The sequence below is a fragment of the Tauraco erythrolophus genome, chromosome 2 (genome assembly GCF_009769465.1).
Source record: "Tauraco erythrolophus isolate bTauEry1 chromosome 2, bTauEry1.pri, whole genome shotgun sequence".
NCBI lineage: Eukaryota > Metazoa > Chordata > Aves > Musophagiformes > Musophagidae > Tauraco > Tauraco erythrolophus.
Genome location: NC_141466.1, coordinates 120332667 through 120471079, shown reverse-complemented (window position 1 = coordinate 120471079; position 138413 = coordinate 120332667). Strand labels below are relative to the sequence as shown.

Sequence of the window (138413 nt, the reverse complement as noted above, 5' to 3'; positions counted from 1 at the left end):
CTCAAGGGACCAGCATTCCTGCTGTTTCTGGGTTAAGAGCCTTTTCCCTCTAAACCCAAACTGACCTTACAACATTCCTTCAAAAGGCCAATTGTTAAAAGCTAGCTGACTTCACTGCACAAAGGTGTTAAGTCTGCAAGGTTTCCTATTGCTAACAGTCATGTAAACCTTCACAATCAAACTGGTCAGTATGACCTTGTGGTCCATTACAACGCTTTTCTCTGATGAATCAGTATGTAAAGCAGGTAACGGCTTTGCGAAAAACCACCTCCCCATGGGCTTCACTGTAGAAACCCTTTTTTGCAAAGTCTTGAGCTAGGCTAACCTCTTTGGTCCCGGAGATGCAACTTCTTGAGTGACAGCAGTCTGAAAAACAAGTGGAGTTTGTTCTGCCTCAACGGAGGTGTAGGGAAAGCTCAGAAGAGATCTTCAAAGCAAAACTCAAATGGACTGTCATGGCACTGGTAAGTGCTTTCCAAACCTCCAAACCCTGCTTTTCGTCTTTTGCTACTCAGCGCATAAGGGTCTTCCTGACATCGGGGTCCATTACACTTGGTGCTGTGCTTACAGTGGCAGTCCTTGCCTCAGAGAGTTTAATGTCTAAAACACATTGAAAAGACATTAAAAATGTCTAAAAGTGCTGTAATCAGTGAGAACTGCAGAGGATGCAATGACCAAACTAATATATTAAATTCTAGTCATGCCATTTGTAATAATAAAATACGCAATGCTGTAAAACTGTTAAGAGCTTTATTATTCTAGATTTACACTGGCATAAATGGAGGCCGGATTCAACTCCTTTGTATGGAAGTGTTGGTATGAATGCTAGGAAAAAAAAAAAGTTGCCATTGGCCTCTTGCAGCTTAATATCCTTTACTTTTTTGGGGAAAATGAGTGTGCCATTGCCTGTCCTTCTAACCTCATCCCCAGTCAAGAGGAAAACCTTTCTTGACATCAGAAAGAAGGTAGAGCACACTCTACATACAGAGGTATTTCAAAGATACACAGGAAATCAAGCAAAGGGAAATATCTTGAAGTAAAACACATTGGAAGCTAGAAACGCTGTTAACTGACAGACTTAAGCTTCAGCAGCTCAATATGAAAACTAAAAAATTGGGAAAAAAATTCACAATACTAAAGAAGTTTCCCAGTTCTGTTGTTAGTAAAGAGCCTTGTTTCTGACAAGTCTGGAACAGTTTACATGGAGAAGAGTTTGAGATGATGCATATACAGGCAGATAGATTTCTGCTCCATGCAACAGGATTTGCTGCTGCTGTAACATAAGAACAGAAGTCAAGAACTGGAGGTGAGAAGGCTCAACCTTAATTCTGTCCTTTTATGTTTGCAGGAAGGAAGGAGATGCTTTCCGATATGAGGATTTTGCTATCAATACATCATCTCCTGGCTGCAAAGATCCCCATCTCCACCACACTCCCAGCTGCATGCCACTTTCCTCTGAGCCAGGCTATGCAAGGAGTTAGCACTGAAACCGCTTAAACTAGCCATGGATTTAACCTGAAAGGAGCTTGGGAGCAACTGTGCAAACCACTGGCAGGCTGTGATGGGAAGGGACCGCCAGAACAGGAGAACATAACTAACCCGCAAGTGATGGTTGGGCCAGTAGTCCCCTTAGCCAGCAAAGGCACAGTTTTGCGCTACAGACAGCATCTTCCCCTGGATTTGGCCATGCTGGTTTAAAAACCTCTTGCTGTCCCAAGCTTGTGCCAAACCCACTTTGGGCCAGTCAACACAACCAGTGTCATCAGTGCAATGAGCTAGCGCTGCCCAAGGCAGGGGCTGCTCAGCCGCTCTGCTGGGAGAGCTGTCCCCTCTCGCAGCGGGAAGGGAAATGGATCCACCACAATGTCTCCTGGGCTTCAGATAGCATGGCATGGCAGGGTTCCTGACCCATGCAGGCAGAGGCACCCACTGGACACTAGAAAAGGCCAGATCAGACTCAGTTTCTTTATGCTTTTCTGTATAAAATGCTTCTCTATCCCTTTCAGCGAGCCTGTGCAATACTGACAGGTTGGTTTAAGGTGACCTGCACGATGACAAGTCCATAAGCCAAACACTCACCTGAAGCACGTTGAACACCACTCCTGGGCTGGGGAACAGAACAATCTCCCATCCTGAAGGGCTGAGGGTCCTGGGATGAGCTAGAGAGGTCTCTCTCGGTGGTACTGCACTTACCAACGTCTTTCCTCATCTGCTTCAAGCTGTAGAGTCCAAACTAGTGACAGGCTGAGTCTCAGGCGTCCCTTCCAGCTATGCAGCTCTGCAGGCAGCCGGGAGCTGAGGACAGACAGCCGCGAGATAAAGGCAGTTCTTCTGGCAGCCCTCACTATCCGCAGCAAGAAGGCACCTTCAACCCCTTGGCTGCAGTCCCTAGGGCCACCCAGGACTTCCCAAGGGAGAAGGCTGGAGAGGCAAGGAGGGGTCAGCCCTGCAGTGGTGAATGGGCACTGGGAACAGCCAGGGCAGAAGGTGACCAGCTGCCCTCCCGCCAGACACCCCCAAGGGAGCTGCGTCACTCAGGCATGCCTGAGATTTCCTAACAGCCTCCCACTGAGAAATCCACCTGGATCTTAGGCTTGCTCCCAGAAGCAAACACGTGCCCTTCCAGAGTTTGGAAAAGCCCTGCAAGGCACCTTATCTTGCTTTACTCTGAGAAGCGCCCAGGCTGCCCTACTACTCATGGGCTTCGTCTACTCACAGATTACCACCTCTTCCAGATGGAGCCCTCCTCCTCTGTGCTCAGTGCCAACAAGCATTGGAGGCTGTGGTGCCCACTGTGCCCCTGCCCTCTCTCCAGCTGGATCCTCCCATTGATTCCTCCTTCCTATCACCAATCCCTGCACCCTGCCCACATGCAGAAACACGCTGCTTGGTCCTGCCGGGGCTGGTTGGTGTTTGCATCACCACCTTTGAGAGGATCTCAGCCCCGTAAACAGGCAGGCTTGGTTTCCTATGCATTTTTTCTGATGCCCACCATTCCCCAAAAGCATCTCCTTTGGATTCAGGGGTGCCTTCAGCTGTCACACAGATGATCTAAAAGTTGCCATGTGTCACTAGAGAGTGCCTGGTGTAGCCCTGAGCCTGTAGCTATCTGTGTGTTTTGGCATGACCTGGAGCTCGCCCAAGCAAAGCCAAGATGGGACTCAGCATGGATCCAAACCTGGTTCTCCTCCAGAGAGCTCCAAGGAAGCAGAGAGGCTACTGGGAGCAGAAAGCAACTTGGGGAAAAAAAGCAGTTTACCAAATCTCTTGAACCTGCAGCTGTCCCACATGCCAGGAGGAGATGCCTTTTTAGCTGGCAGCAGCACACATGCTCAAGAGACAGAGAGCGGCCCCTTGCTTACCACTCATAGCAAGCCAAGTGGGAGACATGTCCCATTCTCCCCTGGTGATGACGCAAGAGCTGCTCCTCTGGAGAGGAAGGATGAAATAACGTTGAATTTTGGCTGTTGTCAGAGCAGCTCAGAGCATGTTGCTAGGCACCAGCTGCAGGAATCACCTGCAGGTGCTTTAGCAGGAGGGGCGGGGCCCGTTTGCTGGGTTCTCCCAGTGCAGCCCGAGTGTCAAATACCTTTGAAACCAGCATAATCTGTTCTCAACCTGAAGGAGCTATTGCACAATCTCCCTGGGATTAAGGGTTTAATTTGAGAGGCTGTGGCACAGCTGGGGGAAGGGCAGTGGGCAGACTCAGGAGCCATGCTTGCCTGTGTGGTATGTCTTAGGGGGGCTCTCCGGGGTGGTGGTATGCAGCCTGCCTGTGGAGCTGTCACTCCCACAGGTGTGAATGGGAGCCTTCTCCCCCATCCTGCCCTGTCTTCCCTTATCAGGGTGATAGAAGCCTTCAAAGGATTAAATGGCTAAGTGGTTTTCTTCTGCTCCTGGAAATGTAGCTCTGTAGCCAGCTATAGCTTTCATGTGCAAGTGTTTGCTCAAAAGGACTCCTACCATTTGGGTGGGATGAAGTCAGTGCAATCTCAATCTCACAGTCACACAAGAGCAGAAGATGAGGCTGCTTTTCAAGCCTGGGCTTAGATGCTGACCTCTGTGGAAGCTGCAGAGCTGATTAGGAGTGCCAATGCATCAGCGAACCCCAGGGCTGCCCCCCTGCAGAGATGGCTCTGGATGCAGATGCTGCCTCCAGCCTCACCTGGAGAATGTCTGCCTACCCACTGCCTGCTCTATGGTGATTTTTAACCTGCTGGTCTAAAAATGAGACCAGCTCCACTACTGGAAAGTATGCACATACATGTTAAATGCCAGTATGGTGAAATGCCTTTCCACACAGGCTTCAAACTGCTTTTTCTCACCTGACCTAGGCATCTCTAAGCATCTCTGGGGTTCAGGTCTCCTTGGTGGCATTTCCTGAAGACTCCTTAGGCCATCAAGGCCACCACAGACAAAGAACTTTTCCACACCCCCAAACTCTAGCTCCCAAATCTCTTGTCCTAGAAAAAGAGGAATTGCTCCAGCTGTCACTGTGATGCCCATCAAATGTCTTGCAGAGATGATCACACCAGCCATTGAACCTCTACAGCCTTCTTCCAAGGCACAGAGCTGTGTGTGCTTTGCTGGTACAACTAGCAAGGCACTTAGCTCAAGGAAAGAGGGGTCCCCAGTGGTGCCTACACTGTCGGTGATACCACGCTCCAGTCCGCACTACTGGTGCTTTTCCTGCATGGTTCAGCATACAAAGATCAGGTGACCAGAGACAATTTGAGACGAGAGAAAGTACTCCACCATCACAGAGGCATCGGTGTTGATTTAGAATCTCACTTGGAAAACCAGACATTTTATTTTTTAATGCAATAAAATAAGACTGATTGCTTAGTCTGCTGCAGGTATTTGCTAGGAAGTACTCCCAGTAGCACAAGCTGTAGCTTTTAGAAGAGGATGTTTGTCTTTGCAGCTTAACTGATCTTTCATGTCAGAAGCCAGCTCCTCCTCTTTGGGACAAAGCATCACTGTGTGATACTGATTTAAGCGAAGCGGTGCAGTTTTACACCTGAGGAGGGTATTTCGCACTGAGCTCTGTGCAGGCAGACCTGGCTTCTGGTTGCATGTGGGGTTGAGTACAATTGCTCTGGCATGCAACGGGTGCTAATTACACAGCAGAGTTGATTTGCATCCTTTGCAGCTACATGACTCTGGCTATGCTTGGCAAGATTTACCGGTCCTCACATGGAGGCAGGTGGTTTATTGCCAGGGTTTCACATGGTTTCTTCCCATGCAAGTCCAGACTAGCTGCATAGAGATGCGTTGTGCTTAGAAGAAGGATTCTGCAGTGAATTCCCACAGCACCAGAGAAGCTGAGTTGCAGCTCTCATCGTCCTTTCCTAGAAGGCAAACCCCCTTCAGCACAGGGTCTCCCCCACATCCTTGGATGAGGCTGCATCAGCCCATGGCTCCATCAGGACACATCTGGATGCAATTTAGCCACGTGGTCACAGCCCACCCTGCCCAGCTCAGGAGAGGGTTTGGACCAGCACAGCTGCCTCGCCAAGGACCCAGGTACCTCAAGGACATGGTAGCTGCCAGCAGGAGCTGGTGTGAGGCCCAGTGATGGCAGCACCTACAGGAAACCCCAGGTCAGATGGGGACCTGAGCATCTCCCACCAGCACTGTGGGCTGACAAGAGGGCGCTTGGGGCAGCAGCACCCTCTGGGACTGGGATGACTGCTTCCCTCTGCTCTGAGCCAGGCCTGGACCTCGGGCATGATCCTTAACACACTGATGAGACTGTCTGGATCCAACCTCTGGCATCAAATCAAAGCCTGGGCCTGAGTCTAGACATGAAGAACCGGACCAGTTCTGCCATCTGCGTTTCTAGGTGCAGTCTGGCCTCTGGGCCGAGCTAAGGACACAAAGCAGAATGTGCCATTTAATCTGGCTGGATTAATGTGTGAATTTAATTAGATTTAATCTACCCTCAATAAAATGTAGAACATGCTGTAGAGAAATGGCGTTTAATCTTTCTCCAAGCATCTGAGCAGAGGGCCCACAGCACAGCCATGGGCAACAGCAATGAAACGAGAAGCCAAGTTTTAGCAGCACCCAGAGGCTGAGATCAGCGTCCTGTTGGTTTTGGATTTGTGCCGGTCTGATTTAGAGGTTCTCCTGCCCCAAAACCTCTGTGTGACAGACAAGAGTGTAGGGAAGGCAGAGGAAAGTGGGGAAGGCATGTTCACAGGGGCTGGTACCCACCAGCCCTTGCCCTGCTCCTGGGCTTGCTCGAGAGGCAGCAGGGCTTGTGTTGACAGGGTCCCCGTGTTTGTCTCTGCCCTCGGGAACTGCAGAGGGCTGTGCTGCTTCCCTGGCTCCGGCGGAGTTTCAGCAACCGCACTCTCCCTTTGCTGAGCTGAGACACGCACTCCTGTAGGCCAAGCGAGTGCGTCAAAATAAAGGTGGCCACTCTGATGCCACTGAAGCAAAGCGCATGTGTCCTTTCAGAAAAGCACAGGGCCAGTTTGCTACTGGGCACTGCTCATTGAGAGCACGGCTGAGTCCTCCAGAAAGGCTGTGCAATGGATTCAGGTGCTGTCCTGTACACTTGCTCCATGTCAACTTGCTCTGTACACCCAGTCAGCCACAAAAAGCACAGTATTCCACTGGCTTTGAGCACGTTTAGCTAGTTGAACAAAAGAAGGCTCTAGTGTCTCATCCCAGGGAAAAACATAAAACGACTTGGAAACACTAATGAGGGGAATAGCACCTATTTTGTGCAGCTCAAGTAATGTTAACTTACAAGAAAGAGAGAAATAGTGAGAAAAAGAGAGGGAGGAGGCATTTGATTCCCTGCTCAATTCTGCCTGCCTTGGATAAATGCATCCTGGCTGTAGCAGAGGGCTGGAGGGTTAGCTGCCCAAACCAAAGGCAAATTCATTTGAGATCCAGGGATTAAGATAAAATCATTTGATCTCAGATTAAACAGTGGATGAGCACCACAAAGGATAGCTTAAAACATTTGGAAAGGTGTTAAGGAAAATCAAGCAGGATTAAATAACAAAATAGCTGCATTAAGCTAGAATGCCTCCCTGGATCACAGGAAGCTGGGCACAGGGACAGGCAGGCATGCGCCGTGCCACGGCTCTGCAGTGTTTGGGGGTTGAGGGATTGCCTGCATGGGAAGAGCAGGGCAGCTTGCTGTCTGGGGCAGGTGAGCTGTTGTGTGTGCAATTGATCTGGCAGAGCCAGAGTCCCACCCCAGCCCCACCAGTCTCATTCAGGGCTCCCTGGGGATGGTGCAGGCGCAGCTTGGGGTCCCCACTGTCCCAGAGCGGCCTTGGGGATGGAGAAGAAGGGACCGTGGGGGACCAGGCTCATGGCTCCCGCTCGCTTTGCAAGCAGCATTTTGGGAGGAGAGGAGCACCAAGGCTGCCATGTGGCTGTCACTCCAGATGAGGGATATTTGGCAGATGCATGAGACGCTTCACATCATCCCAGGTCCCTGGTACTCCCATACCGGCACTGGCCTCTGGCTGCCAGGCTGGTTCTTGGCACAGCTGTGCTGCTTGCAGTACTCTGACCTCTATGCAGCAGGACACACAGCAAAACCAGAGCATCCTTCCTCCACCACCACAGGGCCACACTGATACTCCGCTCTGCCAGCACAGCATTCCAGGTGGCAAAACACAAGTGAGGGATAACTCAAGCTTCTTCAGTGCCATCCAGCTATTCCCCAGCATTTCTATTTCCCACCCACCCTCTGAGCTGAAAACAACAGGAACTCGCCCTGCCCCACACCAGTTTGTTGCTCGTATGGAACTGCTCTTGCTCACCCTCAGGGAAGCACAGCCACCTGCCAAAACCCCTTATTAGAAAGAAATTATCCAGCAAAAATAGGCTAGCTAGCTGTAAATGCATGCTCAAGGATGGTAATCCCAAGGCAGCAAGGCTCAGGCTTAGCACAGCGTGGCTGCTTCCCAGCCTTGCTTTGGGATCTGTCGGGAGCTTTCCCTGACAGTGTGGTCTCTTTTCCTGGACTTGGCCTATAGTTCCTAGGACAAACCATCCAGCTCCCTCAAGTGACTGCTCATTTGCAGCCAGCAGGGATCATTGCCAGTTGTTCCCCTGGGTTTCCTGATGTACTCCACATGCTCATTTCAGCTACTTTGTTCTGCAGCACCTTTGAAATCATGAATTCAGTGCTGTTAAATGAGTGTCAGTCCCAGATGGGCAGCACCACCCAAAGTTATTGCCCAAGGACCTTACGTGCTGGTAGCTGCATGGAGGCTCCACTGCAGCATTATGAAACGCAGAGAGCAGCCGTGAGGCTGGGGGACACGGGGCCGTGCTGGGTGGATGCCGGGTCTCCATCAGGGTAAGGTGCAATGGGAGCTGACAGCCGTCACCAGTGGATGGTGCAACAGGCACAGGTCCCTGCTTGTGCCCACTGATCCACAGCATCCCACAGATAAACACCAGCCCTTTCTCACAGCAGCCAAAGCCACCTCTCCCCTGCAAATATTGGGCCACTGGCTTTACAAACAGGTTGTGCCCTTGCGAGGCTGGTGCTTCTGTCACCAAAAAGCACTTTGCAATGAGGAACCTCAAGGCTGGGAAGGATCCGAGCGTGGGACTGCCTGAAAGCATGTAACTGCTTTTCCTTCTTCTTGTCCAGGTGACAGCGGTCCTGCAAACCACAGCCTGTTTTCCAGGCAGCCCCACCACCAGCTGCAGCCACTTGGCAGGCACAGTGACCCTGAGTGATTATTCAACAGCAGATTGGATAACTGAGCAGGGCAGACATTACATTTCTGTCCCTGACCTCAGCCCCGGGACATCTCCCACCCAGAAAACTTTCAGTCTAATCTTTCAGACCTCGGGGGAACAGCCTCAGGCATCTGACACCATCCTTCAGAGAGGAGTGATCAATAGGGACTGGGTAGTTGTGGGCAGAAACAGGCTGTCCAGCACATCCTAGTCCCACAGAGGGGAGGAGGGAGTCTAATGTCCCCCCAAAGGCTCAGGTGTGGAGCCCACACCCTGCTGAAATGCCCAGGATGACCCTGCAGAGCCTCCCTGCTCCCTGGTATCCATCTAGATAAAGCACTACACTCACCTCTCCACATCAGGATGACCTGTGCTGGCAAGCTGATGATGGACCAGCTGGCCTTGAGGAGGGCAAGCCAGCTCCAACAGCTTCCCTGGGGTCCAGCCACACTTCCTCTGGGGTCTGGGAGCAGCTGAGCCCCTTGGACCTACCCCAGAAGGAGTTGGCAGTGCCCAGGAGGCAGTGGAGAGTTGCCTGCTGCTCTGGAGAGGCCCCCATAATCTCAGGCTCAGAGAACATCAGCGTTGTGCTGGTGATGTCCCCAAACCGTGTTGCTCTCAGGAAGATGTTCCTTCATGTCGCTGAGGAGACAGTTCAGGGCAGTGCCCTATAGCCCTCAGCGGTCAGAAGGATGCTGCAATGTTGCAAGGAGACAGGCACAGGCTGGCCTTGCTTATCACTGCTGGGCACTTGCCAGCTGGTTCGGACTCATCTGATTCAGAAATCAACCAAAACCAGGTTCTCCCAAAGCCTTATTTAGGCAGATGCAATACGGAGCTTCTTTCTGAGCTTGACTTCAGCCTACCCCAGCTCCAAGCATCCCCTTTCAGCAGGTCTCAGTGGCTGTAACAGCCCCTCTAGGATAAACACGGGTCTGCTGGGAAGCTTGGCCACCAGGCTGACTGAGGTCAGAAGACACTGCGTACAGGGAAAAGTGGAGACAGCTGGCTTTGTTAGTTGGGAAGGAGAGGAGGTTGGGGCAATTCAGCAGAAGTCCACAGTGACTTGGAGGGCGGATTCAGGGAGGATGGAGCCGAAGTCTTTCCAGTAGGTCAAGAAAATATCACACAAAGCAAGAGGCAGTCTCTGCAGCCTGGCCCTGGTAGGGCGTTAGGAAAAACTCCTTCTCCGGAAGGGTGGTGCAGCTCTGGGATATGTACCCAGAGAGGAGGGGTCTCCATCCTTGGAAGTTTTTCCGCCTTAGCTTTGCAGAGCCCCAGCTGCTCTGACCTGGTGTTGGCAACAGTCCAAGGGTTAGCTGGATCAGAGAACTCCACAGGCCCCTTCCCACCAGCACTTTTCTGAGTCCATGATAAACCAGGCAGCAATTCTACACCCAGATGAACTGAAATCGACCTCCTGCCTTCAGCCACACATGCCAACTTATATCAAACACTCCTCTTGTACAGTGTATAAAGATGTACCTGCTTAGGGACACAGCAGTCCATAGAGGATTCTGCAGCAGTCTGAGCTCAGGTGCACACAGTTTACCAACAGCCACATCAAAAATAGGTTCAAAGGGCGAGATCATCAAATCCAATGTTTAAAATCCATGACTCCTCCACAGTTGGGCTGGGGAGCCAGCTGCTGCCATGTAATTAAGTCTAACCATTAACCAGGGTTAGTTAATGTGTGTGATGCTAAGATGTGTGATGCTCTCTGAGGAGCAGAGTGGCTGCACTACTGAGCCCGAGGTCTGCGTGTGCCAGCACTGAGCGATGATACACGGTGAGGCACAGGGATGCTCCAGCAATGCCCAGTGTGCAGCACGGAGGGATGCCGAGTCTGTGAGCTGCCACCATGCCTGACCCCTCTGCACCCTGCAGCAGCAGCCAGCTACCAGACGTCAACTGAAACCATGTCTTACTGATTTTTTTGGCAATGAAGAATAGAATACAAGGATGAATGAATGTATTTTTAATAGGTTACAGAAACAATTAACTCTAAAGCTGACTTATAAATAGGTAGCACAAGCTGTCAGCGCTTTCACTTATAGGTGAGCTGGGCCTTCAATGCAGAAAACATTTCGGGTTTCAAAGACAAACTGCCCTCCCCTTGGGCAAGTCAAATCTCAGCTGGAGCAAGCACCTTTGGCTTGCTAGGAATATTTTGATTTTGCAAAGCTTGTCTGCTTCATTTACAGGCCATGGGGAATTGCTTTAGAGCTGGTCCTTAGATCTTAAAGGCCCCATGTGCATGCCTGGTGCTTTGCAGCACAAAGCAGCCTTGGGCTGCATCCTGGTGTGGTATGGCTGGTGAGTAGGCTGGGGGCTGCTCAGCCTTCCTGTGGTGCAAGAGCTCTGCTCCAGCTGGGCAGCAAGGTCTCTGTCTTGGATCAGCTTCTGAAAGAGCCAAGCAAAGAGAGGTCACAGTTTGCATGCAGTAGCACTACAGGAACGGCTGTCACCCCCACCGAAGCGATGCAGGAGACGCCTTTGCACTTTGCCTCCCTCACAAAGCAGAGATGGTAGCAAACCCCCAACCAAGGGAGGAGGCTTCGGGTCATGAAGGGATCGCAGCATGCTCACCATATGGCAGGGTGCTGAACAGCTCTGGGCAAAGGGTTTGCCCAAGGAGTGTGTCCGGGTGCAAGTGCTCCCATATCACATATTCCCATGGCTGCTTACTGGGCTGCTCCTCTGGCTGGCTGTGTGTCTGTGAGCAGGAGTTTCAACCCTGCTCAAAGGGCAGGAGCTCACAGTTGCTTTTGCCATCTGATCACACTGATCCAGCGACGCTTTAACCCTTAAGGACAACCTGCCACTTGCGTGGCAGTGGGTGTTCACCAAGTCACAAGTATTGGAGGTGTCCTGGCACAGAAAAGGTTGAGACCCCTGTCTCACCCAGGCCAGCAGGATAAATGCCATGGTGTTTGCTGCCTGGCACAACTGCATGGGGAGTGGAGATGCTGGCAGTTGCCCTGCACTTTCAGTTGACTCCTGTTCCCAGCAAGATAGCAGGGGCAGGGCAGCCAGCAGCCCAGGAGCGCTCAGGGCAAGGGGCTCTCATGGCCCAGAGGCAGAGGGTTGCTAGAAATGCCAAACCAAGGTTGGTTCTTCTTTTCCCCTGAGAGTTACAAAATCCATGGCCAAGGTTAAACACCAAAGACAGTGTGACCTCTGGCTCTAGGCTGACCCTTGGAAAACACATGCCCTAGCCTGAAAGAAGGGAGCACAGAAAAAAGGAAAACCAAAAAAGAGCAAATCCAGAAGGAAAGCAGAGCAGGAGCAAGCCCTGGCTGAAGCCAAGAGGGAGGGCAAAGGAATGGCTTTCCAACAGGCTCGATTATTCACTGTGCTATGCAGCTGCTGTACAACTGATGGTCCATTCCTGCTCTGAAACCCTGTTTAAAGCCAATTTTTGCTGCATGTAATGAGGATGGAAAACTAAAAGACAGTGGAAATTTCCCCAGAATAACCAACATGGTTTATGTGGCATCAAAACAACTGTTTTCTTTTGGGTATAAGCAATCTGGCTCCAACTTTGAAGCTGGCCCCATTCTTTGCCAAGAGCAAAGGTAATACTAGGGAACCCACAGAACAGCCAGAGCTTGACAGCACATGGCTGGTAGGACCAAGCCTTTGTCAGGCTCCTGCTCTGGCCCAAGGCAGTCTCCATCAGTGTTAATGCTTCTCCCTCACCCATGTCTTCCTTCTGCAGCCCATCATTACAACATAGGCCTCCTCCCTCCTTGAAAAAAAGCCACCAGAGAGCTCATCAGGCAGGCAGGGCTCACTGATCCCTGCGTGGGAGTGAGCTCCAGACAGTGCCCACAGGGCATGGCTCAGAAGCAGGACCATCCAACAGCCAGTGCAGGAGCCAGGGAGGCAGACATGACTTCACCTCTGCCATTATTTCCCAGGTGCCCCCGCCATGATTTAAGTGGGACAGACAGCCTGGAAGAAAACCAAGAGGAAAAGGAATGGGACTCAGTCCCACGCCCTCCAGGCTCCATGTGTCCCTTTTTTGAGCCCTTCGAGGCAGATGTCTTGCCCCACAAAGGACCCTGATCTCTTCCTGGGCTCTGCACCTCTTTGCATTTATTTAACAAATATTCCTCAGGGGTCTCGCCACTGTCGGCACTACTCACGCCTTTGGTTGTTGGATCCTTTTCCATTCTGTCTCCAGTGGAAGCAATCACGTTTGTCTTATGAGACCTGTTCTTCCTAAGCCAGTCTGCTGCTGCCATTTATCCATTATTATTGAAGTATCAAGGGCATTTGCGCATGTTTGGAAGCGCATCTGCTCCCTCAAGGAAGAGGGATGAAATATCCTCCCTTATCTGATAGATTAAACTGCTTACACAAGTGGAATAGAATCCAGGTTTCTGGGTTATCCAGTGAAGCTCTTTTGCAATGCTTGTCTTAGGAGGGGGGTTGAGCTCACACCCCAGAGCTGCCAAGACTGCAGCAGAGATTTGGACATCGACTTTTCCAACCCAGACGTTTCTGGGTAACCCAGAAAGGATTCCCAAAGCAAGGACAGGTTCCTGCAGAAACAACCTTTCACACATCCTCTCCAAAGCATAGCTGTGTTCAGCAACTTACATGCTTGCTGCCCTTGGCACGCTCTACAGTTTCCCTCCTCACTCACAGACATCCTGTCAAATTGCTCCACACGAGCTGGAGCAGCCATCCTGGTGACTCTAAGAGAGTCCAAGCTCAAGCATCTGGGAGTCCTTTTGAAGGTGTAGCTATGTACGTCCCTGCTGGTGATACCATGCCAAGCTGCAGGAGAGCATCCCATGACCTCAAACAGCCTACTAGCACAAACCAAAAGCAGCGTAAAACCCACTTTAGACAGACTTTGTGTAAGATTTCACTGTCCCCCACTCAGCAGCCAGCCCTGGGCTTCAGACTCCCACCCCTGGGTGAAGTGCCAGAGAGCAGCCAATACACACGGTCCTTGGCGCTGAACTTAGAGTAAAGGGACCTGAATTTCTTGCTGCCACCTGCTGTCCTCTCCGCCAGCAGGGGAGGCCTTGCTCTGCTCTCCCTGCCAGCTGCCCCCAGGAAGCCCCCCAGGCTGGACCTGAGGAGGAAACAGCAGGACCCATTGCCCTCCCAGCCCCTGTCTCCTGCAAAGCACTAGAGGGACCCAAAGCCTGGTTTATCCACCCAGAGACAGTAACAGAGAAACAAAAGTAGTGGCTTCTGTGTCCTAATTCTCCTGGGCACACGCTCCAAAAGTACAGTTGTTAGATTGTCCCTGATTTTCTGACTGGCAGGAGGAAGCCTGCTGACTTCCAGCTGCCGCAAGCCAGGGCCGTTTGCTCCCACTGGGAACCCACAGGTTATTTTGTGCATCTTCCATCTACAGCCCAAGAGGGGCTCGAGCACAAGCCAAGAGACATCCCAGAGGGGATGCAACTGGTTCACTGAAAAGCCCTAACGGAAACCGGGAAAGGCCGTACAAGTCCCAGTGCAGTGCTCTGCCACTGCAGCAGGAGCCAGGGTGAGATTGGCACAAAGGCAGCAGGAGCCACAGGAGGCATTTTGTTTGCAATTCATTGAGCAACAGAGGCTGAGAAGATGCATCGCATGCACAGTTGGGAAGCGATGGGGAGTAGGTAATCCTGCTTCCTGGTAGGAAGGATCCACATGGCCTCTACAAGAGCAGTTTGAGCAGTGCATAGGCAGCAACTTTATTACTAGTCTAAAATTGCCCTTCTGATGCATTTCCAAGGGCACCAAGATGTGACTTGCTCATATTTGCTCTGCAGCATTTTCTAGGAGAAAATTTAGCTTGTTACAACAGTAGTAAGATATTCGGGAACACTCAAGAAAAAACTCGATTTGGTGTTTCAAGGGGATTTTCCAATGGGCACTGCACCCCACTCACATATGCCTTTTCAGAGCTCCAGTGGCCTGTGTCTGCCTTCAGTCTGGAATTGTGCCCACAAAGGGGCTTAATGCAGTTTCACCACTCCACTTTTTAGCAGCACTTTTCCGTAACTCAGATTAACCTCATGCCATTCCCTGTGCAAAAAAGGTCCTGTTTTATGCTGGTGTAAATTGCAGCTAGGCTAGCCTTGGTCAGGTGCTACTGCAGGTAAGCCAGGAAAGACAAACACATCCCATTCATTTGCCAGGTGTCAGAGGACGTCAGAAACAGGAGCAATTCAGAGACAGCGTCCAGGTACACAGCCAGGTGGATGCTTACCACGTACGGCTTCTCCTTGCAGGCTGAAGTCATTGACTAGGATTTGTCTGACAATCAGATGGTCTTCATTTCAGGGAATTTCACCTCAAGACCGGTCATTGTCAAAGTTCAATCCCACACCAAGCACTTCTGAATGCAATGCTCTCCTTGCTCCCGCTGGCCTTCAGTGCCACATGAACACACCAGCAAGACGAGTGTCAGCCATTCGCCTTGCACCAAGTGACCCTTAGCCCTGGAAAGTAGTGGCCCACCTTTGCTGCTGGTCAGGACAGGCTCCCAAAGGCACTTCCTCCCTGCTATCTCAGCCCACCACAGAGAGAGGGTAGGTGAGAGCTGCAGACACGGAGGAAATAGTAATTAAAAAACCAAACTGGCAGAACAAATAAGTTGAAGACATGTGCCAGGAAGCATTTCAGATGATCAGGTGTGGTCCAGAGAGGCAAATCAGTTAAAATGCTGCAGAAGCCCGACAAGAGCAGAGCTTCAGGTGCTTGGTGCTGAACAGGACCCACTCAGGACCCTGCCCATTCTTCCACAGCAGCCTTTTGTGCTTCAGATAAACATGGCAACCCAGGATTGCATCATCTGGGCTGTGCCTGGCACAAAGAGAATCTAGGACTACAAACCATCTAAAGCCATTTTTGCATCCTCTTTATTAAATATTGTATCATTTATTTATAGGCAGAACCACAGGCCCTGAAAGGAACCAGGAGAGGGAGGAGAGGCAGAAGCCTGCTGTGAAAGGTCTGTAGAGAAGTTGAAAAACACCTTTGCAGCAATAGCTGTCCTATCCTTCGCTGTCCTCACCTCCTCACTCTCACCAGACTCCTGGCAGAAACCAGTTATCTCCTGGCCTTGTGCAGCCCAGCAGGAAAAACCCAAGCATGGGCAGGTTATTCACATGGCCTCGGCTCCACACGATGCAACCAGTCCAGCAACGTTCCCCTGCAAAGTGTGCGAGGACAAGGGCAGGCACACTGGCTGCGCCTGTGAGGACCAAGGCAATCCCCAAGATCAAGCAAAGCTGCACAGGCACGCTGCAGGGCCAAGCTACTCCATTTCACCACTTCACTATCAAACCAGGAAAAGCTGGCAAGAAAAACTGGAAAGTAAAAGATCTTTGGCCTCATGCATTCATCACGTGCGAGCCAGGTGCACAGAGCTACATTATACCAAGCCCAAAGCTACTTAAATAGCATGAAAAAAATTCCATTTTACAGCAATCAATCTACCAGGCACCTGTCTATAAAAACTCAACCAGTCTTGCTCTGAAAGCTGTTTTACAGACAGCTGTGGTTGTTCTGTACTGCTGGCACGACCAGGAGCCAAAGGTGTGGTCGTGTTTCTCTTGCTCCTTTGGTCAGCTCCCTGTTAGCAGAACAGATAAGAACAGTATCTGCCAGGTGAACACACTGTCAGCTTCTCCAGCTGGCATTTCCTCAGATCTCAGCATTGAAACTCAAGTCTGTACTTGGAAAGGACACAAAGCAAAATGCTGTGGTTATCAGCTTGGTCTCTGTGTTGCACAGCCCTAGCTACAAAACTGATTCAGGGTTACTGGCAGTGTGTTTTGCAAAAGGTAAATAGACTCCTCACTGAGCTGCAAGGACAAGTTTCTGAGCTACTGGTGAAACTAGGAGCTCTGGGCAATTTGTTTTTTAGGGCTTTGCTGTGTCAGGGAAGACTTCCACCCTCCATGGTTCAAGAGCCAACCTCCCAGCTGGCAGACCTAAGCTCAAAGCTCATATTCAAGTCAAAGCAGGCACAGAAGAGGATGACACTGTTTGGAACAGTGATCTTCATGCTCTTTAACAGGAACCAGGCCAATACAGGATACAGGCAGTCACACAAAGACTGGGAAAATGGGCAATATCAACACTTCAAGAGGAGTACAAGATAAAAGCAGATTAAGGGCTTGCAAAAGGGCTTAGGAGCAGCTTCACATGGAAAGTGACTGCTTCTAAAGCAGCTTAAAAGACTAGCCCCTCTCAAACACTGGTCAGCTAGGAGCAGCTTATTGGAGGTAGGCCTCCTGCCAAGGCTGATGGGATGGCAGCATGCTACAAGAAAGCAGCAACTGTCCCTTGGAACATAAAACCTGACCCCACACACATACCATAGATGAACTCATGCCATCAATGTTTCTGAACTGTTCTGTCCTCAGTATGAAAGGAGGTTTATCCTCAGACAGGTGTTCTCTGGAAAGGTCCACAAAGCAGCGTTTCTGGAAAGCTGAGTATGTTTTCAGTAATAAGAAACGGAGGCATGTTGGCAGTCTCAGGACAGGAGCTCATTCCTTCCTGCCAGTCTAAAAAAGTAAGTTTAGCTTCTGTTGTCCTCGCGTTCCCAACATCCTTGCCCTATTTCTTAGGAAGTTTCAAAATGTGCAGAAAACAGACAGATGAACAAGCTTTGTTTGGAAGCTTTGCAAGATAAAAAGGAAAAGCTCTATTTATTTTTTTTGCAGTGACACAGTCATCAAAGATGCAGACACTGGAGGTAATGGCAGGGGCAGGTTGGAGCAACACGTAAACACAAATGGTGTGCTGTAGCCTATGCTGGAGAAACCAAGAAGAGTAGGGTCACACTTAGCTGTCAGCTTGAGGTCCATATCCTGAAAGACATGGGGAAGTATTATCACCTTATTTCTCTTCATGGAGAGAAACTTGTCCTTTCGACTACTAGGGTAGGAGGGTTTTATTATTAGATGAAAACTACAGCTGGAAAAAAGCAAAACTAGAGAGCAAGTTAATCTGAAATGCTTTGAAATAAGTCAATTGCACAGTCCTAATCTGAAATCCTTTGGTTAGTTCTCACCTCAAGTTAAAAGGACACAAAAAGGAAGAATTAAAGGCACAAAAAGGATCCTTAAGAAGGCACAGACAAGTCTTTTGCCTACATAGCAACAAAAAGATGAAAAACCTTCAGAAGAACTATTGGGCAACAGGAACACATCCAAGTGTAACTAAAATACTCCAGTTTGAGCTCTATCCTCAGAATTTGGGAGTCTGTTTGGGTTTAAAGCAACTCACCCCCCCCTTCCCCAAGAAGCGGGAATTAACAGCTCAGTGAGTGGGATTCCCACTTCGAACTAGTGAAGTTTTAGGTTATGATGTTTCAAACAGAAGCCATGCAATAACTTCAGAAAGGTCACTGTCTGACCAGGCTATTTCTTAGACACTGTTCTGAAGCCTTTCAACAGGATGCTTATCTAAACCGCACTGTTTTAATCTGATTTAGCAGTTCCAGTGCTGTGGTTAACAGACAATAGAAGCATAATCTATATTACATGCATATAAGTTTAAAATAGCCAGAAGTTTACACTTAGATGACAGAGAAAGCATCAACTAACATTAATTGTGCCTCCTGAAATATCCGTTCTGTTGTATTAGCAGCCTAAGTGACAGAAAATTCAGGAGAGAAGAATTTTAGTAAGCAAGCACTCCAACTGCTACGAGCTTATCTGACTACTACCCACTTAAATTTGAGTGAGGGACAGACATCTACAATTTAATTTTTTACTAGCTTGAAGGACAAGACTTGTTGTGGTTCAGCCCAGCTGGCAGCTAAGCTACCATGAGGTCGCTCGCTCAACTCCTCCCCCTTGGTGGAGAGCAGAAAAATGTAACAAAAGGCCTGAGGGTTGAGATAAGAACAGGGAGGAATCACCCACCAACCATGGCCCTGGGCAAAACAGACTCAGCTTGGGGACAAATCAATTTAATTCATTAACAGTTACTTGGGAAGGTAAGAAACAAAGCCAAATCTTAAAAACAACACCTTCCCCCCACCCATCCCTTCTTCCCGGCTCTACTCCTGCCCCCAGCGGCACAGGGGGACAGGGAATGGGGGGATGCAGGTCAGTTCATCACACCTTGTTTCCGCCACTCCTTTCTCAAAGCAGGAGGACTCTATACACTCTTTTCCCCTGCCCAGTGGATCCCCTCCCTCACAGGGCAGTGCACAGACTTCTCCAACATGAGTCTTTCCTACAGGATGCAATCCTTACCCATCAGATTGCTCTGGTGCGGGCTTTTTCCCAGAGTCACAGCTCCTTAGGGTGCTGCCACTGGCTCTGGCATGGGGTGTTCTATGGAGTTCAGATACATCTCTACTTTGTCAATGGTCTCCAGCAGTTCACAAAGACCATTCTCTACGACCTCCTTCAGGCACAGGCATCTCTGCTCCAGTGTGGGGTTCTCCCCGGGCTGGGGGTGGGTCCCATGGACATTAATGCTCCACCATTAATGTCCATGGGCAGCAGGGGGGCCGCTGCCATCTCACCACAGGCTGCAGGGGAATCTCAACTCCAGCACACCTCCTCCTGTTCCATCTTCACTGTCCTTGGTGTCTGTGTGGCCGTTTCTCTTGGGTCTCAGTCCTCTCTCTGCTGCAGCCATGCCGGGCCTGACAAACCTTGGCAGTCCCAGCAGGATGAACTCTGCCCAGTGGATGTCCTGGGAGCGGGACGCTTCGGAGCTCTCCAAGCTGCTGCCGTGGCCATCTCCAGTCAGGGAGCGGCAGCCCAGCGCAGGCAGCCACCCATCTGGGAGGCCAGAGGGACAGCCCTCCCCCTCCCTCTTCAGTGTAGGTCCAGGCTAGATTCGGGCTCCTTTGTCCCCTTCTTAAATCAGTCATTCACAAAGGTGCCGGTTGGCTCAGCCCTGGTATGAGGGGATGGGGTTCCGACCTGGCCAGACTCATCTGATCAGTTTTGGAGCCTGGGAAGATTTTTTGCAGCTACTTACAGGGGCCATTTCCACAGCCCATCCCCTGCTACCAAAACCCCATCACATAAACCCAGCACAGACTGCAAACGGAAAGAAGGTGACAAGAGAAAATAAACAACCAGGTAATGATATATATGAAATTGAATAATTACATCCTGTGTTCTGCAGCAACTGCCCATCTCAGCTATCCCCCATGCTACCAGCCCATTTCAGTGTTTTATTCTGAATACATCTGTACTGCCCCTGCCAGGACTAATTTGTATTCCTGGATCCTGAATCCTTTAGAAAAGAGGGTTAATTATCTAGCCTCTTTAATAGCTGCTGGCTCCCTGGCACATTCCTGGAGGAGTACTCATTCCCTTGCATGAAGACCCACTCAGTCTGCAGCTGCTCCATAAACATCAGAGAAGGAGAAAGTTAAATAATTCATGCCAGAAATTAAGATCTTGCATCAGCAGCTGCAACAGTCAAGAGGAAGAGCAGAGAACTTATCTGAATTAATGTGTGGCTCTAGCCCAGGGAGCTGGCTGTGAAAGACCAGAATAGGAAGGCTCAGCACAGGACAGATACCAAAGCTTTCTGAACACAGGAAAAGGGACTGAGGATATTTCCTTTAGAGGGATACAGCCAAAACACAAGTAATCTGGCTGCATTAGGCTCCTCCATATCCTGTGAGAATTACAATCCCTGCAGAAAGAAATCTTCGATTCTAACAGGAGAAGAGTATTGTGCATTAGGAGACTTAACGAAACACAAGTATTTTGTTAACTTGATGATACAACTGTTCAGAAACAGAAGCTCTTCTCCCTTTATGAAATCAGATGCTTTGGCAGTATACTTGGGGGCCTCATCATCCCAAACCCCAAAAAGCTATTTGTTTCAGTTTATTTTTGTCTCAGACTAAACACCCCCACCAGTTCTTATAAGGAATCCGAATGGCATGCTAGAAACATCACATTATCATGTGAGCACATCTGATCACTCCTGTCCACAAGTATCAATTTTAACAGTGCAACGGGGAAGCTACTGCCTTATTATTCACTTAGCATGCATAAGGTTTAACAGCTGAGAAAAAAAAAAAAGGAAATGCCTTGTTTTACAGATGAAGAATGACACCAAGTATTTCTCAACTTGGACTTCCCTGATGAATACTATTAACATTTTTCACATTCCAGTCCACTCCTAGACCACTCCTTACGGAAGCAAAGGTAGGCTGCAAAGAGCCTAGATTAATTTAAAACATGTGGTCTTAACAATTAAGAACAAAACCAGCATGAGCTAGAAGAAATGAAGGAAGTGAAAAACACTTTACTTGTAACATATGATGGCCGTAGGTGAGATCCCACATATCAGACGACTTCATCCAGCTGTAGTTTAATGTCCACGTCTTACCCTTGTCAGCGCCACAGTCTGGAGAGAACTGCAGGTCCAGTAAACTGTGCTTACCCCTTGTTCCTTAGTGCCTTCCTTCCAGAGGTTTTGCAGCACCAGTTGTCCCTTGCTTAGATAGAATTTTAGAGTGAATTTCACAACAAATCAGGTCACGCAACATACTTCTCTCATGCTGTTATTCAGTGAGGCCTTTCTCACCAGTCTTAGAGCAACATGACCTATGACATAGAACAGCACCACAGTATCAGCAGCTAACCAATACACAGGTGTGCCAGACGGCTTTTCGCTTTATACTTTTCCCTTTCTTTGGGACTGTTGCTACTAGGGGACCCAAACCAACAAGGTTCGTTTCTTTAAGGCTGGCACATTTTTGCCATGTATTCAGAGGGCCCTATAAACTCTCCTATGACAACATGCCAGATCATTGCTTGGTCACAGTGCCAAACATGCAAACTGATATATGCATCCACTGCAAGGCAAGTTTTACAGCAGGACTCTTAAGTTACCTTTCATACACCAGATATGTGAAGGTGGGAAGCTCTCAACAGCAGCACAGCTGCCTCTATAAGTTTAAAGTCAAAATCAGAAGAACGGTATTTTGTGGTTTAAGAGGTCTTCACAGGAAGCTAATCCCATAACTATTGCTCTATTTTTCCAAGCCTTTTTGCACACTATTTCTAGCCAAGGCCATGCCAACGCAAACAAGATTATTTTTGAGATTATTACCATCTCTGTAATTGCCAGAAGGGCATAAACCAGTAGACTGAGTAGACATAAAAACCTGGAATGGCTAAAAAAACCCACTAGTAGCTACAGATGTGAGAATACAAGGTATTTTCAAAAGAGGACACACACACAAAAAAAGTTTAAACGCATCCTAGAAGTGGAAAAAAAAAAAGTAAAAATTGAGCAAGCGTGTTCGTGTTCCCAGACTTTGACATATTATTTCACAGAAGAGACTGAATGTCTCCTGCTAAGCCATCATAATATTCAAACAGGTTCAAGTGCTGCTCTCAAGAAAACACACAGCAGGAAAAGGAGCAAGTTGCATTTAATTACAACAAAGAGGGTTTCAGCCACTTACAAGCCAGCTTACCCCAAACATTATCCCTTACTAAAAGCCAGACTTAGTGACACCACATTAAGTTGTATCATTCCTTTCATAAAGCAGGACATCCAAACACTTCCTGAGTGGTTTCTTTTAAATCTTTTCTTATATCACCCTAGTGATATACTCTACCTTGCTGTGGTGGTATAGAAAAATCAAAAAGCAACTAGTCCCACTTCTTACATATAAGGAAAAATAAATATCAACAAGGATTAGAGTATTATGAGAGAAGACAAACAGATCTCCACCTCAATATATCATTTACCTTCAATGAAAGGTGATCAGTTAGAAAAAATAAACTTTCGGAAAAAAAAAAAAACACCAAAAAACCCAAAACAACAAACAAACAGTGGAACAGACATGAAGATATTACAGTGTGAACGCCAGCTGCTTACAAGCAGGGAACGTGCATAGCAATGTTCACTATTTTGCTTGTATGGCTTATGCAAAAGAGACAGAAAAAACTGCATTGCGAGACCTTAATGGTTTAATTTTAATCTAACAAGTATAGTAATGCCACTGCCAAACGATAAAACAAACTTCACTCCCCTTGGAGCAATTAACTCTTCACCTGACTCACTGTTTTGGCTCTACTCTGAAGTGGAAGATTATAGGTGAACACAGACCTTGTTTGTGGAAGAAGGAGACTAACCTCATTCCTTCCTGAGGACAAGTATCCTTTGTTGCAGGCCTGAGAGAAGATGTTATTTTCTTTTTATATCAAAGCACCAACAAGAAATCTTTCCTATTCTCAATTTTTACATGAATAAGAGGATTATTTTAGAGACAAAGAAGCTTGAACAATTTTTCACTCCCCTCTTTTCTTCCCCATGTGGCACAGGCTACTTGTTTTGCATTTGGGACTTCCAGCTGGTATCAAGTCCTCTCAGATACACCTGGAACTAGTCTGTCCTGTTTGATCTGGGCAGCCACAGGAAAGATGCCTTTCACCTGAACATCTTAGGCACTGAATGCTGTGATCCATTGAGGACACTGAAACTAAATTAAAGTGCTTTCCCCCCTGCCCCCCCTATAAAACCTGAATGCTTTAAAGGTCACTCATCCCACATCCCAAACTGGACCAACAGATAACATACTATTTTTAATGCTCAACTACAAACAACTTGACTTCTGAAACTACATTAATACAAATAGCAATAAAGTTATGACAGAAGAAATAGGTTTCCACAGAACATTCAAGCTGATGGAAGAGAAATGAATGACTGGGAGAGACCTTTTACACTTAAAACACTAGGCAGCACAGAACATTTCACTCACACCCAGCATTTCTGTTGGCAATTAGCAAGATATGGCACATAGCCTTCTATGCTGGAGCTCTCTAGAAGCAATTTCTGGGGCAAAAGCACTGAGGCTGAAAGAATATTAGCAGTGCCCCTGAAATGCAAGTCAGTTTGCTACCTACCAGACAGGAGGCTAGTATTATTCCAAACCCTATGTAGTAAGAGCTGCCAAAGAGCAGCTGTCCTTCAGTTCTCAGTTCATACATATTAGAAGCCTCTTTGAATACATGAAATACTCATTACCTGAAGCATGAACAAAATGGGAGGTAAAACAGGGCAAAACGAATCATTGTGGATGAGAAAACCTGAAGGACAGCTGGCACGTTTTCTTCTATGATAAGACATATTTGCCTTGAAATTAAGAATGGGGAAAACCCAGTCTGTATTTAAAGACATGTGCAATGCCCGGTCTGTAAACATACTGCAACAAAATCTCTCAAGGAAAAGCATACTGCACAAATAATCTTGCATAAAAGATGGATATGGATAAAATATGTACAGACAGAACAAAGAACTTGTATGATAAAACATAAAATATCTGATTAAATAGCTTTTCTCTGATCACTAAGAGCAGAACTCAAAGAAGCCCTTAACACTTTGCTGCAAATTCAGAAAGGGGAACAAACACAGAGCCTAGGACAACAGCTCCCACATTTCCCTGCTTGGATTCCCATTTCTAGGGGTTTAGCCAAGTAAGATGCAACTCCAGTTCTAGAAGAGAGAACAGAGGTTTCAAAGTACTGGGACAAAACAAACCATCTTCCCCAAAGTGAAAGACTTCTCGCCTTATTAATTTCACATCATGTAATTAGTTACATTGTCTGAATCCCACTCAAATTTAAGCAAGAGGCCAGCCAAGTCTATTCACCCTATGGATTCTTTCATGGTCATAACAGATGTTTAAGATAAATCTGATAAAAGAAAACATCAACTTAACTGAATTAACTGTCCAGGTATGAGAGAGTATGGTTGGGTTTGCTTTTTGTTTTAAAGAATTTTACCACCTTGGTTTCTATTGCAATCGATCTTCTCGCATATCCAACTTTTACCATTTAGTATGCCAGAACCACTATTTAAAAAAATAAAAAAAGTCAAGAGGATATGTTAAACACCACAGATTTAAGTTTAAATTATGGAAAATGAGGATGAACACATTGAAATAGGCTTGCAATTTTAATTTTTAGAAGGCCCCTATGGTGGGACTAGCTATAGATGGCATCATGCTAATGCAAATGGAAAAGCTTTTTTTAAAAAAATAACAAAACCACTTTAAATAAGTATGAATTCACACCATATATGTGTACATACCTAATTTCCTACATTAGCTTTGTTTGAACTATAAATCAAGTCTATACTACTGAAAATTCTGTATGTGCAACATTAACCTGATTAAAGCATTTTATAAATACAAGCTTTTTAGTGTTGCAACATACTTCACTACTTAACATACTGAAAAAACAGTTCTACATTTAACATTCTGACGTAATAGTTCTATCTGCCAATTAAGACTACAAATGGAAAAATACTTGCTACTCTTTAACATTATCAAAAAAGCAAATATATTTCATTTCTGGAAGAAAACAATCTTTTTTATACTACTGGTGCTTTTTAGACATTTGAAGATACTACACTAACCAAGTACAAACTTTGTAGTAAGCTTACAACACATACTTCTGAGGCAAAAAGAAAAAATCTGTTTTGTATTTATGAAGGAACAACCATTTATTATAAAACAAGATAAAAGATATTAGAATTAAGTTGAAACAAGGCAACATTAGAACAACCACTTTAGAGCTTTGTGAATGAAGTGTAGTTTTAAACTTGCAAATCGAGGTGAATGTAGCTCTTAACATGCTGTCCTCTTCTCTATAAATGGGATGAAGTAGAGAAGCAAAGCTTCAACGTGTAAGGGTTGGAGCCATCTGTCAGGAGACAACATATAACACAGTTAGGGCATTTTACTGAGCATAGAATCATAGAACGGTTTGGGTTGGAAGGGACCTCAAAGATCACCTAGTTCCAACCCCCCACTACACCAGGTTGCCCAAAGCCTCATCCAACCTGGCCTTGAACACCTCCAGGGATGGGGCATCCACAGCTTCTCTGGGCAACCTGTTCCAGTGCCTCACCACCCTCTGAGTGAAAAATGTCTTCCTTAGATCTAATCTAAATCTCCCCTCTTTCAGTTTAAAGCTATTGCCCCTTGTCATATCACTACATACCCTTGTAAAAAGTCCCTCTCCAGCTTCCCCGTAGGCCCCCTTTAAGTACTGGAATAGCTTTCCTGGTGATCAAGATCACCTTGCGTAATTGGACAAGTTTACCAGTTCTGTAGATTTACAGCTTTTACGCCTCCCCACGACCCCTGTCAGTGGCCTGCAAACACCAGATGACCTGTAAGTAGGTGTTATTGATAGTCTACCAGCATTTTTTAGATGTAAAAACAAAGCAATGGATCTGGTCACAAGGGAATGTAGATAGAATTCCAAATGTTGTACCATACACAAGAAAGACTTTAGCATTATCACTGCCCCTCTTCCTAGCTGAACAATTTATTTTATAAAAGTAGTATTTAACAGGCAATTTCAAAGACAAAATGTATATATATTTAAGGAAGTCAAGGCTTAGAATGTGGCATTTCTATCAGAGACAGAGTGGCACTGGACAGTATTTACATGTGGTGACTGAGAGAAGAACAGCAGGATGTCCAGCCCACTCTTCAGGCCTCTCCAGAAAGCAAAGCATAAAACAATCCCTCTCTCTCCTTGGAAAGGCTGCCAAGACACATGAATGGCAGAACATGTCTGCCCCTCAGGTAATGCCCCCCAGTTCAGCCAACCTCAGACAATCTTATGACAGCGAGTCTTAGCCACCAGTCCTTGTTTCAAAATACTGTCTTTTCCTGTGATAGCTATATTTGATTTTACATTAGGGTTTGCCTTTTTCATGTTGAAAGAGTAAGTTCTTCTGCTGCTATCACCTCCCCAAACTGAGCTAAATCTGAAATTGTAAAACTATGTTACCAATAATATCTTAAAAAATATTCTGCCTCAGAAGTAATCTCAGTCCATTATTGAGAAGGTGGACAACAGGAGTGGGGGAGGGATAGGAAAGATTTAAACTGTAAACACTTGTCAGGGAGACAAATTCGTAATAGTTTGGAGAAGGTAGTTGAAAATAATATTAGACAGTGGGCTGGATTCAAAGTTACATCTGTGAACACCCAGAAAAACTCCATTTAATCCAGTGAACTATCTTAATCATCCAGTGCAGATCTGGCCTGTTGTGTACTTGTTTAGCAGGTGAACTTCCCCTCCAGTCTTAATTTTTGAATTGAAAGAGAACCCACCACAGGAGCAGTTAATTCACAGTAGTAAGCTGTGTAACTTAAAGAATCCTGTGCCCAAAGATACTGCAGATTTCTCTGCATTTATTGTGAACGACATGAAAAGCTTCAGTAAGACATTATATGTTAGGTTTGATCTTGATGACAGTGGATTCTAATGCTTTTCCTGCCTGCCTTCTTTTTATCCCAAGCCAATTTTTTTTTTCCATCTTTCCGTAACTTCAAAGTTGCAGAGCATATTTTGAGTTCTATAGGTTGACTCAAAAATTAAGAAGAATGCCATTTAGAACTAATAGAATCTGAACTAGAGATTAAATACTGTAATATATATAGTATTTGTATACTGTAATATATATAGTACAGTATACGTGTGTGTATATATATATAAAATACAGCACATATACATATAGTAAGAACGACACAGTTTTTAGCTGTGGACTGAGCTGCTGAAGCCTCATCTTTTATAAAGGCAGTATCAACATGAAAGAAAACAAGAAAAAAATTTATAGCAGCAAGATCAGTAAAATTGATTTACTTGGGACTCTTATCTGGTAGTGATTAAGTACAGTGAGAGCTTCCACTGCATCCGTCTTACATTCCCATTCCAACAGACCAGACAGTGTTTTGGCAGAAGCTGTCAAAATGAGAAGTAAAAAAGGGAAGGAAAGAATCAGTAACATCTCCAGACAGAGTATGCTCTTATCAAAACTGGAATTTAAATAACTCCTCAAACAGGTCAAAGTTTACTTACGTTTTGGATCAAACACTTTGTATTTAATAAAGCTGAGAACTTCATGGTCCTCACATAACTGTCACAAAAATAAAAGAAGAGGTAAAACTCCAGTAAAAATGCACATAAACACATTAGCAAAAATTCCAAGTTCCTGGAAGAGACACACAAAAAGGAAAACACTGACTCTTTAAGAGAGCTTTCAAGAATTATGGCAAATTATTTTAAAAATAAGTTTAGATTGGCAATTCTTTATCTACAGTATGCAAAACAAGGCTCCGATATCCGTGCTGTCCCATGATAAATATGATTTTATAGGCACAAAAATTGTTAAGAGTACTGATATCACTACTACCTCAAACAACATATTTAAATAAAACCAAGTTCTTTTTGACATTCCCACTTCAATACAGTAGCTCAGAAGTTGTACATATGAGCACAGCACTTGTGAACTGCAGTTAACCTTCAGACAGCTTGGAAAAAAATATTTTTATTGAACTGAAAAAGAACTCACTGAACTGTCATCAGTTTTACCATTGCCTCCACCTGAGATGCTCAGTATTGTATGTTTTAAGCATCCAGAGTTCATTTAGGACTCAACTGTGCAAACTGTTCCAGGTGCATGCTTCTCTCTGTTCCAGAACATCCCAGCAGTCATTAGAGTAATAATCATCTCAGGGAGTCAGTAAATCTTTAGCAAATTGTAGTCCTAACTTTCCCTGCATTTGGCTGTGCGAGTCTTTTCCCTTTCCTCTACAAAAAACCACTTTAAGCTCCTCAACTTTATTTTAAAGATCTTGTTTCTCATGTAATTTAATTATTTTTTTTAAAAAAAGGAGAGAATAATGGCAGAATTGTGAAAATATAGCAGCTTCTACATAGAGAGACTAAAAACTTAATTTAAAAAACAGTTTTCTTCCAGTTGCTATGTGCAACTGTCCCAGTTATTTCTCTTCAAAACTAGCACAGTGTAAGCCAGGATAGAGCCCCAAAACACTGTATATCACACTCATTTCGACTGCCTACCTTTACAAATGTTTCTTCAGTTACACACAGGGGAACATTGTAATAATGCAGTACGCAAGACGGTGGTTGGATGATGTTCTTAGATGCTTGACCAGCACTGGTGAAGCGATTATTCTTACTCATTGCAAAATCCTTGTAACTACTCGTGCCATCCTCCAGTTCAAATATCTGGCTTGGAACTACTGAATGCTGCTTGGAAACACTGGGATTTAAGGAGATATATATAGTTAAAGTTTCTTAAATAATTAAGACTTGCATACTTTGCACATAGATTATTGATCTAACCAGAACAGGGCTGACATTTCTTTATAACAATTTGAAACAGGAGGAGAACAAAATGGATTTGATTTGACATCTTCCTTAAAAAAAAAAAAATGTAGAAAGGATGGATAAGACACATTAGGGAATAGTTTATTAACAGCCAATCCACACAATGCCCATATGCTTTAATAATATAAATAATAAATAAAATTATAAATACTAATAAGTAAACACATAAAAGTTGCAAATTGGAAACCATAACTCCAATCATGATAACAGAACAATGGGATATTGTCCATTTGCAACCTCATTCCATTTGCCCACTGGTAGACTATTAATCTGATGAAACGTATTTACCAGACATTAAGTCTCTTTCCAAATAACTTGACGTTGTTGAGATGTGTGACAGCTCTTTCCACAGCATACTCATCACCCATTTCAACCAGTGCCGTGCCTGGAATAGTCTTCATAAATTTCACCTGAGATAGATAAGAGAAAAAAAAAATGACACTGCAACAAACAGCCCAACCAAGTTTTGTAAGTTATTAGGAAATATTTTTAGACCATCTCAGCCAGGCTTTTTCCAAAACAATTGAAATGACAACAGTAGCTTCCAAGTTTCTAATAAATTATGCCTTACCTTCTCAATGTTTCCATACAAGCAGAACAGGTTGAAGACCCTTGAACAGTTCATCTTTAGCTGATGCAACCCACTAACCATGACGACTGACCCAGAAGGATTTCCACCATGCATGTAAGAGGAGGATGCCTGGGGCAACGGATAAGCAACAAGTTCTGGAGTGTCCCGAGATCCCATTCGGTACCGGCTTGGCAAGGGCAACAAAGGACCATGTGACCCTAGGAAGATGAAAGACCACGCTTTCGTATTGCTTGAAACAAGTTTCACTACTTAATCATGCATTAAAGCCCACAAACATAACACCTATTTAGAGGAGGGGAACAACAACATTACAGCAGTTTCCATTAATTCTTTTTCGGATTAAAAAAACCAAACCAAAACAAAAACCAAACATACCAAAAAAACCCTCTTCCATTCCCTTTAATGTTCCAAGTCTCTTCTTACATTACCAGATAAGAAGGAAGGAGCTGTTTCATGGCATTGTTTTTATACACAGTGAAAAGTATTTTAGTAATTATAAATATAGTATCTTCCCTGGATCATAACAATATTTGAACATAAACCTATCAGAAGAAATATTTAAAATAAACCTTCAGCAATATTGCCATGTCTACTTGCAGAGCTACAAAGTAGGGAAAACAAACCAAAAAGAGTGAACTTTTAGCCAGAGGTCAGGAGAGGAGATGACACAGCTCTTTGCCAGAGACAAGAGATAGTCAGAAGGCTGCCTTTCTACAAACAGCTCCTTTGGGACAGGCATACTTAAATCCTTGCATTAGTGCAAAATGAAGCTGTCCTATTTTCTACTACAGGTAAAGTAACAAGTTTCATTGAAATAAACAATTATTTTTTTTTTTAAATGAAGAGACATTACTAGTATGCAATACTTCTGTTTATAGAAAACATCAGTATTACAGAGAGAGGATCCCTGTTCTCCCCTGAGACAAAAATAAGGTGAAATTCACATAAGCCAAGTATAAAAAGAACTTTTTGTCCTTTTATCCCCAGCAAAAAGTAGTGATGAGAGGGAGACAGTGGTACAGGAGGAGACAGCCACATTACTTTAGGTAGAAGGATATATCAGAAGCATGAAAAAAGAACATCAGTGAATACAAAGTGGAACTTGGAAATTCTGGAGATTTGAAAAACCTTTGGAAAGAGTAGGCAGAAAGTCAACCTACACTGTAAAATATCATAAATACATTTGCAAAGAAAGAGGCACGATAAATCACACTGCATCTGACATTTAAGAGAGTAAATAACTGGAAAAGTCACATTTAACTGGGAAAATTAGTTTCTCAACCCTGAGGTCTTGATCCAACACATGAAAGTGACAGTAGATCTTCATTTAGAGATAGCACTGGTAACAACTGCAGCGCTTCACAGCACTAATTCCAAAACATCATTCTTATAGTCACATAGCTATACCTTTTCAGAATTAGCAAAATTAGAAAAAAGCCCAGTTTACAACTTTGCATGCGAGAACATCAAAGAGCTCTGTGTTGCATCAAACCATTGATCAAGTTATGTTGCCATTTTCTAGAAGAAAACTGCTTTCCCAATACAAGACGTCATTTTCCATCCGTTGCTAGGGCAATGGGAACTGAAAGGAAACATTCTTCCAAGGAATAAATTTGTAGAGCCAGATGCTCTCCATGAAAGAAAGAGGTAGAGCAATAAATGCACATAGATTTCAGTGAATCACTAGCGTTTTCAGAACATGGACTGACAGCACCACACATATACCACAACAGTGCACTACTCATGCTGTAGGGGTCCACAGTTAAGCACTGACTGAATATTTAGAATTCCACATAACATGTAAAGAAATCATAACCACCTGTCATCCTGTGTTACTTACCATAACCATCATGTCTAAATGATGATGGGTGCTCTCCCAAAATAGCTTGCCTCTGGCGGCCCTTCCCTCTGTCTAACATGTAGGAAGGGAAAGAAAACAGTTTAGTATGCACAACTACGCACTTCATTTCTCCAGTAAAGACACAAAGCTTCTAGTTAAGAAGCAAAAAAAGTAATCGAGTCCTTGGTAATTTTATAAACAATTTCTCATTCATTACACGTCTAAAACAACAAGCTGTAGCCCTGGGACACCAAAATTAAAAGGCTGTCATCTATGTAACAAATTGCACTTAAGTTGATTGGGGGCAGTGGCCAATGAGATGATGCATACATTTAAAGTTTATGGAAATACCCAACAGTTTTCCTAAACGGACACCACACATTAGTATAGATAACACCATACAGCAGGATTTACCTATGAGTCTCTTAAAACAAATTGGAAATGCAGTACTTTTGAAAGACAGTACCTGAATCATAATATTAGCTTCAACAGCAACACATTTTCAAAGTAGGCTTCTTTCAAGAAGTTTCAGCATAAGCCAACAACAACCTGTATTACATGGTTTCATAATCAGTAAACAGAGAGCATTATATATGTGTACATATATATTTACAGAACACCTACTGATTTATGGGCGTGCTGAAAGGATTGTCCATTATTGCATTATCAGTAGCACACAACAGTTCAACTGAAGAAAAACACCACTGAATAATGTACTTAAACAATGGACAATCCTTTAAGAAAACCCAGTTGTCTAGGATATAAAGTTAAGCAAGGGGTCTACATTACTGGAGGAAAGCAGTGCATTGCAGCCAGAGCTGTATTTTCTAATCAGATCCATGCTGTGCGACAAAAGAACATCTTCAACATCCAGATTTCTTTGCGGTACGCAACAACTGGTTTCTCAGAATTAAAAAAGTCTTGTTGAAAAGATGAGGCAAGACATTTATCGGTTTACAACAGTTCCCAGGAAATTTAAGTATGACTGCTGAAAACGGCAACTCCAGCCCAATGCAGCTGGAGGTATTTCCCCTGAAATATACGAACTATTCACATTAGACAATACAACAGTGGGAGATGAAAACACATGTGCCCTTTCTGCTCAGCATTTTGAGGACAAGTTCCAAGTCAGATATTTACCTTGGCAATAAAGCTTGAAGAGAGAACAGTGCTGAATGCCTTCAAATATATAAAAGAAAGATTACTTGACTTGTCAAGTTTTGTTTTTCCGTTCCCTTTTTAGGGTAACAGCTCTGGTTCTTGGCTCAAGAAAGCAAATGGGCAGTCATATCAAGTATTTTGAGCATTTCAATTGTATGCAGTAACTATCTTTACGAAAAATCAAGTTTATAATTCCAGTCAGTGGAGCTAAATCCTTTGAAAGTGCACAGACCAGTACAGTAAAGGACCATATTCTTGAAATAAAGAATTCTGAGACAACAGTTCAAGGAGTATTTCCTCCTCATGATGTTGTAGACCACTGCTCTCTCCTTGCTGCATACTTGTTCCTTCCTTGAATGAAATCCCTGAATTGTGCCAGGGCACATCCCACTTGTGCAAACGGGCATTGAAACATGAGAACTGATCTATGTTAAAAATAATTCTGAAAGAAAAGATTCTTTATAATCTAGTTCAAGTTTGGTTTTTTGGGGTTTGTTTTTAAGTCAGATCCTTGAGTCACTGTGTATGCTGGTATTACCACCAAAACAAATGCTACAAACTACAGTTTGAACTTTCTGGCAAAAAACAAGTAGAATACAGAGTGTCAGGTGGGTTTTTTGGTTCAATATAAAGCAAATGGGTTCATAGCAGTAGGCATTTGTTAGGAAGAAGGAGAAATACTATAGAGAAGTCTGTAATTTGTTACCATAAATAAAACTAATTCTTAAAAAAAAAAAACAAAAAAAAACACAAAACCAAACAAACCCAAACCATTAGCAAAATGCATTTCCTTCCTAAGATTTGGAGGGGGTTTGTGAAATTCTGAAAGGACGTATTAGCATGCCTGTCCTCAGAATGAAATTCCTTTGGGCTGGACCTTGTTTGCTGCAGTCAGATCCCTATGGTTCAGGTCACATTAAGTTCAAAAGACAAACAATGCAACAAGGGTAAGTTGAAGCACAAATACAAAAAATCTCTCTTGGGGTGGGGGGGAAGTCCTGGATTACTTTATGGGCAAAACTGCTCTAGATGCCCACTTTCTCAAGTACATTTTAGTGTTCATTCAACAATTTATAGTCCCATTTTCTAGATAAAGGGATGTGGGCGACAATTCATGAAAAACATGCTATATACAATATAGCATGATATATAGATATATATAAAAAATACAAGTCTAATTCTTATGTGTAGTAGAGTGATGTACAGAAAATAGAGACAGGCTGTCGAAGTAACTAAAGGAAAACAAAAGAGTAGATAGAGTGAGAATTTTTGAGAAACAACATACCTATCTCAAGTTTTTCATTTTCCACTGTTTGCTCTAGTTTGACGAATATTTAGTTCATACAGACATATCTATCTGCAGACCAATTACATAATGTAATTAGATGCACAATGTTACAAGTTAGCCTCCAAACACTGCAATGATCAAAAGATACGTGGGCCAAATTAATCCTTCAGATTTCTCAAATTCAAACCTTCAGATTCTTGCCCTTGAATTTCTTCAACATCCCTTTTTTTAACTCAGGAATTTGAGGAAAAAAAATTTAATCTGCATACAAATAGTCATAATGTACAAGCTGCAATCAATACCGTAGCTCCCTTGTTAACTTTTTACAAGAACTTCATTTTGAAAATTCGAGCCCTAAGTTTTTAGTTGTACAACACTTTTACAAGCCCAGTGCCTCTGCAGAATTACTTTGAAAGTGCATATCTCTTGAGATGGCCGAAGCCCTGGTTCTCACATAGCCTCTGATAGGCAGATACTCTATCTTGGACACATTCATTGTCTTCGCTTTTCTAACTTTACATTGCACACATTATTGTACATAAGTTACTGAACACTGCACTCGATAGTTACAGATTTTTTTTTTTAATAAACACTTTACAGGAGTTAGGCTACACAGAAGTTTGTCTTTACATGTATAGTCATAGTTTCCACTGACATGAGTTAAACTGGTAATTTTTACAGCTGAGTACTTAAGATACAGTATTCCTGTACCAATTATGGATCTCCCTATTTTAATACTTAAATATAACTGCGGGGACCTATCTGATACTGCACTGCTCAGTTTCAACTATCTACAGATAAGGACTGAACTTCCCTATGACTGGACAATATTTACACTGTTAGACTGAATGCAACTCTCACATACAGCAAGTAATAAAAATATTACAACGTCAATCACATCAACAAGAGAGGTTCTTAACTTTGGAGGTTCTCAATTTTTCAGTTGTAATTTTAAGGGAAATAAGATCAGCACACATACAAACTTGAACAGAATGGGTACAGTCTATCATGTTATTCATCCCATACAAATCTGAAGTACTGAAAGTGTCCTCCTTTAAAAAACTTGTGGTAGTGGTGCATGCAGTATGCAAACAAGGTGAATTGCAAGTCTGAGGTTTTTCAGAGGGTTTTTTTTTTGTCTGTTTGGTTTGTATTTTGCTGATGCCGATGTGGTGCATGATGAAGTGTAGAGTCAGCCTGCTGAAGTCCTCTATCCTTCTTAATGCCTCGTCCAACATAGGGGAAAAGAGTCCTTTCGAAGGAGAAGCAGTGTGCAAGTTTGTAGTTTGTAAGGAATAGTCTGTACCAGGTTTCCTCTCCTCCAAAGAGAGAGAGCTGCTTGGAGAAATGCAAGTCCTTGAGAACTGCGAAGGTGCTTGCAGGTGTGGGCTCCTTGTTGAACTAAGTGGCTCAAGCACACGGCAGTAGGGGGCACTAGGGCTCAGGGTTAACTTCCTGGCTTGTGAACACAGCCTTCAGCAGCACTGCCTTGCTTTGGAACGACTATTGCCATACACCTGACCACGCATGAAGGATTGCCATTAGTACAGTCAAACATCTACAGCGATAACATAGGAAAACCTACCTCGGCGGCCCAGATATGGCTTAGTGTAGTCCCAACTATCGTTGTCGTTTCTAATGACATTAAGTCGAGTTGGCTGTTCAAATAAAGTAAAAGTGAAAAGGGTTAAGTCTTGATTATATACGTTTTTCTAGTAAAATTAAAAGAGAAGGTCCAAGCATTACCCTTGCATATTCAATTTTTAGCGTGCAGCATCCTGCATAGATATCTGCTCCATTGAGTGCAGCCTTCGCCTTTTGGGCACAAAACACTGATTCAAACATACACACCAGGTTAAGGATTTTTTTCCCCAGGTGTCTCATTCATATCCCTTTCTTCTGATACAGCTTTATTTTTGTAGCCTGCAGATAATTCACTATTGTATACCTTACAAGAACTCTATACAGACTTTAACGCAAAATTACCAACAGGTGTATATGGGTTCAACCTATGTTAAGCACCTGGTTTTGAGAGCCAAGCAGCGCATGATGATAACATTTATAAATTAGTAAATTCTTCAGTGTGGATTATACAGATGCAAGCTTTGTTTATGCTCTGAGTTACGCTGAGTTGTGTTTGGAAGGGGATTTAGAAATTCTCATCAGAGGACACAGAAAGTTCCGAGCAAGCCTAGAGAACATTTGAAAGGAAAGTTGAAGCTGCATCATTTCGGAAGGGATCAGAGCTCTTAAGGCACAACTTAAGACAATGCATCCCTTCTCACAGCTAGCATTAGCTAGAGTCTTGTGGGTAGGGAGAACATGAACTCAGTAGTTACTTTACGGCAAAAACTAAGAAAGAGTATGCCCTTTTTAGCTTGTTAGCCAAATAAAACCACAGAACTGAGAGACACTTGGAATGAGCAATCCATCATCTTGCATCAAAAAATACAAGTAGATTGCTTTAAATCCGCTGCTCAAGGCACATGCACATACCACACTCCTTCATGTAGGTTATTTCATGTCCTCCACGTACGCCAAGATTAGTTCTATGACTAGCAGAAAAACATACCTGAGCCTTGGCACATTTCAACCTATGATCTCATACATACTCAGTAATGTATGGTGTCAGAAAGCCTGACCCTTGCAGCAGACCAGACATTCTGCGTCATCCTTTGATATAATTTAGTGCAATTTTGGAAGCAGTCTATATCAATAACATAGCCCTTGTGGTTTACCACATTCCTGCAGCCAAATTTCTTCCAAGATGATGTAGGTTCACTGTGGAATTTAAGAATAAGAAAAGTTAATCTTCCCAGACCTCAAAGAAATTGTTTGACACTGGCTAGAACTGCGGGAGCACATCTGCGAAAGCAATGGGTGAAATTTGAGTAAATTTTTGAACTTTTCAGACAAGGATCATCTTGAAGCTCACTTTTTTCCCCACCCTCCCAGACTGTTTACCAACACTGCTGCCTTGTTTTGCTCACATTGTGAGTTTTCTTTCAATTGCTGATTGGTTTTGTTTTTCATAAAAGTACATTGCAGAATTTAATTCAAGGGACAGAAGCATGGTAGTTTCAGAGTACGTGCAGGATCCTCACCACAACTTCCCTAATCTTTCACAAGATGCAGAATAACCCCCAACTGTACAAGTCATCTGATCCAGACAACACCGCTTACTGCAAACTCAACATGCTATCACAGTAAGTCAAACAACTGTCTGTTAGGACACACAGTTCAAGTCTTCTACATAGATAAACAGAAATTAGTTTGCTTTTATGAAAGTTAGGGTAGTTCTTTTTGCCTGGCAAATCATCAATGCAGCCCCATTTAAGTGGTATGTTACAGAAGTGACCCACTAATAAAGCCTGCCACATCAGTAGCATCTGATATCACAAAAGAATTTTTGAGGGTTTTGTACAATTTTGTCCAGATAACAGCTCAAAAACGGAGAGTAATCAGTCTTTAGGAAGAGGGCTATCAGAGTTTTATAAACTAAGGCGTAATCATATCAGACTTTGGACTTTGCAAACCGCAGTAACACATTTAACAACTCTGAACATTCATCCCATGTACAACTTAATGCTACAAATACAGTAAAACAGTAGGATAACAGAGCAGGGAACTTCCTCCACACATGATAAACAGGTCAAGGAGGCCTAAGTTGGTCTTGTGCTCTAATAAAGTCAGCACAGTAAGACAAGCAGTATATATTAGAACTATTTTAGAAGAGTCTGAAGAAGTCAAACTGTACCTCTGCAATCCCTTACCCATCTCCTGAGTATCAACACAGGCAGAAGCCATGAAACTTTCGTGTACAATGCATTGTCAAATCCACGACATATTTCATGTCTGCAATTATTAGCCTTAAGGCCACCTAAAAACATGGTTATCAAGACCATTGTTGACAACGTCATTTTCCTATAAAGATGAAATGTGTGCTATTTTGTCTTATAGACAGATAGAAATTAGAAATTACCATGTCTTAGACAAAAATTAGAAAATAATTTGATCTCAAAATTATATCGTATTTTCCTGTCAGTCTCATGTTAAATCCCATCTGCAGTCAAGAAGGTACAGAAAAAAAAAATCACGCTCAAAAAGGATATTCAACCATAGCTTGTATTCCATTTCTCTTGAATATAACAATGCGCTGAACTTTTCCAACAGGGTTGCACACAGTATACAAGACATCCTAAGGAACAAGAAAAAAAAATATTTTAGTCAGACGTGAAATTTCAAACACTTTAGGTCCACAGAACGTTTTCTTGCATTGGCATTTAAACACCGAAGAGCAAAGAAAAGGCTTGTTAACTTTTCATTTATAATTTTCCCTATACAACTTACACATTCATGATTAGCATTTTTATGGATTAATACGGTACAGGCAGTCAAATCTGAAAACCAGGAAAAAACTTCTGTAAGAAGTACTCATGCAAACATTAGTTTAACAAGTATCTCCAACTGCATTAAAACCCAGTAATCGCATCCATGTCTTACGCTGTGCTCCCTTTTAAGCATGCACTGCAGTAGTTTTACGAAAGCACAGAGGGACAAAGTGACATCACGGTTACAGCACATTTCATTTCAGAAGACTCTAGCAGCTGAGGGTTTTTTTTAACAGCCCACATCCATTTTCAGAAGAGTAACTGGGGGCAGTCCATGATGTAAGCTTAGGTAGCTTATCAAAAGGATTTCAATCGTATTCACCTGAATCAAAGACTCTGCAAGTGGTTGCTGTGCTTTTCCACTTAAGGCAGAGAAAACACTGGATTCACACAAACTCATTTTTAACACTCTGCTTTCACTAGCAATTGTGGAATCAATAAAATTCCAGACTATCTTCACTGCTGCAGGGGAACCAAACAGTAAAGAGAAAGCTGGCCTTACTCCTAGCACCACACCATAAGCCTGGCCTGATGTGCAGTATCTTAAACAGCAGTCGACTACATATAACGATTCAATCATCACGGTACCGGAAACTAGTCTCCAGCACTAACCTGGCCAAGAAAAATAAATTTATTTTAGTGTGATTATACATCCACACTCAGAATTGCCAAGGCTCAGGCCTGAGAATCTGAACAAACAGGAACTGTGATTTCTTGGAACAATTCACCTGTTAGATCATGTTCAAACAGACGAAAGCACATAAGGTTTACTAGACAGCCAGTGTCACAGCTAAACCTAGCAGGCAAAGGCACTGACATCTGGGTGAAACACTCTACCACAATCTATTTTTCCCTTCCTTTCTTTTTATCTAAACCAAATACTTCCAAAATGCTCATTCCAAGATCTTAGTGTACATCCTCAAGTTTATTTGGCAATAAGAGGGACATGGGGGAAAGGAAGTAGGAACAGTATTTATCATGATGTTCTGCAGAATAGTGGAGCAACTCAGAGGCAAAGGGGTGGGGGGCATGCTGGATTTCTTAATAAAACAACCACCACCACATATCCACCCTCCCCCCATCAAATTAGAAAAAGAGGATGTCTTATTGCTGACTCAGCTGCAGTGTCTTGGCTTATATAAAGTATCATAAGCTATAATATATGGGCATATTACCACTAAAAAAACACAACAAAAAAAAACCCACCCAACAAACCCAAACCAAAAAAAAAAACCTCAACAAACCAAAAACGTTGTCCATACTTAGGGACCTTGCTCCAGATACACCAGTGAGAGTTTTGTATAGCTAAATGAAGCAAGTAAAGGAGATTGTCAACTTAAGATTTCAGAAGATGGACAAACATTTTTAGAAAGGATTCAAGCAGCCTGAACCCCTAAAAAATAAGATTTATGAGATCATTTATAGGTATATTTTCTATGAATGCTCAATAGCACAAACAGCTGCCCTCCATCTCCTCTTGTTTGGGAGGAGTCCTGAAAAGTTTCCAGCTCCAGATGACATTAATTTTCAGGCACATGACTGACTTTCACAATTTGTCTCTCAAAAGATTTCTTCACAGGCACTTAATCAAAAAAAAGTTGTCTTTCAAAATGCAAGCTCTACTCAAAATGCCATCAGTGCTGTTAGCCAGTAGGCACACACACAGCTTGATTTTTTAATTTTTTTTTTAAAATTCCGCTACTTTAGAATTCCAGATCAACCAAGTGATTCACAAGATACAGTAATGTGGGATATTTTCAATAGAATCACAGAATGGTTTGGGTTGGAAGGGACCTCAAAGATCATCTAGTTCCAATCCCCTTGCCATGGGCAGGGAAATCCTCCACTACAACAGGTTGCCCAAAGCCTCATCCAACCTGGCCTTGAACACCTCCAGGGATGGGGCATCCACAACTTCTTGGGGCAACTTGTTCCAGTGCTTCACCACCCTCAGAGTGAAAAATGTCTTCCTTATATTTAATCTAAATCAACACTAGCATTATATACATACTAGAATATCAAAAAAAAAGGAGGTGCAGCAACCCAATCTCAGAAGAAGCTGACAGTTAAGTTTAAAACATTGCAATTGCCAAGGCATAGCACACCTTCCTTGTGCATGTACAGAAGGTTTAGAAGGTAAGTGAGAATTAAGAGGTGACAGCAGAGGCTGAACAACCAGTAATGACTGCAGCAGCAGGGGTCACTTTGAGAAGGTCTGCTTGAACAGACAAATTTGTCTGTTCTTACAGACAAATCCCTGCCAAAGTTCTGCCCACAGATACAGAAAAACGGAAACAGAACTTCAAATGACACTTTAGGCAAAACTTTTCCAAAACACCAACCCTCCCGTCACAAAGGGGTGGAAAGCAATTAGGAATTAAATACAGCTAACGTGCCCTTCTTGTCCTTCACTGCCACATCCCTCTAAAAAAATTCTGCTGGGAAAGAAATGGGTCACAGTTGTAATGGATGAACTTAACTGCAGCAAAATTTTAGAACAATTTAGCGTCTTCCACAAGATGCCCTTGAGGAGACCAATTTCTCTGCAAAAATTGCATCCTGTTTTGAAAGACAAGCTTTTAAGGACTATGGGACAGTTTACTGCAGTTATTCAGACTTGCCACTTAAACACTTTTCTCTCCTTAAATTTGAACTACAGTTCGACACAACAGATGAAAAATTGCAACAAGTTTTAAGAGGAAGAGGTGGTGTTGGGCTTCATGGGTTTTTTGGTTATATGTTTGTGGGGTTTTTTGTTGGTTTGTTTTTGTTATTTTTTTAATAACGTAGACTTTACCCCCGAGGTATTCTTAAGTTAAAAGTTTCTTTTACCTGTTGGTCAAGTGCAAAATATTTTTTTTCCTCATCACATTCCTAGCTGTGATGGGTACAATTGCTCTTCCCAGAGTTGCTATGACTCTAGTAGTCTACACTATGTTCAATGAGCTCTCATGCTTGCAAGTAATTTTGGAAATCTGTCCCTTTCTTGTACTCATTGGTATACTCCAAACAGTTGGGGGCAGCAGGAAGGAAGAGGGTTGGGGGAGGGTGTTGTTTATTTGTTTGTTTTCAAAAAGGAGCTACTATGCTAGAGGCTTCATCCTCAAAGTTTCCATGAAACTCTCCTAGCCCAGAACAATGCTTCAGCTACCAGTTTCCTCAGGTATCTATGTTCAACTCAGCTGCTCATGCAATTCAAATTTAAAATGCTTAAAATGCACAAATGAAATGTAGTTTCCAAAATTTGTATTATATTCACATGCAAAGACTAGTTTAACTTAGTCAGTAGATTTGTTCACACAGCTCAAAGCAGGTACATTTTTAAACACTGATGAAAAAGCAACTCATACCTTGCCATGCTTTTCTACAAAGAAAACTGACAGGAGAAAGAAAATTCAGCATCCACTAATGAATCAACAGGCAAAAACCTATCAATATTCACAATACAGTGAAGGAAAAAGCATGATATGGAACTGACGAAGTAATTTCAGGAACACTAAGTTTCAATCTGCTAACATAAAATTTGGCACATTAAAAAAAAAAACTTAACACTTGAAATAAGTTATACCCTTCCACACAACCCAAACACTTTGATTGATCCATACTATCCTATATATGTCCCTAAGAACAAGTAACTTAATGCTTGTATCGCAGACTTTTTAAATTTTTCCTGAAACATTTCTGGGCAATTCAACATGTACTACAAAATTTCTGTGAAAAATATACACACTCGATGCATGAGAAAACATGCAATCTTATATACTAGCAAAAAATATCTGTGTCATTTAAAAAAAATAATGCATCTGTGTCATAAATGGATGGCAACAAATTAGGACGCAACTGCATATATGGTATGACTTGAAATACTGAAAACTAAAACGTATCAGCCCAAATAAAAGTGAGGAAGATTCCATCTCACACTGAAGCTGATCATCAACAGATGCAGGTTTCAACTTCCCACAAATTAAATACTCAAGAATGAAGGACTGCAATAAAATGACCCCTCCTACGGGGAAAATTACTTACTATTTAAACATACACCACTCAGAGCCTAAAAGCTAAGTGACGTTCCTAATGTTGTGGCAACACGTTTGGAAATATTTCAGAAGCAGGTAGCAACTTAAACATTTCAAAATTCTGACCGCTGAAGTCTTCAAACGTATTGTAAAATTCCTGTACGACAAGTCTGAATCACCTCGAAAAACCTTTTTTCCAGAACATGCACGTTACTTATGTGAAGATGGTGTAAAGCTTTGGTAGGTGAACGGTGTACAGTGTACAATTTTAACAAATAGTACACAAAGGAAATAATGTAACAGAGATTGCTGCTCAATGCCTTTTATTATTTTATTAAAAAAAAAAAAATAAGAGAGAGGAAGAAACATACCACTGTAATCGGGTAGAGAGGATTCTGAATTGACAACAGGAGAACTTTATTTCCACCAGATGGGTCATCAGTGTTCCCTGGCCGAGTAATCCTCTTACTTGTTGAGTAGTTGAAAAAGGCTTGCTGTCCAGCAATGTATACCGGTTCGTCTGCTGCAAACGTTACACATTTCTTCGCACTTTCTATGTTTTCAAACTCTACCAGAGCCTGGCGCTTAAACGGCATCATCATGACGTAGCTGGTGAGAGACACATTACAGGAAGTTTTCCTCTGTGCTTACTCAAAACAACTCCAAAGTCCCGTAACTGTCATATATGATATGTTTTTTCTAAACAATTCCTAACAAGGACATAAAAGGAAGGTAGGTCTCCCTGCTCACACTTCCCAAATCTGGTCAACATATTTCTAAAGCATTCGCACAAAACAAAGAAATGCAGCTCTAAGACAAATAAGTAATCAGCAGGTTTTTTCCTGAAAAAGTTCAATGCATAAAGACATTCAACCAATACAACAAATAGTTAATCATTTACTTACTAGAACTGCAATTCGTTTAAAAAAAAACTTGCTAAAGCCATTTATGAGGTAAAGGATCAAAGTAAATGCAAATTACAAAACACATTCAAAGTTGATACATTAAACATCTTTGCGGTTGCTAAGAAATTTAAAATACTATTTTTGACACAAAACTACCTCAGAGGAAATAAAAATAAATATTCTAGTAAACCAAATACAGGCACAGACAAACTCAAGAAGCTTTGTCAGCTGATTGTTTTTGAAAAGTAAAACTCTCAGGCTACAAGTGCCTATTTGCATTCCTGAACAAGACTGTGCTCACTTCATTTTATTTATTTGAAGATACTAGTACAAGTCAATTATTGGACTATTAAGGTAGTGAAAAGTACTATTGTAATATTTACAAAACCCTATTTGACTTCAATACATGCATTTACTTGAAAATAAATGCATGTTTCAAAAAAGAAGCACTCAAAATTCAGAATAAGTTGGCTTTACCCATTCACCTTTACTACTTTGTTCACAGATGAGGAACCTTTAGGCTATAAGACCTTTGAAGGGCCTTTCTCTGAATAACCATCTCATTCTGAAAGTCCTACCATATCATACACACTCCTCCCATATGAAACCATAGGAAAAAGCACCATCTACTCTGCGGCCCATCCTTATTTTCTGTTATACTCACTTATATCAAGACAACCACCCTCGTACTGTTCTGCAGTTCAGTTTAGCTACAGCTCATACTCAGGCCAGGACTAGCTGTGCTACTGAAGTGTGTGACAGCAGACACTAGGGTATGCAGGCAGCGTAACTCTGCCTGACCAGATTTGCCATGTACAGAAACACAGAACCTCCAACACAGTGACAAAATCTTTATGCTTTACTGTTAACTAAGTTCTGGATTTCAAACAGCTATCATCATGTACTTAAAGAGGTCAAAGAGAGTTTTAAACAATGCTTCCAACCTGTCCAGAGACGTGACTTTATACTGCTTGACATACCATATGGTGCCAAACTTTTCGAGAGCTTCCACAAGATCTGCTTCCACAACTGATTCACACAGCCCTCGGACATGGACGACAGGAGACACAGAGACTTTGTGATGACTTCCCCCCGCATCCTAGCAACAAAATGACAGTTTAAAATTCAACACAGAAGAAGGAATACTGCTATCATTAACCAAAATTAAATATTTGGCAGACAATACACTGAGTCCAGAAGCAGCCATCTAAATGTACAATCCAAGCATATTTTAAATAATTTAACTTTTCTTTCCCAACAGATTGCCAAGTTCAGTTGCTGAAGTCTACTTAAAATGCTTTGCAGATTTAACTAATGTGTTTGCATAGGCAAGATTTTTCTGATATAAAAAAAGAAAGCCTACTTAACACTTGGCTGAATTGCAGGAGGTCTTCCACCCTGTTGGTTAAAAGCATAAAAAAAGCAATACTTGGACATGCACAATAACTAGAATATTTCCAACACTCTTCCTATTTGTTTATGTCAGTATTTGTTTGAGGCAGGCTGGGAGGATAAATAAAGCAAGAACAAGAGCCATGAGTAAACTTAATGAAAACTTATTATTTTTCTAATGTATACAGAGATGTGTCCCACAACACAACAAAATGCTAGCTCCATACTATACGTGAAATAAACCCACCTCCCTTCTCATTCTGAACACTCTTCATACCTGTTTTTAAAAGCTCACGATTTCTGTACGTATGGGCACACTCTCACTTTTCACCCCAAGGCTGACCACCATTAACCGATTCAACCATCATACATTAGCACAGAAAATTCCCACTATGGCTATTTTTCAGAGCCACTGCTATGTGGCACTTCAGACTGTCTCAGTTCTATGTAACTGAAGAATTTGGCTTGGAATCAGCTCACCTTTCCATGCAAAGCCTGAGGTATTACCTTATATATTCTAAGACATGGGGGTAAAAAAGGGAACACAACTATGTAAGCCAATAACGAGAGATAATCAGAGTAAGATTAGAGATAATAAAGATTAGAGATAATAAAAGACACATCAATGTGTCTGAACGAGCAGATTAAATCTTGTTGATTTTTCACTTTTTCCTAAGAAGTAGTACAGCATCTGGAACTAGAGAGAGATTCTCATTTGTAGCACAAAGGAGCACTCAGCTCCATTAAGTAGCCACAATGATTAAGTAGCCACAACTGCTACAGACATTCTTCTCTTTCCTATCCATTGAAACTACAGATTCAAGGAAACGTCATATTCCAGATAAACATGCAAGACTCCATTTGTAGTTAATTCCTATGTTCCATATAAAGCTTTCCCAAAACAATTAGAGAATAAATCGAGGATTTGACCATTCTGCGTGAACCAAAAGCCAGCACTTCAGACACCATCAGACGTCAGAACAATCTGCTGTGTAATTTTTTAAGATTAGTTTACATTTTATTCATTTGCAGCGTGAAAGCATTTTAAGTGGCAACACATTTCTTTGAATAAGAGCAGTGAGAATTGTGGGAAAACACCACTACTGATATTTGCATAAGATACCATATAGCCTGAATTAATCAGCTGAGGTCTACAGCAGTAGCAGTGATCAAAATAGTCATAAAAGTTTAATACTTTGAACTGCAAATACTTAGGCAATTGCAGAAGAAACAGAACTACACAGATTATTTTCACCTTATACGTTCTTTACCCACATACACACTTTTCAAAAGCTGAAGGCAGCACCTAAGAAAATATTCAAAAGAAAATTAACAATAAATACCAGGTTTTCCTGCAAAGCCTAGTACTCTTAAGGTGTGAAGATAGCAGGCACCTTTATTTTATTTACAATCCACAGAACAATCAGAAGGTATTAAATCAATTATTCATCACCCTGCATACTTACTAGTAAATTAAGAACCCAGTTAATGTTAGGGGTATGCATTTTCTTTTCTTTCGTTTTTTGGTTTTTTTTTTTTTTAATGCATTCAAGAAATCTCACCTAAAAATATCTCTGTCTCCTCAGACAGCAAATATAAGCAACTATTTTCTCACTGAAGCAAAGACTCACTACACAGAGCTACCCTACTTAATTAGCACTCTCATCCATCAAGTCAAGCTTTTCAGAGAGTGGATCATAACAGAACAGTATTTCTATCTCCCTCCTCTTTGCAGTTCAATCTTCCGTTATAGTTTCAGTTCATGTTTCTTTGTCTTGGACATCCCTTTGTAGTTTTATTTATTAGCAGTCTATTTAAGCTTGTCTGCTGAAGATATAAATCTTTCTAATAGCACAAAGTCTCTCAAAAATTAAGACTTTTATACTTACAGCTTCAAATCTATTATACATGAGTTATCTGCACATACACAGGTGTCCGCTCTTCTGCAACTGGGATTATTCTCAGAACCATCAGCAAATACAAATTTTGCTTTCTTTTGTAGTTAAGGCCACACTTGGCTTTCCAAGCCAAATCTCTATATATAAAGCATCCTTTAGCAGGGGGTTGTATAGTAGGAGATACAGCAAGAACTGAAAGTCATAACACTGCTGCTATTGTAGTAACTTGTGCAGAAGCTCAAGAAGAGTGGGGAAAAAAATAAAACAAAACAAAAAAAACCCACAAAACAGTGAAATCCCAGTCACTTGCCATGAAATTAAGGACTTCGCCTCACAGCATTTCAGAAACTAATTTATACAGATGAAACTACCGAGGTTATAAATGGCCAAAGTAGAGGGCCCCTGCTTTACTCAGAACAGTTCCTAACCAGCAGCAGCAAATAGCAGCACAAGAACCGAGCATAAGTCAGTCCTGAGCCAGGAAGCCGCAAACTAACATTGACAGAGTGTACTGGTGAGAGACATGAACGAGTGCCACAGGCATATCTTTGAGTGCTAAAAAGTCTTCATGAAGGGCAGACATACACATTATCATCAAGTTTTGCAGCTACCAAGCTGTAGTATCAAGCACATCTAGAAAGATCCTTGATTTCCTCTAAAAGAAGAAGAAATAAAACCACTAGACCACATGAAAAATCAAACATGTCTGTAAGTATAAAGCATCTCCACAGCTAAGGTCAGAACATACACAACACATCCAACTGCTGCCATGATTTCTTCTCAGAGGTGAAAAACGCAGGATTTTTACCAAGATCTCATGGTCACTGTATCTTGAAACTACACGTGTTGGCAACACAGACAAGGTTACATCAAAGCATCCGCTCACATACACATTAACCACCACCAGTATTTCTCTGCTTACAAAGGAATCTTTCAGTAACTCCAACTCCCATGATGGCACAAAAGCCCCATGCAAAGCTCCAACACGACACTTGCACTCCACCACTAGGAGAACAGATCAGCTAACGTTACTGCTGTACCCATTAATATATATGGTAAGTTAAGGGCTTTTGAAAGCTCAATAACAATTTCTTGAAGGATCATTAGCTGGTCAGAAAATGCAATTCTTAAATAGATAATGGAAACAGACTTCCTTTCAAAGCGCTCAAGACCAGTAACAAAGACAGAAAAGGTTTCCCTCAAGAAAGAAGCTAGGAACATAAAAATGCTTAACATTGAAACTGAGCTTCTGTAGAGAGCTGAGGCACGAAGGGAAGTGCTGACATAACCATGCAGATGAAGCACAAACAAGTTACTTCACATACATAAGGCTGCAACAGAAACGGCTTCAAAGAACAACTGGAGCATTTTAACACCCCTTCTTTGGCGACCCACATAGCTCCAGACAACGTTTCAAATGTATCACTGGTTTCTTGCTAACAAATCATGATTTGCCATTCCAAAAAGGAATAAAGTCCTCACGGGCTCTAGGATGATGTCTCGTTCATCAATTCCAGATTAGAGATTTTTTCTCCAACTGCTTGCACTTAAGTGTGTCCTTTATCCTTTCTCCAGACACATTCCAGTCAGTATATTTACTTTAGTTCTAATTAGTTTGTATGGCCCTTTTTGGACCATCTGCTCCTTTAACGTTTCTCTGCTTACCTCCTCCATCCCTCTTTCTCCTTACTGCAAAAGGATGTCACTCCTCCTTCATATTCTCTCCCCCATGTACCTAATCATACTGTTATATTACTTCTCATCATTCAGATTATCTTATACACTCTCAACTTCTTCCCTCTTAAATGCTCTGAAATTGGTTTTATAAACATGAAGGTTCTGGAGGGGAAAGCCCCAAAGGTTACTTATTCTGCACCTAAGTGCCCAAAATTTCATTAATGCCTAACTACGGACTGATCTGCATCCAGCCGCCCTGCAGGATGTCAAGGGTAGCTAAAATTACTACACTATAACAGTAAGGAAAAGGCACACGTTCCACAATGATCTCAGCACTGCCACTGGGCATGGGCTGATGACGACGAGCTTTCATAAGCAAATACACAGCATTTCGTGCACACTCTTCAACTAGGAGCTGTACTACACGATGATGGCATTACTTAAAGCTGTTTGCCCCGTCCTGCATCATCCCTGCTGATCACACCTGCCTGACTTGAGCAGTTCTGTTTCTTCCCTACAGAGGTACAGGAGACATCTCTCTCTGTGCCACCTGGAATTCCTGTAGCTTTGCAGCGACAACAGCATTTCCAGTGACAGCGAAGCAAGACAGTGTCTGAGAAGAACAAAGCAAACAAGACAAAGTTCAGGTTCTATGGCAGTAGAAGAATATACCAGTTTTGTATATCCTGGATTTTTTTGTTGTTGTTGGTTGGTTTTAGGGGCTGGGGATGCTAGGCAGAAGAAGGAGGTTAAGCTTAATCACACCCCATATTCTGGAAGGCTACCTGGAAATTAGTTTTGGTTTGGATGTGGAATTCGGGGTATCATTTCTCTTGTTTAATGCATATCTCTTTCTAGCACCATCTACCACTGCGTCCTTCCAATGATTACAACTGGTACAGAATGGAGTACCTGCACTCTGGCCCCTTCTGCCAATTCTGAATCTACCACGACGTGGTCAGACAGTTGGACTAGACGATCACTGTCAGTCCCTTCCAACTGAAATACTCTATTCTATTTTCCTCTCTGCTCAGCACAATCTGAACATCCCTTTAAAAAAAACAAACAAACACCACCCCACAACAAAACCCCATGCAACACACAACATCATCAGGAGATTCAACCTGAAATGCTGGAAGAACTAGCCTGAAAGTAACGGTTACTTTTTTTTTGCTGAGGATAAAGGAAGAAGGAGGATTTACGCCTACTCCATAACCGATTTTTGTGATGTATTTCATTTAAGAAATGGATATCTGAACAAGTCACTGCAAAACAGGTCAAGATCTGAACTCACTGCCATCTAGCTAATGTTACCGCAAACACCTGCGAAAGACATGAAGCAACTGAGTTTGTGAAGTGAGCTGCTTTCCATTTACCACAATGCAAGAACATTGCACGTAGGAAGTTACAACAGAGTGGCTTGAGAAGCTCAAGTTCACCTAACTTACCCTGCGGTAGCTTGTAATTATGTTTCTGTGTTTAGACACCACATCTCACTTCCCCAACTACAAGAACGGAGATAAGAGATCTTCCTTACTTCATAGAAATATTTAACAGGTATGTCAGAGATAGTGAGGCAGGTGGATGCTACAAAAAATACAGGTTGTATAAATACAACATTAATCAGTGAAATGGAAATTTAAGGGAGGGAGAGGGGATGGAGCTGAAAGCCCCTCCAAACACCCTCAAATGCAGCTCCTAACCCACGTTCTCCCAGTGTCCTCACTTTCTGCTACACCACAATTCTGACTCCTCTGCCAAGGCTTCAACACCACTCAACCCTGCCTCGATCATTCTTCCAAATCATACTCTCCTCCACAGAATACTTCTGCAAGACCACTTCCTACTCCTCCCCAGGCCAACATTCTGGTCTGTTCCTGGCTCTCCATGCTTCTCAGCCTTAAGATGAGGCACGAGGAAGAAGGTACACCTCTGGGCTATGAAGAATGTCCACACAAGGGGGAAATGAGAGGAAAAAGAGGAGCAAAATAAATTTTGGGTTTCCTCATCTGGATCTCACATATAGACTTTTAGTGACCCGTTTGAAAAAAAAAAACAAAAAAACAAAAACAACTTAGAGGCATGAAGGGCTTATTCAACCCAATGAAACAATCCCAGAGGAACGGGAAAACGCCACAATAATAAATACAGCCAAGCATTTGAGATTCCCCCCAACCCGCTAGCAGGTCCTACCACAAAACAGCTTTTATACAAAGAGAGAATATAATCCATACGAGTGTAAAGTTTCTAGGATGCATGTTAGGAAAAAAAAACAAACCAAAACAAAACAGTGAGGCTACCAGACTCCCACCACTCATTTTACTCCAGTCATCCATTTTCCCATTTCTAATTCCCCGTTCCCTATATTTCCTCCTATTTCACTTACTCTTTTTCTGCTCTTTCTGAGCAACCTTGATACTTACACTTCTCTCTTACTCTCAACCTACCTTCCTCTTACATATCTTTGCCTTGAACCACATACAACATTTATAAGCTACGAACATTTCCCTGGAGAGAAATTAATACAATATGTCACAGAACAAATAAGTTTCCTGCACATTTTTTTTTTTTAAAAAAAAACAACCAAAATTCACATTAACTAACTCTAATGAATAGATGCTGGCATTTTGCTATTAAAAAGCCCCACATAAAATTACTAACAAAAGCACTTAGTCATTCATTTTTCACATATCCGCTTGATGTTACAGCTTATTCTTAAGAAACTAGTTTGATCTCTATTATCGAGACAACTTCTGCCTCTCCAGTAGTGGAACTGTGAACACAGCTTTGCCAATAAACAATCAGTCAGTGATCACGCACCAACTTGAGGCACACTGCAACTGACACAACAAGCTGCCTAAAAATCCTCATGTTCTTGACCCACTACACATTTGTTTCAGTTTCTTTACTCACGAGACTCAGCATATGTCGTTCTCAAAATACAAAATGTAAAGTTACGGACATACTCTGTGCTCTTGTTACCTAAAAGGGCAGGGCAGTGTGTCCTGCACATTAACTGGGATAAACTGAGATAACTAAGGTCAACCCAAAGACAATCAGAGCCAGAACCCAGGAAGATGGAAAAAAAAGAAAAAAGTAATAAGTAGTGGATTTAATAAAATACTGCAGAGAAGAGGAAAGACAAGAGCAGTGTCTTGCTCCTACTTGAAACACTGCATGACATCCAGCTCTCCTACATGACAAAATTTCAAGATAACTTAAGTAAGCATACGGATTTCATTCAGAACTGTCCTTTAAGACAGAGCACATTGTTAAGACGATGCTCGGTCACAAGAAACTATAGAATTAAAATAGTTCTCTCCAGAGAGGTATCTTTGTTGCAGTCTACTGGGGAACTTTTGTACTAATTTAGCAGGTATCCTCTCCATCAAGGTGTTTAACTGATGGAGATGGTAGCAACAAATGCTCTCTCATTAACTTATCCCAGTGCTAAGCAAGTTCATTTTAACAAATCATGAAACAGAGGTATTCTAAATTTCAAGGTCTGCCATTAAATCAATGTTTTCTTGATCTTGTTTTTCAAGTAAGAAACAGAAAGAGCCGCCAAGAAGAAAAATGCTTACAATTAGCTAGACAATTAGCTAAGAAAACAAATAGCAGACACGAAAGTATTGTTAGCCCAAATTTATGGGTTTTATAGCATCAGACTATCCTGATACTTAGATACAAACCCATGAAGAATAAATGGTTCGCAGCAAAACATTTAGTGAACGAGCGCGCTTATTAGCATTGTTCACGGGGAAGGGAGAAAGCCGAAATAAAGCGAATTTAAAAAACAGGCGATCCTTTAGATCAGCCTTACCACTGCACGCTGCCAGACTCAAAGGTAAAACAGAAGGATGAAAGAAACCCTCTGCCTCGCTTTCTTCCCCCGCTCTACGTTTCCATAGCTACACTCAGCAACAGGGCGAGCACAAAACTTGCGATGGCAATATCCCAAAAGCCAAGGAGCTGCCCACGGAACAGAGACGGTCTCAAGAACTGCAAAATCCAAATCGCGTCTATCCAGCAGACCGCAAGCTCAGTCCCTTTCCCCAGGCAGCTACGGCGAGAAGCAATCACCGCGCACGCCTGCCGCAGGGAGAAGGGAGAGCAGGACGGGATCCAGCCGGGATCCCTCCCCGAGCCCTTCCCGCCCCCCGACCACGGGGGGCGGCGCGCCCCCCCTCCCCCAACCGGAAGCGCCTCCATGCCCGGGGCAGAGGGCAGCCGGCTCCAGCCGCAGGAAGGCCCCGCGGGCCGGGCTCCCGCCCCCGCGGGAAGCCCACCTCCCTCCCGCCCGCCTCTCGCCGGGAAACAGGGAAGGGGGAGCGCCCCGAGCCTCGCACCGCCAGAGGAGGCGGTGAGGGCGGGGCGGGCGACTCGCAGGCCCCCTCCCCCCGCCGGCATCCTGACAGACGGCTCCCCCACCCCGGCGGCCGCCGTGGCCCTCACCCCGCCAGAGAAGCCCCCTCCGCGCGGCGCCGCAGGCTTGTCCCGCCGGCTCTCGCTCTCCTCCGCGCCGCTGTACTCGATCTCGCCTTCCTCGGCAGCGGCGCTGGGCTTCAGCCGCTTGGCCTGGCTCTCGTAAGCGCCGTCTTCCTCCTCTTCCTCCTCCTCTTCGTACCGCTCTCCGGAGGACGGCGACGACATGGCCGCGAGAGAGAGGGGGCGGCACGGCTGCCGGCGGGAGAAGGCGACGAGGGACCGGGGACGGAGCCTGGCGACAGCAGCAACCGACGCAAAGGATGCCTTGCGCTCCGTTCCCCCGCACACACCCCTCCCCGGGCCAGGAGCGGGCCACGCCTCCTCGCCGGCCACCGACGCCGCGATTGGCTCCGAGTCTGGGAGGGGGCGAAAGCGCCGAGACGATAGGCCAGCAGTCGTGCCCATCAGCACCGCGGGTGCGGCGACTGGCCGGCGAGCGCGCCCGTCACCCCTCCGCGAGGCTGCCTCGGCACCGCCCCTCCCGTCGGTCGGGCTGTGGGACCTGAGGGCTCGGGAAAAGGCTGGCGGCGGGCGCGAGGCCGCCGGGCTGCGCAGCGGCCGGTGGGGGCGGGAGGCCGCGGCGAGGGCCCCGCTCTGGGAGCCCATTCCTCGCCAGCCGCCTCCCCTGGCAGCCCCCGCCGCCTTTGTCTCCTTCCTGGCGCCGCCGGCTGATGAGGGGGGCGGGGGGCGCCGAGGCGCGGGCCCCGGCGCTGCGGGCCGCGAGCAGCGGCCGGGCCAGCGGCGCGACCGGTGCGTCTCGTCTCCCGGCTGTGAGCGGTGCCGCAGCCGCGAGTTGCCAAGGTAGCAGAGGCCGCGGGGAGCCCGGAGGCCGCTCCCGGGACGCTTCCTCACGCACGGCCGTTAGTTCCACACCCAGCCCTGAGCCCCGCGCCCAGCGAGGGACCCTTGTGCTCGGTCATGTGGGCCGCCGGGGTCACAAGAATCACAGAATCACACAGAATCACAGAATGTTAGGGGTTGGAAGCGACCTCAAAGGATCATCTAGTCCAATCCCCCTGGCGGAGCAGGACCACCTAGATCAGATCACACAAGAACGTGTCCAGGCGGGTTTTGAACATCTCCAGAGAAGGAGACTCCACAACCTCTCTGGGCAGCCTGTTCCGGTGTTCTGTTACCCTTACTGGGAAGAAGTTCTTCCTCATGTTGTAGGTTAATTTCAATAGTTTGGCGAGAAAATGATTCTCAACAGCCAATAACTGTAAAATTAATAGTTAAAATTTATTTAGGGCAAGCAAGCAAACAGCGCTGGGTGCGCCGGGAGTCTCCGCTCCACCAAGACGCACACCCGCCGTGGCAGTTTTCTTGTATTTATACAACACACTCAGAGCCCCCCCCAAAAAAGGTCAGTCTCTCCCAGGAGATCATTTCCATAGTCCCCGCCTCAGGATCCGCCTCAGGCTCCTCCTCGACATGCCTCCTGGTGGTCGTGGGCAGGGATCTTCAGGATGAAGGCCGGAGGTCTTCCTCACTGTGTACTTTTCACCTCTTCCCTAAAATCTCTGATTTGGCTGAGCTTGCAGAGCCAAACTGGTTCCAGCCTGGTCTGTCCTTGAGTGGACATCTGATCGCGTTACCTGTCACTATCTGAAGGCATATGTTAGTTTTTATTAGCCCTTATCTTTCCTACATGGGCCAGTTTCTGTGCATCCCTTCCTCCCTGCAGAGGTGTGAGACGTGAGTCACAGCCTTGCCGGTGTCCGTCTTATCTGTGTTTTCTTTTCTCACCAGCTTTCTCCTGGGCAGCTAGTATTTTACAGCAGGGACTAGCACTTTACAACTTCTAACATTTTACAGCAATAATCCATACAACAGTTGATGTAACAGTTAGTATTTAAACGATAATTGGTTAGTATTTAATATTTAAACAATAACTAATATATATCTTAGTTAGTTCCTGAGAGATGGTGGTTTCTATTTGATTGGCAAATTCTAATATATTACTTATTACACTCATGTTTAAGCGGAACCTCCTATGTTCCAGCTTATATCCGTTTCCCCTTGTCCTATCATTGGATGCCACTGAGAAGAGCCTGGCTCCATCCTCATGACAGTCGCCCTTTACATATTTATAAACATTAATGAGGTCCCCCCTCAGCCTCCTCTTCTCTAAGCTAAAGAGACCCAGCTCCCTCAGCCTTTCCTCACAAGGGAGATGCTCTACACCCTTAATCATCCTTGTGGCCCTGCGCTGGATTCTCTCCAGCAGTTCCTTGTCCTTCTTGAACTGAGGGGCCCAGAACTGGACACAATATTCCAGATGCGGCCTCACCAAGGCAGAGTAGAGGGGGAGGAGAACCTCTCTCGACCTACTAACCACACCCCTTCTAATACACCCCAGGATGCCATTGGCCTTCTTGGCCATGAGGGCACATTGCTGGCTCATGGTCATCCTGCTGTCCACCAGGACCCCCAGGTCCCTTTCCCCTGTGCTCTTCTCCAACAGTTCAGTCCCCAACTTGTACTGGTCCATCAGATGCAGAACAGTATCGCACTAAATGTGCTCCCTGTGAGCTCGATGAGCATGGAGAGCTGCCTGGACAGCTGTCTGTGCCCCCCAGGGCCCTGTGACTGGCACTATTGCTTCTGACAGTGCCCATGTGTACTCGTACTGCACGGCATTGCACACAGGTCTGCTAGCAATGCAAACAGTAGGTCGGTCTGCTCAGGGTTTCTTCTTCAGGGAGATGTTGCTGAAGATGGCTCTTGTACCCCATGCCTGTTTGCGTAGAATCTTAGAACCATCAAACAGCCCAGGCTGGAAGGGAGCTGGAGAGATCATCTGGTCCATCCTTTTGTGGGAGAGAGCCTAGGTGAGATTATCTAGCACCTTGTCCAGTTGCATCTTGAAAACTTCTCGCAATGGAGACTGTCATGTCCCTGGGTTCCAGTGATTCATTGTTCTCACTGTAAAAAAAAATTCATGTTGCCCCTTGTCTTCTCCGAGTGGCTCCTTGTGAAGAGAGAGCATCCATCCTCTTTGTACTCTTTAAGTGCTATGACGAAGAATGCTACGATGAGGTCCCCCAGTTTGAGCCTTCTGTCCTCCAGGGAGATAAGACCTAACTCCTGCAGTCTTTCCTCATAGGGCAGGTTGCTCAGCCCTTTGATCATCTTCGTGGCCCTCCTTTGGACCCTCTGCAGCCTGTCCATGTTTTCCTTGAAACATAGGGACCAGAACTGGGCACAGTACTCCAGGTGTGGTCTGACAAGCACTGAACAGAGTGGGATGATCGTGTCTCTATCCCTGCTAGTAATACCCCTGTAGATGCAGTGCAGCTTGTTGTCCACCAGGACCTCCTGGTCCCTTTCAGCACGCTGCTCCCCATCCCCACAGGTCCCAGCCTGTACTGAGCTCTTCATTTATGTCATCCCACGTGCAGGACTTTGCTCTTGTCTTTGTTAAACTTCATACTGTTCTTCCTAGCCCACTCTTCCAGCCTGTACACATCCCTCCGTATAATAGCTCTCCCTTCTCATGTGTCTACCTCACTACTCAGTTCAGTGTCATCAGCAGACTTGGTGAAAGTGCTTTCAGTCCCCTCATCCAGATGATTTGTGAAGATGAACAGTGCGGGGCCCAGTGTCAATCCTTGGAGGACTCCACTTGTGACAGGCTGCCAGCCTGAGTAAGAAACATTGATCACCATCCTCTGAGTGCAGTCTGTTAGACAATTTTCTACCCATCTTGCAGATCACCTATCCAATCTATATCACGCCCGTTTGTTCAGGAGAAGGCTCCCTCATGGATGGAGGCACAGAAAGAAGACTTTCAATGTTGTAAGTGGTTTACAGGATTTTCTAGCTGAATTAGTTTCAGCTGCTATGGCTGCCAAACTCAGGTGGATGTGGAGTGGAACCGTGCTGGAAAGAGGTTGATGGAGAGTGTGCGAGTAATTGCAGATTCAGCTGAGCAGCCAAGTAAGAGGAAGGGAAGTAATTCAGAAAACAGTCAAAATAAATGTTATTCTTTTCTTCTTGTTTCAGTGAGAGAGGAGAAAAACCCCAAACCCCACACTTGTGTCAAACAAAATGTGTTGTTTAACCTGAAATGGTACCAGTAAGCTGGAAAAAAAAGCAAATGGTTTACTATTTTAAAATTTTCTGTTATCCTGAAACCTAGTGGTAAACGTGCTCCTCCAAGATGTGGGAGGAGGTTCAGTTTCCCATTCTGCCTGGCAGGATTTGAATCTGCATCTCCCAGGTAGCTCATCTAATAATCTTATCTACAAACACACACATTTGGTTTAGCTTGACTTGCTGTGTTTCTCATCTTCTTGTTTTCTCTTTTGTCTTTGTTTCTTAATTTATGTTTTTCTTTCAGTATTACTTGTACATATTTTTGATTTTTAACAAAAATTCATTTCAGCTTTGAGGGCACACAGTCCACAGGGCTGAAGCTGTAAATACATCTGTTGTAGGTTCAAACAGTCAATGAGGAACATGCCATCTGTGAACATTAAACTTAGTTTTCTTGGCACTGAACTTATTTCTAAATATACTACTGATGTTTCTTTTCTGCTGTGGACATAAATGTTTACTTGCCAGATGAAGTTTCCAGTATATTAGTTTTATATCCTAAAGCTCTGGGATTTTAGTAGACATTTACACCATACCATTGCAAAAAATAACAGCCTGAGAAATCACAGAATGTATCAAAGTTATAGTCAGAAATGGCTTTGAAATGCTGCAATAATTAGATTTTCTGCAATAAAGAAATTTTCTTTCCCCCATATATTTAAAATTACTTTTCTGGAAGTGAGGAAACAACTTACTGTTTGACCAAATTCTTATTTACTGAGGGGTCCAAAAACCATAAAATTTTCAGCATGCTTCTGTGTGGCACATGGACTCTGATATCACTTGGTAGCAGACACTGCTTTGCTGACTCAATGTGATATTTAATTATTCCACAGAGGAGATGTGAAGATATTTTTCATATTTCAGTTGTGACATTGAGGCTTCTGCACTAAGCTACTGTGAGCAGCCTTGGAGCAGTCGTTCTTTCTGTCTGTGCCTTGTGCATACAAAAGGAGGGAGTGAATATGGAAATACATCCCAGTTATGTAAGTCTGAAGCTGAGCATCTGACTCAGCTAGAAGGGTTTCACTGTTATGTTGCTTGTCAGACCTGCTTCTTTTGAGTAAAAGAGAGAGAGAGATGAAAAGTGCTAATACTGCCTGAAATAGTTCTTTTCATCAAAATTTTATTACCTGGAGCTGATAAACAGAAGTCATGGTTTCAGTCCACTGCCCTCCAATAAGAAAAGCAATTAGTGTTATTTACTTACCACCGTGCAGTCAAGTACAACCACATAATTACATAAAGAGCAGAACAATGACATGAAGAAAAATTCTCAAACCTGGTAGGAATGTAAACCACCTAATTATGCACATAGTTTGGGAGTACATGTTGTTACCAGTACAATTTTCTCCCCTCTTGCTTTTCCTGCCTGGTGTTTCTTACATCCTTTACTGTAATTTGTACTACATTAAGCTATTAGCTCGTTGTAGCGAGAAATGTTTCTTACCATGCTAACACATTGCAATTCCAGTGCTAAGATCTGTGTATTTAGGTACCATGGGAATACAAGTAGCAGCTGGAATAAAAACAGGAAAGGGTTTTAGTTCACTTGGCCATAAGGGGAAAATAATTAGCATTAGTTGATCCAGTAGTGACATTCGTAGAGGGATATTGACAAGAACATGATACCTAAAAATGATCTGGCTAAAACTTTCAAATGTGAGGTGAAACTAATCCTTTAGCCATCATGTTGGGGGTGATACAACACTAAGATCTGATCTCCCCTTTTCGGTTGAGTCAACAAGAGGTGACATAAAAACGGGTCAGACCAAAGGTACCAAAGCATCCTGCACTGGAGAGATACTGGCAGATACTGGCAGTGGGTTCACACAGCAGCACGTAAAAAATTGAATGCATGGAGCGAGTGTTTCTGAGCATATTTTCCAGTTTCCAGCTGTCAGCAGTTTAAAGATCTGAGTCAGAAACTGCTTCCATACCTTTCTGTTTAATAGCCTTAATATGGCTCTTGCCTAGTTGTCTTTTTTTTTCCCCCCATTTATACTTTTTGCTTCCGTAAAGGTTCTTCTATAGTGATCAGTTCTCTGATGTCATTATATCTTACCCCCAGGTTGCATGTTTTCAATGCATGTTTGATGGAAACCAATGCCAGGGACCTTCCTGCAGCTCGAGGAGAATCATAAGTAGACATGCAGCTTGTGGGGAAAATGTCAGCACATTTCTCAACACGAGGGCTGCTAGCCACGGTTTTCCCCCTCTAACGTGTTGTGTCTGCTGCTGACACGAGCTGTTGCAGCTGAGGACATGCAACTGCAGAAGCCTCATCGAGGACTGCAATGAAGAAAAAGCCATTTTGAAGGAAAAGTAATTTCACCTCAGGGCTAGATCAGTATAAATGGAGAGCTCTGCACAGCTTCTCTGCCACAGTACAATCCAGAAGGCATTCCACAGGGGATGCCAGCAGGACAGGATGAGGGGAGCACGACCTCCTGAGCCCTACCAGTAAAGGTGCCTTAGTGGCTTGTATATGTTGGTGGCCAGGGAGACTGCTGCTACAGGGTTTCATTCTGTAGTTCTTGCTCAGCCAAAACTCAGCTTCCAACCAAGGATGGGATCTTGACTTGGAGGGGAGGGTGACAGCTCTTGGGAAGTTTTGCGTTCCTGGAGTTCACGTGTTCAAAGCTTGAGCCTTCCTTCCAGCAGTGCTGTTTAGTGTGGCTTTCCCACATGAATCATTTGGACTCACCCCCTTTTACCAAAAACCCTTTTACGTGTAGCACATAGCACAAAGGTTGAATGTTAAGTCTGGCATGTAGCAATGTGAAGGAAGGTTACATTGGTGTTTGTTATCTACAGCTGAGGCATGAATCTGCAGGGGTTTTGTTCCTTTTTTGAATTTCTCAACAGCTTAAGAAATTAGTCCTCTGACCACCCTCCTGCTGGAAGTTACCACTACCTCTGCTGTAGACAGATGGTGAAAACACCAACATACCTGGACAAACTGAACTGGAAATTTTTTCTCAGTTCTTATTTTTTATGATTTTGATTTCAATTTATCCATGCTCTCCTCTAGGCTGAACAGCACTTACAGCTCCTAGCTACTTGCTACTCTTTTCAATCCACCAGCAGTTTGTAGACCCCTACATTTGGGTCCTCATTACAAATCTTCTGAAGCCAAAACCCAGAAGTACTAAGCATGCAATACAGTAGTTATTGTCAAGAGAAACTATGCCTGCTCAGCATGTTTAACACTGGCTTGAATACCTAAACGGGTGTGTGCTTGGGCTGATAAACAGCTGTGGTAGAAGTCAGATCCACTGACCAGTAAGGTCCTAAAATCATTGCCCTACATTGCAGAATCGCCAAGCCTTGCACTATTGCCAGCACTTTGAAAAGGATCTCAAATATTGTGATGTTTATTGTTCCTTAAAGGATTGACTGCAAATAACTCCAAGTTTAATTCTCCAAGTAAACATAGAGAATTTTACCTCTGTCTAGTCAGTACTTCTGAAAAAAAAGACTTTAATTCCTTTGACTGCAACTGAGAAACATGACTCTGAAATGCTCCCATGCCAGGGGCAACCCAATTGTAGTCAGTTCGAGCACAGGATTCTTAAAATCTCATGAACAAATCTCAGGTTTTCTTTTGGATGTCCTGATACAAAGTTTGAGTTTTTTACCACTGCTCTTCTATATATACAGAGTCAGTGTGCACACACACGTGCGTGCACAAACACACACACACACACACAGAGTTTAAAAGCAGTGACGTTGCTTGCTTTCTCCTCAGACCAATGTAGTATTAGGCAAGTCACTTAAACCAGTTTCTTAAACTAGTTACTGTTTTTTTCTCATTTTCTTACATCTGAACTGACAATCTTAGAATCAATTTTAAGAACTGAGTGCGAAAGAAAATTGCACTATTTGTGGAATCAGGCTTTAAGCACGTCAAGTGGTCCCTTGAAAAGTATTAAGAATACATCTGGCCAAGAGCTGCCTACATTTCAGTCCTCTGCAGCAGGCTACAGCACCTGCTCACCTTGCATGGCAGTGACGCACTTCTCCATGGCAGTGAAAAATACTTCGAAGAAAACAAGTCGCTCTTTTACCAGCAGAAGAGCTGGTGAGCGTGCGCTGGGCATGACCTGGGCTCCCCGCATGAGAGTGAGGAAAGCAAAGGCTGAGCGCTTGCTTGCTGCCTGGGCACAGCTCGTCCAGTGCACCAAGGGAGGCTGAGGCCCTGTGAGTAAATGCATGAATGGCTGTGAAATTAAAGTCTTTATCACAACAAGTTAGGCATGAGGGGACAAAATCAGCCTATATTTGCAACTTTCATCCTGACATTTTCCGTGATGTATGTTTCTGACTTCACATGCTTCATTCTCTTTCTTTGTAATCCACAACATGTGTATTTCCCCCTCTGTTAAAAGGATAAAAAGGCAACCTGACAGGTCATCCTGTGGCATTTTTCAGATGGAAGTACAGCGGATGTACACCAGCAGACCAGAGCCACTACACTTCTTTGCACTAGTGCAGCCACAGCGGAGATAAAAGTCCCAGTGTCACAGCTCTTACCCAAGTATGGGGCCCCTGGGTGGGTGGTGATGTTTGTTTTTTCGCCTTTATCGTTTGTTTGGTCACCAGCATTCTTTCTTGGACCAACAGTGTAACATATCTGTCTAGTCAGTACTTCCTCTCTGTGGTTCAGGTCACCTTTCTCTGCATGAATACTAGACACCATTTGTTCTTCAAGACACTGTAATGGCACTTTCACATCCCCATCTCGGGCTGGTTTTGCTTCTTCTGGGCTGTAGAATAAAACAACTGCAGTTCTGAAATTTCTTCCTTTTGCTGGCAGGTTGCTGATCTGTCAGCAAGTCCAGACAAGGCGGACAACTCCAGTGCCATGTAGGTATGCCACACAGAGGTGTCTTGTTTGCATCTCTAAGCAGCCATTCCACACTCTGCTTGGCAACACCACTAGCTTATCTCTCCAGGGCTCTGCTATAGGCAAAATGAGCCATGGCTGCCTTGCTGTCCTAGAAAACTACCTTTGCTCTTGCCTAAAGCAGTTCTGCAGCTGCTACACACATCCCTGGTCCCATTAAACCGAGGAACTTGCAGTGTACCTGCAGTTCATTTGCGTGCATGTTGGCTGTGCCCTGTGCATAGCAAAGTGCTCTAAAAGAAACCCAGGCAGCTTGCTTGTCCTGCCTGGCTCAGGAAATGTGGACACAGAAGCGCCAGGGGTGAGCAGGCCATTGGGGTGTCCTAGTGTGCAGAGGGAAAAGAGAGCTGACCAACATGTCCTGACAGGGTAAGAGGCCCTGGCTACCTGTCAGTATAATGCTCTCGGGGCTGTTCACACAAAGTAGTTCTGGGGCAGCTTCTCTTGCTGAGGAGGCAAGTAGCTTTCCCATCCCATGGACACAAACCATGCCCTTAGCCAGTTCTAACTCTTGCTTACAACCTGAACTGCTGTCTGTGGGCATAGCTACCCAGACACCAGGACTGTCTTCCCTCTGTTAAAATAGCTGCTTCGTTTTAAAGACAGAGATTTTGGAAGTGCTTTTTGTTCCTGAGCAGTGCAAGCCCCAAGGAGGAATGGGTCACAATTCTGGATTTATAATAGGCAACAGTTCCTAAAAATGAGCAGTGATCAATTTGTGAAGCAGATGTTTCCCAGAATCACTGTTTGGTAAGCACCTGTAAAGAAGAGCTACCAGAAAGGATATGAGTTTCTAAAATAGAAATTTAAATGATATCCTGTAGTTTCTGTCTTGCTCTGATGGCAAAAACTTAACTGGAGCATAAAGCTCAGTGTCTGAGAGAATGTCTGAGCGTCAGATGCTTTCCTACAAGTTATTGTATTTTATTTCTAATCTTAATTTCCTTTGTCTCTTTCCATCCAGGACGGAGCAGCACTACTGGACTACTTTGCTTGCTGTGTCAGGAATGCAAATTAGTGCTGGATTTTGAACTAACCGGTAGGCAAGAAGGTCTACAGAGTGAGACTGGGTGCAAGTGCAGAGGTTTTCCCAACCTCGTGCTGGCTGGAGATGCTGCCTCCCCAGAGCACAAACCGCCTTATAGATAACTTTGCTTGGGCTCCTGGAGTGGTTTAATGTACGTTGTACAGCACAAACACTTTGTAAGATCAAAGCAGTTCTGCTTACTAATGTCCTTGTGCTGTATGTGGTACACGTGGATTAGTTTTATTGATTATCATTAAAATGTTGTCTCCGCTTATTTTCACCCAATACAAAGAACGTTCTGCTGGCTAAAGCCAAATAAAACATTTTGTACTATTTCACCTAGTTAGCTGTAGTAGCCTTGATGTAAATCCTTTGTGATTTCCCTGTAGCACGACTTTTGCCACCTTCCCAGACACCCAAGCAGGGCACTAGCACAAGGACGACGACTGCAGCAAAGTGGATGAGTTCCCAAGTATTGCTTCAATTGCTTTCTCGAGGAGGGAAAAAAAAAAAAATCCCACTTTCACTTTACCCTAACTGACAGCAGCTAAACCTGTGTCAATTAAAGGGCTGCTGCTGCTGCTGCTGGCAGTGAAAGATGACAACATTGTGGTGGGGGTGGAGGAATCCGTTTCAGTGAACGCATGGCAGATATCTATATGCAGTCAGCTTTCTCTTATGCAATTGCAAGACAATTCACTACCTGAGCTCCTCCACAGCTGCTCACTCTCCTTGCCTGACGAAATGCTGTTTATACAAATAAAGTCTATACAAATAAAGTCTGTGGAGTATCATTGCTGATTCTTTAAGAGCTCCAGAGACTTGGCTAGGAAGTTGCACTTAAAGAAGCATGTCCTTAGGGTGTCCTTGATACACTTCCTTGGGTGACACACTTCACCTATTCACACTCCACTTCACAGGAGCATTCGTGCATTGTCCAGCTGAGCCACACATTTCGACAGGCTACCTACCAGACATTGATGTAAGATTTTTTGTAATTTTATGTATGAGCAAACTTTCGAGATTTTTTTTATCTTATGATGTCTATGCTGAAGAAGAGTTCCTGCTGAGAAGAAATCACAATCACACCAGCAAGAATACTTATCTAGCACAAACTAGTTCTCCAGTAGAAGTTTTTTGCAGCCTCCCCTGAGTTTTCGAGGTAGCTGCAGCTCTTGCTTTTAATATAACAAGGCTTCCTAAAGTGCATGTTCTGAGTCATTAGCAGCTTATTGCAAATGTCAAATATAAAATAATTAATAACAAAATTTACTCTCAAATTAACTCAAAGAAAAATCTAATAGTTCAGAAGTACTCTCATTGATGATTCTTTAGATCAGTACTGCCCATCCTAGAAATCAAAAGTCACGAATTAGCCCTGTCCTGCTCTCTTCAAACTGTGGCTTAAAAATCAGAAGTAATTTTTTTGTGGTTAAAAAAGACAGTCTGAATTATTTTGTTCACCTTGTGGTGACTTAAGACTGCATCTCATTCTTGGATCATGTTTTTAATTATGATTTTAAGTCCCCATGACAGCTGCAGATTTCTTGTTTAAGGAAAGCTAAGATTCTCCCACGCCTGACCCCATTTTGGATAAAGAAACAAATTTTGTTGCTCTGCTAAAACTGCAGGAGAATACAGGTGGTATTTTTCAAAGACAGCTGATAATCTATAGAATCAGGTAATACATTGGATTGCTTGTGAAATTTTATCTCCGTATGCCTTTTGATTTACTTTTTTGTTTCTTAAAGCTTCTTGCCGGGGAAATACTTCTTTTTTCCTCTTGCATTTAGGATTTTGCATCTCAAATATTGTTTCTACTGGAGTGCTTCAGTGACGATTTCAAGATTTTGGTACACCACAACCCACCAGGGCTAAAAATGCAGCCGCATTTTCTGATACAATAGTTGAAAACTTAGCCCAAGAGCTTTATAAAAAGGCCATAGGAAATTCTCAGATAAAAAAAATTGAAACATCACAACAAGTTTAATACAGAACAGACACTTCACAGTTCTCATAGCTGATGCCTGCACAATCTGACTGTTGAGAATTAAAAGTATGGCTCTCTAATCATTAAAAAAAAATAAAAATGAAAGAAAGAGCTGTGAGTCCTTGCAATGAAGTATTTCCAGATTTTCAGTATCATTTTGTTCAAGGGTTTCGTTGACAAAGTCTATCATCCTGTCTTACCCTGGGATTTCCGTGATCTTTAGGCGTTATGCTTAGAGGCAATACACAAGTAATCTTGGCTACATCCACACTGTGAGGGGAAGGGGGCCTGGGAACGCCAAAACCATGTCCTCTTGACTTCCCACCAGCCTGGTGCCAGCTGCAGGCTGGGCACAAAGCGTCTGCCCAGGGCTGGAAGGACAGGCGGGCAGGCTGAGCCCCCCATGCCCAGCATGCACAGGCTCTCCCTGCCTGCACGGGGCTCCAGGGCATATGGAGAAGTGCAGGGCCTGTGGTTTGGTTGTCAGAGCAGTCCCAGACTGCCCTTCACTGCACTCTCAGCATCACCCTTGGCTTTCAAGGGCTATCCCTCCTCAAAAAAGTCACCTGGCTTTAGTTGTACCAGTGTCGTTAAATACAAGCCTCATATAGAAACATGCTGGTGTGTCAAAGGGTGCTTTGTTCAGCATGGCCTGGGGAGAAGGGAAATGCTCCTGTAACTCCCTGCTAGGCTGCTTTAAGTCGGCTGGTAACGCATTACACTCAGCAGCAAAGCTGGGTATGCTACGCCTAAGTTGGGGGGGGGGCACGGGCGGGAACTGCACATCTACATGTGTGAAATAAGTTCTTTTTCTGCTGCCTGCAAGCCAAGCACACCCTCCTCACATCCGAAGGCCCAGTTTTGTCCTGTGGTTTCCCCAAACACCCTCCCTCCCTGCATCTTTGTGTATTGCTGTTATTCAAACAGGAACTGTTTGCGTTCGCGGCCTTTAGCAGATGATCCAGTTCTTTTATCTCCTTTTGGCATCTCCATGCCAGTTGCTGATGCAGCCCTGTATACATCTGAGAGCAAATTTTTTAGGACACTGCTGTAAGGCAAAACACTTTCCCTATTTGCTCTCTCTCTCCTTTCATCCTAGCTCCTCCTGCTTCTTCTCTGAGCCCTTTTTAATATCCTCCTCCCCTTTTGCCAGTCTCTGTCTGCAAAACCAAACTAGTACTTGTTGCTGATGCTGGGACCCTACGTAGGTCAACCCCTGTGAGTCATGAACTTGAGCTGCAGTGGCCCTGCAGCTGCTTCTTGATGCAGGAGGGTAATCAGTCTGATCATTTCTTGTGCCACTTGCTCCTCCCTCTCTTCTGCTTCCTTCACAGATACCAGAAATGCCATGCCGTGCCAGCCCACCTGCTTGCAAGCTGCACAAAAATCCCTGGCTCATTGGGCCAGGAGTCTGAAATGACTTACAGACCTTCCCATTCTGTGCCTCCTTCATGACAATGAGCACAGAGCTTGTCCTACCGCTGGGAAACACTTCTGCACAGTGCCCTTTCAAGCGAAAGTCCCACAGCCCACAGGACTGCAATTTAAAATGTAGCTCAGAAAGGTTCTATGCCTGCAGATGGAGGGGGGAGCTGGCATCTGCCAGCTGGGAGATTGCTCTGAAAGGCTGTTTTATGCACAATGAGGCCCCTTACCCTCTCCAGAGCTGCAAGGCCATACAACAGTAACTTCACCAGTGCCATCACCAGTGAAAAAAATATTGAATGATGCAGAGCTGTCCACATCACGTTCCCACTTGACTTGCTTAGGTGCTTTTGAAATTCCTGTGAGACCCCTACCCATTGCTTTGTAGCACCCTCAGCACTGAAAACCAGTCTGAAAATCAGCATGGCCTTCAGTCCCATCCCTACCAGTTTTCAGTAACAGAAATGGAAACCAAATCCAAATCTTCACCCCCATCAGAAACCTCAGCCGCAAGGCTGTCCTACCATTTCATATGCTGCTTTTGTTTTCGAACCTTTAGACCTGTGACACATCCTCTAGAAAGGTTAAATTCAAAATTAGCTGCACAAGCATAGAGAGGAAAATCTGTCTCTCAGCATTCATTAGAGTACAGTCCCCAGCCCCCCCCAAAACAAAATAGAAGTGTCTCTGGTTCAAGGCAGCCTACACAGCAGCGAGTTGCAGTAGCTGTAAGCTATTATTTTAGCTCCCAAGGAAAGTAATTACTATAGCAACCAACACATCCGAATGGCTTTTTCGCTGCTACTGAGACACAAACAACTTGTGCACAAAGGCACATCTGAAACGTGCTGCGTGAAGCATTCTCGGGTAGCCATGTTTTTTGAAGAGCTTTGTAAAATATGTGTAAGTGGCTCCTGATAAATGACTGTCAGAATAACAGCAAGCAATTGTACCGTGCTGTAATCCTAAAATAACCTCATCAATGGCTCGGTATATTTGCCTCTGAAGAGATGAAACAAAAAAAATGCAGGCTCCATTTTAAGCCTCTATGCTGGAAAGTAGCCAGCAGAGCTGAAGATACATTCAATAAACAGACAATAAACTGGTGAGGGGAATGTCTGCCCTTTTGTTCTGTGTACTGATGCAACCTCCCTGCAGGCTTTAGTGCCAGCTCGGCCCCTGGAGCCTACACAAAGTTTGTTGGAAAAAGGGGATTTAATTACAGCCTTGTAATGCTGGAGGGTGTAACAAGTGATGTCTGCATTCTTTTTTGTGACTGTGCAAGCAACCAGCCCCTATGGCTATCAGCCAGCTGGCTTATAATTATCTAATTAAGGTTTAGGCCCTGCCTACAAAAGGTGGGCCATTTCCTCCTGGCTGTGGAAGATGTGATACATCCTTGGAGCTGCAGCCTAGGCTGGTGAGCAACATCTGGTGGCCCTGATGTGATACCCTCATGAGAGACCCTGAAGACCACGGCCCTGACTCCCTTGCCGGAGCCTGAGCCAAGAGCCAGAGCCAAAAGAGCTGGAGTGAGAAGTCCTTTGATAAAGAAGGTAAAGCTGCTGCCCCAAAAGAGAGAAGTGTGCTGGAGTTGGAATGAATGAATTGGGTCTCTGCTCACTGTAAAGCCTCCACCTTCCTTTAAAAACAAAAACTGGTAAAACAAAAAGGGGGAATTATGGCTATTGTAACTGTGGCTATTGCCCAGATTGCCCAGCTGGGTTGAATTGATTGATTTCCTAGTTAAGGTTTAGGCCCTACCTACAAAAGGTGGGCCATTTCCTCCTGGCTGTGGAAGATGCAATGCATCCTTGGAGCTGCAGCCTAGGCTGGTGAGCAACAACTGGTGACCCTGATGTGATATCCTCACGAGAGACCCTGAAGACCTTAACCCCGACTCCCTCGCCAGAGCCTGAGCTGGAGCCAGAGCCAAAGGGCTGGAGCCAGAGCTGGAGCAAGAAGTCCTTTGATAAAGAAGGTAAAGCTGCTATCCCCAAAGAGAGAAGCATGCTGGAGTTGGAATGGATGAACTGGGTCTCTGCTCACTGTAAAGCCTTCCTGAAAACCTAAAAAGCTGTAAAACAAAAAGGGAGAATTATGGCTATCACCCAGCTGGCTTGTAATTATCTAATTAAGGTTTAGGCCCTGCCTACAAAAGGTGGGCCATTTCCTCCTGGCTGTGGAAGATGCAACACATCCTTGGAGCTGCAGCACAGGCTGGTGAGCAACAAGCCCCAACAGACCCACAGACCCTGTCTCCAGCTGCAGCGCTGGGTACATTACTATGCTGTCAGCAAATGAGGAAGCCTCTTGGGTAACAGCAAACTGTAATCTTTTGCCATTGCTGAAGTTTTATAGCATTTGGAGTGTGTCTGTCACCTTCAGATTAAAACATTGCTGATGTAGTAACAGCTTGATTGTTTCTGGGCTCTGCATGCAAAGCTGCACCTCCTCACGGTGCTGAGACAAACAGCTTAGGTTTCCCAAAACAAGAGATCTGGTCCAAGCAACCTGGCCCAGGAGTACTGTCCAAAGATTCCCCACGGGGCAGATACAGACATGTCACCTATCTCAAGAATGGTGAGTGGCATTACCGGCACACTCCTGCTCCGTTATGCAAGGCAGCTCTGCTGAAAAGGGGGGTTATGGATCTGGGTAACTCAGAACAGAGCTGTATCCTGTAAGTGAGCACAACACAGCCCTTCACAAACATGAATTGCCTTTTATGATGTTTTTTCATCACTTGAGTCCTAAAGTCTTGCTCTGGGTCCAGAAGGAAATGAAAATCACAATGCGGTTTAAAATAAAGACAAAATTAAGGAAGGAAGCATAGTAATGTAATTTATTACAGAAGTGCCTTAGGACCAATTAAAAAAAGATCTTGCGACAGCAGGTACTGCACGACAGAGTTTTGGTTGACTGTAGCCTTGTAAGCAAAGTCACTTTATTTTGGATTAAAAAAAAGCATCTGAAGAAAAGCACGAAAATAAAATAACACAAGCATAGGTAAAATCCAATGCCTCCCTTCCGCCTAGCAAAACAGTAGCTGCCCTGCAGGCACTTGGAATTTCCAAGCTGCTGATCCCAGGGAAATAAATTCTTCTTTGTAACTTTTCTCGTAACAAGTTTATTTTCTGACAGTAGTTGACAACATGTTAAATGGCTCCCTCTCAAAAAAACAAACCAAAAAAAAAAACCCAACCTGTTCTTTTTCCCAGTGTGTCCTTTTACCAGCTTTTTGGTGGTGGAAAGACAGGACCATTCATGCACAGCCTGACTTCCCAGTTTGCCTTTGCTACAAAACTCTTGCCTGGTTTAGAGAAGCTGGGGCCAGGCTTCTGGGCAGCATGTAACCTGCCTTCATGTCATGCTTCTGCTATATCTCCAGGGTCACTGGCTGTGATAGAGTGGATAAATCCTTGTTCCTCACAGACATTTTGGGTTGCAAAATGCTGTTGCAGTACCTTTTCCTTGAGAGCAAAGGGAGATAACGGCAAAGAGAGCTAGTGCACTGCCCAGCTTCTTGTGCAGAGCTGCAAGGCAGAGAAGTGAAACCAAAGTCTTGAAGATGTGCAGCAAGCTTTGCTGAACACTCACCAGCTGTGGAAGTGCACTGCTGCCAGTCAGGCATGTTCAGGCCCGGTACTGAGGTTTTCTTCTGGGAAGAAAGAAGAGAAAAATGCAAGGAGTTTGCATTTGACCCTCACTGTAAGCAAAACCCAGTGCCACAGTGAATAAAGCCTGAAACAAACTCTCTCTCAAAACCAGAAATGATCAAAATGAAAATCCGGTGTAGTGAGATGCTGAACACCACTTGCTTGTGTCCTGCCTCTTCCCCCCGTCTGCCTCCCCCATTCGCCAGAGGTGGATAGGTGGGACACACACAAAGGCAAACTGTGAGAAATCCTCTAGGTAATGAAGCAGGACTCTTGAAATACCTTGCTCAAATCCTGAAGCTGATGTTTCTCCACTGTCCTTACTGTTTCATGCAAGATTCAGTCTTGTGCAAGCTGGTTTCTTTCCTGGTTTATCTGTCAGCTTGAAAATTAGGTGGATGGTTTGTGAACGGATTTGTTTGTGGTATTGCTTTTGCACCTGCATGGTCTTGATGTCACTGGGGCTTGAGTGATCTTGCATCTGTGAAGATACGTGAGAAAATGAAAGAGCATGCATGACTATTACATCAAAGAGTTGGATCTGGACCTTCTCTGGTGTGAATCAGAGAAATAGATGAAAATGGCAGCTCCTGTCATGTTAAAAACCCACACCTTAATGAAAACTTGTCCTTGCAAAGCAGAAATGCTTCCTTGTAGCTGGAAAAACACATTAAGAGAGAGGTGTTGAGGGAACCAAGGTGCTAAGGAGTGGGATTCCGGGAATGCTCTGCATGTGAAAACACCTCATGAAGCAGTTGTAGATGTGGCTGCCCTCTCTTCCACCTGCCAGGAGCCTTCCTTGCTCCAAACAAAGTCTGTGCTGCTCCCCAACTGGTTTCAAACAGGAGGTGACGTTGATGAGCAGCAAAAAGCATGTTTACTTGCAATGGTGTTTTCGGATAGGGAGCACTAGTTGTCAGGGTGCAGAAGGAAGCACAGGAATAGCCATTTGTGTTACACTGCAGACACAAGGCCATTGCTAACAAAGAAGTGCAGATTTCCAAACCATCTCTGCTCAGCCCTGGGTGAGACATTTTGCTTCTGTGTCAGCTTGGAATCCGTAGTTTATCTTGTCTGAAGATGATGACTGTGTTGGAAATGAATATTTAGCAACCACTGGTTGATTGATTGAGGTTTTTTTGGTGGCAGTTCTCGGAATTATTGGTTCTTTGAACAAATTCTGAAAATGGGCCCTCATAAAAATATAATAATATCAAGTTGTAGTGAAGTTCTTTCCCCTTGCACCTGGGCCTTGCCAAGAGATGCCAAAAATGTGCACACACATCACTTCAGTCTTCCTAGGGTTTTCCTGCAGACTGAAATTGCCTGCAAAGAACTGAGACAGACAGAAGGCAGTATTTCGAAGGATGATGATTTTTAATCAAGTCTCGGTAAGGGCCCCGTGAACATGACTTTGAGAACAACACCTAGCCAGTATACGCCCTGAGCCAAATTTACAGCTCTGTCGGCCAGTGATAGACCTGCCTTGTGCCTCTTGAGGAGGGGCTAAGGGGGAGGATGGCATAAAGGGTGAAAACAGCGTTTTGTCATGTCATACTTTGCAAGAGCTGGTGACTGTGATGCTCTGTCCCCCAACAGCCCAACTGTGCATGCTGGCAGCCACGCCGCCCGTCCGCCCGTGGCATGAACCTGAGCATGTGCAGCCTTGCTCCCTTTTTTTGGCATTCTTCCCCCTCTCCTCCGCCACCTCCAGCCCACCAGACCCGGAGGGCCCCTGCCCAGAGGCGGAAGCCCTCGGCACCACTGCACTCCACGCCCCGCTCCACTCCACGCCCCACTCTGCGCGGCAGCACGGTCACTCGCTGGTGTGCTGCCTGCCCGGCTGCGGTGACGTGTGGGAGGCGATGCCTGATGTGACTGCTCCTGGCGCTGGGAGGCAATCACATGATTTTTATGACTGCTCTTTGAAACCGTGTTTGCTCTGCGCCCGGCCACCATTGCTTCCTCCTGAGCGTCCTTCCCTGGCAGGGCCGCAGCTCCTGCCCCTTTTGGGGAAAAATGACAGAAGTGAAGAGAAAGGTGTTTGGGCAGATGCCCCAGGAGGAAGGAGGAGGAGTGGTTGAAAAGTTCATCTTGAAGTCTGACAGCGTGAAAGTGGAGATCCTGTCCTTAGGGTGCATAATTGCTGCTCTGGAGACAAAAGGCAGGGATGGGGAGTTTTCAGATGTTGTCCTAGGCTTTGACACCTTGGAAGGTGAGTCTAAATCTGTTTCTTTTTAAACAAAACATTTTTAAAAAGCCAATCAGACAATTTAACCAGTGTTTTCTGGTTTATTGCCGCATTGCATGATCTGCTTCTAAGAGTCCCCTCCAAATCGTGGGATGAATAAATACAGCTCCTGCTGCCTGTCTCAGTGGCTGATGGGGAACAGGGACGCTGATGGGGAACAGGGACACTGGTGGCTCCAGGCTGCAGTGTGCCCCTTTAATGGGGCGTCTCTGTGTCACGCGTTGACTGGCAGTGACAGAAGCCTTTTCTGCAAATCTGCAAAGAAAACAAGATCGCATTCGATTATTTTAATCAAAGATGTGCATTGCTAGCGAGCTGTGTGTCCTGTGAAACACCAGGACTGCAGCCACCTATTTAGTGCCAGGGAGAAGCAGAGAGAGACACCTCTGAGTCCATGAGCACACCTGGAAACCACCTGTCCTATCCCAATCCTGCCGTTTAACCACACGCTGTTTTTCCAACCAGGTTACACAAGGAAGCACCCCTACTTCGGCGCCATCGTGGGGCGTGTTGCCAACAGGATTGCGAATGGAAGGTTCGCCGTGAATGGGAAGGAGTATCAGCTGTTCCTCAACAACGGGCCCAACAGCCTGCATGGAGGAGCCAGGGGATTTGACAAGGTGAAAATCAGGTGTGCGATTCCCAGTGTCCTCCAGCACACAGCCTGTGAGCTTGTGGCAAGAGGATACGATGTCTTTGCTCCCAACCCTGTAGGGTTTTCTGGTGGTTATTGAGTTGAATCAGCTCCCAGAAAGTGCTGTGCATGCAGGAATGGGGACAGGTGAGATCCTGTGAGCTGACAGGTCGGCTTGTCTTTTCCTGATGGCTTAGCAAGACTCATTGATGTTTGGATGCCATGCAGGGGGTCACTGTGCTCCTTCTGTGTTGCTGCAACTCTGCGGCCTTGTGAGCCCAGTTCTGATGAGGTTGTCTTGTGGCTGGGTGCTGCTCCCACAGAGCCTGGATTGGGACATGGCAGTGAGGACCCAGCTTCATGCAGCCACACTGCCCCAGAGCAGGTGTTGTCATCATTCCAGTGCCCAAAGAAGGTTTCCTGGGAAACAGTGATCCACAACAGACTCATTTGAGGCTGCAGTTTCAAGGCTGTTACCTGCCCATAGCTCCTCCCAGAGTCTGACCCAGAAGGTCCTGGGTTTGCAGAAGCTGAATATCTTTGCTGCTTGCTTTTGACAGCAAACGTGGGGAGAGCAGGGTGGTGCTGCAGGTTCTGTGCGGTTATTGCATTATCCACTTTGGTGCCACTTTCGCTGAAGTGACAGCATACCTTGGGCTCTCGCTCTGACTCACAGCCAACAAATGAATAGATTAGGCCTGCAAAATGCCCCAGCATCACTGTAGCCCATCCCCAGTCCTTCCCTGTGACCTCCCAAGATAAAATAACCTTTCCCTGGCCCCAGGGCACTCAATCCTTCCTATCTTCTCCTGAGAGCTGCTGCTGAAGTCCAGATACCATCCATGCGCTACAAGTGGTAGGAGCAGTGGAGCATCTCTTCTCTTTGAAACCTTGCTGGTAACCCTGCTGATTGCATAGCAGGCTCAGAAGTCTCTGCTTTCCTGAAGCCTTAGGCTTTGTCGAATCAAATGCATTTGTAACCACCGAGTAGCTGATGCATCATTTCCTCAGAGGAATGCATCTGAATTTACTGGTGCAGCTGCTTTCCTGGGTTAATGTTTTGTTTTGTGAAGGGACATCCAGGCTGATGGGGCAAAAGTCAGAGTGTCTGGAAAAAAGCTTGCTTCTGGGCAGCGCAGTGTGAACTGACATCAGATCAAGATCAAATGCTCCTCAGCAGCCTTAGGAAAAATGGAATACCGGAGTGATTTGGCTGTTGTACCCTCAAAGAGGACAATTTGGTTTAAAGTTTCTTTATACGCCCTGAACCCTTGTGAGCTGGAGCTGAAAACATGCACTCCTTCGCATCTGGGGCTTCCAGGCTGTCTTCTGCAGATGGGGGACATGGTCTCTTATCCTGCCTCTTCCCCTTGTTTGCTGAAGGCATGCCAAATTGGTGGGGATGAGGCAGCGACACCTTCCAGCCAGGGCTTTGTGTCCTCTGGCCCATGGAGCATGCTTGGGCACCTGCTCGAGAACCCCCTCCAGCCAGCTAACAGTCACTGTGCAGAGACCTGTGATCAGCCCTAACTAGAACAAGATGTGCTGGCTCTTGGCTGTGACTGTCTTGGCCATCTAGTCGATTTTTCCTGATCTCGCAGACTTTGGTGCTGTGGACAGTGCGTGGTCTGATGACAAGGAAGCTTGCAGCCGTGCTTACACAGCAGCAAAATCTGAACATGCTGTATGCTTACTAGACTTTAATAGCTTTTTGTTTGAAGAACTTAAATAGAAACTCATACATAAACCCACAGCATCCCACAGCAGCAGGAGCTGCAGTCAAACTGCACTTGATGCAGGAGGGCCTGCTCTGCACTGGCACCCTCAGTTCCTGTGTTTGGTGAAAATATTGGCTTTTGACAAGTTTGTCAAAAGTTTGGCCCTGAGTTTGTGATCTCTGCACAGGACATGAAAAGGGTCATCTCAAAAGCATTATCTGGCCCCTGCCCTAGATCTATCCTCTTTGATTAGACAGTAACTATTCATTAGGTAGATGCAAAGCTCCAGAGACTGGGCACCTCGCCTCATTACACATCCATCCAGCGAGGGGCTGAGACATCTGCTGAGCATCAGGTCAAACCTGGGTAGCTAAGTTGACAGTGTGCTGGCTTGCTTTGCTCGCCAGCAGTTTTGGCTCCAAGCAGAGCCCTGGTCTCTGGCAGGGGCAAGAAATTGAGAGGTCTCATTTCTCTGGATGAGCACTGACGTGTGGATGTATCTGGCGATACGTCTGGTGCTATTTAACTGAACCCCAGCCCCTAAGCAGGAGCTCCCAGGGTGTGTTTACGTTGCCCTAGAAGCCAACCCCAAGTCAGCTGAGGGAAGGGCGGCAGCTTGTTGAGGCCATGTTGCACACCAGGAGATTCATGAGAGGGGGAGAATAAATCCAGCTGCAGGGCAAAAATGAAATATGTGGACCCTTTTAGGCATGGAATAACACAGGCTGGGACAGATCCTCGTCAAAGCAAACTGCCTTATTTATTTGGCTGCTTATTGGTAAACTTGTTTCCTGCTGCTGGCTCTGGCTGACCAAGCGCAGGCTGAGTGCTTGTGTTTTCTCACACTTCCCTTTTTCTTTTTCAACAAGGGGATTTTGTTTGTTAGTCCTTCATAGGGAGAAAAAAATTGTTTGGGCTTTTTTTTCTCCTTCTAGGAATAAGACCAGGAAAGATGATTGAAAAAACCTTTGTTTCAGTGCATCATTCCTGGAGTACCTTTTATCCCTGGATTCAGCCTAGCCTGGTGCAGGAGAGAAGGGCGTTGTTTTTCCCATAACTGTCCCACCAACGACACACTCCTTGCAGGTTCTCTGGAGCCCCCAGGTCCTCCAAAATGGTGTCTGCTTTTTCCGGCTCAGTCCTGATGGTGAGGAAGGCTATCCGGGTGACCTGAAAGTCTGGGTGACTTACACACTCAGTGGCGGGGAGCTGGCCATCAACTATCGAGCCCAGACCAGCAAGACAACACCCATCAACCTGACCAATCATGCATACTTCAACCTCGCAGGGCAGGTGAGCATGGGGAGATGAAACCTGTGGAGGGCCACCATTCAGGAAGAAAGCCTGGGGACCTGTGGGATGATCCATGGGCTTCTCATGGGATCATGGGGACCAATATGTCTGGGGACACAGCATGCTTCCAGGAATACAGTGATGGGGGTTGTCTCCTGGGCTGCATGCAGCCTATGAGCTGGGACAGAACTGAATCCCATAGACAGCAACATTATCCCAGTGCATCATGAATAGAGACGTCCCATCATTAATATTAACTGGGGAGATTCATTGTCTCCTAGTCCTTCAGGAAGATTTCAGAGGAGATGCAGAACTGGCATGTCCTAGTGATGGACTGGCATTTTTTACCTGTCTTCTGCTGGCACTTCTGAGACAACATACTGAACCCTTGTGTGGATGGTGCAGCTGAGATCAGGGCCTGTAGTGCCAGCCAGAGTCAGCACAGCACCGAAATACCCAGGTCAAAATGAGGAGGAGAAACATCACAGAAAGGGGATGTGAGGCAGCCAAGGTTGCAGAGCGGGGCAGTAGCAGGGTGCAGAGGGCTCCCACAGTCCAGGGTCCCGCCAGCTAGACAAGCACTGTATTATAACTGTGTTTTAGTCTCACCCTGTTTATAACTGGGCTTGGAGGAAAAGGATCTGGGAAGTAAAATGTTGCAGGGATGGGACAGTGCAGCCACACTTGAATGTGAGACCAAGATGCTTAAAAGTGTTAGTGAGAGACATCCCAGCCTCTCCGTGCAGGAGGTCTGCTCAGGCTGCTGCCCTGGTGATGGCTGTGCAGTTGTTAGTTTTACCCTTCGCTCGTCCTCCCAGCCGTACAATAGTATCAGCACCTACAGCACGCAACTCAGGCGTGTTTCCAGAGGAACAAGAGACCTTTGGGCATGAAATTGCTGCTCAGATTAGACAGTGACGCACAGGCTGAGCTCTCCTTCCAGCCCAGCATGTTCCCTGCCAGCATCCCCAAGGCTGCAGGAGAGGAAGAGGAGCACAAATCCCCCGTGCTGAGGAAATGAGCCAGGAGGACGGGTTGCGCTTCCCCATGGTTGCTTCCTTCCCCTTTGCCTGCCGCTGTGTGCTCAGCAACCAGTGTGTTTCGTCTAGTCCAGCTGCAGGGTGGTGGTGCTTGGTGAGGTGCAAGCTCAGTCTCAGCTCTGCAGAATTTACAGCTCCTAGGTCCCACGCTGATCCCTTTGTCCTCTGCCCAGGGTCAAGGTGGGATGACAACCAGGACATCCCCCAGGCACTACCAGATCAAGTGCAGCATCACCATGAGCAGTCATTTCTGGGTGTGCTTAGGGCTTCTCAGATGGTGGGTCACAGCAGGAACTGCAGTATTTCGCCTCCTCCTGCAGGGCTCGCAGGATATCTATGACCACGAGATTTCTGTTGAAGCAGATTCCTACCTGCCTGTGGACGACACCAAGATCCCTACTGGTGGGTGGTGCGGTGCCCGCGGTTCGGTGGAGGCGGTTTTACGGATGAGTTTTTGTGGGTATCGGGGAACAGCGCTGCCTGGCCAGGAGTGACGGACCAGGACCCAGGGGACCTCACCCACAGGCATGGTCTCACAGCACCTGAGCAAAGTGGGCAGAGCCAGGTGTTGGTGACAGGGTCCATCACCAGCTCCAGACCCAGAGAGGGGGGTGGACCGGGTTCCATCCAGGGGCTGCTGGCAGGAGCAGCATGAAGTGGGGCCAGAAGCAAGTGAGATGCAACGCTGTAACATGAGTCCAAAGGACCCACCTGGGAGACAAGCTATCTATGACACAGGTCCAAAGCATGTCCCTCCAGACCTGCTTGGCCAGCATTTCCCTGCAGGCCAATCCATTGTTCGCAGGGAAAGTGGGGCCACCAGAGAGCTGGGATTGGCTTGGGGTTTGCCTGCTTTGCTTTCTCCAGCAGCGTTCAGCTTTATCATACCCCTCTGCTGGCATTTTCCACATGACGTCAAGGTCTTATTTCCACAGATCTTGTTTCCATAAGATCGGCCCATAATCAAAATCCGCAGAAAGCAGGAGAATTCATTTCTTAATCCTCGGTAAAATGTGGGAGATTCAAGCAGCATGCTCCAGGCACAGGGCTGCTGTCGATAAATGCAACGGCACACCAGGACATAATCAGACTCTTTGAACTGGAGGGCAGCACCCAGGCCCAGCACTGAGCTCTAGAGCTGCTGGGATCTCTGGTGCTTTGGAGCCCAGCATCATCCTTCTCTGTAAGAGCTGAGCTATCGGTCCCTTCACTGGGACAGAAGAGCTGGTGCTACCAGCTGGGAGGCTGAAGACACAAACCCAATGCTTTTCTTTTCTGTCTTGTTGTGGTTTTCAGCCGATCCAGCAACTAAAACTCACACAGTCACTCCTTCTCCAGTAAAGTGGAGAGAAGAAAAATATAATAAAGGGACTGAGGGTTGAGACAAGAACAGAGGGAGCACCCACCAACCATGGTCCCGGGCAAAACAGACTTGGCTTTCTTAAAGCAAAACAATTTATTAACGGTTACTTAAAAGGACAAAGAGAAACAAAACCAGTTACTTGAGAGGATAAAAGAAACAAAGCCAGATCTTAAAACTGACACCTTCCTTCCCCCTCCCCCCTTTCCTTTTCCTCCCGGCTCTACCTCCTCCCCCCAGCAGCGCTAGGGGCAGGGACTGGGGGAGTGCAGGTCAGTTCGTTCTGTGCTGTTACTGCTGCTTCTTTCTTAAAGGAGGAGGAGTCCTTACACCTTTTTCCCCTGCTCCAGTGGATCCCCTACTCACGAGGAAAAATCCACAAACGTCTCCAGCGTGAGTCCAGCCCACAGGATGCAATCCTTCCCCACGGATTGCCCCAGTGTGGGCTTTACCACAGTCTCAGATACTTAGGGAGTTGTAGCCACTCGCTCTGGCATGGGTCGTCACGCAGACTCCAGATGCCTCTCTGCCTTGTCGTGCGTCCCAACACGACCATCCCCAGGCTCAGGCATCTTCTCTCCACGGGCTGCGAGTGGGTCTCTACTCCACCAAGGCCGTCCTGGTTGCAGGGGGGCTGCCTGCTGTCTCACCACCAGCTGCAGGGGAAACTCAGCTCCGGCACACCTCCTCCTGCTCCATCCTCTCTGATCTGGTGTTGATGCAGCTGTTTCTCTCAGATCTCAGTCCTCTCTGGGTGAACTCAGCCCAATGGGCACCCTGAAAGTGGGGTGCTCCCCGAGTTCCCCAGCTGGCTCCGCTGACACCATCCTCAGTGGGCGGCGCCGGCCCGACGCAGGCAGCCGCCCGGCCGGGAGCCAGGGACCAGGGGCAGTGCCCTCCTCCCTTCTCTCCTCACTCCTGGGCAAAGCACCTTTTCTGGTTCCTTTGTCCCAACTTAAACAGGGCAATTCGCAGAGGCGCTGATTGGCTCAATCCCGAGGGGGATGGGAGTCCGATCTGGTGGCCAGAACCAAGTCTAACCCGGTTCCAAAACCAGGGAGGTCACAGGGAGCAAAGCCCCTCTCCTGCCACCAGAACCCCCACCCCTGCCACATCGAACCATGACATGTCTTTAGCGTCCTGCATGGCTGAAAGAGGAAAGCCAGCTAAAGAAAGCAGCATGTTTTGAATGCTAAGCAGGTTAATTAAACAAAGGTGGTATTGCTGCTGTCTCTAGCCCCAGCACAGAGAAGCGAGCTGGCAGCCACTTGCACCTGGTCTGGATTCAGCGGTTAAAAAGGAGGAAAACAGGGCTTTCTAGTTTTCTTTTTTCCCACCACTTCCAGTCTGTTCCTTCCCATAAATGATAGATAAATGTTCAGTTAAATAATCTGAACAAGCTGCAACAGGGACCACGTTCCCAGTACCCGCAGGAACACGTGCACTCAGCCACAGTCCCACTGCTGACACGGGGGCACCTCACTCTGAGCGGTTTGACTGCAACCCTCCCACCGCACTGCTCCAGTGCCCAGAATTTTCATTTCACGTAAGTGACTCTGCTGAGGTGCAGTATCAGTTGATCTAATTGCAAAACGAATCTGATACCAAGTTTTATTGGTTTTAAGAATGACAAGCATTATTTAAACAACAAAAAAGTAGCCTTTGGCTTAATTTTTGAAAAATGGAAAATAGTTTGAAATAATCAGAAAAGTGAACTTCTAGATGTGCTTTTCATGATGGCTTTTCATCCAGCCTGACTGGCTCAGAGGAACAGAGACCATTAGAGTGCAGATGCTGAGCCATGGCAGGCAAGAGTGCCGTGCCATACTGGAGGTCTCCGAAGGACAGAGTAGTGATGGGAGCACTGAGCAGCCAGTCTGAGGCATAAATGCCAGGAAAGTTGTGTTCTTGAGTGCAGCTAGCATTGACGGAAGAGAAACTGGGTGTGGGGTGAGATGTGTGCCCAAGGGCTGCACAAGCCCGTAGGGCAGTTTCTGGTAAGCATAGACTCTGCTGGAAATGGCAGGGCTTGTTTCCCTGACGTTCTTGCAGGGCTGCTTTGCTGAGTGCACCTCTGACTTCAGGAGGGAGAGGAAAAGAGGCTTTAAAAAGCAAGAAAAAGAAAGCAAGAAAGCTTTTTAGCTCAGGTGCCTGCTAAAACCAGAGACACGTCTGTGCTCATGAACCAAAACCGCTGTGCATGCATGCATCGGCTTGCACGCGGAGGAGTGGGTCTCCCAGTCCGAGTGGCTTCTGCCCAGCTTGGTGTGTCATGCCTGGGCTCAAGCTGGGGAAGAGCTTAAGGCCTTAACAAACCCACTGCCCTGGCTCTCCACCGCTTTCACCATGGAGCTGTTTCACATCTGAATTGCAGCCAGTTTGCTTCCCCTGCTTTTTGCAGTTCTCTCTTGGTGTTGTGGGGAAATGTAGCCTTTGAAGCTGATAAAACTGTGGACAGTCTTAGGCCTGGGGTGAAGACGAGATTTGTGAAACTACTAAAGACAGAGCCCTTGTGTGCAATGGCTGCTGCATGTTACGTAAGTGCCTAAATCAAAAAGGTTTGGGTTTTTTTAAGGTGTTTTTCCGCCCCACAGCCGAATTCAGTAAACGTGCTCCTTTTAGATAGGATCAGAAGCCACAGAAATACGCTGTTTGTCAGGTGGAGACCGATGTTTCTCAAGGTTTGCAGAGCAGAACTGGAGCAGAGCCGCAGAGGAGCTGAGCACATGACTGCAGCAAGCAGAGCCCAGCGCATGGGGCGAGCAGTGGGGCTGGGGTGCCCGCACCCCTCCATCCCTGGCACTGGCAGCTGCCTGCTGGCACTTGGAAACCTCTCCCTTTAGAGGGGGGTAGAAAAAGGTGACTTTAGGAAAAATGCCCTCCCTTGCCCTTCCTCTCTCACCTCCTTCGTGTGAACCTTCTTGCCTTTGGGTTAGGATGGCTGTGTTTTGCGCTGTGTTTAGTATGTCTCAGGGTTAGTCTCATAGCAAGCGCTTTTTCACAGGATGCTGTATGCCCACATCAGGCCTTAAAAAAGGCTTGAGAGAAAACGCTGGTTTTATGGTCTTAAATCATTTTTTTCTTGAAATGATGCCCTGAGGCGGGAGGGGACCAGTCCCAGTATACAGCCCATATTTGCCATCCTGGCAGGTGGGCCACCTTCATGACCATCTCACAGATGTTTGTTCAGAGCTTTGGGAGGATTCATTTATTTAGAGCAAGATACATAGTATATGTATATAAATCTTATATAAATATTAATAGCTCATAAGTTTTGGGGTTATATTAATTAGCTTGTATGGTTACATACACAAGCCTCCCGTCTTGTTTTCTAGCTTCTTGGCTTTGTTTTGTCCCAGCTAAGCACAGCAGTGTCCCCGGGGGGTGCCAGCTCTGCTGCTGGACAAGGTGGTCATGTCCCAGCCCTAGTCACGGTGGCCTCAAGGCAAGCTTGCTCGAAGCAGGGCACAGCAATGAGACAAAGATCACAAATGGCTTAAAACCCTCAGCTCACCAAAGCGAGGGGTCTCAACCCTGCGCAGGGGCCAGCGCCATGAGTGTTGGCTGGTGTGTGGGTGGGCGGCTGACACTGCTGTTCTCCTCGTCCAGGGGAGGTGGCTGCCACGCAGGGCACTGGCTTTGATCTCCGGCAGCCCGTGGAGCTGGGGAAGCACTTGCAGAAGTTTCATCTGGACGGCTTTGACCACAACTTCTGCCTGCAGCAGATGCAGACACGGCACCTCGCGGCCAGGTAAGCTGGGACCCTAGCAGGGGTCCCTCACCCCTGGAGCCACACAGCCCTTTGACACCCTCCGCTGGCATCTCCCCAGGGCTCGCCACCCGCCCACCGGCAGGGCCATGGAGGTTTACACCACCCAGCCTGGCATACAGTTTTACACTGGGAACAACCTGGACGGCTCCCTGAAGGGCAAAGGTGCTGTTGTGTACCCGAAACACTCAGCTTTCTGCCTGGAAACCCAGAACTGGCCTGATGCTGTCAACAAGGTGAACCGCCCCCTACCCCTGGGAGTTGCTTGGGTCCTGCAGCAAGGGACCATACCACCACGCCCCATGTCCCTGGGCTGTTAGATATATGAACAGAGTAGGCTCAGACACTATGTAGACACCAGAGCTAAGGCAAGTACAGGTCGCAGCACCCTGCAGCACTGGGCAGAGGGTGGCCAGCACAGTGGGGACTGGCCCCACGCAGCCCGGCTTCCCAAGGGCACGGTGTCTGGAGTGGAAGATCCCGCTGGGGCCTTGCCATGTCCTCTCCATGGGGCCTCAATTCAACCAGGGGGAGGACTTGCCTGCTCAGCCAGCCTGTGATTAAACACTGCCGCTGGAAACGCCCAGGGATGGAGCCAAGGGGATATGGCTGTGCCCTCATGACCCGTTCTGGTCCTGCAGTGTGTGCTCACAATCACTGACGTGCTGCTGCCTCTCCCCAGCCCCACTTCCCCGACACCCTGCTCCGGCCAGGCGAGGAATACAACCACACCACGTGGCTCGTGTTCAACACCACTTAAGGGGATGTTGACCTCCTACCACCAAGAAGGGTAAGTGCCTCTAGCAGGTTAGCCCGAAGTCCCGCCACGTGCCGAACAGTGCTTTCAAACTATCCTGGGTGATGCAGCCCGTTTGGGAACGTTTTTCATCCTGTGTGGTTTTCACCCATGGTTTCTGCTGGCTTTAACTCCTGTTACCACCTCTGCCGCTACGTGGTCTGTAAAGCTGTCACCCTCTGTCCAGCCTCACAGCAGCATTGTGATGGTAGGGGTATGCAGTGGTCATGCAGAACAGCTTTGCGGAGGATGGGGTGCTGGGATTATCCCTGCTGGCCACCCTGGCTCCTCTGGCTTAACTCCTATTTTGAAGCCAGCAGCAATAGCTGCACGAGAGCATCTTCCATGCCATGCATTGGGTGCTGAAGTGAAGTGGGTGCATCCATCTACAGTCCTGAATATACAACCGTGGGAGGAAAACCATCATCTCCATGTTGTATTTCCGTATGGAATATGTATCATCCCCAAAACCCTGTGACAGGGGCCCGTCTGATGAAAACCTCTATGTTTCTGAGGTTTCATGAAAAATTGGTGCAAGCTGAGGGGATGGCAGTGCCATCATATCATATGAGCTAGTACCCCTCTCCCCAGGGACATGGGCATAGCCAGCCCTTGGGCCAGGCACCCTGACTCTCACCTTCTCCTGCCATGCTGCTGCTGAGGGGGCTGCGTAAGCCTCGGCTCTCGCTGGCAGATCGTGGCCCAGACCTGCAGCGTGCTTCCTTTGCTGCAGAGCTGTGGGAATGATCTTGCCTCCAGAGGAAGTGCCTGGCCATTGGGCTCGCAAATGGACCAGATCTGTCACGGTCAGTTCTGCTACCCCGAGCCCCCAAACGAGCGCCCCGCTGCCCTCCTGCGATGCCCTAAGTGCACAGATGCACGCAGCGGTCACATGTTATGTGGCTGCAGTTCATACAGTGTAAGGGTTGGTATCATTTGGCAAATAAAGCCTGGGAAATGCTAGGTTGCAAACCAGGAGCAGAAGCACCATCAACCCTATGAGTGGGGTTTGCCCACTCCATCAGAGACCTCAGGTGCACTTACCCTCGCCCCCTGCCCCCAGCCAGGCTGTGCAAAGGTGCAAAAACCCTGGCAGAGGCACAGGGTCGCTGCAGCAGCAGTCACACAAAGACACCTCTGTCTGGGCATCTTCTCTGAGACCTCACAAACACTACGGCATTTTTGGTGAAATCCTACCAAACCATGGGAGAGCAGGAGCTGCGCAGCCTGCTCCAAGGGTGACAGCTAGAGCTGAAGGAGGCAGCACAGCCCCCCTGAGTTTTAGTCACCACAGTTGCACAGACACCAGATTTGCCACTGCACCTCTGTCATAGCAGCCGCAGGTGGGGCTGCCCCCCCTGGCACAGCCATCTTGCTCAGGTTCTTACTGCTGAGCCCGGGTTTAGAGGAACCAATGCCCTACAAGACACCCAAGCTCCTCCATGCTGTCTTCCAGTTTCTAGGTACTGAAAAACAAGTACCAGTACAGCTGTCGTATCAGTCTGCAGGTTTATTGGGGAGCAGATTTGCCGTAAGAGCACAGAAGAAAAAAAAAGCTGATCAAATTCCAGAGCAGCAGCATGCATGTGCCTCTCACAAGGCACACCATAAACCAGGCAGGCAATGCACAACCAGTAAATATTCCAAACACGAGTCACAGGCTTTGGGCATTTTGGCCAGATCACTGCAGGGTAACCTTTGTGTCATGCTCCGCTCGCCCAGCGCAGCAGGCATCAAATGGATATTGTCAGAGTATGGATCGTTGCGCCTGGCAGATGGAACACTGATGCCCCTTGCTGAGCACGAGCACCCAGGCAGACACCAAGCACGACAGCAGCTCCGACCAGGCATCGAGGCCAGGCAATGCTGCAGCATGACAGTAGATTCAGAACATGGACTATTTACTCACTATCCTGGAAAAGCTGCAGAAAGCCATTGTTAACAGGAATCTTGTGGTTTTTTTTTTTTTTTTTTTTCAAAATCCTGGGTTACCCAAGGCGTGACCAAGTTTGATCTTGTAATTTTTTTCATTTAAGATGTGCTGCTGTGGTTTCCACATGGGGAGCAAACTGCCACAATAGATTCGAAGGCTCAAACAGGCCTCACTTTCTCTTTCAGTGCTTGTTTACTGCTGAAACTGGTCTTTATTCCTGCTAGATATCCCAGTGCAGTAGAAAAAAGGTTTGCTTTTTTCCCCTCACCACCTACTCGTATGTTTGTTCAGTCTAACAGTGTTTCCAGTCTTCTGCTGTGATGATCCATGTCAACAAAGTGACTTATCATGCAGTTCTTGACTACAGAATGAGGACAAACCACAGAGTCTAACACACCTACACATAAATAATTAATCCTGCCCGTGTGTATTTGCTGTAGGAAATTAGCTTAATTCAACAAAATCACCTCCAGGATGTGGGCTGATTAAAACCATCCCAGTTCCTGTGACGTGGGTTAGAATTCCCAAGGTCAGCTGTGAGAATCCTTCACCTGAAGGAGGAAAGCTTGAGTGAGCTGCAGAAAGTCTGGTAACAGCTTTCTCTTGCCTCTTGAAACACATTTTCCTAAGGTCCTTCAGAAAGTAGGTGAGAAGACCTTACTTCTTCCCTCAAAAAAGGAAAACACGCCCTGGAACATTTTAAGAAGGTTTCTCTATATTAATAGTCTAAAGAACTAAAAAGTGCAACAAATGAAAGTAGCAATCGTCAAGTTACTACTGATTTCTATAATGTTTAGAGGTTTCTGCAGATATTATTAGTTTAAAAGATGTCAGTGTTTTGAATAACAGCTCATCCTTAAATTTCTGGGCATCAGAAATCATCTCATTTATCATAAGTCTCAAGCACCAGAGAGTAAGCTGTGTCGAATGAGATCAGGGAGAAATGTGAATGCCTGCTAAATACCATCAAGGAATAAAAAGGGCATGTGCAAGTTTTTAGCCATCTACAGGCAGATGGATTTTAAATTCCATTTCAGAGAAAGCAGGAGCTGATCCTTTCACCAAAGGCCATTCAACAATAAATACGAGAAGTGCCTAGTTGGAGAAGACACCAATATTAGTCGTTCCCACTTCAGACATTTTTCATCCACATTACATGGCACACAGCTACAATTACCCAAATGTTAACAGAAGCAGCAGGGTTACTACAGAGAAGTTTTAGTTAAAAATACACATTTTATTTCAATGTGCCAATAAAAAAGTCCCACATTTTTGTATCATAGGAAGTTAATTCATACAATAAAAAGAGACCTGTGCTAGTCTATTGGTGTGACTAACTCAGAAGACCCAGATCACGCCAAATTTTAGTTGATATACTCTTCTATCTACATTCTTACATTTACAAAGACACCACAAAATCCCTTATAATAATGTAAGCAAAATAATTTTCTTCCTAAAAGAGTAACTTCATAACTTTAATCCATTCTTTCAGGACTTGCACTTCTTTGAGGGCTTCCTGATGGTGAACGACTGAAAGGAAAGAATCCACAGTTAATATTTCAGTAATCATTTGGGATTCACAAATAGAGGAAAAAGAAAGAGGATACCTAGACTACTCCAGCACTCTTTAAGCACTGTATTTTAATAAAATAATCAATCACTATTGGCAAAGTTAATAGGTTGATGATTTAATGTTAGAGACAATACATTTAGTCTGGGTGTGGGTTTTTTTTTTTTTTTTACTTTCACATTTTTGCATTTCTCTACTGTTATTTTTATAATATAATTTAAATGTGATCATTGTAAAGTCATCTAGAGGGTACTACTAATAGCAACCTAATAGAAGCAGGATACTTCAGTGTTCTGATACAGCAGCTTGTCAAAACCTATTATGGTGATCACTCAACATTTATGAGCCTTTATTCAGGTCACTTGAGATTATGAGGTTAGACTACATGCAGCCACGTTTTTAAATGATGCAAACCTAAGCATAGAAGTTCTAAAAGTATGACCCCCCCCCCCAAAAAAAAAAAAAATTTGCAGGCCAGAAAGATCACCAAGGCAAGGGACACATCGTGGCAGGTCTACATCTATTCTTGCTAGGATATATCCCCTCCCCCCAAATCCTGAACACCAAAGTTGTAAAAATGAACTATTAAAGAATTCAAGCTAGGGAAAAAATGCTGCCGATTCTGTCACTACACATATATGCATACATACACACAGATCATTATTTACCAACTTACTGGGGAAAAAAAATAATAATCTGAGTAACAGCAGTAAAAAAATAACAGGCTCAATCTTCCATTCCTGACTGCTACGCCAGGCTACTCGACTCTATCTTCCCTAATCTCACTGGAGCTTTCAGGGAGACTCCAATCTGATTCCCGCATTTATGCTGTGCTCTAAGCTCCCCAGTAGCAAGCCTCTGTGCAATAAAACTGTTGGTGAACTGAAACAAACACAGCAGCAGACAAACGCAAGATGCAACACTGCCACGTAACCAATATTCCAAGCAATTATTACCACATACATATTACCATATACAAACCCACAGTCACAATGTTATTTCTGCCGAAGAGATCTCAGCGAAATACCCTTCCAGTATTTTCCTACAAGCAGCAAACTCCTCAACAGAGATTACTGCAGATACTAAACCACCAGCTCTATGGAGTTTACGTTATTAGTAGGGAGATCAACATACCTTCTCTTTGGAGATGGTGATCGTGACTTTGACCGACTGTCAAAACAGAGTATCATCAATGCAGCTTAGAGATCAAACGGAACTTTTATATCAAAAAAAATAAGCATCTCAGACAGCAATGGAATTATTATGGGAATCTAGCCAGAAGCTCTTTAAACCAGCAAAGTTTTCAAATCAACTTTTACTCTGACAAAGATTCTCAATTCCTTTAGCGTGGAGATTAAGCAACTCTCTTCAGTAGAGAAAACAGGAAAACAAGGGGTAGTACTGAGGTGAGGCTTTGAGCAAAGAAGCATCATCACAGATTCCTGCTGTTGACAATTAGCAATAGCATTAATAAAGCTAAAGCCCTTTACCTGATTGATAAGAGAAATTTAACAGAACTGAGCACAAAGACACAAAAAAATAAGTACTATGTTGGAAACTACAAAGAGTTAATGAAACAGAAGAGATGGGTAAGGAACATATCCAAATAGCTGCAGAGGAAACGTTCTCATCATCTCTGTTGTATCACAAACAGATCAGCTGGGCACCCGTGTCTGGAGGATTTTGCTCTAAGGACCAGGCTCTGTTAATCATGCAAACCTACCACTGAATTCTAGATGCTGCTGCAGGCTTTACCTCTGGATGCTTACCTCTTAGCTGGCGAGCCAGATTTTGATCTGCCATGAGACCTAGACCTACAAGAAGAAAAAAACAAAACAGCAGCTGAGCAGGGAAGCTGGTAGCATGCTCGTTCCCACATTTGAGACAGCAAGATTCACACTAAATGTGTAAGAACGGTAATGCTGAAGAGACAGAATCCTCAGAGTTTCAAAGGCTTTTCCTTAAGGTTCAGAAAACAGCTTAAGTGGACGCTGCACGTGTTGCTGTGCCGTGGACGATGCCTGCTGTTTGCTGATGCAGGCAGCAGGAATACACGAACAATGCAAATCCTTGCTCTAAATTTGCAAGTTTTAGTAGGCTTGAGTGACATCTACCACTATAGTTGAAACCGGCGGGAGTCAGCATGCTCCTACGAGTATCTTCTCATCAGTTTACTTCATCTTGTATTGCTCGAAATACTCTTTTAAATCTGTATAAACTTAACTCTTGTGAAAAGACTGTCAAAAATGACACTCTTTGAGACAAGACTGCGGCACCACAAGAACAGTAATACTGCCTAAAAGAATAACTGAAATTTTTAGGTTCCCAAAGAAAGTGTTCTACCTTCCACATCCAAGGCTTTCCACAACAACTTCCAGATGTATGTTCTGACAACGCCAAACTAGCAAACATCATGTAATACTTATCCAGGCTGTCTTCCTTATGGATCAAGAGCCTGTCTCTGGGTGCCATGCTTTCCTTTGGTTCTTCCACAAAAAAGTGATCTTTCAGTCACCTCATGTGGAAGTTTAACAGTGACTTCATTAGAGTTAAGCACCAATAGTTGGCCACTTCTCTGTGTTTGCACATCTGTAATTTCCTCTGCCTCAGTCGCTTAATCTCTACTTATAATGAAAGGCGTCAGGCACTAGAGTCTAGAACTTTCACTAGAAGCATCCTTTACACTGCAGAAAACAATCCTGGTACTAGAAAAATAAAACAATGGTGGTAAAATCAAGGCATTTTTCTCTTTGAGAGCCTGTTGACTGTAGCTGGTTTCTGCCCATCACTGATAGCGAACATGATGAGCCATGACTAAATCTTGTTGGAACAACTGGTATTAAGATTCAACACACCTTAGTAACAGGTAGAGAAAGCACACCTCCTCAGTGGAAGGCACTGCTCTACTGCGTCAGGGAATTTTCCTTCTCTTTGTACTAGCTTCTGGACTGTTTGTGTGAGTTTCTGCTCTTAACTAAGCCATCTTCTGGTCTTCATCTCTCCAATCCCTAAAAACTCCTGTCATTGCTTGATGTTGAACTCTCAGAAAATGCCACCGCCACCTTCAAACACCGAATCTCCCCATCTTCAGCTCTAGGCTTTTCTGCCTACTCCTTTCACCTAAAGCTTCCCTTTATTTTTTTGTGTTTCTTCATGGTTGACTATTATGTTATTTATTTCAAAGAAATTAAAAAGCTGTTCCAAAGAACAGCTATCAAGCCAGAACAACTGGCAAAAGGCTGGGATAAGAGCAGTACCATCTCCTTCAGAGAAGGACTTCCATTTACTCTTGTCCTACGACAGCTCACTGAGCACATCCAATCAACCTATGTCAGCCAAGCTGCCTGGACAAGGTTGCACGCTGCACTAACTTACTATGGAAGGATTAAACTACAATTTAAGAGAACAAATGATGTTATGTGTTTCTTTAAGATTCGATTATCACTCTTATGGCACATTTGTTGGTACAGAATAATTCTGACAGGTGTTCATCCTGCAGACTGACACTTTATTGCTCAACAGAGCTGGAAACAGCTTTTAACACTCACATCACTAGCAAGCCCTTCACAGCTTGCCTGACTATACCCATGAATGCTTTAACACACTACCAGAAGGGCACCCTGATTTCTCTGACAAACAATGGGAAGAATCCACAATCTCCTGTGTGCTACACACAAAAAAAACACAAACAACTTTTAAGATCAATTCCAAATTTGTTTGCTATGTTAGCTGTTAATGCAACCTCATCAAAAGAGTACTTGTGATGACTATTGGGACCTGGATATCAGTCATAATTAAACAAACAAAAAAAAAGAATAATCTTCTGCACTACTTTTTAAAACTACAGACCCCTAAGCCAGTGGAGTGAAAACACAGCTTTTTCTGAAAATGTTAACAGCTATTAGAAAGCCTGAACAGACTTCTGAGCCACTTTTACTAAGTATCTGCAGCCATAGAAGACATCTTACCTGCTTCGGGGCCATGTAACAGATCTGGATCTAGATCTGGATCTTGATCTAGACCTGAAACAAGAAATTAAGACAAACTGAAATCAAAGTAGTAAACTGATCAAGAAATTATGACAATTACAGCACTACTTGGATTAATAACTACACATTGAACTTAAACCTCGCATGATCATTAGACCTTTTAGATATCAAAATTCATCATGGGATACGCAGTTGTATAAGATCTCAAAACTGATTCTATTACTGTGCCTGTAAATTCAACTCCGTTTATCAGAAACTTAAAGCCTGCTGAAGTCTGATTTGTAGAGGTTGACACCTTTTGAAGTCTGCTATCCAATACCTTTTTCATTTCCTCAGCTAAAATGAAAAACAACAACAAACTAAAGCACACAATCTACTAAAAATTGCTACTAATTACCTTGATCTCTTCAAGGAACCCGATCGGGACCGGCGGGGGGACAAAGACCTAGACCTACGAGGAGAAACAGACCGGGACCTACGATAGGAAGCTGACCTGGACCTGCAAAGAAATCAATTGAAGAGTTGTACAGGTGTAGCTTTTTCTAAGCAAAATAAGCAAATAGGAATAAAAGACAAACTTAAGCACACCTCCTACCACGGCTCCGACTGCGTGACCGAGAATACCTTCTTCCTCGGGACCTGGAACGGGATCTAGACCGGGACCTGGTTTTAGGTTAGAGAAAACAGGTATCAGGAAACAGCTGCAGCAATCAATACACGTGAGGCCTGCTGAAGCCAAAACTGATCTCAGACAACTAAAGATCTAGCATCTGTCAGTTGGAAAAATGTCTGGGCCTACTTGTCTTGAGCATTTTACTACCTAGAAAAATGTTAAAAGCTGAATTACATTGCAGAATTACATTAGAATAGAAAACACTGTAATGCGTATTTAAAATAAACCTTGCAAGTTTGCAGGTCGACCCTCTTTGGCCCAAGGTCTAGCAGATCTAGACGATCTAGAAGTATCTATAGCCGATCGCTGCATCTAGGTGTTCTCTTCAATCTAACGACGATCAAACTGACAGCCCAATGAGCCAGGGTGAGGCTTGATTGACGCAAGAAGATTTTTCTAGGTGGGAATGTGGTCAATCTGGTGTTCCTCTTTCTAAACCGGAGGGGGGCCCCAATTGAAAGCCAAATTTACTGTTACGGCGGTCACCGTCTCAAATTTTCTGCCCTTAAAGAATAAGGTGAAGCTACGTGTAGATGGCTCGAGGGGATCTGGCCTCTTATGCTGATCACCTCAAGGTCTAGGAGGATCTTAAGTGTCGGATTTGCAAGGCGCCTCAGCATGAAATCTTAAGGCTCGTGACATTCTGAATCAAGGCGACTGACTCAAACGAAGAAACCTGAAAGGTTTTGACCAGGTTGATTATTAAGATATTAACATTTGATAGAAATAGCAACAAAACGTAATATACACCTATACATTTATTCTAGCGTTAAAAGTTTAAAGAAAACCGGCTTAACATTCTGTTCTTTGCTAACAAGAGCTACACAAAAGTGAACTGACAAAGCAACCCAGCCACTCTGGCCCCACATGTACCTGCTCCTCCTTCGACGACTATAGCGGTGGCAATCATAAGCATAGTGGCCTTTCTCACCACACTCATAGCAGCGGTCATTAGGGTCAAAGGGGCGCCGTGCAGGAGGCCTGTCATAACGGGAGCGACGAGGCATCCCTGTGGACACTTCCACTCTAACCCTGGAGCCACATATTACCCTGCAACAAGTCCATGACAGCTCTAAGTTAATTGTTACTTTTTATGGCGGAACTACAAAAAGGAGAAGAACCGGAGACGATTCCCAGATTCTCTCTCATCTTAAAGCCGGCTATAGCTCCTGCAAACATCGGGAACGCACACGTACTTCCCATCAAGTCCACGAACAGCATCCTCAGCATCTCTCGGGTCTTCGAACTCCACGAAGGCGAACCCCGGCGGGTTCCTGGCGATCCACACGGTTCTCAGGGGCCCGTAGTAGCTGAAGGCTCTCTCCAGCTCACCTTTGCCCGCGCCCGTGCCCAGGTTCCCCACGTACACCTTGGTCTCTGCCGGGAGCGAAGTCAGCGTCAACGCCGGAGCAAGAGCGGCTCACGCGGCGCGCCGAAGCCAGCCTCCCCCCGCCCCACCCCGCCCGCCCGGGCGCCTCCATCTTGTTTGCGCAGCCCGCTCCCGCCTTCACCACGAGCCGCCGCAAGCGCGGGCGCACCCCCTCCTCCACAGCCGCTGACGCAAAATGGCGGCGGCGACAACGGCCGCCTCACCTTCCTGCCCTCTTGGACACCGCCGGCCGCCCCGCTCTCCGCGGTAATCGCCCTTCCCGCAAACCTCTCTCACCGCCCCCTCCGCGCAGCCGCCCGCCGCTCGCGACGCCCCGAGGACTCACCGCCTCCATAGCGGCCGTAGCGCGACATCCTAACGGCTCCGCCAGCCGCCTCTCCGCGCGCGCACGCGCCGCCGCCCGCGCCCGCCCCCTCCTCCCCCTATTGGCGCGAGGCTGCGGCTCGAGGCGGCGCGCAGGCGCGCGGGGCGGCGGCGCGCGCCGGGGGAGAGGGCGGGCAGCGGGGCGCCGGTTGCCGTGGCGACGGCAGGGCGCGGCCGATGGCGCCCGGTGCGGGGGACGGGGAGAGTGAGCGCCGGGGCCGGCGCTGGGTGGGCTCGTGCGGCTGTCGCGGCCTCGGGGGTCGCGCGGTGACCGCTGCGCCACGGGGAGGGAGCTTCTGGCACAGGCGGGGACCCCTCGTGAACGACCGGGCCCGCGGCGGGCCCCCCTCGTGAGCGAACGGGGCCGCGGCGCGTAGCCGCTTCCGGAGCGGAGGCCAGCGGCGCCCGAGAAGCACCGCTCCGCCCGGCCTGTCACCGTGCGGGAGGGAAGCGCTTGAGGCCCGTGCGGATATTCCCGAAAGGGCGCTGTAGGCTTGGGAAAGCGGGGCGGCAATACCGGCAGAGCTGTTCTCGCTGGAAGAGCCGCTTTTGTCTGCCGATTCGCGCATTTACGACTTGATCTGCGCAAGGAGCAGTTACAGTTGAGCTGGTACAGTTACTTGAGCTGGGAGAGTTGCATCTCCTTGTGACCGTGATTATGGCGAAATTCACGGTGGGAGAGCTGTAGTAACTGCCCATCATAGTGACCTGTATCTATAAGATACGGCTCTGATAACGGAACAAAAAATACTTCAGAGCTTCGTAGTTCAGAACAACTACATAAGTACACTGGCAAAAAAATGAAGGGAAAAAAAATCGGTAGGGACTGAGACTAGCAATAATTAAAACTGAAGATGTTCGGAGTACTTTGCTCAAAAGGGACTTTGAACAAACAGTCTGTGATCCAAAAGGGAACCAGTTGGGAAATTATTTACACCATAAACACATTCAAATATATAAGAACAAACCACATTTCTTATTTCCACCACTTTTCAAAGTTTTTTATTTCCACCACATTTTATTTATTTTAGTTTTTTTTTTTTATTTCCAACACATTTCAAAGAAGCTAAGATTTTCCATTGTATTGCTTGCTCTTACAGTGAAAATAATTAATTTGCTAATCCCTGCTTTCTTATAAAAAAATTACAATTCTGAAAGAAAACAGTAACTGAATACAGTGGCACAGTGGCATAAACCATTCATAAATAATCCTTATAGCACTGTGAAGTTGAAACTTCACAAAAAAAAAAAATTACCTCCTTAAGCCTGCAAAATAAGACGATCACATTTTACACCCTTGATATTTTTTGTTACAAAATCACCGCATGCTTGCTTTCACTTCAATGCCTGAAATGATGGCAGCTCGTTTGCTTCATCCATAGGAAGCGTTTCATTAGTAGTGTTAAAAAAGGCCAGCTTTCTGGATTCGAATTTCAAATTTCCCACCTTCACAGCTGCACAGGAAAGCTTGTAAAGACAACTCAAAACCAGGGAGAAAAAATATCTTATTTTTATGGAGCTGATGCGCACAGCATGCTCCTGTACCTATTTATGTGCACAGATCGCTCGAGCAGCCATCGTTTTGTGTACTCAAATTAGCCATCTCACGCGGGAGCATAGGCAAACCCGATTTCGGGAGGCAGAACACCGGATGGATTGAAGTGCTACACGGGCCGCCTCCCTGTTTTGCAATCTGGCCTCATATAGATATAAAACCCTGTGTATTTATATGATTTATAGGCACACCTATATTTAAAAAACGCTTCAGATTAAAAAAAAAAAAATTCTCCCTGCCTCAGAAGCCTCTAATTCCCTGCTTACAAAACGCTGCGCCGCGGCGGAGGAGGGTATTCGCGTGCGGCAGGAAGCGGCGGCTCCGCCGGGCAGCGCAGGGGCCGGGCCGGGGCGGACTCCCAGGCGCCCTCGGCGCGGTCGGGAACGGAGCGATCGGCGGCCGACCGAGCCGGTGAGCGGGGCTGTGGGTGCGGGGCCGGGGGGGACGCGGGGCGCTCCGTTCTCCTGCCCCCGCGGAGCTGGGCCGCTGCCGCCGGGCGGCTCTCCCTGCCGTGTTCTGGTCATTGCTCGTCCCGCCGGGAAGAGGCAGGCGTGGAGGGGGATGGCAGCGCCAGGGAGCCTGCCGGGAACAAAGGAGGGCGCTTCCTCCAGCCCTTTGTCATCCCTGCGCTGCCCCCATCTCGCCAGCCCTTTCCGCGGAGGGATACTGCGATGGAGACAAAGCTGGCGTGTCGCAGGCTGAGACAGGGGTGCCTTTGCTGCGTGGCCAGTAGTTCAGCTGGTACGGGGAAAAGAGTGGAACGGCACTTGCTGCTCGCCCTACCTTAGAGAATGAGGGTAGAGCCGGGATCTCAGTGGATAACGCTCATCCAGGCGTTGGACACAAGGGATGTGCCAGTACGCAAGAGCAAAGGCGGTACACGTCTGCCCTCAAGGGACGGCGATCCCGAAGGTTCTGTGAGAGGGCAGAGCAATAAATCGAATGTTTAATGTAACAGGAAAGTGTTAGAGTGATTTTTGAGTCTTCACTGTGTGCCCTTAAAGCCAAGTGAACCGGGCAGGAAATGGCAGAACCGCAGCAATATGCAAACCACTTAAAAAAGCAAATTGTGCTTAAGAGGAGTGGAAGATCTTTAGCTGGAGGCAAACTCGGTTCTGATGTGAGGGGCAAAGCAAGAGGATTCATTGCTTCTGCTAATTACTCTGGCTATTTCCTAGGTTCTGGATGTAGGAAATATGAATGACTGGCAGAGGAAGAGCCCTCTAGACTGGGAAACGTATGTGAACAAAATGGTGAAAGTTGCTGCACTTGAGAAACATGAATATAAAGGATGGGTCTTAACAATTGATCCAGTTTCTGCCAGGTAAGTACCAACAAGTTTTTTAGGAACATAAAAGATCCCAAGACTGAAGCAAACTTATTTGGGGCAAAACCTGCATGTTGAGGCTGTGTCCTGTTTTTTTAATTGGCAAGGCGCAAGTCATAAGAGAAAGCAATATTGTAGTCGATGAGGCCAGCTCACCTAAATCCACTTTAATCTCATTCAAAGGACTGGTAAGTTTGGGGAATAGATAATACCTGGATTCATGCTGACTTTATTATGGGCCTGAGATTAGTACTTCAAATGATATCCATATGTTTAGGACTACTTTGAATAATACACCACGCCATGCTTCCCAGAGAGAGCAGGAATGCAGGAATATTTTTAATGATTTAGGTGTTGAAATCTTTATCCTTTGTCCAGAGTTCTCACATCAATGCCCTGCTTTCCCTTCCAACTGGACACCCATGAGGGTGTAGTGGCTGCTTTGGAGAAGAAGCAGGGAAAATCAGCAAGGGCATTGGCCAGCAAGTGGTGCTACAGGTCTCTAGTAGCTCAAGTGAGTAACTTAAAAATAGGGTTTGGAAGGCAGAAATCTGGCTCCTTGCTGCTACAACTTTTTCATAACTTTTTGGTTGTGAGCTTGTCCCACATGAGCACAAGATGGAGGCTAGAAACTAAAACATCAAGCTTCTGATATATTTCAGAAGAATTTGTTGTTGCTTCAACTCTGGAGTAGCTCTGATACTCTAATCTTCTCTTGGGAGTTGCTTATAATTTTGGTAGGTGTAGGACAGTAGGAAAGGTGTGTGCAGCTGTGAGTGATTCTGGGGATGGCCCAGGCTAAAATCAAGGCATATTTCATTGCACATTTCCCAGTTCTGGAATTTTTCTTCCTACAAGAGGAAGAAAATGGTTTCTGATCCTGTTTGTTGATATTATGGGGAAGAGATCCTAGAAATATAACAAACTGCCTTCCTACCTATATTTTAGGACTTCTGGGATCTAAGTGCCCTTGGGAGAGGACCAGGCTGCTACAACAGGAGCCGGAACCTGCTGTGGTGTATCCCCATTGTAATACTCAAGCTATAGTTTTCAGTTAAGAAACTATCAACACTCATTTTTATTTTTTTAAATAAATTATTCTTTTTGTAATGATCAATAATTAAATATTAATAAATTGTCATTAAAAGGTTCTGATGTTGTTAGCTGTCAGCATTGCCTTCAGCATTCAAAGTGCTGCATGTATGAAGGTGTCATTGTTTTTGAAAGTTGGAAGACTTAAGGTTCTTTAGCCAGGTTGGGAATGCTGCACAAAAATATTTAGAATCCCAGCCCTGATTTTTATGTATACTTTGCTTTTCTAAAGTAACGTTCTGCTTGATAGTATCTAGTTTCAAATTCAAGCCCAGAAGTTACCTGCAAAGCCCCACGTTTTCAGAGTTTGAAGGGTACAGCAGCATGCTTTTCAAGAAAAACACGAGGTACTCGATATTGCTGAAGTACCTGGGTTATGCTCATGCTAATGAGTGCTCATCTCCAAGAATCTTGGCCTGTGTTTCGCAGTCTTCGGTTAAGTGCAGTGACTCATACATCCCTCTCTCCTTGGCAGTATTGTTCTTGCAACGTTCCTGGAGAATAAAAAAGTGTCCATATCAGTTGTCTTGGGCCACGCTGTCCAGGAGGTTGAAGTACTGGAAGAAGGGGATGATGAAATGAAAGAACAGCTTTCTCGCATATTTGCACCTGAAGAAAGCAAAGCCTACAGCCTCGAGGAACTTGAAAAGAGGAAGAACGACTTGAAGACTTGGCTAGAAACAAACCATATCCCCGTAACGGAGCAAGGTGAATCAGGAAGAACGCTGTGTGTGGCAGGGGTGTTGACTGTTGACCCACCATACGGCCCAGAAGAGTGCAGCAGCTCCAATGAGATTATTCTGTCTCGGGTTCAAGGCTTGATACAGGGCTATCTTGAAAAGCAACAGTGACGTCTGCTGTTCAAAGCCGTTGTCTTTAGGAATGGGTCTACCCGCCCGGTTTTGGGAACTGTCTTGGGTATCAATATTCACTATTTGCAAAAATGCTCAGTTTAGGTACTTTTGACTGGTTTTTGTATGTCAAAGGGATGAAACAAGCAGTATAAACTAAAAGCATGAAGCATTTTCCATGCACTATTTTTTATTAAAAGCAAGCCATTGGATAACGACGATGTATTAAACTGATCTATCAGTTTACTATATCATTACTAAGCTGATATATCAGTTTAAGTATTTTTGTAACAGTATTATGAAAGATGATATATGATAAATTAAACCGTTTTTTTTCTCTGTCTTTAAAATTAATTAATTATCTAGTGGTGTAGACATGTTTGTTTGAACTGCTTACTGAAATTATTTTTTTTTCCGAAAGAGAATTGTGACACTTGGACTTCCCAAACTAGATGAAAAAATTGTTCAGAAAGCTTCTCCCCCCCCCCCCCCCCCCCCCAACCTGTTCTCCTGGTTTAGAACATGAGTTATAATGTAGGCCCAAGTTTGTAAGATTATTAGAGAAACTTAGCAGGAAAATAGCAGGTTTTGAAAACATTTCCTATCTATATTTTTTATTTTAGAGCAGCACTAATTTGAAGACTTCTGTTCCTTAGAATTTCTTTCAATTCAGTAAGTTTGTGTTTCTGAATGCTTTGTTTCTAGCTTATGGCAACACACAATGCAAGAATCATTATTCTTGCATTATTCTATTATTATTATTCCTGAGATTATTAATCCAGTCGGGAGCCTTTAGAGCCCTCGTTTCTCTCTTAGTGTATTGATTTGTTCTGCCTTATGAGAGAGCACCAAAGCACACACTGTGCACAATGCTTCAGCTGCCTGTCTGGATGAGGGCACTGGCCAGTGCCGACCTCTGGGGCACCCAGGGCTGCCTGGGATGTACTTGGCGTGAGAGCTCATGTCTGGTCCAAGTGGGCTCCAGAGATTTAGGAGCAGCTTGCAAACGCCTCGTTACTAGGCAGCCTCCTCCTCCTTGCCAGGGAGTACGGCTCCTTCACCGCCAGTCTCGGCAGTGCCAGAGGCTCTTACTGGTCTCAGGTGAGGGGTGGTGACTGGAACAAGTGGCACCACTATGCCTTCCTCACAGCCAGGTGCGCTATGGTGGGGCTCGTGTGTAGGCAGGGCTGACGGGGTGAACAGCTGTCTGTGCCCGTGAGGGAGGCCGCCACGGACGTGGGGCCTGCAGGGCAGGCAGGACCAGCTTCCCTAGCGGAAACCTTCCGGGAAAAGAGTATCCCTGAGCCACCGACACGTGCTTGACTCGGCGCCGCGCTGCGATGCGCAGGCGCACCAGGAGACGCAGTTCTCGCGAGAACTGCGCGTACTCGAGGAGAGGGTTTTTCTCGCCCCGCGTTGCCTAGCGACCAGAGCCCCGCCCCCCCGTGCGGCGGTCAGGACGCAGTGCGCAGTCGCGGTGGCGGCTCGCTGTCTATAAGAGTCGCGCGCGGGGCTCGGCCCGTAGCTGGCAAGATGTCGCGATACGGTCGTTATGGTAGGGGGGACGGGGAGCTGGGATCGGGGTGGGGGGCTGGGCGGGGATGGCGAGCAGCGTTGTTCGCGTTGCGGATGGAAGAAGGTGGCCGTTGCTTCTGGCGGCTGGCTGTGAGAGAACATGGCGCCGAGGAAGGGGACGCTGTGGGCGGGCTCCGCTGTGGGGCCGTAGCCGCAGCCGCAGCCCCGGCGAAGAGCGGGCTCTAATGACGGAGGGCGGGTGGGGATGGAGAAAGCGTGGCACCGGCGGGAGAGCACTAAAATGGAGGCGGTATCAAAAATGGCGGCGCCTGCGGAGGGCGGGGGGAGGGGCGGCAGCGGTCGTGCCGCGCGCGCGGTCTCGTGTCCAGCGCCGCGCCGCGGCGGCCCTGACATGGCTTCGCTCCCGGCAGAGACCAAGGTGTACGTGGGGAACCTGGGCACGGGCGCGGGCAAAGGCGAGCTGGAGAGAGCCTTCAGCTACTACGGGCCCCTGAGAACCGTGTGGATCGCCAGGAACCCGCCGGGGTTCGCCTTCGTGGAGTTCGAAGACCCGAGAGATGCTGAGGATGCTGTGCTCGGCCTCGATGGGAAGTATGTGGATGCCTCAAACCTCCTTGACTGCTCTGGCTGCAGTTTTTGACCTCAGCCCCGCACCAACCGTGGATATCCGTTTCTGTGTGTAACAAGCACAGGGGAGAAAAGTATTCCTGTCGTTAATACATACTGTGTCTTGCAGGATAATATGTGGCTCCAGGGTTAGAGTGGAAGTGTCCACAGGGATGCCTCGTCGCTCCCGTTATGACAGGCCTCCTGCACGGCGCCCCTTTGACCCTAATGACCGCTGCTATGAGTGTGGTGAGAAAGGCCACTATGCTTATGATTGCCACCGCTATAGTCGTCGAAGGAGGAGCAGGTACATGTGGGGCCAGAGTGGCTGGGTTGCTTTGTCAGTTCACTTTTGTGTAGCTCTTGTTAGCAAAGAACAGAATGTTAAGCCAGTTTAAACTCTTAATATTGTAAGTCAACAGGTGTATGTCACACTTTTTCTTTTTTTTTTTCTTTTGCTAATACATATCAAATGTTAATATCTTAATAATCAACCTGGTCAAAACCTTTCAGGTTTCTTCGTTTGAGTCAGTCGCCTTGATTCAGAATGTCACGAGCCTTAAGATTTCATGCTGAGGCGCCTTGCAAATCCGACACTTAAGATCCTCCTAGACCTTGAGGTGATCAGCATAAGAGGCCAGATCCCCTCGAGCCATCTACACGTAGCTTCACCTTATTCTTTAAGGGCAGAAAATTTGAGACGGTGACCGCCGTAACAGTAAATTTGGCTTTCAATTGGGGCCCCCCTCCGGTTTAGAAAGAGGAACACCAGATTGACCACATTCCCACCTAGAAAAATCTTCTTGCGTCAATCAAGCCTCACCCTGGCTCATTGGGCTGTCAGTTTGATCGTCGTTAGATTGAAGAGAACACCTAGATGCAGCGATCGGCTATAGATACTTCTAGATCGTCTAGATCTGCTAGACCTTGGGCCAAAGAGGGTCGACCTGCAAACTTGCAAGGTTTATTTAAATACGCATTACAGTGTTTTCTATTCTAATGTAATTCTGCAATGTAATTCAGCTTTTAACATTTTTCTAGGTAGTAAAATGCTCAAGACAAGTAGGCCCAGACATTTTTCCAGCTGACAGATGCTAGTGGTGTGGTTTTTGTTGGTTTTGTTTTTGGTTTTTGGTTTTTTTTACTACTTAGTTGTCTGAAATCAGTTTTGGCTTCAGCAGGGTCTCACGTGCATTGATTGCTGCAGCTGTTTCCTGATACCTGTTTTCTCTAACCTAAAACCAGGTCCCGGTCTAGATCCCGTTCCAGGTCCCGAGGAAGAAGGTATTCTCGGTCACGCAGTCGGAGTCGTGGTAGGAGGTAGGTTTCTGGCTGTTGTGTTTTCGTGCTTTCTCTTGCTTTTCTCTTTTCTGTAGTCCTTGTGAATAGTACCTTGTATTAATTTTGGCTGTTTTTTCCTTTTGTTTTGTAGATCAAGGTCAGCGTCCTACCGCAGGTCCAGGTCAATCTCTCCTCGTAGGTATAGATCATTTTCACCCCGCCGATCTCGATCTGGTTCTTTAAGGAGATCAAGGTATGTGTTTTCTATTAGGCCCACAGTGTTATTGAAATGAACATATACGTTGGAGTTAATGTTATGTTTTTATTTTGCAGTTCATTTGGTTTGGGAACCTTCATGGTGTTACATTCCTGAGAGCTAATCAGAATGCTTTCTTTGAAATTTAAAAATTTAGGCATTTATTTTTTGGAACTGCTATTTCTGAGTTTTTTTAATACTGTTCCAAAGTTACAGCCTTGATCTATGGTTAAGGTTTTCTAGCTCAGCTTCAAGGATACAGGGAGTAATTAAGTTTAGTCAGCTAGGACAGTGGAATTTCTGATGTGGATGGTAGTAATGGCCAAATGTGCTACATCTTTCTAATAATAAAAGTTACTTCTGTAAAACCCATAGTTACAACATAATTCTCTGAGGTCAGTATCATAAAAATCAAAGAATACTATCTCAGCTATGTGAATTATGTAGTAGTATAGTTGAGCATTCATTACTTTTTTTTTCCTAGATCTAGGTCCAGATCACGCTCAAGGTCTCGGTCTGTTGTATGGCCTCGAAGCAGGTAAGATACTGCTTTTTATTCAAACCAGTAATAGTTTTGAGATTGTTTCGTTGATTGTGGTTTGTGGTGGTTTATTTTTTTATTTCCCCAGGGGAGCTTGGCAGGAAGGGGTTAGAACGTTGTGCAGCATAGTAGTATTCACACACGCCTTTTCACAGACTAAAGTAATGGTTGATTTCTTGTAATAAACATGACTGTTTTGGTCTGTGGCTGCTATATCTAGTCTATGTATATGTTGCCATAAACAAAGCATATATGTGATTTAAAGTCTGTGGAGAGAAGTTACAAAAACTAGTTAATGCCTGTGAATGTAGAGAATGTGTCCTGCAGGAAGTGCTGCTTAGGTTTGTCTTGGCATGTGTTTTTGTAAATCTGAAATGCTGGAGCAGGAGGGAAGCAATGAGATGGTTGCCACTGTGGACTGAACTCTTGCTTACAGCTGTTCCAGCTTTCTCAGTTTCAGCTCAGACCAAATTAAAATTGCTGTAGTGCTAAGAATGTTACATAAGGTAGCATGTAGCATGCTTGACTTCAGGGGTTTGGAGGGCTGAATGAACAGGGCCATGAGTCTTGATGCCACAGATAATGTTGTGAAGGACTTCTGTGATGTGCAGCCCTGGTTTTGTGGATCTGGACTTTTTCCATGCTGAAATGGAAGTTGAGAAAAATGGGCATAGAGTAAATGCTCCTGCATTATTTTCTTCTATCCTTTGTGGTAAGTCTTATTTGGAAGAAGGGTGGAAGAGTAGAATAAAAATGCGATGGACATGAGAGCTGATAAGTTGGAAGAAGTTGCTTTTGTTTTGAATTAGAAGAAGGGAAGATAAATGTGGTGGGGTTTTTTTGGGGGTTGTTTTTTTGTTTGTTTTTTTTTAAGGGATCTGCTTGCTACTTTAAGATTTGCACATTGAGTCTTTAAGGGAATGATGGTGATTATTACGAGAGCTGTCCTGACATATTACTAACACAAGCCTGTAATGCAGGAGATGACTAGCCAGGCTCAAATTGCATGCTGCTGCTGTGGAAGAGTCTGTATACTGCTGATGCTGCTTGGTGACTTCTAGTTCTGGGACAGTCAAGTTCCTGCAGGAAGGACTTGATATTCATATTGAAATTTCTGAGGAATGCTGACTTTGCATAGGTCTGCACTTGCAGTGGTGAGAAGTGGTAGTTCAGGACTGGAGTTATGGAAGTGTTGTGAAAACTCTTCTGTTTTAACCAGTACTGGTCCTCTGCTAATACGGCAAAACGCTAGTATATAACTGGTGCTGCTTCTAGAGGTTTTGATGTGCATTCCTGCTATGTTGCTGTGCCTCTCGGAAGGAGGATGATGCTTATGTGCTGTGTGTATTTATTTCTTGCTCATTCTACAAAATAAAAGTTCTGGGTAGTTGTGAGCAACTCCATCTGTGTAACTGTAATACAGTAACAAAATTACTGGCTATAGTGTTAGGAACTATGACAGATGATGGCTCAGCATAGTTACCAGGAGGTCTCAAAGCAGTGGCATGTTACTGTTTAACTTATGCCAACAGTGTTCATATAGTGTTTCTATAAATTAATAGGCCAGGTAAAGGGGAATCTCGATGACTCTTCAGAAACAGTTCTGAGCAGAAATAGAAGTTTATTCCTTTTTTTGGCCAAGTCTATTAAACAACTCACTATCTTGGAACACGGGGCTTTCTGATGTTCAGTAATAGCACATGCCTCAATTCTGACACTCTAGAATGATGAATATTTTGAAGTAACAGCAAATACTTGAGTTGGTAAAGTAACATGATAAATGTGGGAGGAAAGTCACTGAGTAGATTTTAATTCATAAGATGAGCTGGGAATAGTTTATACATTAATAGCCAGATATCAAAGAGAACTGAAATGCTGTTTTCATTGGGATAACTGATGAAAAAGCTGTATTACACTTGAATGAAAGTGGCACTGGGAACTTGATCTGAAGAATGCATCAGCACACATGCTTACCTGTGGCTGATTCCAGGCTTTTTATGTGCTATTAAAAGATTTTCTAAGATTACATTCAAAACTATCCTTCCCTTTACGGAAGGAGTACTTCCAGGTGGAGGGGGAAGTCTGGGAAAACCTGGTACAAGGTCTTCTGTTTTGTGGAAGTGATAGCTGAAGCTTTGCTGGGCAGCTTCTTGTGCTTGTACTCTTGTCTTCTGATAAGTGGGGTCTCTGGGAATTCCAAAGAGCTAAAGAATTCTCCTGAAATGTCAGAAGAAAAGCCTGCAGCACCAGAGCCTTCTGCTTGGGTTTCTGATGCTATGTAGTGTCAATATGCTGTTGCTAACTTGCATTGTATGTGCATGCCACTGGCTGCTTTCCTGAGCTTTATTTTTCTCCTGTTGTAGGTCTGGGTCCCATGGTAGATCTAAATCTGGCTTACCTGCTAAAAGGTGAGCATATGAATACAAGTAACACTCAGTAGGTTTTTTTTGTCATGATTCAAAGTCTCTGCTTGGACCAGTATTTCAGTTGTATGTGCAAGAGCCTTTTTTGGTGTGTTGTTTTTTTCTTTTTTCTTGTTTTTTGTTGTTGTTTTAGTTTTTTAATAGCTGATCTTAAAAAACATTTTTTCATACATTATTTTTATTTTTTATCTGATTTTTGTGGGACAGTAGGCAATTCTTCCAGAAGGATTGTGGATACAGGTTTTTGTTTAACCCATGATTGTGACCAAAAAGTATTTTGGACAGGATTTGGGTTGTATCTTTCCCTACCATTGTTCTCAACTGTCCGTAGTTCTCAGCCTTCCTGGCTCTCCTCTACTTGATTCACTGCTCCTACTTTGCAGGGTTACTGTCGTTGTTTTATAGCTGCTTTGAAGCTGTGTGTTACTGTTTTCCGAAGGGCTCTGATTTTCAGCAGTTTTCCTTCTCAACTGCAGCTTCTTGCTTCAAGGAGTTGTGTATACTTGCTATCAGCAGCATCTTTTAATGCTTTTGAAAACATAAAACTGTTATTACTGTTTTGAAATGGTCAGAAGTGGTTACAGAGTGTATACAAGTTGACCGCATTGATATTTTTTTCCAACAGTCGCTCAAAGTCCAGATCGCCATCTCCAAAGAGAAGGTAGGACTATCTTAAAAACTGAGTGTGCCATAGAACCAGTGTCTGGAGTGGTTGCTATAGAAGTTAACTTGTGCAAGGATAAAAGCTTAGTTTTTTACTTGTCTTAACTTGTGAACTATGAAAAGATGAATTGTTATGGGCACTTCCTGCTATGAAAAGAAAAAAGTTTTATGGGTGCTTCCTACTCCTGGTAGTCAGAACTTCATGCTCTAAGGTCACCTACTCTAATGAGATTTTAAAGGACAACAGAAAATGTGAGCAAATGATAATCAACTGCCCTGAAGTTCCTGAGGAATTTAGAACGTGGGGAAGTGAGTAATGTAAGGTATGGAGCAAACCATGAATACATGGTAGGATTAAATTCCTGCTGGTGGCTCCTCACAGCTGGCTCTTGCTCAGTTGCACAGCTGCCAAGTTTTGCTGTGCACTGTGCAGTAAGCAGCAAGTTTTCCCATGTAACCAGAGAAGTACGTGCTGGAATTTAAGTAGTCTGAGAGAGTTCCAGTTTAGGGCTAGCCATGAGGTACTGTGTAGGTTATGGCAGAGTAAGGATTTCCTCTGTGAGCTGCAGTGGAGGCTCCAAGGTGGTTTCTGAGCAGACTCAGTCTCACCTAGCTGTTGCAGCTATGTCTCTTATTTTGCCTGCCCTTTTCAAGCGTAAAGCAGTTGTTACTCATAAAGGTGTAAATACACCACTTCTGTCATGATTTGTGAACTGTAAATGAAACCATTGTGGGGAGGGGCTCCTGAGCAGAGGAAACCTGAGGTAGCATGTACAGTTTCTGTTGGTTTTGCAGTAGGAGTTGCTTGTAATCTTTTTCTTTCCCTTTCAGTCATTCACCATCAGGAAGCCCTTGAAGGAGTGCAAGTCCTGAAAGAATGGATTCAAATTTAAAAAGTTAAGAAGAAAATTTATTTTGTTTACACTATTATAAGGGATTTTGTGGTGTCTTTGTAAATGTAAGGGCTTAGTCCTAAGGCTGTTTCTATTTACTAACAATTGGCATGAATCTGGATCTTTTAAAAGTCTTATTAGTAGACTGATGCAAAACTCTTTTTGTGTTAATGTTCTGTGATCTGGAAATGTTGGGCTTTTTTTATTGGCACATTGAAATAAACTGTGCATTTCTAACTAAGAGATATTTTGTGATAACCCTGCTGTTTCTGTTAATATTTGGGTAGCTGAAGCAGGTCATGTTCTGTGGTGAAAGCAGGAGGCAGGCTGCTACAGGCTCTGGTGAATTGAGTGCAGTGCAGCAGCCAGTCAGTGGCTGCCTGTAGGTGTGTGCTGTAGGTCTTCATTCCTGCAGAGCCCTGATTAAAGAGTTACCAGAACCAGCTGTCCTTCTTGGTGTTTGGTCTTGAATGTTATGGTGGTCTGTACCTTGTGTTTTTATTTGCACCTCCTCAGAGTTCAGAGATGGTGAAGACCTGTCTACTTGTACACTTGATGATTTGACTTAACAAAAATGTTTACAAAGGGCATTAACAGATGGAGAAAACAAGGATGTGTGAAAACTGGTCTGTTGGTCCTGTTGATTAAAGGACCAGTGAACTCACCTGAAGGTATTAGGAATACTTCTGGAATGTAAGCTATTGAAGTAAATATTTTTAGAAATCTTGTTTTATGTTCTGGTTGTCCAAATAGTACTACTTCTTTGTGATATGATAAATCGGCAGTTCTGGTACAGAAGATTATACCTTTAGACAATACATTTAGGAAATGAAGGCTTTTCTTACAGGTTGAAGGTCACAAGCAGAACCTGTGGGTCATGTTTAAGTAGCAGAACATTGGGGAATCAAGAGCTCATGTTACACTTACCTGACCTGATCTGCCTGGTCACATCTCCTTTGGCAGTGAAGTGTAACCAAGGGCTACTGCTGCTGTCCTGGTCAGTCGTTGCGTTGGGAAACTGGACTGTAGCTGCCTCTATGCAGATGTTCCCTACCTTGCCACAGATAGGTTTCTGAAGGATTTAACTAGTGCAAGCTATTTGCCAGTTTGTCTCTGCAGCTGACAATAACTATTATCAGACTAGCAAAGAAATCAAGAGTGGCAGATGACTTTAAAGTCTTCCTTGCAGCATGTTCTGACCTGTATTGCTGTGTCTTGCAGGCCAGTGAGGAACAGTCATTCCCTTGGGGCTTCTCCCTTGTCAGCAGTGGGTTGTGAGTAGAGCACTGCAGCTGTGCATGGGCATTGAACCCTAGGTGTTCAGATGAACTTTGGCCATTGTTGCTTTGTGAGATGTCCAGGTATTAAAAGAACATGACTTCCCAAAGACTTGTCCTGTGTACCACAGCATCTGTCTTGCCCCTTCTCTCCACTATGTACATTTTAGTGCAGTGGTGCCTGGTAGGGTCAGTGGCTTTCCTTGATGATGATGCTGCAATTAATAATTTGTTATAACTGTAGTCCATTTAAGCTGCAGAAAAGGGAGCTGGCAGCAGGGCCATTGCTTAACACTGCTGGAGGGGAGTATTTATTGGGTTCCCTTCCCCCTGCCCTGTTGCAGGTTACAGGATCAGTGCTAAAATTACCCCATGGAATGATGCTTTGGAAGGGGGGTAGCTTTTTCTTTTTTTCCCTCTGTACTGCTGAAGCAAGCTGACTCCACAATAAAGCTGTAGACTAAAACTCTTCTAGTTATACCTTTCTTTTTCAGTCTTTCCACTCGTTACAAGATTATGAGAAAGGGAGTAGGATGGGACTGCATCTGTGTGCTCTGTGGTAGAGGAGGAGGGCTGGAAGGATTACTTAGAGGCACCTCCCATGGAGAAGGTCAGAGAAGGAACCACTCTTCATCCACAGCTGGAGATGGAGTTGGCTCCTGTACCTCCCAGGGAGACCTATAGTTGTTAATGGTAGCACTGCCACTGCATTTGGTGGTGTCATCTGTACTTAATGTGGGTCTCATGCTCTTGTTACAGACTGCTCTCTCAAGGGCAGTTCCAGCTGTGCTGTGGAGGGCTTGCAGTCTGCTACTGGGGAGCACAGCAGCTGGGCTCTAGTTGTTCACCTGGTGGGTTAAACTACCTTTATTTACTCTTAAGAATCATAAAATGGTTTGGGTTGGAAGGGACCTTTAAAGATCAGCTAGTTTCAACCCCCCTGCCATGGGCAGGGGCACCTTCCACTACACCAGGTTGCTCAAAGCCTCATCTAACCTGGCCTTGGACACTTCCAGGGATGGGGCATCCACAGCTTCTTGGGGCAACCTCTTCCAGTGCCTCACCACCCTCATTGTAAAAAACTTTTTCCTTAGACCTAATCTAAGTCTCGCCTCTTTCAGTTTAAATCCATTGCCCCTTGTCCTATCACCACACACCCTTGTAAAAGGTCCCTCTCCAGCTTTCTTGCAGGCCCCCTTTAGATAGTGGAAAGCCTGGAGTCTTCTCCAGGCTGGATAACCTCAACTCTTAGCCTCTCTGCATAGGAGAGGTGTTCCATGTCCTTATGTTGGGGGTGCAGTACTCCCAGGAGGGTCTCACAAGAGCTGAGTAGAGGGGCAGAATCACTTCCCTTGACCTGCTGGCCACATTTCTTTTGGATACAGTTGGCTTTCTGGGCTGCCAGTGCACGTTGCTGGCTCCTGTTCAGCTTCTCATCCACCAGCGCTCCCAAGTCCTTTTCCTCCAGGCTGTTCTCAATCCATTCTCTACCCAGCCTGTACTTGTGCTTGGAATTGCCCCTGACCCATGTGCAGGACCTTGCCCTTGTTGAACTTCAGGAGGTTCTCACAGGCCCACCTCTCCTGTCTGTCAAGGTCCCTTTGGATGGCATCCCTTCCCTCGAGCATGTTGACTACACACAGCAAACTTGCTGAGGGGGCACTCAATCCCCCTGTCCAAGTCACCAAGAAAGATGTTAAACAGTGCCAGTTGCAATACTGACCCCCTGAGGAACGCCACTTGTCACTGGTCTCCACTTGGACATTGAGCTGTTGATTGCAACTCTTGAGTGCAACAATCCAGCCAATTCCTTATCCACTGTTTGTCCATCTATCAGATCCTTGTCTGCAATTTAGAGACAAGGATGTCATGTGGGACAGTGTCAAATGCTTTGGACAAGTCCAGGTAGATAATGGCAGTTGTGCTCCCCTTATCCACCAATGCTGCCACCCCATTGCAGGCAGCCACCGGTTTGTCAGGCAGGATTTGCCATTACCTGAGGTCATGTTGGCTTTTTTTCCCATGTCAGGGTAAATGTACGTGGGGAAATGAAGCTGTTTGGCACTGGTTTCAGGGGCTGAATGTACCTGCTGAAAGAAACAAGTAAAAAAACCACTGTGCCCAGTCTGTGCATATGTAATTGCTGAGGGTTCAGCCAGCTTTGGCACTGGCTTATTATTACTTGTTATTTCTAAGTAATAACTTCGAAACCTTCCTGAAGCAACAGCTGGCACTGCAGCCCAGGTGGTGAGACATGAGAGGCATGCTCACCTTTCAGTGTCCACTGTCATCCTTGGAGTGTACCTATTCATTTGTGCTTTTGTTGTGGGTTCCCTTCCCAGACTTGCCTGTTCTGCTACCAAGGCAAGGCACTAGGACATTTCACAAGTCCTCCCTCCAGCAGGGTGGATGCTGCTTTTTAGCAGCTGCTACATCCTTGGCTGTCCTTGCCCTCACCGTCCCTTTGGTATTGCTCAGGTGGAATTTACCTGGGAGAAGAACCATACAGAGCCTGCCTGAGCACTAGTTCCCAAACAAAATGCAGCACTCCCTGCTGGTGGAGAAGTCATTTATTCAAGATACCACTTTGAAACTGTATGGACTTCTGAGGTGAAAAACAGGATCTGTTCCTCTTTCACTCCACAGCCAACCTGAACAGAAGCGGTATTTGCTCACCTTTACTGGCATGGCTGCCAGGCACACAGGGCAGCACCATCCTATCTTACCACTCCTGCTTCAGACAGAACTAGCAGCTGGCTGAAGACACTCCATATGCCTCCACAGCACTTGAATACCCCACCCCAGCATTCCTAGGCCTTCACAGCTCTTCACTAAGCCTCAGGAAAAAAACAGCCAGGTGTCCAGGTGCGCAGTCACAGGAGTATGGTGCTACTGTTGACCAGCATTAAGCTGTGGGAACGGTTTGGCTGCCTGCAGTTCATACCTGCAGAGCCCATTGTACTGCACCGGTGTGTTGGTCTTGGTACTCCTGCCTTCTTCCTCATGCAAGGGTGCATCGCTGTGAAACTGCTTCTGCAAACATTCAAGTGTCTTTTGAAAAATTGAGCTAGTCCTTGAATGGTGTGCTTCCTTCTGCTCCTCACTCTTCAGCCTGAGGCTGTTTCTGTGCAGGGCTGATGGTAGCGTTTGCTCTGGGTTTACTATTACAGGTGACAGCAAAATTAGTTCGCTTAAGGCACTTGCTCTTTGCAGTTGCTAGTACATCATGCAGCTCAGCATTGAAATTATGCAATGTCAAAGGGAAGAAGTAATAGCTCATTATTACTGCGGCATGTTTTCACACTTTTCTGTAGCAGTCAGCTCCCCAGAGCAGGAGATTGGCGTTTCCAAACATGTGACTTTCTTCCAGCTGTGCAGGGTGGCAGGAGGACTACCACTTCCAGTGGCAGGAGATGGACCGTGAGCAATACCATCCAGCCAAGGCTCCATTTTTAATGCACTACAGCAGTCCATCTAATCTGTTCTACTTTTTCACAAGAGGTGGGTCTGGGAAAGCTCAGCTTTCAGGGGAAACATCCACGCTCTCGTGCAGTTTCACACTGCAAACAGAACAGCGTGCACCGATCCAACAAGTTCCTCCAACAGATCTGGTACAGTCTCCTTGCCAGAGGATGCTCTCTATATCTGTTTCAGAACCCCTTGACATGAACCAAATGGTGCACACCTTTCTGAGGGCTTTGGGTTCGGACCGTAAAATTGTTCCCTGGTCAGCAAAGACTGACCACCTCAGTAAAGTCTTGGCCAAAATGCAGAAGTGGGTTTAAAGCAATTTGGGAGCAGCTTACAATGTCACATGCTGCCTCCAGCCATTACCATTGCAAGAAGCAGTTAGCAGGTATTTTTGTGACCGGAAAACACTATTGCCAGTTTATAGCCTCATGAAAAAGCACCTTGCTTTCTTACTTCAAGGTTTCTATTCCTCCTGGAAGATTTGCCATTTTCCCATTTCCCAGAGTGCACTGTAAGCTGCCTTACTTTAAACAAGCGAGCTCTCTGCAAACAAAGGGAAAAAAACCACAAAAACCTGTGTCAACAGTACAGTTGCCAACTTGGTCTTCCAGAGATCAGTGCCATGTTTTGGGACAACAAATACATCAGGGGACTGATGTTACGTGGTCTGTTCTCAGGCAGCGAGTCTATAGAAAACTGTTTTCACATTACTGTGTGGTCACAAGCTTTACAATCATACCGATGATCCGAGATCCACGAGGGCATAGGCATAAATCCATGCTGGGATTCTTGATTTTGTCCTGCAGCAGCTGGTCTAGTTCACAGCGCAGCTCCTTCACCAACTCAGCCACCTAAACACGGTAAAACACAGAGGTGAGTGTAAGGCTCGTGAAACACATCTCCTGCGTTCTAGTCGCAAGCACAGCTCTGCAGCACTCTCGGGATGATCCCTCCCCTTTTCCTCACCTGGTGAGAGGCAGCCACGAACCGTATCCATCCGTCATCAAGGGAAATGACAAATTCTCCCTTCTGCAGCTGCATGTGAACCTGCCCACCTCCGAGCAGGACCAGCGGGTAGACCGACACCATGCTGCAGTCCCGAATGAACACGCGGCTGGTCTTGATCTTCTCGTGATACACCAGGTAGGGGCTCTCGAAGTGCCTGGTCTGGAACACGGACACAACGTCCTCGTTAAGTGCCATGTCTTACCTGCTCAGGCAGATAAGGGCCTGCCTGACTCTTCCACACAGGCCTCCTCTGCCTTTTCTACCACTGTAAAGAACAGCAGATGTGCCTAAAATGCACCTGTGGGACTAACAGACTCCCTCTGACCCGTAAGAGCTGCCAGTAATTTTGCCAGTTATCCCTTGTTCCTGCCTGCTTTGCTGTGAGCGTGTCAGAAATCAGCTAATTCATCAGCATTGCCTCAAGGTCCCAAGTTCTCCATTTAACGTGCATTTGTAATGCACTCTTTCAAAGCCAGAGTGATGAACAGTTCAAAGCCTTAATAACCTAAATATGTGGTTAATGATTAAAACCCCACTTTTTATCCTGGAAAAGCAATGACTCATCAAATATGGAGACAGACTTCATGAGACAAATATTACCATATATCATGGCAGAGAGAGAAGAGCTCTTACCTAAGTATTAGCTATTAAACTGGAAAGGAAATTAACTTCAGAGTTTGAGGACCCACAAAGAAACAAACGTCCCTGAATTATTTACCAATAAATAATATTTCACCTGAAATAAATTACTAATTAAAAATAAAATATATTCATTAATTAAATTTTAATTAATTAAAATTATTTATTTACCAATAAATAATATTTCAGCTGCAGAGACAAAGCCTGGGGAGAGGCGGTGGGGAGAAGTGTATGAAGGTGCAACACACGTGCACGCAATCCCAGTCCATACCGAGGAGAACGCAGGGGAGCGTTGCAGCTGCAACATTTTTGCCTGCAGTTTCTGCAGTTCTGCAGAAAGAACTTTTCTTAAGAAAACATGAACTGTGGGGTTACTGCATCTGCTAATTCCACTCCCAAGGCTGGAGTTTAACTGTGTGCCCACGAGGGTACTCTTCTCGGGAACGCATCGTTATTTACAATTCTAACAGGGGACTGTTCAATTGTGAAGATTTTTTTTTAAACATTGATAGGGATCCTCACTGTAACGTCAGCTGCTCAAGCAAGGGTGATTTCTTTATAAAAAAGAGCGTGCTTTGCAGAAAAAAGAATCCTGACCTGGTAATTCACAGATGAAGGGTGAATATGAACATAACCATCGTTTTGGTAACAAACTTCAGCTCTTCTGCTTTTGGCTGCATTTTGACCACTCCTGTACTGGTTTTCTGGTATTTGCCCTCTGGCTTTTTCACCTGTATAGTAAGAAAAAGTTATAAAAATCTGCTGTACCAGGAAACCTTTTTAACTTATGTTTTATCAAAACCAGAAATTCTCAAGTAGTTACATGTCAAGTCACTACTGTCAGAGATTACAGCCCAGGTGCTGTCCAACCCTGACTGTTCATTTGGAACCTCAGCCTTCTAAAAACGCTGTGATTTAAAGTAGCTTCTTAAGAACATTTGCTGCTGGCTTCTGTGGGACACTAAAATCAGCCTGTAGGAACCGCAGCAGCCTCAAGCAATACAAACTGAAGCTCAGATGCCTGGCTCTAACACGAGAAGCAGGAAGTTTTGGCAACGTAAACCAGGCTCAAGGCTGCCACAGTTGGCCCAGCCTGAGAGCAGGCTGTGTGGATATGCTAGGCAGCAGAAGGGAAAATGAAAAAGCATTCTTTTACCTGGACAACATTGGGATACAGTGCAGCGCACAACATAGCTGAGATCAGCTTGATGTTCTCTGCATTCGAATTTGCCTGTGAAATTAATGCATGCATTAGGTATGCTACAGGTAAGTCTTCAGGGTAAAAGCCTTGCTTCTGGAATGATTAAATTCCTGAAACTGGACTGCTTTTATAGCTGCACTGCTGTGCTTTATAAGGGAGGACCAGTTACTGCTCCTACGGTCTCAGGCTAGACCTGTGCTGTGTTCTCCCCACTATCAAAAGAGCAAACTGGCCACCAACTATTTTGATGCAGTTAGTGCTGAACCATTTAATGCCTGGCTACAAAGCAGCTTGCCCCTGAGAGAAAGCAAGCACTACACCAGGTTGCCCAAAGCCTCATCCAACCTGGCCTTGAACACCTCCAGGGATGGGGCATCTACAGCTTCTCTGGGCAACCTGTCTGGGCAACCATCCACAACATCTCTGGCTCCAGAGGTACAGCCTTCTGCGGATTGTCCACAATGCTGAAAAATTTCACTGCCTGCACTGTAATGTAATTCTGTTCCCAAAATAAGGTTGGCACTAATCCCAACGTTCAGGCCACGTCATGAGTCAGACCTGTGCCTTTCCACCACTCGTTGACTTCTGATGTGTCAAGTCAGCAGTGTTTCACTGTGTCAAAGGAGCAGGTTTAGCTCACTTCCACACCTGGGTACCTCAGGCCTCACACGATCAAGGCTGGTACCAGCATGTACGATGTAAAGGGAGGAAGAACAGAGTGGACAGGAGGTGACTGTTGCCAGTGTGAGATTACAAAGCCAAACTGTGGCAAGAAGCCCACCAGCCTAGAGCCCACCTGGCATCCAGGTCAAATGAGAAATGGCAGCATCGTTTCAGAGCACTGAAATGCTGAGAATTACCTCTTCTCCTGTGGCATCCAACACACCATCGCCTCCATAGGACCACTTCTTCTCAATGTCCCTGGCTCTTAATCCCTCCTTCACAAACCCAATGTCAGAAAGCAGCTCTGTGAATTGCCGTTTCAGACTGGCAATTTCCTACAAACAGACAAAGGCCTGTGATGGGTGTCACACAGGATCAGGAGTCATCACCAGTTGCTTATTTTTGTCACTACGACTCTGCAATTGTCTCCACCAGTCCCTGTGCAAGACCACAAAAACTGACTTACCTGAAGAACTCTTCCAGACAAAAAGTTTTCCCTGCAGTAGTTGTAGCTTGCCTGAGAGCCCTCTTTGATACTTAAACGCCATCCCTAATTGAGAGGATGGGAGGAAACCTTTAATGAAATATTTCAGCTTGAATTTCAAGCACATGACAAACCTCTGAGGGAGGCTACGGAATTTTAGCTCACCTTATAGGCCTGGAGAAGAGCCAGGTAGTCGCTGTTTCCAACTGCAAACTCCAGCTTCTTTTTGTTTGCTTCTTCCTTCTTATCCCATGGTGACACCTGGACAGGTAGTAACAGATTAAGCGCGTTCTTGCCCTCACAACTTGGACAAGCCATTGCGTGAGCTGTACAGCACAATCTTTGGTATTTTCACAGCATCTCACAGGTCAGAATGCAAGTTTTCTCCATTGTTAAAACGTAAAGCATTCAAAAAATACCTAGTCAGCAGCAGAACACCTAAGCCCATTGCCCTGTCTAACCGCAAGAGATTCAAAGGTAAGTTGTGATTGACCCGCTCACACAAAATACTTCCATTTGGCCAGACCTCTCTGCAGCTGCAGAATGCCAAAATCCAGGAAAAACACCATCTGACAAATCTTAGCAAGTTAAGGGAGCTAAAGCTTAAATGAGAATGTCTGTAACAGAGAAGAGCACAGCCAAGTCTAAAATCCACGTGGGTCTGAGCGAGAAGGTGATAGGAAATCAGGACATTCAAAAGCTGAATATAAGTTATTCTATATCACCATGTAGAAACTTACAGCGCTTGAAGCCAAAACGCTGCAGAAAATGCCCAGCATATGGAAAACAACACACAATGAAATAACTAGAACAATCTATTTCCATTTCTTTCACGACTATCCTTGGTACAAACTGTTTGCAAAACTCCAAGAAAGTCTGACTTTTCAGGCAAGTTTGTACATTTCAGTAGAACATTAAGAGCAGCTCTAAGCACAGCAGCTGATTCAAAAAGCCCAAGTGAAAGTGAACACACAAATTGAGATCCAAACTGCCCTCTGCATTCACAGCTCAGACATGTCAACTTCATCATTATCGCTGTTCCATAATTATTTCTAACTGCTTCTTATATTACCATTAGTTTTCAATTTTTGCTCGAGATTTGGACAAAATGGACTGGCCGTACTTCTTAGTTCAAATTAAAACTCTGTTTCTACTGTTTGCTCGTAATTCAAACAACATTCTTGCTGCTGCTGCATAGTTTTGGTCTTCTGCTGATAACTGGATTTTTTTAATAGGCGTATGAACAATACAGGCTAAAAAGGAAACGTAAAATACTCATGTAGTACGCTGCGAGTTACACCACACCACTTTCAAAGTGGGACACAGTTGAGAACACTTACAAAAGGCGACTTGAAGGCCAGACTGGCTGCTATAGTTAGTGCAGGATCCAGGCAGCGGAAGATGGTGCCAAACAGCATTAGCTTGCCAATCCTGACATCAACAGGCAGAGAAGCCAGGTGATATCCCAGAGGGGTAAGCTTTTCATCTGGAGTCAATGCTCCCAAGTCTTGGAGTCGCAGCTTCGATGCCCGCAAAGACTCAGTTCTAGGGGCTCAATTAGTCGTGATAAGACAGAGTGAAGACTCTGTGCAGAAAACATATCCAGGATCTTAATTCTTAAGGAGGGAAAAAAATTAAAAAAGAAAAAAGAAAGATAAAAAAGCAGCTTAGTTCCATACACAGGACAAAAAAGCAAGCTTTTATAAAACCAAAACAAAAGCCACAGAAAATGTGCTTCCAAGAGAAGGCCTGTAACGTCTCAAGTGAGGAAGCAATGTGAAATAACAGCTGGGGGCAGTGTACCTCATCCAGCCCCACAGAGTCTGTAAGAACAGATTCCTATTTAGCACACCATGGTTTAAAATAAAGTTTTCACTGTAAAAAAATAATTTGTGTTGTTTTGCTTCCTTTTTGTACAAAGGGGTGCACAGTCTGCAGCAGGGATGGGAGGGCCTCTTCATTTAGCATCTGCTGATGGTGGTGTGTGATCCAGGTTGTGGCTTCTCTGCACTGTGCTGCACAGAAACACCACAAGAGAGTTAACAGTGCGAAGGCGCAAACATCTACCATGGGTCTGGAATACAGGAATGCAACTGTCTTCTTCAGCGATGGGAGACGTATCTTTTTCCTAGGATTAGATGAGCGCTAACGAATGTGAAGGACAGGGAGAACTGGTGGAGGGTGTGATTAGGAGGGGCTCTGGATGCAGAGGCCATGTGAACAGTAAGATCAAAGCAACCAGCCAACAGAGCCTTAGATCTCCAGAGCGAGCTTCTTGGTTTCACGATGTGAGAAAACACTGAGGAAACTAAACATCTTGGTAACAGCATTCCAGGCGCTCCCTGCAGTGGAGGAAGGACATTCTGCATGCTGGCTTTTCAAGAAATATAGGAAAAACAGCTCACCTTAGACAAAGCTGCTCCAAAGGCACTCTTTGTATTTCTGGTAGCTGCTGTTTTATAAGCTGATGGTTATAGTGATGGCTACTGAAAAGATGAAAGCAGACACCTGAGGCTACGCGGCCTGCTCGCCCTTTCCTTTGCAGAGCATTGGCCTTGGACACAAACGTGTCTTCCAGACTTTCCATTCCTTTGCTTGGGTCGTATCTACCAGACAGGAAGAAAGAGGCTTATATTCACAAGTGCAGAGCGAACAGGCCAGAGGTGAAGCAGGCAGATTCTGCCAACTTCTGCATGGACACAGTTCCCACCCCTGCAGTTGGATCTGAGTCTAGACTGGCTACCTCCAGCTTACAGCAGCTTTCTGTGGATCAAGTTCCTTCAAGTTTTTCCCAGCTCTTTGGAAAGCTAAAGCAAGCAGCTCAAGGCATAGAGAAGTTTCCCAGATCACAAAGCCCCAAGGAATGAATCCCAGTACCTTTTCTCTTTCATTTTTCCAGAATCAATCACGTAGACCACATCATCAATGGTGACAGATGTTTCTGCAATGTTTGTAGAGATGATGATTTTCATAACTCCTGCAGAAGGCCTGAGGAACACTGACTGCTGTTCTTCACTAGACAGTGAAGAATGAAGTGGATAAACAACACACCTGGAAGGGCAATATGACAGCACGCTTAGTGCATCTCCAGGCTTTTCCCTCTTGGGAACAATTTACCTGCACACACTTGTGCCCTACTAGTACTAGACACTGCCTACAGCCATTCAAACCAGTATAAAACCAGCAAATCTCTCTGCCATATCGCCTTTAAGACACAATGATCATAGAATTACTTAGGTTGGAAAAGAGCCTTAAGTTCATTGAGTTCAACAGTTAACCTCACACTGCCAAGTCCACCACTAAACATGTCCCTAAGCACCACATCTACATGGCTTTTAAACACCTCCAGGGATGGTGACTCAACCACTTCCTGGACAGCCTGTTCCAATGCTTGACAACCTTTTTGGTGAAGAAATTTTTCCTAACATCCAATCCAAACCTCCCCTGACGCAACTCGAGGCTGTTAATTCTCTCCCTGTCACTTGTTACTTGGGAGAAGAGACTGACCCCCACCTCACCACAACCTCCTTTCAGGTAGTTGTAGAGAGTGACAAGGTCTCCTCTGAGCCTCCTTTTCTCCAGGCTGAACCACTCCAGTTCCCTCAGCTGCTCCTCGTAAGACTTGTGCCCCAGACCCTTCACCAGCTTTGTTGCTCTTGTTTGGACATGCTCCAGCACCTCAATGTCCTTCTTGTCATGAGGGGCCCAAAACTGGACACAGTACTCGAGGTACAGCCTCACCAGTGCTGAGTACAGGGGGACAATCACTTCCCTAGTCCTGCTGGCCACACTATTTCTGATATACGTTCTAAGGGAAGGTGGACAAGTTTATAGAAGGGACAGGTCTCAGAATAGAGTTGAGCAAAATTCTGCCTCTTTTGAAGAGTTTAGAATCTGCCCTTTATAATGCCAGTCTGCAAGAAATCACTCCAGCTAACCTTGCCATGGACATCTGTGTAAAAACTTGATTCAAGGAGATTCAATTACATCTCCATTTCACAATCTAAGGCCAAATGCAACCACAACTGCATGTGTCTCAGCAAACATTCTGAAACAGAACGGGGGCTGAGGTGAAGTTTTTAACAGTTCACTGGGTCATGCAGAGCACAAAATGGAGAACACTCATCACTAGGGTCTCCGAGAACTTCAACTAACTCTCCTGAGTTGAGAAGAAAAAGCAAAAAGAGCAAGCCAGATAGCAGAAAAGGAATTACCCTGACTGGAGTCAAGATCTTCCTATCAAACATTTCATAACCTTTATTTATCCCTGGATAACGACAAGCTTTCTGCAGGAAGCTGCTCTTTATTTATGGGTAAAGATGACTAGTATTGGAGCTTTTTTGCCTTACCTCTTGCTCTGCCTGTTATTAAAAAGAGCATTAGACTGGAGCTGGTCATAAAGCATCTTGATTTCTGCTAGACCAGGCAAAAATATCAACACAGCACCTACATAAGTAGATTTAAAAAAAAAACAATCATTCAACAGAAAGGACAGCATGATATTTTATCAGTGTGCAGAAGGCCCAAGTCAAAGTTCCAGCTCTGTTTTGCAATTATTGTACAAAAACCACACAGGCTGCAACAGCCCTCACCAACTACTTTCCAAAGTAGACAATTCTCTCACCTTCCCCATTCCTTGTATATCAGGGGCTTTGTTACTCAGCTAGAACTTTACTTTTTTGAAAGATAATCAGTAACGTCAGAAACTCTGCATGTAAAACATTAACTTTGGGCTGTCTATAAGTGCACAGCCTCCATTAATCTACTTTTGATTATCTTTCAAGGAGAATGAAATTACCTGGGGGGTATGAATGTCTGCCAGCAACTATCCACTCCAGCAAGGCTTCAATTAATTCCAGATTAACTTTGTCCAAGTCCATGACAGACATTGTTTTCAACACTGTCTTGTTAACCCCTGGGGAAAAAGAAATAAAGCACATAGTAGGTCCATCTCTTGTAAAAAACATCTGCTGGATGCATTGAACCAGTGTGTCCTGGTTTTGACTGGGATAGAGCTAGTTTCTCTTTAAGCAGCTAAAAGAGCCCTGTGTTTGGTTTTAGTCTGAGATTCGTTATGAGAAGAACGTTGACAGCGCACTGATGTTTAGTTGGTATTGAGACCTCAAGGACTTTTTTCAGCTTCCCGTGTTTTGCCAGTGTGCAGGAGCACAACAGGCTGGGGGGAGCATAGCCGGGACAAAGGGCCCACAATTACCGTTATGATTTGAACTTAGACCTAGGACTGAGGGCCAAACTGGCCAATGCAGTATTCCATAGCACGCAATGTCATGCCCAGTATATAAAGGAGAGTTGACCAGGAAGCAGAGCTTTTGCTCTTCTCAAGTCTGTCAAGGTCCCTCTGGATGGCACCCCTTCCCTCCAATGTGTCGACCACACCACACAGCTTGGTGTTGTCACCAAACTTGCTGAGGGTGCACTCGATCCCGCTGTTCATGTCACCAACAAAGATGCTCAACAGTGCCGGTCCCAGTACTGACCCCTGAGGAACTCACTTGCTACTGGTCTCCACTTGGATATCAAGCCATTGACCGCAACTCTTTGAGTGCAACCATCAGCCAATTCCTTTACCACCGAGTGGTCCATCTGTCAAATCCATCCAATTTAGAGACTTATCTGTTTCAGGATTGTTTGCCATGGCAGGCCAAGCATTGATCACCAGGTGGTGAGCAATTACATTATGCATCACTTGTCAGTATATATTATTAACATTATACATATAGACATTCATATATTATCATTATTACTTTTAATGTTCTCTATGATTATTAATAAATTGTTTTTTTTCTCAACTCATGAGTCTCCTTCCCTTTTCCCCTTTAATTCTCTTCCCCATTCCCTGGGGGTGGGGGAGAGTGAGTGAGGAGCTGTGTGGCATTTAGTTGCCAGCTGGGCTAAACGACGACACTGCACAGCCAACCAAACCTTAGTTTAAACAGCATCTGGCTTAGACCAGACAGAGGTAGCCCCGTAAGTGACCCAATGTGTCACATTCTCCCTTCCATGCTTTCCTCTGTTTCAGCTCCTCCGTTCCTTTCTCATGCCTTAATGGGGCTCACAACTGCCCTGTGCACAGCCTAGACCAGGATTCATCTACTAGCAGAACGACACGCACACATGTAAGAGGAGTCGAAAGCCTTCATATGGCCATTTACAGATACCTCCAGGACTACTTTCTCAAGCTCTCTCTTCTCCCTTCCAATGTTTCTTACACTAACTCAAAAGACACCCAGATTCCCTTACTCTTCTGAGATAGTAACTGTCTAGCAAGAATCTGAAGCTTTTAAGCAATGGCTCTCACTCAATACCACCTGGAGCTCACCACAAGAATGTGCAGGGAGAAACTCTTCAGGACTAAGCACAAGGAGGATTTTGATGATGACAGAGTGGGAAGTTCACCGAAAGGTCTGCCTCTCTCATTAAGCCATTCACAGAGTGATTGAATTTTTCAAGGCAGGTTTGTCATGCTGAAGTGATCTCCTTGGGTAGATACATGCTGTGCTTTACATAAAGCCACTTCAGCAAGAACAGATACAGAGAAGAAAGTGGAACTAACAAGGCATCTGAAAAGGGATGGAAATAGATAGCAGCTGAAAACTGTTCATTTTCAGATGCTAAGAACTGTTTTCAGCCAAGATGTTTGTTCTAATTTAAGAGAACAGAACAATGGGTTCTCTTTTTTTTTTTTTTTTTTAAGCTGGCAGGAGGTTTCTGGTCTCATCTAGAAGTAGTGACCTGCTTAACTTCACAAGTACAAAACTCTGAAGTCTATACCTGCATTCAACACACACTATTATATGCTAACACATCATGTTGGCTGGCAAATGTTGTATGCACATTTATTGGATTTAAGAAGTAGCTCACCTCTATAGCGTGTAAGAAGCTGCTTCAGAGTTAATTTTTGGTCTGGGTCTGAATCTCTGACAACTGTGTCAGTGCCTTCCAGAATGCCAGCACGTCTCAGGTCCTCCTCTACTTCTTCAAATGCAGTTCTTTTGTGTCTTCCATTCTGTTTGTTTTCTTGCTTTGTCTTGCGCCTGTAGGGACTACTGTCCTCTAAAACATACCTGAACAGTAGAACATTTAGTGGTGTGAAAAGAAGCCTAACAGTCAGTCTCCTCCTAATACTTACGACAGAGATAGGGTACAAAAAGTATTTAAATAGAAATCTGAGAGGAACTTTGTATAAGTGGGTTGCAAAGCCATAGACAGTATGAAGGTCAAGGTGTCTTTGCATACTGGAATGCTAGTCTTTTAAAAGCAGTGATGCGAAAGACTAGGACTGCAAACTTTACCTTGACAGCTAAGTAGGCAGCTCAGAACAACAATCTGCAAGTGATTTACAACAGCTGATCAATTTACTATCTGGAATATCTGAGCTGCTGTGACTCTCCTGTAACTACAAATAGTGACAGAAACCTGGTACCTGAGCTGCAAGGTAGGGCTTACAAAAAGGAATTGTTTGGTATCCTGCATTTTTCACCTTCAGTGCTGAAATATACCTTCAAATTTCTTTTGCTTGCCAATGTCTAACCATCACAAACAAAGCACAAGCACTGACAAGCTCTTCCTGGGAAAATTCACTTTTTCTTGAGTAATTATGTGGTACTTGATGCAGAAAGGCTTGTTTTGGCATGAGATCCTAGACCCCACTGCAGTATAAGAAGCCTGGTTTAAAGTCAGTACTTTAGTTCCAAGACTGCAAATGATGGGGGAGATTTTAGAGGATTTAATTTTTAAATTTAGGCACAGAACTACTGCAGTCTGAAGGTCAATACTGCAACCTCAAAGGCCAAATACATCTGAGAATGTTCGGCAATGTCATACCTTGTCATTGCAATCACGTCTTCCAGAAAAAACTGATCCACAGGAAATGTTCGACCTAAAAGGAAACATGAGAATAAATCTACATGCCACACAACATGCACAAGAGAGGAAAGAGACAGAAGATAGTTATCATCTCATACAGTTTATTATGTCACACACTGGCTTCACAGCTCTCAACTATACTGCACTCTTCAACACAACTTCTGTCTAAGACAAACAACAGATGTTTTCCAAGCATGGTTTGGTAACATGCACTGACACAGTCAGAGAAGGGCTGACACAGTTACAGGAACATATCCATGAGGCTACACGTTTCTGTCATGCTCCATGTGACAACTTAGCAATTTAAAAGGCACATTTGGCTAAATGTGTACACATCCAGCTGGATCCTCTCACTGCTGCTTTTTCACAAGGAGAGAGAAGAGTCTTCGGCTGTGGTGAAACTAGCTCAGGGAACCGTCATGCCCACCATGTCATTTTGTCTTTTGGGGAAGGACATTCTGCTGGTATAAAGACAGCACGAAAAAGGCTCCATTTCCAAGTCTTCTCTCTCCTAAATCTTATTGGTCTTTCCTTCTAAGCCCTTGGAATTATAGTTCTTGTACAAATCCTCGACTTGCCACTTTACGAATTAGCTCCTTGCACTTGAACTGAGAAACACTTCGCAAGCCAAAGTACTGAAACAAACCCCTAAAACAATGAATGTGACAGGATAATAAAATGACTGTTTTTCACCTGGTATGTTAATAATTGGACAGGAGTGAAAGTACTGAGAAAAAAGCTCTGCATTCAAGGTGGCACTCATTAGTATAATGCGCAGGTCTGGCCTCTGAATCATTATATCCTTCAAAACCAGCAGCAAGAAGTCACTGAAGAAAACAAGCAAAAGACATTTGAATTTCTTGAGTCTCTTCCCCCCTCCCCGCATTCTGTTCATTTTCCTGGTGTTTTCAGTACGCATAGCAATACCATAAGAAAAGCACAAGACTTTGGAATGGCTGGAGGCTAATAATGCAGTAAATTAACAGAAAGCAATCTGCTTACTTTTGGTTGTCCCTTACTAGAGTGTCAGGATTACTTGGTGCATTCCTTTAAGCAACAAGTTCTACTACCTTATAACATTAATTACATAATGACAACACAAGAACATTGCATAACAACTTAACTCAAAGTAACACAAGTCCTTTTTGCTCCTCTTCCTCACTGGAAGAGTTATTCAAACTTACCCACTCTTCCCTGCTCCCTGTATTCTTCCCCTACATGTTTATAGCTTTTGTGGCATGCCTAGAAGACTGGCTTGAAGTGATTTTAGATGAGAAGGAAGAAGAATCCTTGAGAGATACAAGCTCTTTTATGAGGCTAAAATACAATCTGAGCTGTAAAATACTGGGTCCACAGTCAAAGCCTCCTAGAAATCCACTGCACTGCAGTATTTCATAAGGAAAACATCCTTGTGAAAGAAAATGATCCTTGCCTCATAGTTTACAGAGATACTGACACATTTTCTTTTGCCTGACATCAGCAGTTAAGTGGGGTAAAACTGCAGGAGGCTGCAGCAGGATAGGATGAGATTGTCTAGAACTAGTAATGTCTATAGACTGGAAGAAAACGTGAATGTTTCTCCCTTGCAGGTGCTTTGCTGAAGCCTGCATCAGGAGAAATAATTCCCAAAAGTGCATGTGAAGCATTAGGGTATTCAGTAAAAGCTGAAACAAGGGAAGAATAAGAACCTTGTCTAGAACTAAGTAGCTGTGGATGCCCATCCCTGGAAGTGTTCAAGGCCAGGTTGGATGAGGCTTTGGGCAGCCTGGTGTAGTGGAGGGTTTCCCTGCCGATGGCAGGAGAGTTGGAACTAGATGATCTCTGAGGTCCCTTCCAATCCAAACCATTCTATGATTTCACCAGACAACTGTGATTAACCAGACAACTGTGGTTAAAAAGTTACTTAACCCTCCAGCCCCATCCAAACCCTCTTTTCAAAACCACTGCAATGTGATAGCAGATTGGAGGCACAGAAATTTAAGAGAGAGACGTGCTTTCTTGCAAGCTGCTTCAACACAACTTCCTACTGCCCAAAGACAAGAACCTAATACCAGACTCCTTCCCCCATCCCACGTTACTGCCACAGGATCAACAACTGACTTTGGTTACTTGCATTTTAGTCACCTTCATCCTTCTGACTATGCTTCTTTCATTTTGCTAACGGGATAAAAGATTATTTACCTTTCTTCTGTCCTTTCATGAACTTCATCAACAATAACGTGTGTGATTCCTTGCAAAGTCAGATCTCCTTCCAGTCTTCTCAGGAGCACACCAGTAGTGCAGTACAAGAGTCTTGTAGCTGAGGACTTGAAAGGTAAGACAAAGCATTCAGTTGACTTTGTGCAACTTAAAGAGTGCAAAGAAAATATGCGCTGCTGTAAAGCATTCGGTTTCAGCTGAGTGCCAGGTTTGACAGAAAGGGAACAAGCAATCCCTGCTCGAGACAGGCTGAATGAGTTTCCTTTCTTGATTAAAACTTAAGAGGATTTGCGTCTTACCAAGAGGCACTGCCACTGTAACGGTAAACAAAAAATCTGAACTGGTTTTCCTGTGGAAGTTGCTTCTGATAAACAACTCAGACCTCTGTCCCTAGAAAGATTTAGTGAATCTCTTTTTAAACACAGTTCTTGGAAAAGCAATCAGCTGCAATGTAGACAAAGTTTCACTTCCAAGACAGCAGCTTGAATTCAACTCCGCCTTCTCGCTGGCTGAAGCTGTTCCCTTCAATCTCCACTTGGGAGACAAATGGAAATGGAGACAAGAAGAAGCAAAGTCAGTAGCCTTCCAAAGGACAGAAGTATTACTCATACTCTCAGACCCCTTCGCCTATCTCAACAGAAAGTAAAACAACAATACAAGACACAGTACTGCACTCGTGGAGTTTGCAACTTGAGATGAAATAAAACATAGAATATCTCATAATACAAAATGTAGGTGATACAGACTTGCTTATCTCACTATATGGCAGATAGAGGGCAGAGATTCTGTATGCTAGAAAGCACTAAGCACATTTTAATAGAACTAAACAAAAACAACAAGCAAAGCACACATACCTTTACACTTTCCAGACGGATCTGATATCCAACAGTGAGTCCAATCCTTTCTGTTCTTTCTTTGGCTAACGTTCAGCCACAGAAATGGCAGAGATCCCTACGAGGCTGAGTGCAGATGATGTTTGCAACTCTGCTTGGAGATCCTTGCAATGAAGCATCCAAAATAAACTGAGGAATCTGAGTGGTTTTCCCACATCTGCATGAAAAAAATCAGGGATTAATTAAAAAACCCCACAAACCAACACCTTCCATCCACGTAAATTCAGATGACTGCATTCCACTTGAAATTCACTTTGTTTCATTAGTGTCACCCTTCACATGAAGTTCACCTAGGACTGCTGTCACTGGTCACAGACAGATGACACCCTAGCCATTCCAGGACAAGGATATATATTCCACGTTCTTCTGTGTCTACTTTGATAAAGTCTGTATGTGCAATCGCACTCTTACCCCGTCATGCCACTCACAACTAGAACTTGGTGGCTCTTCAGCAAATCAAGAATGGTTTCTCTCTCTTGCCAGGCAGGGAGCTTCTGTCTTTCATACAACAAGGACTGGAAGTGCCTCGAAGACTGATGCACAAAAACAGACAGCATGGAGTAAGAATATCACTGGAGTGGAACAGAACCGTTTGAAACAGCAGCCTACAGCTTAAATATTTATTTCTCTAACTAAACATGAAAACAGATTCTGTACATTATACCTTTTTCAGCCGAAATTGCGTGCAGATTTTAACGTTTTCGTTATACAGAGATTTTGCCTGCGCATCATACTTTTTGGAAAGCTTTTTCTTGAGGTTCACATAACTCTCATTCTCCACAACAACTTGTTCAGGCTCATCTTCCTCCTCCTCTTCCGCCAACTCCTCTTCTTCCTGACACTCTGACACTGTTGAGGCTTGAGACAGAGAATGTACAGTTAGTTATTTCATAGTGTTCTGGTTTCAAAACCGGTAACTGCTAGCCTGGATAGGCACACCCTCCTTTCGGTTAAAAACTGGCTGGATGGCCGGGCCCAAAGAGTGGTGGTAAATGGGGCTAAATCTGGCTGGAGGCCGGTCACCAGCGGGGTTCCCCAGGGCTCAGTGCTGGGTCCGGTTCTGTTTAACATCTTTATCAATGACCTGGATGAGGGGATTGAATGTACTCTCACTAAGTTTGTAGACGACACCAAGCTGGGAGGCTGTGTCGATCTGCTCGAGGGTAGGGAGGCCCTTCAGAGGGATTTGAACAGACTGGATCGTTGGGCTGAGGCCAATGGCATGAGCTTTAATAAGGCCAAGTGCAGAGTCCTTCACTTGGGGTATAAAACCCAAGCATGGCTATAGGCTCGGGGAAGAGTGGCTGGAGAGCTGCCTGGCGGAGAAGGACCTGGGGGTGTTGTTGACTACTGGCTTGATATGAGCCAGCAGTGTGCCCAGGTGGCCAAGAATCATAGAATCATAGAATGGTTAGGGCTGGAAGGGACCTTCAAAGGTCATCTAGTCCAACCCCCCTGCAAGGAACAGGGATATCTCCAACTAGATGCCAATGGGATACTGGCATGTATCAAGAATAGTGTAACCAGCAGGAACAGGGAAGTGTTCCTGCCACTGTACTCGGCACTGGTGAGGCTGCACCTGGAATATTTGGGCCCCTCACTTTAAGAGAGATATTGAGCTCCTGGAGCAGGTCCAGAGAAGGGTGACTAAACTGGTCAAGGGGCTGGAAAATAAAACTTATGAGGAGCGGCTGAGGGAGTTGGGGCTGTTTAGCCTGGAGAAGAGGAGGCTGAGGGGAGACCTGATTACGGCCTACAAATACTTGAGAAGGGATGGTGGGGAGGTGAGGGAAGGGCTCTTTACACTAGTGATGGGTGATAGGACAAGAGGAAATGGGTATAAAGTTTAGTCAGGGGAGATTCAGGTTGGATGTTAGAAAGTATTTCTTCTCTGAAAGGGTTGTCAGCCACTGGAACAGGCTGCCCAGGGAGGTGGTGGAGTCCCCATCCCTGAACGTATTTAAGAAAAGGGTGGATGAACTGCTTAGGGACATGGTTTAATGGGGTATTAGGGACGGTTGGACTGGATGATCTCTAAGGTCTTTTCCAACCTAGAAATTCTATGATTTTTGTTGTCAAGGAACAGGACCTCATCAGCACTGCAGAAAAGAGAGCATTCTCAACAAAGAATCTCATTAGACCAGAGCTGAGAGTCTGCAGGACTGTTTTTGACACGCGTTTAGTATAACACTACCAGTAAACCTCACCTCACCCCATCGAACAAACCACAACTTCTCCAGCTCCAGCCCACTTGTCACTACCCCTGCACCAGCTGTGCTCTGGTGGTCTGGGTGGCCACATGGTGAACCACTGGTTTGCCTTCCCAAATGTTTTTCTTGTGTCTCAGCTGCCCCTCTCCAATTCACCACCTGACCACTTCAATGAAGCACAAGACTGTGATGGCCAGCACCAGGCTTAAATTAATTAAAACCACACTGTAACATTAAGTGTTAAGCCACTGTCAAGTACTTTTAAACCAAGGCTGAAACTGGACCAGGTACTTTGGTGCCTACTGCCTAACAACTGAAGTGGGATTTGCTCAGACAGTAAGCATGCCCTTGAAAGTTTTAAGGCTACATTTATCTAAACAAGGTATTTTATAAAATAAGGAAGATTTTATAACATAAGGAAGATTATATGGAATCTCTGATTTCAATTTCTGGAATAAAGCTACCTTTCTGTGGAGCTGTTAAAAAAATGGAATAATTTGTTTTACTGTGACAAAAAAATAGGCTCTAACTATTCAGGTGGTCTAAAATGTGATGCAGTTGTTCTTCAAAATTCTCTTGAAGAAAGTTGTGTTAGATAACACGGTTGTGGAATTGAAAGCTTGAAGGTCATCTATGCCACAGATCTGCTGTCATCCTGCCATAAGTGACCGTCTCAACTCCCCCCCCATGAAATCAACCTAGTTGCATGCAAAAAAAGGATGATACCTTGAACAACATTCTAGAACCACCTGCGACATTTATCTAGCCTTAAATGCACCTTTACAGAATTAATTTTGAGGAGCGATTGGTAATTTACTGGGTTTTTTTAAACAAAAATGTTTCTGAAACTGATCAGTAGCAGATGCACCAAGCTTGCAACCAACCTTCCCCGTTCCCTTCCTTCTCTGGTCAGTTTTGGTGAGCTCATACCACATCTCTCCAGTGCTCTTTATTGTGTGGGAACAGGCACTGTTCACGCTGCCAACCCAAACTCATTAGCTCTGTGCTCCTTTAACACAGTTCTTGCCAGCAGAAAACCTCTGCTGTAGTTTTATTATGGAAGGGACTTTGTGAGGCACAGACAGATTATGGATCTGGCTCACCACACGACCTTAATCTCCAGAAATAGATTTGAACAGATGCTAGAACTGGGCTCTCTGCCTTCTCTTTTTTTTTTTTTTTTTTTTTTAAATCTTTTTGACTGTTCTTAGCCCAGAAACCATAGAGAAAAATTGGGTATACCTTCAGACATTCCATTTGAACCAGATGTACTCTCTGCCTGTAGCTTTACCGAAGGTGTTGCCCGCAGGGATGCAGGAGGAACACTATAGCTGTGGTGAGTATTTTTAAGTAATTCGCTTACTTCAGATTCATCTTCTAAGCAAGTCACTAAGGTGTACACCACTGGTTCATTAGACTCTGCAGCTATCAAGGCCTTTCCAAAGAGGAATTCAGCAATGTGTAAACAACAAGCAAGAGGTAGATTCTTGTCGGTGGAATAAAATGCCACAAGAGGTGCCTGCAGTGGATACTTGTTTTCTTCAGGAAATCTTACTTCAAGTTCATACACAGGACCATCACTGCTAAGTCTGAGATGAGCATCATCTACAGGGTTCCTGGCTGGTTTTAGTGGATGGTTTGGAGGGAATTCATGTCCAAATCTGCATTTTGAACCAAACCTGCAGCTTCCTTGGAGATAAAATTTACATACTTCCTTTGAAGTCTGTTTCGCTGTGTCTCTAGTACAACCATCCTTTTGTTTAGATTTGCTGAGCCTGTTTGCTAGGTACTCCAATTCCAAACTAAAAGTCCAAACTCGGTTTTTGATTCTTTCCACAAATTTTTCTCCATAGATTGACCGGAGGGCAAAAGCCTCTTCTTGTCTCTGTTCTAAACATTCTTGTTGACTGGCTTCAGCAGCTGCTGCAGAAATCTGCATCTTCTCTCCGTATCTTTCAGTAAAGCACTGCAACAGCAAATACTCCAATGATGCCCCAATATTACCATTGCAGGATCTCAGTACCATCCTACAACGCTCGCTGTCAAAACCATACCTGCAACAAAAGAGAGGCAACATGTGAGTGACAGAGACTCGTATGAAGCAAAACAACCACAGATCTGCTTGATTAGGCTTACAGAAAGGAAGCATGTATGGCATGAAACACTATTACTACTATTGGGGGAAAAACCTCACATAAAAATATTTATGCTATTTTAAATGACAGTGGCAGGCAGTAATTTCCTGTCTGTGAATGCCAGTCTGTTGTTTTTAAAGTGACAAAATAGTTTATGCAGCTACTATCTCACACCTCAGAATGTAGCACATCCTAGTTGAACTATGTAAATTAAACTCTTCAAAAAAAGCTGAGTCCTCTCACATATAAAAACACTCTTAGACAAAGAAAAATAGTTAATAATGCTCATATCTGAGCAAAATGGATGAAGAACACGTACAAGGTTTTGAAACATTACCTGTCTAGAAGAAACATACATATAACAGCAATGCTCCCTGAGCTTTCCCAGTATCTGTTTCATTGACTTGGAGAAGGAACTGAAAACTTCACTGAAAACAGGTTGGAGTGATTTACTTTTGTAAAATCATTATTTTAAATTCGATTATTTTGAAGTTGAGGATTAAATTTGTAGGAGATATAAACTCAACAGTTCTGCACACAGAACTTCCCTGGCATCAAGAGGAAGTCCAGGCACTGAGGGCTTACAGTATTGAGACTAGTGATTTACCTCTTTGGGATACAAATTATTCACTGAAAAACATCACCTGGAGAGTTTGTGCACAGCAAACGAAGACACTTCACTTTCCACAATTCTGTGCCCGGCTGGCTCAGCAGACGACCCTGGTATTATCTTAGAAACTTCCTGATCCGTTGACCAGCACTGTTCATCATCAAGGTAATCAGGTTCATCATCGCCTTCACCATAACTAGCTACTCTGATAAAAAGAGTTATCAAATTAAAATGAAACAAAATTTTACTGTTGAGTAGACAATAAACTCTACCTCTGCATTTTTAAATTGTCCATTTAAATAGAGGATTCTGCTACCCCTTTACCAGAATTAATACTGTAGAAGAATGAAGCAGACTCAAAAACACAGGACTTGAGATAAAATTAGAAGAGGAAAAAAGAATACTGTTTTCATTTCTAACAGTGTGCCTGTTAAAGCGTGCTCCTCTAGAAGAGCCAGAAGTAATGCCTCTGTTTGAACTAACTCTGATTCAGGAACCAGCTCCTGCCCTTGAAGCTCTTGAAGAAGCTCTTTCACTCTTCTCTGATTCTCCGATGTCATGTGTATGGTCTGCAGAGGCATTCTCACTTCCGGTCGCTGTTTCATTTGCCCTCCTCTTCTGACAGGGGCATTTGACCTGAAAATTAAAATACAACACAAAAGTGACTTATTTGCCTAGCTCAATGATCTTGGCTGAATTGGGATGTGCTAGGTCCCAGTCTTGTAATTCAAAACAGGAAAACCAAAATAAGACAAGTGCATCCCTAAGGATTATTCAGTTGGGTTTATTCTTACACGACCAGGATATGTGTGTCTATATCTGCTCACACACATGCATGCATATATATATTTTATCCTACACCAAAGCGATTTAATAAACACTTTGCTAAGTAAGGCTGTTCTCAGACTACAGTACAACCACGTATTTCTAAGCTAGATTGGTCAGAATACATTCAGGATACTAAATTCATTCTAAATTGCTTATTTTCCATGGCCCAGCTTCTGCTTTCTAACACACAAAAACGAACATCCCATGTTTATTAGTATTTCTGATCAAAGACGTTCTGAAATTATTTTATGACCAAAGAAGAAAATCAGAGGTTCTAATTTAAAAAAAAAATTTCCTAGCTATAAAACATTAAAAATGTTCATAAAAAAAGACATGTAAAACTGCTTCATACTGAAAATTTCATCACCCCTTCACTCTTCTGTATATTCAAAGATGCCCAAACATCAGCTCCAAAGTATCCCGAACATCTCTATGCCGAGTCCCACCAAATTAACAGAAATACCTGGATTCTAGCCTCGATTCCTCGAAGAGACAAAAATCATCTCCATCGTCCAAATTTTGGTTGAACATTTCCTATTTCCACCAAGTTGAGACTTGTTTGAATGGCCACTGCTGCTGCCTCCTCTTCTTCCACTGCCTCCTCTCCCTCTTCCTCCTCCTCTGTTGGGCTTTCCTCTTTTCCGTCCTGCTGAACTCATGTTCTCTGGCTGAAGAAAGGACAAAAATAGCCCTTGGTTATGAAGATGATTTAGCACACTGCAAACGTCCAGGCAGATATTATGGTAGTTGTTTTTCCATGCAACAAGAGAAGACACCTTCTCAAACCACAGTTAATTACCTGTATGTTGGTGTAACTGTATGCAAGGCACGTTCTTCTAGAAGACTGTTAAATAAGTTCTGTGGGTTTAGAAAACAAAAATAATATTCCTCATGTTGTCCTGAAACTTGGGTTCATCACCTGCTGTGCAACGAGCCAACCCTCACACAAAGTCGAGGTATTTCCCTTTATTACATATATATGGGTGCCTGTCCCAAGGACAGCACACCCATGCTCCAAATCGACAGTTATTTTTTCACAAAGCATCAACACCTAACACATATACCTTGTTATTCTGTTCAACAATTTGTTAAGATTTCTTTGCCTAGGATGCAAATTAGAACACACATTCAGTTTCCTACATCTATTGTTCTCTTTTGAGTAGGTGGCAGCTGGTCAACGAGTTGGTGGTCATGATCTGCTCCTGCTGGAATTCCCCTTCCCCTAGTTTCCTCCTTCTTTTGTTGAATCTAAGCAGCTCTTCCTGGGTTGCTGTTTACGCTAATAACTCATCACTTTAAACTTCTGCTTTAGGCAGATATATACAACGGCACATTATTTTGAGGCACTGGAATAGGTTGCCCAGAGAAGTTGTAGATGCCCCATCTCTGGAGGTGTTCAAGGCCAGGCTGGATAAGGCTTTGAGCAACCTGGTGTAGTGGAGGGTTTCCCTGCCCATGGCAGGGGGGTTGGAACTAGATACTTAAGGTCCCTTCCAACCCCTAACCATTCTATGATTCTAAGATCTTAGTTCCACATCTTAGTTTGGTAGAGTTAATTTCTAACCCATAGTATTTTGACATCACTCACAGCTGTTCAACCGAAAACTGCAGGATCTCTCCAAAAGGATGAGCCTACCAGCAGTGCTGCCTAGCCTGGGAGCTCCAGTTCTCCCACCCTAATGGAATTTTATTGGACATGGGAGCCCAAAGGACAAACCTTCAGGGGAACTTTCACAGCAGAAAGCAGCCTGTGCTCTGCCATTTTTTGACGCAGGAGTTTGCAGGGCCGAGAGTAAAGGTCAAAGGGAGCTGAAAGCCAAAGATACAGTTTGTTTCCACATTAAGCTCCTTCTGACCCATCCCCTTCTGCAAGGAGCTGTCCAGACAGTTGAGCGCTCTGTGGAGTCAGGGCAGGGGAGTTATCAGGGAATGTGTCTTAGAAAACACAAGCCTTCCTCACCTCCTCACAGCAGGATCTTCATCAGCGCTAACACAACAAGCTTGTTAGTATTAAGCAGTTGTTGCCAGTGATAGAACGGCCCAACGTTAACACGTAGAATCATAGAATGATTCAGGTTGGAAGGGACCTCAAAGATCATCTAGTTCCAAGCCCCCTGCCATGGGCAGGGAGACCCTCCACTACACCAGGTTGCTCAAAGGCTCATCCAACCTGGCCTTGAACACCTCCAGGGATGGGGCATCCACAACCTCCCTGGGCAACCTGTTCCAGTACCTCACCACCCTCAACGTAAAGAATTTCTTTCTTATATCTAACCTAAATCTGCCCTCTTTCAGTTTAAATCCATTGCCCCTTGTCCTATCACTACACGCCCTTGTAAAAAGTCCCTCTCCAGCTTTCCTGTAGGCCCCCTTTAAGTACTGGAAGGCTGCAACAAGATCATCCCAGAACCTTCTCTTCTCCAGGCTGAACTCTCAGCCTGTCACACATACCCCAGCATTGTGCCTCTGCAAACGGAAAAAAGCTACTGCAGGGGCAGAGGAGCAGCTGAGGACAGTCTGGCAGGAGCTCCTGACCTGGACCTTTGCACTAGCACCTGCGGAGCCAGGACAAGAAGGCATGCGGCCATGCATAACAGCCCAAAGGAGGGCTTGGAAAGAAGCGAGCTGCCCTTTCCGCGGCAGTTCTGCCCCCGGAGCTCGCCAGGACCGGGCAGGATCTCACGGACGGGCTGGCCCCGCACGGTGCGGCCAGGCACACACAGGGGAGACCGGGTGCGAGCGCAGCAGCCGGACCGACCCCTGCAGCCGCCCCGAGGGCGCTGTCCCGCGGGGCCCCCGCCTCCTCCCAGCGCCCAGCACGGAGCCACTGGCACGGGACAGCCTCCCGCCGGCTCCCAGCCCCCTCCCGCCCCCCACACCCCCAGGGGTGCCCGCTCACCAGCACCCGCACCCCGGGACCACCGCGCCGCCTCTCCCCCGCCGCAGGGCACCCACCCCATCCCCTGCGCACTCCCTTCCCTTTCCCTTCCCTTTCTCTTCCCTTCCGCCCCCGCTCCGCTCCGCTCCCCGCCAGCCCGGCGCGGCGCCCCCTCACCCGGAAGCGCCCGTTTTCCGCTTCCGGGCCGCCCCCTCCCTAGCAACCGCGGCCACTTCCGCCTGGCAACCGCGGAGGGTGGCGCGTTCTGCCCGCGGCAGAGTCGCCGCCATCAAGTCTGCGTATTTAATATATATTCGCACATATGTATTTGAATTTCAGCCACCGGTTGCAGCGGTGACGCTGGCGGTTTCTTTCTCAATGGATGCTGCGGTTTTTAAAGCGTCTGTCATATTCCCAAACACAGACAAGAATGGTAAGAAAATCCGGGTGGGTGCTAATTCCTTTTGCAAAACTCGGGTGTACAGGATTAAAATGGAGGGAGTCTATACTAGTGTCAGGGTGAGGGTTAGGTGAGTTACTGATGCTGAAGCTGCGCAGCTGAGGCTGAGGTCCCTCTGGAGACCCCCGGAGGGATCTGATGGCTGCCCTGGACCGCGTGCCATCAGGTCTTAAATATCTCCATGGACAGAGACTCTACAACCCCTCTGGGCAACCCGTGCCACACTGAGAGTTTAAAGCAAAAAATTTTACCAGCAAAAACGGACTATTACCCAAGTAACACCCTGCTTTGGCTGTATAAGAACGCCCTACGGACACACAGAAGCTGCCACGGAGGCGTTTCCTCAGGGTGCTACTGCAGGCAGCCACAGCCATCACCCTGGTGGTCCATCGGAGTCTGCTCTGCCCCACGCCAGCTGCCCACCATCCCAATGGTCCATTGGGGTCTGCTCTGCCCTATGCCAGCTCCCCATCACCCCGATGGTCCATCGGGGTCTGCTCTGCCCCGTGCCAGCTGCCCACCACCCCCACCGCAAGGCTCCGTGGTGGTGGAAGAATGAGCGACAGGACTGCTGCTGGCTCACGCTCTCTGCATGGCACCCAAGAGTGCCTGGTCCATGGGACGCGTCTGCTCCGTGGGGCACGCCCGCACAAAGGGCCCACCTCTAACAGCAGTCTGTCCACGGGAGATGGAGAGTCAGCTCTGGGAGAAACAGCTCTGTGCAACAGGAGAAATGCATTGCATGATCTCATAGGGGTTTGCCTCTCAGTTGCTCTCTGTCTTGAAACGGAAATACCTGTCTTCTGCCACTCTGGGAGTGCGAAAGGACACCTGAAGGTGTGCTTGAGAGGAGCAGTCATGGAGTCCACACTGGCACCAGTGGAACTACGTACATCAGCAGCTGGAAAAATGACAAGGTAATTTTGCGTATTCCTTCATTTTGAACTTTCTCTGGGTTTGGAACAGAGCGTGTCTCACTGTACCGACCCTTAAAAAGACACGGAAAGGAAAATCATAATCTGAGAAGGATCAGACCAATGTCGCAGGCTCTTCTACCACCTGGGACTCTTGTCACAGCCCAGTCTGAAGACTCGAGACATCTGGGGTCTTCAGATGTCCTGCTGCCTCCTGAGGCTCCTGCAAACATGTCAGTCCTTGCTGGCAGGCAGGCCCTGGTGAAACACTCAGGTGGTCCAGCATCGCACAGCCACCACGAAAGCCCTACATGAATGGGCTGCGCACGCACAGTGGGCTAGGCATGTCCCTCCTGCACGTGCATGTACACCACACACATCCCATGATGAAATGGGGAGCTCTGGACACCAACAGGTACACCATTGTTTAGCTGCCCTTGGTTACTGAGTTCCCCAGGAATTAATTAGTAAGTATAGGAAAATTGCTTGTTTTGTTGATGCTGGAGAGGAGGCAGCCCTTGAAACGAGACAAATAAAGGTCTGCAATTAGGAAGCAGCATCTTGTGGCTTTATTAGATCTAGCCTGGCCTTTTTTTCAGTCTCTTACAAAAATATTGGTCCGATGATAGGAATTAAGATTATAGCTTGGAACTGCTTTACAGCACAGATTTAAATCCCTAGGCATGGCTTAGAATCCTTGGCTGAACAAATGAAAGACTTCTTCTGCCTTGATCCACAGAAAGAAATTCTGGAAAATTTAATTAACCCCTCAGGCTGTCAGGGTTGATGAGTTATTTGCAGGGCTGAGGACAGCAGTTCCATGCTGCATAAATTGTTAAGATCCTGTGAGACTACCAGCAGAGGAGGGGTTTACTGTACACTAGGGCTGGCCAAAAACTTCTAAGCTCTTGCCTGAAATCCTTATAAGAAACAGGAACCTGTCAAAATCTGAAAGAGTAGCCATTTTCCTCTCTATTATCATCTGAATATGGCAGCAGACTCAAAGGCATCTGAAAAGGATATTGTAATGAAAGGAAATAATACTGAGAGCATAAACATTAACCATTTTCTTTATCCTTCTTTTCTTACTAAATGCAGATGAATGGCACTGGAAGGATAGAACATCCTTCTGGGGCGGTTTATGAAGGCAAGTTCAAAGACAACATGTTTTATGGAGCTGGAACCGACACGTTTCCAAATGGAGCAAAGTACATTGGAACATTCAATGAAAACAGGTGTTTTTGAAGTGGAAGAGTCATGTAGTCTTGTATATTAGTTTTGATTTCATAACCTGTAAAATCCAAATAAAATTCACCCAGCGTGGGAGTAGGTTTCTTTTGCTACCAGTGAAACTTGCACTGGGTATCTGATATTGCTGATCCTAGTTGTATCCTTTTCATCAGATCTATCAAAAGTCTGTGATTCATTCCCAGTCAGAACTTTTCAGGATGGTTATTCCACGCACCCATTTTTTTTTTAACCAGGTCTCTGGGCTCAGGCAGAGTTCAGAGAAATAGAGCAATTCAGACTCCTTTCAGAGCAGTCGTTCCAAGCTGTCTGCCTACAGATGCACGCAGAAATACAGCACTGACTTGCACTGATAGTTTGCAGTTTGTGTTTACATATTTTTGAGGTAAAGTACAAACTTCAGAGATGGGAAAGTGTGGAGGTTTATTTTCATCACTTGGAATAAAATATTTTAGTGCCACTCATAAACATCAGCTTAGTTCATTTCTTTTGAATAAAGATGTGGTTTTTGAATGGCTAAGATACCATCTTTTCCCAAAACAAGACATTGATACTCACTTCATAATCCACAAAGCAGATTTAATGAGAAAAATTAACCATAAAAAAAATGACATGAGAATTTTCATGGTTCTTCTCCTTAAATGACTTCTCTAACAAATTTGCTAGGTTTGATTTAGGTTTATTTTTTCTTTAAGTACCTCTCCAGTCCAGTATCTGAAATAAATCTAAAACACATGTTTGTTAATATGTGGTCTTCCATCAGAAAAAAAAGCTCTGTCTTGCTCTGCTTACCAAAAATCGTAACCACGATAGTACTAGAATGATGACCAATTCTGGTTTTAAATGATCAGACACCAAGTGAAATATATGTTACAGAATGTACCTGAATACAGAATGGCAACCTGTATGACGAAATCAAATGTTTGGGGAAAAACTAAATACATTAATTTCAAAGCTTTAGAACAAATGGAGTTCAGTTATGCCTCTAGTGCAGTGGCATGTTAAAATCTGCTGCAGAGCTTCTGTGTTTTGCTGTCATGTGAAATGACAGACATGAATTCTGCACGAAGTCGAAACCTGTAAGTACTCATCACTTCAGTGAGGGCATTCAGCAGTAGGTCACACACGTAGATTTACAGGCATTTTCTCTCAAAAATCATAGGGTGATGCCTCTACTCTCCTGCCTATCCCAAATGGGCCAGCACAGTGCTGGCAAAAAACCAGCTGGTTCTGCTTTGAACTTGTGATTTCAGTTAACTAAAATGCTGATTTAGAGACGCCCTTGGCAGCAGAGGTCCAATCTTTGCCAGCCGCTGCTGTTTCACCAGGGAATTAAGACTTCTCCTTGTTGACACTGTTCTGTGACTGTTAATATGCACCACTCCCCGGCAGCCCAGTGCAGGCCATTTTGCCAAGTTTCAGGATTGCTGGTTTCCACCTGCTCACACAAAATAGGTGTCAGTCCACCAGATCACTGTAGCTTTTATGACAGAACATGAATAGGCAGCACCATAGCAACTTGCTGTGACTGTTAGGTGGCTTCATTTTTTAAGGGAAACAAATCTCCACCAATTGATCTTGGAAGTTATTTTCCCCTCATTTGCAAGGGATGCTGATGCATAGACATTTTTTCTTTGTAGCAGTTTTCAGGTATAATGATGAACTTGATCACAGCTTTCAAAGACCAGAAGTATGTGGTTTATGAGGACTGAGTTCACACAGCAGTTACTGGGTTTCTTTTTCCCCGCAGGACGCTGGGGGAATTCCTTGCACTTGTCATAATAGTGACAAGTTTTGCACTTGCAAAAAATTCCTTGCACTTTGTCATAATAGCATGTAGCAGGATGGGGAGAGGATGGAATTTTACAGCAAGAAGATCACACAGTAACTGGCTCTAATCACTTGCACATATTTAAGAAGACCCTAATGAAAGTCA

The 138413-nt window shown here is 45.1% G+C and overlaps 6 protein-coding genes and 1 non-coding gene across 12 annotated transcripts; 4 read left to right on the top strand and 3 right to left on the bottom strand.

Annotated features, from left to right (window-relative positions):
• Positions 1–24871: 24871 nt before the first annotated feature.
• On the bottom strand, positions 24872–52819 carry HNRNPLL (heterogeneous nuclear ribonucleoprotein L like). The gene is made up of 13 exons (XM_086631841.1): positions 52529–52819; positions 44087–44205; positions 42573–42810; positions 37907–37992; positions 35541–35637; positions 35380–35452; positions 31346–31417; positions 29485–29702; positions 29202–29323; positions 28584–28785; positions 27579–27636; positions 27363–27461; positions 24872–25403 (listed from the first exon to the last, which is right to left on the bottom strand). Exons 1-13 carry the CDS (start codon positions 52724–52726, stop codon positions 25348–25350), a joined length of 1638 nt encoding a protein of 545 aa, XP_086487967.1. The 5' UTR covers positions 52727–52819; the 3' UTR covers positions 24872–25347.
• Positions 52820–71610: 18791 nt separating this feature from the next.
• Positions 71611–82515, top strand: GALM (galactose mutarotase). The gene is made up of 7 exons (XM_086630636.1): positions 71611–71884; positions 72386–72540; positions 75359–75565; positions 76926–77007; positions 81575–81716; positions 81796–81970; positions 82417–82515. Exons 1-7 carry the CDS (start codon positions 71689–71691, stop codon positions 82492–82494), a joined length of 1035 nt encoding a protein of 344 aa, XP_086486762.1. The 5' UTR covers positions 71611–71688; the 3' UTR covers positions 82495–82515.
• A 2661-nt stretch (positions 82516–85176) lies between these two features.
• On the bottom strand, positions 85177–92452 carry SRSF7 (serine and arginine rich splicing factor 7). 4 transcript variants are annotated; one of them, XM_086631832.1, is made up of 9 exons: positions 92411–92452; positions 91892–92072; positions 91569–91745; positions 90611–90685; positions 90420–90521; positions 90002–90055; positions 87803–87847; positions 87168–87203; positions 85177–85993 (listed from the first exon to the last, which is right to left on the bottom strand). In XM_086631832.1, exons 1-9 carry the CDS (start codon positions 92436–92438, stop codon positions 85939–85941), a joined length of 753 nt encoding a protein of 250 aa, XP_086487958.1. In that variant the 5' UTR covers positions 92439–92452; the 3' UTR covers positions 85177–85938. The 4 variants fall into 4 exon arrangements, with proteins under 4 accessions (XP_086487958.1, XP_086487960.1, XP_086487959.1 ...); XM_086631834.1 differs by lacking the exon at positions 87803–87847 and having other exon boundaries at positions 90002–90061; positions 90417–90521; XM_086631833.1 differs by lacking the exon at positions 87803–87847.
• Positions 92324–97590, top strand: GEMIN6 (gem nuclear organelle associated protein 6). 2 transcript variants are annotated; one of them, XM_086631840.1, is made up of 3 exons: positions 92324–92331; positions 95182–95327; positions 96898–97590. In XM_086631840.1, exons 2-3 carry the CDS (start codon positions 95200–95202, stop codon positions 97271–97273), a joined length of 504 nt encoding a protein of 167 aa, XP_086487966.1. In that variant the 5' UTR covers positions 92324–92331; positions 95182–95199; the 3' UTR covers positions 97274–97590. The 2 variants fall into 2 exon arrangements, with proteins under 2 accessions (XP_086487966.1, XP_086487965.1); XM_086631839.1 differs by lacking the exon at positions 92324–92331 and adding an exon at positions 94394–94414.
• Positions 97591–98736: 1146 nt separating this feature from the next.
• LOC104371651 (serine/arginine-rich splicing factor 7) lies at positions 98737–105717 on the top strand. Of its 2 annotated transcripts, XM_086631837.1 has the most exons (9): positions 98737–98828; positions 99220–99400; positions 99546–99722; positions 100661–100735; positions 100848–100949; positions 101437–101490; positions 103857–103901; positions 104542–104577; positions 105411–105717. In XM_086631837.1, exons 1-9 carry the CDS (start codon positions 98807–98809, stop codon positions 105433–105435), a joined length of 717 nt encoding a protein of 238 aa, XP_086487963.1. In that variant the 5' UTR covers positions 98737–98806; the 3' UTR covers positions 105436–105717. The 2 variants fall into 2 exon arrangements, with proteins under 2 accessions (XP_086487963.1, XP_086487964.1); XM_086631838.1 differs by lacking the exon at positions 103857–103901.
• A 3587-nt stretch (positions 105718–109304) lies between these two features.
• Positions 109305–131831, bottom strand: DHX57 (DExH-box helicase 57). Its single transcript, XM_086631831.1, is given in 27 exon segments — positions 109305–111071; positions 111187–111387; positions 112465–112511; positions 112514–112598; positions 113024–113098; positions 113929–114066; positions 114198–114281; positions 114381–114476; positions 115556–115767; positions 115770–115831; positions 116621–116821; positions 117093–117266; positions 118565–118661; positions 119014–119130; positions 121098–121300; positions 122061–122115; positions 122796–122929; positions 124284–124408; positions 125156–125351; positions 125606–125727; positions 125859–126052; positions 128647–129458; positions 130184–130354; positions 130633–130785; positions 131441–131489; positions 131492–131645; positions 131777–131831. Coding segments are annotated over 26 exon segments (4092 nt in total). The 5' UTR covers positions 131637–131645; positions 131777–131831; the 3' UTR covers positions 109305–110927.
• Positions 131832–134972: 3141 nt separating this feature from the next.
• Positions 134973–136555, top strand: LOC104371381 (uncharacterized). The gene is made up of 2 exons (XR_015222981.1): positions 134973–135232; positions 136328–136555. It is a non-coding gene; the product is annotated as an uncharacterized LOC104371381 (transcript).
• Positions 136556–138413: the final 1858 nt, after the last annotated feature.

Coding starts and splice junctions, on each gene's coding strand:
- HNRNPLL (XM_086631841.1), bottom strand. CDS start 52,726: ATGTCGTCGCCGTCCTCCGGAGAGCGGTACGAAGAGGAGGAGGAAGAG. Junction 37,993..42,572: donor CTCTCTACCCGATTACAGTG/GTATGTTTCTTC, acceptor CTTGTTCCTTAG/GATGTCTTGTATACTGTGTG. Junction 27,637..28,583: donor CTGAAGAAACATTTGTAAAG/GTAGGCAGTCGA, acceptor TTTTTGTGACAG/TTATGTGAGGACCATGAAGT.
- GALM (XM_086630636.1), top strand. CDS start 71,689: ATGACAGAAGTGAAGAGAAAGGTGTTTGGGCAGATGCCCCAGGAGGAA. Junction 71,885..72,385: donor AGGCTTTGACACCTTGGAAG/GTGAGTCTAAAT, acceptor TTTTCCAACCAG/GTTACACAAGGAAGCACCCC. Junction 72,541..75,358: donor GAGCCAGGGGATTTGACAAG/GTGAAAATCAGG, acceptor CACTCCTTGCAG/GTTCTCTGGAGCCCCCAGGT.
- SRSF7 (XM_086631832.1), bottom strand. CDS start 92,438: ATGTCGCGCTACGGCCGCTATGGAGGCG. Junction 90,522..90,610: donor AGTCGGAGCCGTGGTAGGAG/GTGTGCTTAAGT, acceptor ATTTCTTTGCAG/GTCCAGGTCAGCTTCCTATC. Junction 90,056..90,419: donor GGTTCCTTGAAGAGATCAAG/GTAATTAGTAGC, acceptor TTCTTGTTTCAG/GTCTAGATCAAGATCCAGAT.
- GEMIN6 (XM_086631840.1), top strand. CDS start 95,200: ATGAATGACTGGCAGAGGAAGAGCCCTCTAGACTGGGAAACGTATGTG. Junction 95,328..96,897: donor ATTGATCCAGTTTCTGCCAG/GTAAGTACCAAC, acceptor TCTCCTTGGCAG/TATTGTTCTTGCAACGTTCC.
- LOC104371651 (XM_086631837.1), top strand. CDS start 98,807: ATGTCGCGATACGGTCGTTATG. Junction 98,829..99,219: donor GTCGCGATACGGTCGTTATG/GTAGGGGGGACG, acceptor CGCTCCCGGCAG/AGACCAAGGTGTACGTGGGG. Junction 103,902..104,541: donor TCTGGCTTACCTGCTAAAAG/GTGAGCATATGA, acceptor TTTTTCCAACAG/TCGCTCAAAGTCCAGATCGC.